A 144,179-nucleotide genomic window follows, 5' to 3' on the forward strand; every position below is an offset into this window, starting at 1 on the left:
CATTCTTTTTTTAATTTTATTTTATTATTATACTTTAGGTTTTAGGGTACATGTGCACCATGTGCAGGTTTGTTACATATGTATCCATGTGCCATGTTGGTTTGCTGCACCCATTAACTCGTCATTTAGCATTAGGTATATTTCCTAATGCTGTCCCTCCCCACTCCCCCAACCCACAACAGTCCCTGGAGTGTGATGTTCCCCTTCCTGTGTCCATGAGTTCTCATTGTTCACTTCCCACCTATGAGTGAGAACATGTGGTGTTTGGTTTTTTGTCCTTGAGATAGTTTACTGAGAATGATGGTTTCCAGTTTCATCCTCTTGTGTCAGTTGGAAGTCAACTGATGTAGCATTATAGCACCACTCAGCGGTGATCTTGAAGTCGGGGAAAGAAAACCTCTCAATGGGCAGAACTTGTCAATGTTGCTTGAACATAAAGATGTTCAGAGGTCCAGATCAACACAGATTCATTGGTAATGGCTAATGGGCACTGGATTAGCTGGTAATCAGAAATTTGGAAGGCAAAAGATTGGAATATTGGTGTCAAGAAAGAGTGCAGAAGTTGTATGTGACTAGAACTTACAGGATGGGCACAGAATATGAGGATATGCATGACCTATATATGTTTGTTCGCAATAACCATGTGTTGATGAGAAATTGCTGAAAAATAAATTGGACACATTGACCCGTTTTGTGAATGTCTGTAAGCCTCTTTCCCCAGTCTGGCAGGTTGTTTCCTCATGATTAGATTCAGGGGATACAATTTTGGCAGGAATACCACCCAACCAATATTGTGTTTTTCCCAATGGAAAACATCAGGATGCACATGATGCCAGTTTGTCTCATTGGACTGGAATTTGAGATTGCCATTGAATATTTTGGACAAATCGTGTTGATGAACCAACAGGCAAAAGAGGGGTCACTACTCTGTCAGCAGAGTGATTAATCCCAATTATCAAGGGGAAATAGGATTGCTGTTATATAACAGGACTAAGAAAGAGTATTTTTGGAACCCAAGGGATCTTGTGGGGCACCTCAAAGTAATGTCATGCCCACTGGTAAAACTTACCTTATATTAGTATTATATATTTAATTTACATATTTAATATTAACTTTTAATGGAAGACTACCGAAATCTAGTATAATCAGGATTACCAGGGACTCAGAGCCACTAGGAATCGAGATTTGGGTGACTCCACCAGATAAGTAGCCTGGCCCAGCTATGGGGCTGACTGAAGCAAAAGTAACTTATAATGGGTTGTGGAGGAAAAAAATTAAAAGTGCCAACTACAGCCTTGTGACAATAACTAGAACTATCATAAACATCAATATTTTCTTCCTTTCTCTGTTATATATTTTTAATATATTGACCATTTTCCTCTTCTCCTTTCCCTCATCCTCACAATTTTATAAATGGCCTACTGATGTTGGTTAACTTTATGAAGTAATTTATATCTTACAGAATATCATATAAATGGGATTTATGGTGGGGTTGTGACTGAGCTAGGGAAGAAATGAATATCACCCAAAGATAGATGCAGAGACTTAGAGGACTTTGGGTCTCTCCCTTTGAAGGGAAGTGAGTGCCTTTTTTTTTTTTTTTAGTACAAGGGACAGTTAGGAACTTTGAATACAGGCAGAAATAAGCATGTATGTTGAAAAGCCAGAGGAACAGTCTATGGAATTTATGGTGGATTGGTGCTCAATATCCACTCAAGCTTTCTTCTAGAGAATTTTCTTCAACTACAAAAGTTAGGAAGTAAAACAAATTATTTTTCCCAGACTCTCTTGCAGCTAAGGTTTTGAATGCCATTTAAGTTGAGCCAGTTAAACATATTTTTGCAAGATCTGGACAGCAGAAGTGAGGTGGAGGCTGTACTTTTGCTGCTCTGGCTTTTTTTTCTGGAAAGCACAGTCATGGAGGCATTTTTTTTTTTTCAGCATTAACATGGATACCAGTGTCTGATAACTGAGTTGATGAGCACTAAGAGGCTGGCCATGGGCATTCCTTCTGCTAGTGTGTGTCACGGCAGGCAGGTGTGACTTCCTGATATGGCAGCTTTTGCATTGTTGCAGCATCCCCATCTTAGTGGGGGTATACGATTCCAGAGCCAGCTGCTTCCTGATCACACCACACAAGAGGTAGAAGCTCCAAGGTAACCATTTGTACCTTGTGGTTTTTGTTCCTGAAAGCATGGCTTGGAGGCTATTTCTTTAACTCTCTCAATGATTCAGTAAGCCATCTAATATCCTATAATAAATATTTTTCCTGCTTAAACTAGCTACAGTGGATTCAGTTCTTTGCAAGTAAACTCTGATCAATGTAGAGCTTTAGGGACCCAATGTCCTGTGCCAACATTTTATGTGAGAAGCAAACAAGGTTCAAGTACGGCTTCTCCACTATCAGTCATGGTTATGCCCTCTTTATTATGGAGAGAAATCTGTCAACAATTATATGTCAGTTTATATCTTTTATTGTTCTTTCATCAGCCTTTGATAGGAAACAGTTATGGCCTGAAGAGCATGAGACTAAAAACTGTCGAGATACTGAGAAGTTAATGACAGTGCTCAAACTCACCTGCACGTTAGAATTGTCAGGGGAGCTTTTAAAATTCCTAATTTTGGGGCAGTCTCCAAAACAATTAAGCCAGACTTTCTGGGTCTGGGCCCCAGGATTCAGTGTTTTGAAAGATTCCCAAGGAATTCCAATGCGCAGCCAAGGTTGGAGAACCACTGCCATCTGGGAAGAGAGAGAAGTGAACTCTCCGGTTATGTAGGAGTTGCAGTTCGGGAGAAATAACATACTAGTAAGGTAGTAATTTACTATTTTACAGTGAGAAATTAGAAATTGGGCTAAAATCAGCACTGTGTTGGCAGAGTGGAGTTCCTTTCTGGAGACTCTACGGGAGAATCTGTTTTCTTGCCTTTTCTGATTTCTAGAGGCTCCCTGCCGTCGTCAAAGCCAGCAAAGGCTAGTTGAGTCTTTCTGGCAATGCCATCTCTCTGGTTCTGACTTTCCTGCCTCCATCTTCCACTTTTAAGGACCCTGTGATTACATTGGGCCCACTGGGAAAACCCCAGATAACGTCCCATTTCAAAATCAGTTGGTTAACAACTTAATTTCACTTTCACCTTGAATTCCCTCTGGCCATGTAACCTAACATATGCATAGGTTCCAGGGGTTAGGATGTGGATATGTTTGGGGGGCCATTATTCTACTTATCCTGAGATAATAAAGGACAAGGACACTGGGGAAGAGGTACCCTAGTGGATTCCTCCTGCACAGTTTTTTAATCAGAAGAGGCAATTGGAAGGTTCATAGCACTCAAAAATCATTATGCTATTAATTCAGATGTGATAGGAAGCCTGGTGCACAGTATATTCATACTTCCATAAGAAGCAGGGTTAGCCAAGCCAGAATCGATTTTTAAGAAATTGGATAAATTTGTGATTTGTGCCTTGCCACTGTCACCTATTTGCAAAGTCATATTTTAATGATTGGAAACTTCTTTGCAGTCACCCGGATGCCTGGTTACAGATGATGGGAGAATGCAAACATGCAAACCTTCCAGTTTGCTGATCTGTAGCCTCATAGTAGGGACCAGGAGGGGCCTACAGCACATAGGTGGTCCTGCTAGCTAATTGTTTTTTTTTTTTTAAAGAGTGATTCAATATAACCATCCTAAATTGAAAATTATTCTTTTGGCAGATGTCCTCCAAAATGGATTGCCTCATATCTAGTACCCACCTGCTGCAGGCTTCTTCATTTAGTTCCTCTGGGGGCACATTGTGCAGCTAATTCATCCAGCCAGATTCACTGGGGAGCTGTTGCTCATGAGGGTATTTCTGAGACATTCTTTTGTGACCTTGCTGAATGACTGGTAAGACCCGATTTAAGTATTTTCCATGCCAAGAACATCAGAGCCATGACCCCTGGTATAGAATGCTGCAAGCTTAGCCTTCATTTGTTGCCATGCTAGAGCAGACTCTGTTTCTCCAGGAAATTCCTGGTTTTGCTCATGGGAGACCCTGCAGATGCTCACTTTGCCACTTGCTGATCTGATCTCAAGAGCATCTGAATCTGCCTTAACCAGCATCTCAGGCTCCCTACGCACTGAGTTCTTGACTGGAAACTAGTAATCTATATTACCCTGGGGCCACACTAAAGGGGGATGAGGGGCGGAGTTAAGTTGCAATAACAAGACCAAAGTTGGGTATCTCTGGCTTACTGGCTGTCTCTGTCTAGACTCTCAGGCTTTTCAACCTCCCCTCTGTGTGCTCTGCCCTGCAGTCCTCCTGATGATTCCAGAGGCTCCTGCTGTTTCCTTCTCTCCAATCCCCAGGTTGGCCTCCTGGGCCCTGGCTCCCAGGTTGCTGCTCAGGCTGCCTAGATACTTCTCTCTGCAGCTAAATTTCAGTCACAATGGGCTTTTCTCAGTCTCAACCTTCTATTTTTATTTATTTTGCCCCTGTTGCTGCTGATTCTTTATTCTAACTTACAATAGTATTGTATATGTTCTTGTTGAAAAGCTCTTCAAATTCTCCATAGACCAATACAGGACACAAATAAGCAAACAAGAATATTAATGTTGATGTCCCTCTCTCCAGCAAAAGATTGGTGATGAGCGTCATCAATTTATTTTAATCCAGCACATTGAAAGGGCAGGCGTGGTGGTGCAGATTTCACTTATTTCACTATGGCAATCAAGGGAGGTCTTGGTTGCCGACCAGGAAAGGAAAGCTTTACCCAATCAGGCACACTTTCCAGATATTCCAGATAGGTAAATGGTCCATGAAACCATAAAACCAGAAATGAATCTCAAGGATGAAGAGTGGAAAAAAATCATCACCTGGGTCTTTCATTTTTGTAAAGAAAAGAAAATAAATAGAGCTAACTGCATTTCCACAGTTGGAAAATGTTTTCTGACATAAATAAAAAGTATAACAATTTTAGCTCAATTGGAGGCGTTAACAATCAGATAAAATGGTCATTTTGGATTATGCATCCAGTGTAGAAGTGATCCTGCTGGAAACTTGTGACACTTGTCTGTCTGATTGTTGGTCTCTCTTTTTTTTCTTCTTCTTTTTCTCTCCCTCCTCACCTCTTACTGTGCATTCTTTCTCATATCTTTTCCTCCTTTTTCCTACTACTGGGTGGAGTTTCCATGTGGGCCCCACTGTTGTGCTAAGAATAGCACTAGCTGCTATTTATCAGGCCTTTACCACTTGCCAGGCACTGTGCAGAGCACCCTAGATACATTACCTCACTTATTCTGCCCAACAGCCCTCCAGGAGGATGGGCATATTTGTGTAATGAACCCGTTCTGACATGGTGTTTAATTGCTTTATTATGTTCTTTGTCAGCACTCCAAATAATAAAGTTTATTGGTATTCTCAACTTTTTCATGCTTGACTTAAAATATATTGTAAATATTATGTTGGCCACTTGAAATGGCAGGCAGATTATGGGGAAACGGAGTTATGCTTTATTATTATTATTATTATTATTATTTATCCTTTCCCTGAGCAGTAATTACTGGTGGTAATGAAATTTCTGGGAGCTGTTGTTTCATATTGAAATTTAACTGCTTCCTTCCCCAAAGTAAAATAGATACTGGTGAGATGGAGCCAGGATGAGTAAGGGCATAAGATGTAGGAAGGTGTTAAGTTTTGCACTCAACTTATCCTTATCGGCTCAATATTAAGCTTCATTTTCAATGCATAATTACATAAGAAAACGAAAGTGCCAAGTCTCTACACTGTACATTCCCCAGGCAAGAACTTCCAGATTGTCTCTGGAAGATTCAACCTTTTCAGTGGGAAATCAGGAGAGGAAGGTTGGTCAGTGGAGGCTGGGGTTTCTGTTTTGTTTTTTTCTTCCTCCTGGACTGTACATTACCTCCACTTTGCTCACCGTCCTAGTGAACTCACCTGTGTACAGAGTTCTCCAGGGTCCTTCTGCTTCCCAGGTAAAGCCCTGAAGATTGCTTTCAAAGTCAGAATCTTTGGGGCTCCTGGGACTGGCACATGGTCCACTGCCAGGCAGCCCAGTTTCCACATGGGGGCACGGAGCCAACTCGAGCGCACTGAGGGAGCACAGCCTTGCATCAGATGCTAATGATTTTTCATCACGTGCTCTGACAATGAGGCTAGAACAACCATAGTTGAAACTGATGCAACAGGATGGAAGGGGCTGGGAGCACTGGGAGTCAAGTTACCCTTGTGAAAGGGAAGACAGAAAGAAAGGTTAAAAACAATATCTTGAGGCACTGAATTTAAATTACCAGCTGCATATTTACCTGAGAACATCCCACTTTTTTCAGATGATCTTAAAGGGAGTATAATTAAGTAGAGGAAAGTGGTGAGGGATGTTAGAGATTCATCAGAATATTAACTTTTCCTAGTTGTAGTAACATGAACATGGTCTCGACAGCAGTTTTGTTATTATTATTGTCATTAATTTTTGAAGGAAGACTTCACTGTTTTTTCAAAACACAAAACAAATTACTGGAGTGGGCTGAATAATAGCCCCTGAAGATACCAGATTCAAATTTCTGGAACCTGTAAATGTTATGACATATTGAAAAAGTGTCTGTGCAGGTGTAATGAAGAATCTCCAGGTGGAGAAATGATCCTGAATTATTCAGTGGGCCCTACATGTCACCACAGTGCGATCCTTCTAAGTAGGAAGCAGATCTGACACACGCAGGAGAGGGGAAGGCAATGTGACCATGGAGGCAGAGAGGGGAGTGATGTGGCCACAAGCCAAGGATTGTCAGCAGCTGCCAGTGGCTGAAGGGGCAATGAACGGATTCTCCTTTGGAGCCTCTGGAGGGAGAATGGCCCTGCTAACACCTTGATTTTGCCCCAGTGATACTGATTTTGGATTTCTGGCCTCTAGAACTGTGAGGGAATATTTTTCTGTTGCTTTAAGCCATTGAATTTATGATGATTTGTTACAGCACCCACAGGAAACTAATGCATGGATCTAACTTGAACCTAGTGAGTTAGATTACTTCAGGGAAACACAGTAAATAGTTAACAGGGCTTGTCAGGGGGGTGGGAGTGAGATGAAAGTGTGAAGGCAACTTCTATGGTTTACTTTTATATTTCCCTATTTTTCAAATCTTTTGCAAGAAAATGAACTCATATACTGTTTTAAAAAACATATAAAATATGAGCAAAAACATTTATTGTATCTCTTTAAAATAATTTAGAACAAGAAACGGCTGCAGAACCTTAAAGGATTTTTCTAGCATGTTTCCAAGATACAGTCTTGATTATTTGAGACTGACATGAAGATGGCCCAGACTGTGCCACAACACAGCACTTGACACCAAATGTTAGACTGTAATGGACCGTGTGAGTCTTGCCCAGTATGGCCATTTTATTATCAAACATCTATTTATTTCAGATTTCAAACATGAATACAAGCTTCTCCTTCTTTCCTTCCTTTCTCTTTTTCTCCTTTCTACAGCAAGTTCGGGACTGTGCTAGGTATAACCTGGGATAGAAAGAGCATATCCTCAGCTTTTGCCTTCAAGAAAATTGGATATTGGCTTGGGAGATAAGATAAATGAAAAGGAAGCAGATGATCTGTTATAGAAGAGATAACACTGTAAGCCCAACATGTATGTGATTAAGTTCTAAAAGTGTAAACCAATAGGGAGCGCCGTGAGGTGTCACTACGGGTGCAGATTGCAGTAGATCTGACCATACAAGTGTAAATAAAACCCTGTTGAGTGCCCCCTCTCCCTCACCAATTGTTCTGAGTGGTTGCTTCAAGATTTCTTCCCATCATTCTCAAATTGTTACTGTGAGATTAACTGGCAAACATTTATCCTTAACATAAGAAGTGTGAATGGAATCCTACCAAGTGATTTTGCCAATAGTTCCTATTCCTGCTGCAAACAGTGGTGTGCTCAGGCTTAAGCTGTAACATGTCCACACTCACCTGTCACTTGGGAATGCCTCTGTTGGAATGCAACATGCCCACTTATCACACAGCAGGCAAGAGAGGCGGAGTGGAGTTTAACCAAGCAGTCTGCTCCCAAAGTCTGCAGATGTAGCCACTGCCTTCAGAAAAGGGAAGGGAAACTAACCCTGTTGAGTATCTACTATTTGCTAGGCGTTCTGTTAAGCACTTTTACACACATCATTTAATCCTCGTGACAGTATTTAGAAATAGCTATCATTTCCCAGTTCTGTAGATGAGGAAGAAAAGGTAGGCTCAGAGAGGGTAGGTAAGTTGTCTAAGGTCACATAGCTGGTACATAGTAGTAGAGCTAGGGTGCAAACCCAAGACTTTCTGAGTCCAAAGCACATGCCTATTCCATCATTTCGAGAATAAGAATAAATGTCTTTCAAATGTAGTGGTGAGAGATGAATAAAAAGCGGTCCTTGGTGATCCTGGGGTGTCTACACCCTCTGCCTGCCTGGCTCCACATCAAGCTTGTGTTTGCCAGCACCTACACCCCTGCATTTCCCTCCAATCCCTGTCATCTCCCTTGTGGAGTCCTCTCCTCCTCTCCTACCCCTTGGTCCCCTTTTTCGCCCATCCTTCAGCCATTTAATGATCTCATCTTTAATTCCTGTTTATAACTCCATGAGCTCCTCAATCACTCTCTCCTGAGATGTCCTTTTTTTCACTGGAACTTGTATTAAAGTGGTTTTGTAGTGGGTATTTCTGTTTCTTTTGTCCTACTCTGAATTTCCTGAGGGCAGGGACTACATCTCTTTTATTCTTCTATGTTTCCCTCAGGTTCTGTGGTTATGCGTTGGCAATTAGCAATTCTTTCTTTCTTTTTTTTTAGATGAGATCTAGCTATATTGCCCAGGTTGGTGTGCCTCGGCACGATCTTGGCTCACTGCAGCCTCCACCTCTTGGGTTCAATTGATCCTCCCCACTCAGTCTCTTGAGTAGCTTCTGGGACTACAGGCACGTGCTACCATGCCTGGCTAATTTTTTGTATTTTTTGGTAGAGACAGGGTTTCATCATGTTGGCCAAGCTATTCAAACTCCCGGGCTCCAGTGATCGGCCTGCCTCGGTTCCCGAAATGCTGGGATTACAGGCATGAACCACCATGCCTGGGCTAGCAATTATTTCTTGACTTGAATTTCTTTCTGGTTGCTCACAGAAGTCTGCTGCAACCTCTTCTCCCCAGCTTATTCCTTTTGTGCCACTTCACTCCCAATTCCCACCCTTCACTATCCATGACTGTGTCCTGAGCTCAGAGATAACTCAGTGAATAAAACCTTCCACCATCATGGCAATGTTCTGTATCCACGCTGTCCAACGTGGTAGCCACTAGCCACATGTAGATTCTGAGCCCTTGAAACATGGCTATTGTGACTGAAGAACTGACTTTTTAGTTGCATGTTAAATATAATCAACCAATTAATTTAAGTAATTTATTTAAATAACATAGTTAAATTAATTTACATTTTAATAGCTCCTGCCATATTGGATCGCATAGCTGTCCAAACATGGAAAAAACAAGCTCCTCCATCTGAAGCCCAAACTTGAGCATAGGCTTTTGCAAAATTCTGCAGAAGTATATTCTTAAGTTTACAGAAATGAAGTCTGATGGAAAGCTGTACAATTCATTTCCAAGCGGGTCGTGGCTCCCATTTGTTCTCAAGTTCTCTTGAGCAAGTCATCCTGCAGTCAGTCTGTGAACTCACATGTAGATACCACCTGTTGTCTATAGGGTGGCAGCTCCATTAAAATAACATTCACATCTATACGGGAACATGGGGGAGAGGCCTAAGTGGTCTGTTATGGAATTGCGCTAAAATCCCTCCAAAGACATTGAGATGCTAACTAGAAAAAATTCCTTCTTTTTTCCCCCTCTTCATTTCTGTCAAATTTAATTTTCTTATTTTCTTTTCCTGAAACTCTAGTAGCTGTCAAGAATGTATTGCTGGAAGCCAAATCTGTCATTTTGTCTTCGGCAGTTGAAGAACTTTCATTTTTCTTTCTAGGAGTAATGCATTTCTACTTAGAGGACAGCTAAGTGAAAATGTACTCCTGAAACAAGATTTGTTCCGCAGGCTTCCTTGAATTTGTCAAAAAGACAAAAATCTCACCAGCTTCACTTTGTAATAATGCCCCAAAATTACTTGGAATCATCTTCCACCTACTTTTCTTGTCTCTATGATTTAATATCTGTAGTAGGGAAGAAGAAAATGAACACATTTACAATTTAAGGCTCTGCTTATACATGTATTGTCAAACTAATTGTTTTAAACAAGGTGTTTTATCTTTGATTGAAGTGATCAGTGCCTATGAGTATAAAAGAAATGATGGTAGAGTTTCATGGTCTTTTTCATAACACAGTCCCATACTTAACACTTTGATGTGCTGACACTGATAATGAAGATACAAGGCCTGACTTAAGAAATAATTAGCCTTCAAAATAGAAAGGTGAATGGTACATTCATTTCTGAAATTCCTGAGGTTTCGCCTTGCTCTACTCAGTTAGAAAGAGAAGCATTAAAAAAAAAAATCCCCATTGCAGAGAAGGAAACTGAGACCACCAGTCAATCAGAGGAAGGATTTTTACTTTCCCAAAACAACTGGGTATCAGCAATGTCAAATATTCAACATAACTTGTAAGCCCTCCCAGCTCTACCTTCAAAGCACATAAGGCATCTCTTCAGGTCAGCCATTTGCTCCTGACACAGACCTGATGTCTACTGCTTCTGTAATTGATGTTAACAATAGATACTGAGAATTCCTCAAAAGAATTTTACTGTTTTCATTAAGTTGGTCAAGTAGAAAAGGTGAATACTATTGTCATCCCTGCCCTGATAATGTGATTAACATTTTTGTCTCTCTGGGTTCCTCTCCCCTCCTTACCTTTTATCCCTATCATGGGGAGACTCATATCATGATAGTGTCATTGCTACACAGCTCAAGTTCACTGTCACCCAAGAGGGTCTCCCAGAGCTTACACATGACAGGCAATGGCATTAGAGGTGAAATATACAGAAGCAATGGCATTAGAAATACACAGAATGTATAAATAAATATACAGAAGCAATGGCATTAGAAACATACAGAATGTATAAATAAATATACAGAAGCAATGGCATTAGAGATGAAATGTAAACTTTCCATAAACATTGTGAATGCCCGATTCAAGGAAAGTATGTTCCATCCGAATCGGAAACACCTTTTAGCTACAGTGGTTCTGAGGAAGGTACCTCTGCCAGGACGTTAAAAAATATGTAAAGGTGTATTTTTCGTTGTCACAGCAACAAGGATGAAAAGGTGGAAAATGAGAAAGGGTGATGGGGATGGTAGAGGGGTGGGGACCTACCAACATCTGGTGTCCAGGACTCAGGGATGTCAAATGCCTGCAATTCTCAGGGCAATCCCACCTTATGAATTGTCTCACCAAAAATGTCAGTAACACCTGTACTGGGAAAGAATGGAAGGGTAAGTGCGCAGCACTCAAATAGATGCTAACAATGGTCATTTGAAATTCACCATTTTACATACATATATATTTAAATTTATATATTATATATAAAAATTTATATATATAATTTTATTATATATTATATATATAAATTTTTATATATAATATATAATTTCATTATATATTATATATAATATATAATTTTATTATATATTATATATAATATATTTAATTTATATATATATTATATATATAGTTAAATTTATTTTTCTACTCTGTGCCAGGCACTGGGGTGCAATGGTTTTTTAAGAAACCCACTTTTTGCCCTAAAGAAGCATATAGTCGGTGGGAGACAGACCACATTCTGCCATGATATCAGTAACCCGGGAGGCCAAGGGGAACAAAGAGGGATCTGGAAAGGCTTCCTGAAGCACCTGCTGCCTCCACTGAAGTAGGAGTTGGAGTCAGCAAGGAGGTGGGCCGAGTGGTTTGGGGTGCGAGGGGACAGTTGGGGTAGGGAGATGACGTTTCCAGGTGAGGACCAGCATGTGTAACTAAGGCCTGGAGTTACGAGAGCACAGTGCCATGGGGGGCAAGTTCGTTCTGTGGCTATTTCCTTCCAACAGAGGCGAGGACTGCAATTGACGATGGAGAGGGAAGCAGGGGTTCAGTAATCAGAGACCCTGACACTCCATACAGGCATTTATACTTTATCCTGGAGCCATGAGAAGCCACTGCAGAGTTTAAATTAAGGGAATGACAAGAACCCATGTCAGGGATGGCACATTGAATTGAGAGCTCTCTTAGTGTCAGTATTATTGTACCTTGCCTTTAGACCCTGGACAGGAAATCCACTGAGAGTCACCTGAGAGTCATCGAGGCCTTTTCTATTGACCTCTCCTTGAAGCTGCACTACTGTGCAGCCACAAAGGTAGGACTGGCCTCACCAGCGTAGCCAGATCACTATCACTGTCATCAACCATCTGGCAAGGAAGTGCCTTCTACCAGCAGAGACTGCTCTGCCTTCGAGATCACAGGCTCATTGGGAGGCTGGAACTACATGACTCCAGCATCCCCTCCAGGAGAAGGATGGTTAAGGCCAAAGACTACAGAATCCAACAATCCAAGTTGGAATTCCAGTTTCACTATTTGTTGACTTCGTGACCTCAGGCGGATCATTTAACCTCAGTTTTTTTCATCTGTAGAATGAAGATAATGATAATAACTATCTCATAGGTTTTTGTAAAGATTAGATGAGATAATATATATAAGAACCCAGCACTTAATAATCACTCAATAAGCATTAGTTATTATTACAACAGAATGCAAAGAGTCAAATTCAGCTGAAAAGTTAAGAGTGTGCCTTCTGGAGCTACAGTGCTGGGTTTAAAAATTTAGTCCCAAGACTTGTGGCCTTGGGCAACCTGCTTAAACTCACGCCACCTCATTTTCTTCATCAATAAAACAGAGGGAAGATGACAGTCTTGACTTCAGAGGGCTGACATAGCCCGATTTTAACAGTGTACATCTCAGAACAACACGTGGCTCATAGTAAGCACTCCATAAATATTAGCTATTATTTCAATGGAGTAAGCCAGACAAAAAATGATAGAAAGGAAGTGGGACTCTAGACTTTGAAGGAATAGAGCGTGCCTTAACTAAAATGACAGAAGGAAGAAGGGAATCAACATTTGGATGCTTAATAGGTATCTGGAACTTAACATCAAAGAAGTTGTTTTGAGAGTTAAATAAGATACCCCAATGCCCAGTGTAGATTGTTTTCTTATCCCAATTTTGCAGCTGAGTCTTACAGAGTTTAGATAGTGTACCCAGGATCACGTGTTAGGCTGTGGACCCTGGCTGCATCCGACTCTAAATCCTTGCTCTTTCCCTCCACCTTGCTGAGTCCAGCTGCGTGGAGAAGGTAGGTGGTCCAGGAGAGGAGGGGGACGAGGAATCAATTCCGCTGGAATCGTCGGGGTTGGTGCCTGGTTCCCAGGTGCATACTTTTCTTTAAGTTCAAGATGCTGGGGTGCTGGCCTCTCAGTGACCACCAGATGTCAGTGCTAACAAGAGATTCCTCCACTTGGTTGTTTCTAGAGCTAGGTGCCAGGGCACGCTTATTCATTTGGCAAGCAGCACCAGCAGGTACTGTCTAAGAGAAACTTAACTTGGTCGTTGTGCCCATCTTCACGTTCATCAGTGTGGGGTGATTTTGGAAGGCTAGGTCAGAAGAACACATATTACAGAACCCAGAACTGAATTTGGAAATGTATGGTGGTAGAACACTTGGCTCTTTAAGATGAAAGTCCACAGCATCACTTCCTAAGAAACAATTTGTATTTGGAAGATAAAAGCTCCTGGAAGGTGATCAGTTCTGGAAACAGCAAGGTAATCAAACTCTTGAATTCAAGGGGTGGAAAAATTATTGATTGGTGATTGGTTATTGATCAGAAAAAGCTTGGAACTGTGGCTTTACACTTGTTAATCATGAAATGGAAGTTACTCAAGTTACAAGCCTATACGCTCATGTGCAAAATTATAATAAAAATTTCCTGAAACAATACTTTAATACATGTGATATTTTCTGTTCTATTCTGCTCTATTCCTTCACTAAAAAATGCTAATTAGGACCCTCTAAACTGACAACCTACAGTTTGAAAAACACTGGCCTAGGCCGGGTGCAGTGGCTTACGCCTGTAATCCCAGCACTTTGGGACGCCTGTAATCCCAGCACTTTGGGAGGCCGAGGCAGGTGGATCACGAGGTCAGGAGATCGAGACTATCCTGGCTAACACGGTGAAACCCCGTCTCTACTAAAAATACAAAAAAATTAGCTGGGCATGGTGGTGGGTGCCTGTAGTCCCAGCTACTCAGGAGGCTAAGGCAGGGGAATGGCATGAACCTGGGAGGCGGAGGTTGCAGTGAGCCAAGATAGTGCCACTGCACTCCAGCCTGGGTGACAGAGCGAGTCTCCATCTCAAAATAAAAAATAAAAAAAAAGAAAAAGAAAAACACTGGCCTAGGAGATATTACCACAGTATGTTTCAGATGAAGTTCTCGGTTTGCAGTGCTTGACCAGACATAATTTCCATGGTTAAAACAGTCTAAGGGGAAAAACACCTGCTTTGGATTTGGAGAGAGATGCAAATTGAGATTTTTACCTTGAGTAAGTTACTTATTTTCTGAACCTCAATATTTTCATATGTAAAATGAAGAGAATTATGTCTATTCACAGGATCGTTGTGAGGTACCTGCTACACAACAGCCTTCCTCCCTCCCTCCCTTCCTTTTTTCCTTCTTTCCTTCCTCTCTCTTGCTCTCTTTTTTAGAGACAAGGTCTCGCTTTGTGGCCCAGGTTGGAGTACAATGTCACGATCATAGCTCACTGTGGCTTCAAACTCCTTGGCTCAAGCAGTCCTCCTGTCTTGGCCTCCTGAGTTGCTGGGATTATAGGTGTGATCCACTATGCCCAGCCCAGGCTATATATGTCTTTCCCTTCTGTACTTGAAGATTTTTATATTATATGTGGTAAGAGAACTCTACAATTTCACTAAAGGAGGGCATTTCTAATGTGGAAGGGGGATTAAGTTCTAAAACCAGCAACTGGGAATCTTTAAGAATAGAGTAATCCTGCTTGTGTAGTTCAGCCACATACATAGATGCTCAAAAGCAGCCTGCTGGATGAACTGCCTGGCAGAGGTGTGGGGAGAGGAAGATACATCAGTGCACAGTGTTGCTTTCACTGGGATGCCTCTGTCTGACCCTCTGACCCTCTAAGCATGACTTATTTCTGGTAGGGCCCTCTTCCTGGCTTGCAGACAGCTGCCTTCTCACTGTGTCCTCACATGGCCTTTGCTTGGTGTGTGCTTCTGGAAAAAGATCGATCTCTCTCTCTCTCCTTGTACTTGGAAAGCCACCAATCCTATTGGATTTGGACCCCATCTTTGTGATCTCATTTAACCCTAATTACCTCTTATAAGCCCCATCTCCAAATATAGTTACATTGGGGGTTAGGGCTTTGACATACAAATGTTGGTGAAGGGTGGGAGGACACAATTCAGTCCATAGCAACCTATATTACACAGATAATAAAATGTACCTCCCTGGAGGGAGGGCTTTATCGACATTGCCCATTACAGTAGGCATCCCATAAATACCTGCTAAATAAATGAAAGGAGGAATTGTGTTTTCTCCATACATTCTAGTGTTAATGCGGGCACTTTTATGACCCCATTATAATAACACCTGAAGCAAGCACCTTTTATCAAGCACGTATATATGTCAGTGACTTCACCTTTCTTTCTGATCTAATCCTCAACAATCCTGGAAATTAGGAATGATTTTCATCATTATAGGAATCAGAGGAGGCAAGGAGAGGTTAAGAAACTTGCCCAAGGTCACACAGCTCATAGGCAAAGCCAAGATTAGTGTCCTGCTCTGTCAACTCTGACGTCCGTTTCTTTTTAGAGTCTAGACCAGTGGTTCTCAAACTTGGGTGTGCATCAGAATCCCCTGGTCGGCTTGTTAAGACAGATGGCTGGGCCGGGCAAGGTGGCATGCACCTGTAGTCCTAGCTACTTGGGAGGCTTTAGCAGGAGGATCACATGAGCCCCAGGACTTCCGGGCTGTAGTGCGCTATGATTGTGCCCGCGAATAACTAATGCACTTCAGCCAGGGCAGCACAGCAAGATCCATCTCTAAAAAACTCCCCCAAACCAAAAAACAGATTGCTGGGGTCTACCCTCTGAGTTTATGATTCAGTATGTCTAGGGTGATGTCTGAGAATTTGCATTTCTAAGTTCCCAGGGAATGCTGATACTGGTTGTGGGACCACACTTTGAGAATCAGTGCTGTGGCCACGGATCGTGAGTTTCTTTTTCCTTCAGACTTCGGAACTGTTTCGTGGCTCTCCAGCCTTCCTTGAGCCCCTCAGGGAGGAGTTTGCTGTAAGCGCTTCTGTTTGCATGTGGTCTGGTCTGGGCTGCTCTGGGCCATCCGGGCCTAGAGAAAGGTCTTGGCCGCAGGGTGGCAGCAGCGGCCCAGGCACAGAGAGTTTGTCCCCGCGCTCAGGACAGCTAATAAGCGCACCATCAGCTGGGTTCCCACCGGGCCAGGGCCGGCTGGCTCTCCGTCCCCGCTTGGCAGGGCAGGGAGGAGGCCAGTGGGAGGGGGCCTGGCAGAAAGGGAGGTCGCTGGCACACGAAGGGGCGGTTTTGTTCTCTGGTAGACTCTGGGAGAGGAAGCTGGGTGGTCTCCTCAGAACATCGGATTGTGCCCTTCACAAAACCGCCACGCAGCGCGGGGCCGCTGGGAGAGCCCGCGGGACAAAAGGCCTCTGCGGAGGCGAGCAGGGGTTGCCGGGCCGCCCCGGGCGCAGAGGCCCGGGCCCCTCCGTGAAGAGGCCTGGCAGTGTCTCATGATGCCTGTTTCCAGGGGTGACGACCTCCGCAAAGCGTCCCCCCCCGCCCTGGGCAATGTAGGTCTGTGGCCTCCTCGAGGAGTTCCTTCCAGCTCACAGCAGGCCCAGATGGCGCCGGGAGCCACTCTCTCTTCCTCCAGCGTCACCCCGTGCCTCTTCCTCCCTACTGAGCCAGGGTTGTTCTGAACATCTTAAGAATCTCCCTGAGTGCCAGGAACTGTGCTGAGAATTTTATATCTAGTTATTATCTATTTAATTCTCATTACACCATAATAAAGAAGGTATTATGATACCCATTTACGATGAGGAGGTTGAAGTTTAACCTATCATATGCCAAGGGCAGTTGACCATTTAAGCATTTTAACTCTAGCTAGCATCCCCTCCAATACACAGACACTTGATATGAAAGTTGGTTTGGAGACGGTAGGTTTCATGCAATCCCCACATCTACGGATGAGGATGCTGAGGTGCAGGGAATGGACCAGCCAGGGTCTCTGAACTGCTTAAGAGTTCAGGTGTAACAAGTGTGGATTCAACCCATCCCCGTGTAGAAGTTTGAGTTCAACCACCACTCTGAAGCAGAAGGCCTTTAAGTTTTAGGAAGCATAAAGCTATTTTTAGTCTAGCCATGTGAGTTTTCTAACATGCCTGCTGACTTTCTCATATTTGTTTTCCACTTCTTTAGCTAACAGCTCCTCATGGGCTTAAATGAAAGAACGCCTCACTGAGGCACTGGAGTGCCAAGGGCAGGGGAATTTGGTTATAGCATTCAGAGGTTTGTGTTGCCGACAAAAATCTTTGCGTGCTGAGTTCTCCCCAGGGCAGGCCAGTCATCAGTTCATTGTGCAGGGCTGAGCTGACTTCCAAATGGTCTTTATTTTCCCCTGTGACAGCTATGTCTGGAAGCTCCTGGCTGGCTGCTTCCAGGACTTATGATCCTCTGAAGCTAAAGAGTTGGAAAAGAATTTAAAAAGTTGTCATCTGACACCATCTTCTAGGACACTCACTACCATCTTTACATGATTTTGCATATGTCATTATTGGAAAGAGTTTATGATTTGATTTTGTTCCCCTTCTGCGGTGTCAGTTGGGTCCTGTTTTTTCATATCCTTCAGACTTGGCTTAAAAAGGGGGTTTTTGTGGGAATGATTCCCATTCATGGAGGCTGGAGTTCCCTGAAGAGACTGAAAAATGCCTCATTCTCAACTTTACAGAGACTGGAAAATAATCAACTTTGAACAGCACAATATGAAAAAATATGGGTGCTTTTCTAATAGGTGCCCCCCAAATGAAAAAAATGTGTCTGTCTTTGGAGAACAATATGTGAATGCCAAAATTTTCAGCCCTGTAATGGATTACAGAAAATATTTTATGTTGGGGCAGTGGGGAGGGTAGAAGTAAGGAGTGAGAGAAAGAAAGAAGAAAATAGGAGAGGGAAGAAAACAAAAGCAGATGTCAGTCTTAAATATCTCAACTATGGATAACTGAGGTATTGCTTAATTTATTCAAGACAGTTTTGTGAAATCCTAAAGGTGATTCATCAAGCTTTTTAACTATGGCCACAAGATTTACAAGCACATAATAAGTGATAATGTCATCAGAACAATTAATAGTAGGAAATGTTAGATCTAAATTGCTTTTTAAAGCATGTTTTTGCTTTCAGAGAGAAATTCAAAATGGGGGTGATTATTTTATAATGAAGATCCCCCCACTCCAAGCAACCTCTTTCACCTGTAATATCAGCTTCATTGAAGCAAATGTAAATTGTTCTGAGTTCCACATTTCATGTGTCTAGAGGGTTGCCAGATTAACACATAAAATTACAGGATGCCCCATGTAGTATTTTGCATACTTATACCACCACATTATTTGTTATTTAATACTCATACTAAAACATTGTTATTTACCTGAAATTCAAATTTAACTGGGTGTCTTGTATTTTATCTGACAACTCTACTTATATGTGGAATTCAGCATGCTGTGAATGTTTCAAAATTGAAGTTTGAGACAGCAGTTTTGTGGGCACGATGAGGCATGACCTGCATGAAAATGTTACCATGCCACCTTCTGAGTACCTGTCTGTAGCTGCAAACATGTAAGTGACAGAATGGGGAGATGAGAATCCGGAAGAAGAGATGGGAGAGAAGAGAGGTGAGGCACAAGGGAGACAAAACAGGAAACCCAGAAAGGAAGGGGGTCCTCTGGGGAGGCTATTGAAGAAGCAGGGTGAACAGAGGGAAAAATGACACGGGGGCACTGAGGAATTTTAAACCTGGCTTGATGGCTTTCACAGATTGCTCCCTCTCCGCACTGCAGACTTGGAATTCGATGTTACCCAAGTGAGATCTCTAAGAGGAAGTGCCCCAGCTCCCTTCAGGGCTCCCCGCGAAATCGGCCCGAGGTGAGCTCCGGACTCCCCCTGGTGGCCACTATGAGGCTCGCTCCCCGGACGCCGTCTCGCGGATCCCGTAGATTTCTCGTCTCCCGCTTTCCCTCTCAGACGCTGCCGATCACCTCCCTCGCTCTCCCTTCGTTCTTATTTTGTCAGCGTATTCATTCGGAGCCCGCCCTCGGCGTGACACGTCCCGACTGCTTTGGCCCCAGGACGCGGCCACACAGAGCCGGCCATTGTTGCCCCAGTTCTGGGACCACCCGGGTGGGAGAAGGGGAAGCGCGGCCGCCGCTTGACTGACGGCAGCCCGGGGTCGGGGCCCGCGGCCACCCGGAAAGAGGGCGTGCGCGGGGCCCTGCGCGGCCCGCAGGCAGCTACAGCCCCGCAGCCCCTGCGGCGGGGATCCAGCCTTCCCGCCACGCTTCCTCCAGGCCCGTTTAGCTAACAGAACACACACTTCTGTTTTCAACACGGTGTAGATGAGTCAAGGATTTTACTTTTTTTTTCTATGCCTTTACTTACAGGTATAGTAAGGTAAAGTGAGATTTTTTCTCTTGAAAAGGAGAATTTTGCTTGGGTGGGACAGTGGTGGTGCCAAGATGAATGTGGATACAGGAGGACATAGAACCCTAACTTCTGAGGGTAGGATTTAAACATTCTGATAAATGTAATTACTTATAAGAAACATTTTAAAAAATGTCAGCCTGAGGCTGGGTGCAGTGGCTCACTCCTGTAATCCCAGCACTTTGGGAAGCTGAAGCAGAAGGATCGCTTGAGGCCAGGAGTTTGAGACCAGCCTGAGCAACATAGCGAGATCCTGTCTCTACAAAAAATAAAAATAAAAATTAGCCTGGGCCTGGTGGTGTGAGCCTATGGTCCTAGATACTCGGGAGGCTGAGGGTCGCTTGAGCCCAGGAGTTCGAGGCTGCAGTGAACCATAATCACAGAGTGAGACCTTGTATCTTAAAAATAAAAAAAGATGTGAACTTGAATGTTTTTCATAGTTCCATTTGTGAGCACATCTGTGACTACCACATGCAGGGATCTAAGGCCCGCTTCTCCACCCTCTTTGTCATACTGTGGCTGAGAGGCACTTCCCATAATCATAAGGGCCTCTCCACAGACCTCCCACAGCCGGATGACCTGCTTCTTAGGTCTGCATTGTGGAGGTGGCCAAAACCCAGCGTGGGCTGCAGAAGGGAAGAAAATGGTCCCGGCAGAAGGGAGCACTTCATAGCAGTGGACTGATTTTATGTGGCACTTCCCAGAACATCTCACAGGGGGCAAAAATTGATCTGCTCAGGGTGGCCAGGCTTGGTTCTCTCAGTCTGTGAGCAGCCTTTCTTTTCCCAAACTGGTCGTGTAAATACCATATATGCCTTCACATAAGTTAGGATGTATGGTTCAAACATAGCGATTTGTAAATTTTTCTTTTTTTTTTTTATTCGTAAGATCTGTTAGAGAAACCGATGGAAATTAAGAATTTTACCCCCAGAAAAAGCCAAATGCACAAAACTTTCCCCACAACTTCAAGGGCGATGTACCTATTGAACTCTTCATGTGGATGACCTAGGGGTCCATGGATCCAATTTAAGAGCCTTTCCTCTAGGTGGCTGCCACCTGCAGGTAGAGAGGGTCAGATTATGGTCTCCAGACACTACTTCAATCTGGAGATTTCATGATATTGCCTGCCAATTCTTTACTAAAAAGCATGATGAAAAGTAGTCATCCGTAAGTTGTTCTTAATGAATAGAGCACTAGAACAATGGCTGTTTCTGGAAATCCCTTGAGATCTTAGTTAGCTCTTTTCACAAATGGTGGTAATAATCACAGAGATAAATCTACCTAATTTGGAGGTCAGACAGGAAGTTACTTTTTTGGAAGGGCCCATGGTGGCATCACACCTTTTTAATCCCAACATGGAAATGATTCAATTCATCTGAGAAATTTGAATCTGACATGGACAAGGAAGTACGGCCTGCTACAGCAAAGTGCTCTGCTCACCTCCTCCTGTTTCCAGCTCCAGTTCTTGGAGTTGAGCAGGAGAGCATGTCCTTACTTATTTTCTTGTGGCTGGCTCCCCCAACATTTTACCTTGCTTCACGGGATCTTTCCAGAGACTGCCCTGAGCTTATTGTAATATTTCCATGAATGGAAAATGTATTTTCATTTGAGGAGAAGAATAACAACAACATGCAAAAGATGTTAATGTAAAACTATCTTTTTTCTTTATTGAAAATACATCTACAAAGTAATGCTTCCCAGTCCACACTGAGTGCATGTGTATGCAGAGCCTGTGACGGCTTGGCGAGAGGATGGGCTCCCCACAGGACCTTTCCATAAGAAATGGTTAGTATATTAAAAAACACACATTGTGTAACAGAATTAAGTTGATATGATTAAGTCTTTGCTCTACTAGTGTCTTAAGATGACAGCCACGTACTTTAACGTTTGTAGTGTATTTCCCAAATAGAGCCACGACATTAAATGGTTACTCCACCACAGCCTAATGTTAACTTTTATACACAGAATGCTTGGGGTCTATACAAAAATATCTCTAATTGTATATCAGAGGATGTATGTCTAGATTTTCAGTCTGTTAGCGTAATTAAGTCCATTCTTCACCATTTTCAGCCAGAAACTCAAACACAGCTGCTACTGCCTGACAGCTCCCACTCAGCGTCTTTGACTGGATATTCCTTAGGGGGTAAAAATTAATCTCTACACCTGGGAGCTGCCTTGCCTGAAACTAATGCCCCTGCTGTTTTTTCTCATAACCTCATTGACAGTGTCTTCGTACTGATTCGTCTTCTACCATTTCTCTTATGGACACAAACAAAACAAAAGCAAACCCCACTCCAGCTGAAAGTTTTGAATGATTTGTTAAGTGGGATTCCAAAACAAATAAATATTTTGTTTCTCTCGTTCTAAGGACTTTTGATTAAAGAAAAACACTTTCAAATACGAAATACCCACTCAACTCATGGACTTCTATTAGAGAGCTCATTCATTTGACTTCTTTCAAATATATAAGTGGTCTTACGTTTTGGTAGGCAGACTTCATGGGGGAGTGATTTTGGACTCAAGAGAAAAAGTGTTTCAGGTGAAAAAAAAAGCCAGAAAAATGAATCTCTTCTTTTTTATTCTTCCTTAAAGAAGACCTGTACTCTTGGTGTTTTCAAATCCTTTGTTTATAATGTTGCCTGTGCTCAAGTCTTTCCTAGCTCTTTAGTGTTCCACAGTGTGACCACAAGCACCCTTGCTAGCTGCTAGTCTTCTCTTCTGTTTTCGAAGTCTATCATCAGTTGAGGAATGGCAGGAGACATTCTTCCCAGAGTAGGAAAGAAGGGAGTACTTCCCCCATTGGGATGAACTGGGCAAAGAGTTTTATGAATAATCCCACTCCTGGAATGGCCTCCTGCCTGGCGACTTGCATAACCTGCACTTTGCTCACAGGACCTGGTGACCACCACACACAGCCATCCTGTCCTTAGTTAGAAACGTTCACTCTCATTAAAGTGGCTTTTCTGAAGGCCTCGTGCTCCATGGATGGTACAGGGTGTTCTGAGGGGAAGTAGAGGGCAGGTGCTTTCATGACATCACAGGATGTCTGGGCTGGAAGAGACCATGAAGACATCTAGGGAAGTCCCTCATTTTATAGATGAGGACACTGAGGCCTAGAGGTGAGATGGGACTTACTCAAGGCCACATGGAAACTTTGCTTCTGTCTCTCCTCACAGCTGTGCTAGATGTATACGTGCACCTAGCTACTAATGAAATAGGTATACCGGTCAGAAGAGAAAGGGACAAAATCTTACTGTCCAACTGATAACCGGTTGTGATTCAAGTTGTTAACATTTTGAAACTAAAACTCAATTGTATTCTGAAAGATTTTTAAATTTCAAAAGTTGATTTTAAAATGTTTTTAGCCTACTATTTGTCTCTTTAACTTATATAAAAAATCACATTTATAGGATTGTGTGCCACATAAACTTGTAAGATCTGATCAACACTATTTTTGATCTTGGTACCTTAATAGGTAAGACTAACATGAAATGATTTAAAAATTTCAATTGTGGGATGAAAATTATATACTTTGGCCACCCAAAATCCTCCCTTGTTTTTTGGAGGACTACTTTCCAGTCTTACCAGAAGGGAGGAAAGGGAAGATAAGGGGCTTGCTGGAGAGAATGAGCTGTAACGAGATGGAAAGATTTTATAATGGTTTTTAACACCTGATGCTCAAGAAAGAATTTCTTTATGTTAGTCTACATCTTGGTTTCACTGTCGACGGGTTTCTCAGTTTCATTGTCCTGTGCAATCAGTTGATAAGGTTTCTTCATTTCATTCTCTTCAATCACTGAGTTACCCATTTCAACATCTCTGTTCTTCAGTTCATGTCGTGACAAGTGCTCCACAATCCCGGCTCCCAGGGAGTCTCCCAGGACGTTGGTGGTGGTCCGGAGGCGATCCCTGCAGGCAGGGTGGGGAGGAGGGAAAAATGAGGCTCCCGTGAGCATCACAAGATTTCAACTTACATTAGGAACTGGCCAGCGAAGCACCTCAACATTCAGTTCGCTGTATCTGCCAACTGCAAGATTACGTAATAGACACATAATGTTCATAATAGTAGCTATTAAAAGTTATAAGGCCATATAGATGATGAATGTTCAGTTATTAGTCTGACTGGAGTGAGAGTCCCAACAGTGGGGAATGAGCCTTCTCTTTAAGCCATTCTCATAATAATACTAAGATGTCATTTGCCCCTCTCAGTCTCATTTTCTAATGAATGTATAGTGGAGTTTTGCAAAGACTACATGATGTGTGATGTCACAATTCAATGAAGCAGTTGTGAAACTGCAGAAACAGGAAACTCCAACTGTCTTGTATTAAGCCAGACATTAAGGAAACTCGCAAAATATAAAATAGTACCATTCTTTTCACTAAATATTGGGGTCGAGGCCGGGCATGGTGGCTCACGCCTGTAATCTCAGCACTTTGGGAGGCCAAGGCAGGTGGATCACCTAAGGTCAGGAGTTCGAGACCAGCCTGGCCAACATGGTGAAACCCGTCTCTACTAAAAATACAAAAATTAGCCGGGCGTGGTGGCGGGTGCCTGTAATCCCAGCTACTTGGGAGGCTGAGGCAGGAGAATCACTGAAACCCAGGAGGAGGAGGTTGAAGTGAGCCAAGACTGTGCCATTGCACTCTAGCCTGGGCAACAAGAACGGAACTCCATCTCAAAACAAGTAAATAAATAAATAAAATAAATTTTGGGGTCGAAAATGGTTATTTTTTGCAAAAAAATGCTATTCATGTTAGCATATGTCACCTTTTTGTTTAAAGATGATGATAAATTCATTTTATTTATTTTATGAATTTATTATTGTCACCTTTAAATAAAACATGTAATAAATTAACAAATGGAAATTTATAAGTGTGTCTAATATGATAAATATGAATAGATACAACCCATATAGATAAAATGCTGTTTCAGTTCTCAATAATTTTGAAGTGTAAAGATCAAAGACTGTGGAGAACTGTAGCTTTATATGAGAGTGCTCATGTTAACTGATGCTGACTGTGGGCCAGACAGTAGTCTGCATACTTTCTAGGCATCGTTGCACTGAATCCTACAGTACCCCTAGGAGGTAGAGGACACGGGCACCCTCATTTTACAGAGGTAGAAACTAGGGTGGTTGGGTAATCTTCCCGGTCTCACACAAGGTCAGGACACAAACACAGGTCCAAGTAACTGGGGAGTGAATACTCTCGCCCAGTCTGGAGTTTCACACACACTGTCAAGCTCTTCTCATGTCGCAGTTCTAGTGAATATACGTTGTGTTAACTCCAGCACCTACCGTGTTCTAGGCTTTGCTTTGGGCATCCTGGGGAAAGATTTTCAAAAGTGGAAGGAAACTTTCAAGAGAAAAGGCACAGAGAATGCCAGCTGGAAGAGCGAGGGAAGGGGGCATAGGGATGGGCCTGTAGAGGTTAGAGTTGAGAGTGTGGAGGGCACATTTCTTGGAACTTTCCCCAGATCCAAAACTCAATTCCACTTAATGACACTAGCTCTCTTCCCAGTGTCGGCATGGCCCAGCCTCACCCTGTTGGGCTAGGATGGGAAAATCATTCCCACCAGAATGGGAAGCACACAGAGGCAGGGCCTGAGCTGGCATGTGGGGCCTGCAGCTTTGTTCCAGCTGCTGTGGCGTTGTGTTGTGCAACTCAGAAACAGCCTTGCTGATTTATGTTGCCTTTGCAGACAGCGGGTTTCCCAATTCCTGAATGGCTTTATGGAGTGAGATGTGTGGCAGCCAGATGTGCCCCTTAGGCTGATAGGGGAGTGAGTGCACATGGCGTCTGGGGCTCAGTCTCCAGATAAGGACCAGGGGTCAATGAGGACAATTTAACTATGGGCCGAGTGGCCCCTCTCCTCAGAGTTCTTTCTGTAGATGTGCCAGGCTGCCTGGTGCCCTAGAGTGACAGAGGGGGCCCCTGTGACAGTGAGCTGGAATGCAGGCCAAACATACTCACAGGAACCAGTCCACCGCGATGATGAGCGTGATGTCGTCAGTGGGCAGGCCGACAGATGTCAGCACAATGACCATAGTGACCAGGCCTGCCTGAGGAATTCCAGCTGCCCCAATACTGGCAGCCGTGGCTGTGATGCTGTTAACAGAAGTACCAGAACAGAAAACACTTTTACAAAGCTCCCCACGTAGAGCATATACGCTGCAAAATACGCACGGTGCCAATGCCTGACTTGCCATGTAACACAAGAGGACGCGCTTCAGAAAAAACATAAATGAGACTTTTTTTTTTTTGAAACAGAATCTCACTCTATTGCCCAGGCTGGAGTGCAGTGGTGCAAACTAGGCTCACTGAAACCTCTTCCTCTTGGGTTCAAGTGATTCTCATGCCTTAGCCTCCTGAGTAGCTGGGAATACAGGTGCATGCTCCCACACTGGACTAATTTTCGTGTTTTTAGTAGAGCAGGGTTTCACCATGTTAGCCAGGTTAGTCTCGAACTCTTGACCTCAAGTGATCCACCCACCTTGGCCTCCCAAACTGCTGGGATTACAGCATGAGCCATCATGCCCGGCCCTTAAATGAGATTAAAAAAATAAAAAACATTGAACTAATCATCATGCTAACTAATATTTATCATGTGCTTACTATGTGTCTTCTGATATACTAAGCATGGTTTATCTTATTTGGTCCTCGTACAATGACCCTTGTGAAATTGGACCTATTTTTCTAGTTGTTTTTAAATAAACTGGCAGCTATACACTTTTTAACATCCCTGAAAGTATTTTGTAAGGCAAAGTCTAAAATGCTTTAGAGTTACAATAATAATTTGTTTCTAATAATTCCCCTATCCAAGTGGAGGGTTGTAAAGTTACTCAACATTCATGATTAATGTTGTCAAAAGAGTCAAATTTGGCTCCTTAGTCTGGTTTGCTTAGTTAATTCAAAAGCAAAATGATTTATGAACAAAGTTTATAGTATTAGAAATACTTTTTATGAAGGCAGTGTAGACCTGGCTTGCAAAGCAAATGTTTTATAAATAGTAAAGTATTATCTGGTTATAAGTGGTATTAATAAAATATTAAGTCTGTCACAGCAAGTATTCATGGTCCCCATAGTGGTCCCCTTCTAAGATACTGGGACTTTTAGCTGGTATATGGCTCCCCAGAATGAAGACTACACTTCCCAACCTCCCTTGAAGCTTAGATTAAGTTCTGGCCTGTCAGACATGCATGGAGGTGACTGAGCAACTTGCAGGGTATACCATTTCCCCACTTCCCACTGGCTAAAATCTGGGGGTGGTGGGTCCTCCCGGACCACCTGGATAATGATAATACCCTAGAGACTTAGTCCCTTATACCACAGAACACCTATCAATCAGCCTTGAAGGCTTTGTGGAGCAGAGCTGTGCTGCATGAAAGAGAAATATATTTCTATCTTGTTTGTCACCGTTACTGTTATTTTTAACTCTGTCACCTTTTTTTTATAACGAAGAGCCTTTCAATCAATATGCCAAAGTATAGGTTACAGGTGAGCTGAGATAATGATCTCCTAAGTCCCATTGTAACTACTTTGAGCCTGAGGTTCCCAGAACCCCCGGTCCGTCATTGACCTCTGGCCCTGATCAGCCTTGTCCTTTTTTACTCCAATGCACCCTACTGCAACTATTATCATTTTCTACTAACACAAAACATACACACACAGTCTAACAACTTATTTCTAAATAAGCATAACAACAAATGTGTGGTGACTGATTAGATGAAAAGAAACCAAGACACCAAATATAGGCCATAAATGTGGATTTGAACTTGGTCTGGAAGTAAAAGCTGTAAAAGACATGTTTTGGGGGACAACTGTGGAAATTTGAATATAGATTGGATATTCTGGAAGTATTTTTAAGATTCTTACTATTGTGGTTATGTAGAAAAATATCCTTATTCTTAGGAGATGCATGCTGAATTACGTACAGGTGAAATGTCATAATGGCAGAGAAAGAGAAAGAAGAAGCAAAAATGGCAAAACGTTTGCAATTTTTCCATCTGGTAAAGGATGGTTGCTATAATATTGTTTCAACTTCCCTATACGTAGGGCATTTCACAACAAAATCTTGAGTGATAAAAATCCCCCCAAATCTGACTTATTTTGCTCTCCAAAATGTACTTTTAATAACAATTTATAAAAAAGCCCCACAACAATGAAGAGCAGAGGCGGATCTGGATAGTGAGGCTTAAAGTGTCCCGTTGCCATTAGACTCACGGGTCCCTTGTGTAAAATAACTTTTAATAAACAAAAAGGAGGGATTATATTTGCATATGCACATGGGTATGCCTGGCATATCTCTGGAAGGACGTAGAAGAAACTTGCAGGTAACACTGGTTGCCTCTGCAGAAGGAAACTAAGAGATGGGGGGAAGGTATGGAAAGGAAAATAACTTTTCACTGAACACCTCAAATATAATAGTTTAAAAAAATTCTCCGCAAAAATCAGATTCTTGAACTACTTGTCAGTGTGGTCTGTCATCTATCTTACACTGTCTAAAAATTCACCCAAGAGAAAAAGTTCATCTAACTTTTTATTTTCTAGTAGTATCTATACAAGCTAACATATTTTAATGCTTTTAAAAATTGAAGTATAATCTAACACATTTAAAAAGGAGAAATGTCCATACTACGTATTTTACAGACATTAAAAAGAATGATGAAGTAGACATATTTATTGGTCTATTAATAAGCAAACCAGTCAAAGGCAAACATATGTGTATAGTATAATTTCACTAACTACAAAAAAGAAGTGTGTGCATGTCTGTGCATAGGAAAAGTCTTTCCAAACCAAACATGAACAATGGTCACTTACAGAAGGATGTGGAGTGATGTGATGGCAGGCAAGTTTCTCTTTTTACTTTGTACATATCTATATTTTTTGAACCTTGTTATTAATGAGTGCATACATCTATAATCTAAAAAAAAAATTAAAATACCTAAATATAAAACGATTACCCCAAATCCCCACCTCTTGATTATGTGGGATCCCCTTCCCAACCCTGGTCATCCTCTTGTCTTTTAAAAGCATTCTTTTTTTTTTTTTTTTGAGATGGAGTCTTGCTGTGTCCCCCAGGCTGGAGTGCAGTGGCATGATCTCAGCTCCCTGCAATCTCTGCCTCCGGGTTCAAGCAATTCTCCTGCTTCAGCCTCCCAAGTAGCTGGGGCCACAGGCCCATGCCACCAAGCCTGGCTAATTTTTGTATTTTTAGTGGAGACAGGGTTTCACTATGTTGCCAGGCTAGTCTTGAACTCCTGGCCTCAGGAGATCCACCTGCCTTGGCCTCCCAAAGTGTTGGGATTACAGGCGTGAGACACCGCGCCCAGCCTTAAAGGCATTCTTAAGAAAGGGTGTATAGAACTCTTTCCTTGTACCTGATTGTAATAATCTGTCCGAAGTTCAGTTCAAAGTTGTTAACTTGAGCAATGAAAATGGCAGCCAAAGCCTCATAGAGGGCAGTCCCATCCATGTTAATGGTGGCTCCTACGGGGAGCACGAATCTGGTGACGCGCTTGTCCACGCCATTGTTCTCTTCCAGGCACTTGAAGGTGATGGGTAGGGTGGCAGAACTGAGAACAGTGAAACAGGGCACATCAGCTGAGTGTCCTGGTAGTTCTGACTGTCTGTGTGTTTGGTCTTTGGGACAGACAGTTCCTTCCTCTCCCATGTTCTAACTTAAAGGGAACTAAGTCAGCACTTGTATAAATAGGGGAGCGGGTTAAGAACAATGTGGTCCCCTCACGGGGTCATTTGGCAGCTCTCCTGCTTCTGGGTTCCTCTGTGAGGCATCACTTGTGATCATGCCCTCATCATGACAGCTTGTGCCAAGTCACTCTGCCTCTTCTCCCTCGGGCGAATGTCAACTAAAGAGAGATGAAATGGGTGGGAAAGGATTGTTGATTTCCAATTGGTCCCCACAAAAGATATGTAGCCAGGCATGCCCTGAATCCCAAACAGGTGTGATTGGCATCAGAAGTGAGAAAGCTGACTCATCATTCCTAGGAGTTTAAAACCCAGAATAAAATGGCTTCTCCTACACCCTACTTGAGGGGCCCTGGTTCAAGGTAACATTTCAGACTCATTTTCCACACATATATACATACCTTGAAGAGGTCCCCAGAGCAGTGATAAGTGCTTGCAGCAACCCTCCAATAAAAACCCAAGGGTTTTTCCGTGTTACCAAGAAGTAGAGGAGTGGCAGGACGATGGCTGCGTGAATGAGTAAGCCAACAATGACAGTCACGGTGTACATGGCAAGCTGCCCCCCAATCACGCCCATGTCTTCCATCTCCACAATCTTCCCAGCAATCAGGAAGAGAATACCCACGGGGGCATACCTGGGGAGAAGCAACACCAGCACGGTTGGAGTCTGGTTTCCACCAAGCTAGTCCACAGAAATTTCCAAGTGATAAGAAAAAGGGAAAAGAGAGTTGACTGCCAAACTTTCCTGCCCAGGATACCATTAGGACTTACAGAAACTGTGGGCTTCCTTTTTTTCTTTTGTAAATATAAATTTCCCCTGATTCTTGCAGAATCGGGCTTTCCCCTCACTCAGAATTGCTCTAGGACACAATGTTTTTCTCTTAAACCTGGGAAAAAAGGCAGATACAGAGCTTTTGATACCCATCTCTGTCTTCCTAGACAGCCCTCCTTTCACTACACTTTTCTGGTCCTCAGATGCCACTCACTCCCTCTGCCTCCTGCTCCCCTGCTAAGTGTCCTGAACAGCCGGAATCCACTGTACCAATATCCAGACTTTTGGAAGCATTTTCCACATCAGAGCCTAATTCCCAAGTTAAAGCAAGAGGCACACGATGCTAGGCCAGTGTCTCAGGTTTGCAGTCAGTTCTCTTATTCAAGGGCCACTTTTATTATTGCCTTTCCATATCTTCATACCGCTTACAAGATTACTTAGTATTATTCTTCAAATCACCCTTTTTACTTAAGTAAATTTACTTTAAGAGAAAATTCTATGTTATAGTACAAATGGAAATCCAGTACTGTTTGCCATAAATAGAAGATGTCCATAAAATAAATTCATTATTAAACTTAATAATGTGCATGTATGTACTACTGCAATCAGGTTATAGGTGTTCTAATGAAGTCATTATTCCCCACAGGCTGCTACTGCCATTTGTGAGCTTTCCTCCTGCAGACAATAAACTGAGACTCAAAATGATTTCTACATGTTGAAATAACACAGAGGTTGCTTAAAGGCCTCACTGTCTGGATTTCCCTTCTGTTTGTTTCGTGTGTGCAGCAAACTACAACCAAACTCACATTACCAAACACAGAGAAGCCGATCACACTTAAGAAGAAGGGTCTCCTGGGAACTATGGAGGACTTGTTTCAAATCGAAAAACACAATGCTTCTTTCAAAAGTCCTTTAAGAACCCAGGCCAGGAAATCATAGGAATACCTGTTTTCAGAAATATAATAACTCAGCGTTGAATGTGCAGGCAAATGTACAGCTAGACAAGCTGCATGTGAGGTTCATTCAGTGGCCTTGAATGGGCTTCTTTCATAAAAGAGGTGAAAGGTGGAGGCATTTAATAGTATGAAGATAAATGTCCACTTTCATTCCTGCCAGGATTTCAAAGGAGCCTTCCAAGTGGGGGCTCCTGTGGGAGACCACATTCTGATCTGTCTGTGCCCAAGTTCATATCCATCTTGTGCAAATTCCTGAAAAATGGATTTCTCTGGGCTTTGTTGGCATTAAAGACAAGGGCATTTTTAATCATGTTGGTGAGTGAGTGCTTTTCTTAGCAATGGATGCTTTCCTGCCTCAGGTGCCACGGAGGAGACTGGATTAAAAATAAAGAATGAAAGAGAGGCAACCTCCACACAAAGCCTAAGTCAATCAAAGCGTTCTCTCCCTGTTGGGTAAAGTTTACTTTCCAAGGTCAATGTTCCTCTTGGATTTATAGTCTCTTCCTTTGTCTCCTGCTGTCAACTTTATTAAAGCAAATTTTGTTATAAATTGTGGCTTGGCGTTTTATAATACTTCCTGTGAATCCTTTAGACATTGCAGCAGAACTGCCATTTACATTTATTTCTTAGGGCTGAAACAGATGAGGAGCCCTCAGTGTTCCTGGTGGCCTGGGAGGCCTCTCGGTTTGCTTTTCCCTTTACTGGAAACATCCTTCTTCTGGCACTTTGGTATGACTGCTTCCTCTGTTCATTCAGGTCTTAACAAAGTAGGTCACCTCCTCAGAGACCTTTCTGCACTATCCACGGCAAATTTTGTGCCTTCTCCTAGTTACCTGCAATTTTATTTTATTTTTCCACAGTACCTGTGACTAAAGTATATGGTTGATTGATTTGTTTGTTTGTTGTCTGTCTCCCTTAAAAGAGTGTAAGATCTGGAATATCCTTGTATGTTTTCTTTTTATTGCTATATCCACAGTGCCTGGCACTATACGCTTAGCATATAGTAGACACTCAATAATTATGTCTTGAATGAAAAACTAGTTAAAAAATGGAGAAATGAGGAATGAGATTCCATCAGCACTGGGGTAAAAGGAGGTGACAGCTTTTGAAAACAAGGAAGCAAACTTATTAGAAGAGGCTTGCAGATAGCTTCAAGGCCTCTAGAGGCCCAGAGATTCATTGATTTTCCTGGGCTTACCGGAGTGAGATCACTGCAGCTGGCCATCCTGCCTCATGGCACCTTCCTCAGTACAGAACACACGATGATGGCAATAACCATCTCGTATACAACATATACAGAAATTGGAAATACATACCACATTATTACTGCTACCAGTCTCATGATGGCTTCGTTAAGAGAATCAAAGAACTCTCTCAGGGCCTGCCCCTGTTCCTTCATGTTTCCAATCACAAAACCGAAGCACATGGAGAAGACAACTAGACCCAGGGCATTGACTCCATTCACAGATCCTGGAACTGGGACCAGCTCCTCTGTGATTCGGGTAAGAGTCTCCATGGCCTCAGACACGTTGTTTATCACAGCACCCACAAGCGTTTCGTTGGCCTGGATGGGCACTTTAAAGCTTCTCTTCTCATAGTTGGTTTTAAACTTAAAAATAAAAAGCACAATGAGGATTAAAGGTGATTTTTATTTTTTTCTTTGTATTTTGGATGTTGTCAAATTTTCTAAAATGATATCTATTACTTTGTATTCAGAGGCGAGTGTTATAGAAAGTCTCTCTCTCTCTTTAATCTGTGGCAAACCCCTACTAGTTTCTCAACAGAGACAGACAGAAACACATACTAAAATACATACAAATCAAGACACACACACACATACACACACACACACACTCAAATACATAACAAATGATAACAGGAAAGAGATATCCAGCTAAAGATGCTGGACTAAACACATGCATGTGCTTTTGCTTTCTTCTGAAACCCTAATAAAATGACTATAATGGGATTTTTTTAAAACCATAAACCCAAATATTCACAATAGTCCTTTTCCTTTCTGTGGGGATCACGCTATGGTATAATAGATAAATCACCTGGTATCCTTTCTCTCATATTCTACAGCTGTGAAACAAGAACAACTGTGCTGGTTCTACCTCACAGTGTTGTTGTGATAATCAAATTAAATGGAATATATGAGAACATCTTGCAGATTTTAAAGTATTGTACTAATTTCTGCTGATGGTGCTCAATGACAAAGCCCTTCAGGGATTAGACCTGTTTAGAGATTTCAGTGGGTATTACAAATTAAAAGTCCCTAAACAAGCTGTCTCCAAGTCATTCTTGATGTTATCAATTCTTAAGAACAGGTGCCTGATTAGTAGTTGGTGATGACAACTCATCTTCTCCAAGTCTATAGTGAGGTTTCTCTTCTAACTCAAGAGATGGTCTTTTTCCCATCATCTATTCAGTTTCTGCATAGATGCCCCAGTCAGGAGATGCTGGCCACATGAAACAAGTAAGCTCATCCCTCTATGATTTTAATGAGAATAGAATTTCTGATCTTGATGGCGATTGTAGGGAAGGCACCAGTGAGAGTAATAATGTATGGATGGTGAGTGAATCTAGAGTCTAGGGGAAGAAAGTGCTGCTGTATATGAAGTGCTTGGTCATTTCTTTACCAAGGGTTAATGGAAAACTTTCTTATCCACTGGGAAACAACTATTCCCAAACAAAGCCATGGCCAGCTGTCAATACTATGGACACATTCATGAACAGTTAGTAGCACTGGTAATTTCAAGCAACAAAAAAATTGGCCCCATTCATCTATTCCAACCAACTCTCAAATTTCTTTATTCCATTGGGTCCTTATGCATTTTATGGATTGTCCGGGGTAGATTTTCAATCCTGATCAGCCTTTCTTATGCCTCTAACTCATTCCACTTAGACTCTGTTTGCAGCATGCACAGAAACTGCAACCTTGTTTGCATCCTGGTCTAAGCAAACTATATGGGGGAGAAACATTTTCTTTCCCTTCAAAATCCTGTAAATGCAAATCCAAATCAAACACAATCAATCTGTACAAGTCAGCACTTTTTTCCATCTGAAGGATCTGGAAATCAGCATTTTTGATATCAGCCAGGGCCAGCTGACTTACTGGAATCGTCAGCTCCATGGTGCTAGAGTTGGCTGGTTGGATTGAAAGGCGCTTATTATTTATAGTTATAGTTGTTTTTGAACAAAGAAAGTTAGATTTTGGCCTCAGGCTTATTTTTTTTTAAAAGAAAGAATTTGGTTTGAATGTTTCAATGTGTGCATGCATTACATATTAAAAATAGTCTTAAAAATTATTACAAGGGGAAAAAAAACAAAGGGAGTCTTATATGTGTAAAATCCAGTCTTCTACTAGGTTGGGGTTTTGTTTGGTTTGTTTTACAGATCCTAAGCAGAAGCGTTAGGGAATTACAACAGGAGTGAATTGACACCATCTGGAGAAATGTTTGGGAAATATTATTTAACCCAGAGTGTCTGTTTCCCTTTTAATATTTTAGGCAACAAGGCTCTTATATTCAAGTGAGGAAGCGAGCTTTATTGATTTTATCTTCTAATGGTAAAAGGTATTTGCATCCGCAACACAGAGCCAAGAGTTGCTTGTATATGAGCTAAAAGGAGCTGGACCTCACTATAGCCTCCAGGTCGGTGTCTCATCACCCTGAATATTCCTTTCTTGGAAGCAGAATGGAGTAGCAGAAAGCAGATAGAATTTGGAGTCAACACAATGAATTTGAATTCTGAGTCTTCCACTTACTGCTTGTGAGAATTTGTGCGTGATACATAATTGCTGAGTATTATAGATGAGCTGCCCCATCAGTGAAATGAAGACAATGATATTTATAGTATTTATGTGAGGACTAAAAATAAAGTTAGTGCTTGGCATATAGCAGGATTTCCATGAATGATGATGCCATTCCTTTCTGCTTTGGCTCTCCTTTAGAGTCCATTAGGTACTTGGTAGACTTGAAAAAAAACCAGTCCATTGATATTTAAATCAAACCCAGAAATCTAAATAATCTCTCTAATCTTCTTTAAGGTAAGTTATAAATATATTTTATATTGGTGTTTGCTTGGTTGGTGGGCTTTTGCCAGTGGGGAGTTGGGGGATAGGAAGGGGGGGGTCTTGTGATTAGCCTTCTTAACAATAGCAGACTCCATGAGATATTTGTATGCAGGGCACACTGTGTCTGACAACTACTAAGCCTTCAATAAAAGGTAAGAACCATCCCTTCCCCCAAAAATTCCTAGAAAACGTTAGCGTTTTTAATCTGGTTGACAAGAGAAGTGTTTCTTATAGTAGAGAAATGAGGGGGGAAAAGGAGGGTCCCACTTGGTTTGGTAGAGAAAAGAGGAATTTCAAAGGCGAGTTAGTGTCTGTGGAGTGTTTACCTGTTTAAAGCAAGCTTCTACCAGATTTGGAGGGAACATGTTCCTGCAAAGGAAATAATAGTCACATATAAAATTTTCCAAGTAATAAGTTTGCCCCTTAAATTCTGTTTCATTGTGTGTAAGGTAAAGATTGCATTGAACCAAGCAACAAATGGAAAAAGAAAAATGTTAGTGGATTTTATAGCTTGGAAAGGAATATATGGTCCCCCCTAAGTGTGGCCCATGTAGTTCGTATTTTCAGGGGAGTCCAAACTCGACTCATTTATCCTCTTGTCAGCCAGTGGGGTTCTTCATTCAGCCATTATATTATTAAAAACCCTGCTACTAGAAAAAATCAAAGTAAGACTGGAAATGACTTTAATCGTTAGCCTTCAGCTAACTAAGGTATTGTTTAGCAGTGGTCATTTTGGTTATTGTGCCATGTGTCTAAGAACCAAATATTCTGAATCAGAAGCCATGGTCAGCCTATGGAATTTTGTTCTCCAGAAAAGCCTCCCAAAGGCATTCTGGGGAATGGGGTTTTGGCACTGAATTGCTAAAGCTTCTGCAGCTCTTTGGTAGCCAATGGAGAGATGACCTGCAAAATTTGAACTTGAAGCCCATGTGGCAGGATTTGTTACTTCTTCAGAGACTGTGTCAAAGCACTGTTTGTGTTTGTAGGGGGTAGAGTGAGGGACAACACTCTGGCTGGGAAGTCTGTCATCAGCTGTGTGACACTGGCCAAGTCATGGCACCCATTTATGTCTCAGTTGACTCATCTCTTAAAGAGGAGATTGGATTAAACTATCATTAGGGCTCCAAGATGAAAGACTATGGGAGAAGGAGAAATGATCCAGCAGTTATCACAGGCTCAAGATTCCAGCAGTTGCATGTTATCAAAGTTATAATTTAATATTATAAATGCTTGTCCCTTTCTTCCTACTAGACCATCCTATTTTCTTTTCCTTCCTATCTACGCTCTATGGGGGTTGTTGCTATCAACCTTGATAGAAATATGCATTCAGGAGATTCCAGGATAAATGTTCAAACCAAGTGATTGGTTGTGGGCAGGATACATTTGTCACTGGAGCAAGGCAGGGCAGAAACACAGTCTTCTGATGGATCAACCAGACTGGGGATGACAAGATTCCAACTCTTCAAACAAGGAATAAAAATTACAGGGAAAGAAAATGTAATATAATAAAATACTTCTAATTTAAATTATCTGAGGGTAAAGTTCATGAAGAAATGGTGAAAAGCCTTAATTAATTGTATGAACTAAATAAAAACATAGCTATTGAATGTCAGCTTGGTATGAAATAATGTTATAGGGTGGCTTGATACATGCAGATCATTGTGATTAACTCCCTGAAAAAGGACTTTGAAGAAGAGGCCCCTTGGGTTAGTGTTTACATACACAGAGATGGTGCAAAGTCACCCATGGTGGGAATTGAGAGGTGCTGCTGAAGATACCCTCTGCTCCCCAAATCTCTCTTGACTTTACCTGCCACAGCCCCATTCCTTGAGATGGCATGGAGGAATTTCCTTCAGATGATCAATGGGGAATGGGCCCTTTAGATAGGTATCTAGAATTGGCAACCCCAGTCACTCTGCAGGTAAGTTAACTGAAAAGCTGGGAGGAAAGAGCTAGTCTTTGGGGAGACAGGCTGGGAGGGACTAAACAGTGGGGGAATGCTGAGCAGATGGGGGATCTAGAGCCTATGCTGAGATATCTTTCTTTTGTCATTCTAGATTCACTCTCCATTCTATCTGTGCCCTGGGAGCCTGGCCTCTATGGCCCATAACACATGGGTTCTCTTGCCCTCTGGCTTCGTACTCCTGTTAGGTTTGTCTAGTGACATGCACTGACAGATCACAGGGCAGAGGGAGTCTATATTCTCCCAGAGCTCTCTTTGACAGATTTTGTGGCAGCTCCCTTCCTCCATTTAGGGCTTCTGAGGCCCTTCCCTCCCGAGGCTATAGATCTTTCTGGGTTCCAGTAACACCTCCTTTCCTTTGCTCCTTCATAGCTAAGGGTGTTAACAAAATAGTTTCTTACTGTTAGTGCTTTGGGGCCTCACCATCTTTTGTAGGTTCTTTTAAGGCTGCCTGCACCTTGGAAAACCTTCTTCAAGGTTCCTTTAGAGTATGTGGTATGCTTCCTGCCAGGACCTGACTGATCAAGGGCAGGTGTGTAGGGGAGAGGAAGCAGGAAGGTGCTAGGATCGAATTTTGGCTTACTGCACCGTTCTACATAAGGCTGACTCTATTACCAAGTCTGCTTCAAGTAGTAGATAAAACTCATTTGTAATCAGTGTATGGTTTGTACGTAAAACAATGCTAAAGAAGCCATCCTTTATTCTTTTATTACAGACCTGCCAAATTCTTTCTCCATAAATATTATGAAAGGAAAACCTTGGGACAGGTTTGACAAGATGATCTCTAAAGTCCCTCTGGAACCAAACTGTGTATAATGCGTTGTGCATAGTGGGCAATGATACTGACCACAAGTTCAAAATCAGAAGGGTCCAAAGAATAGGGCATACTTGAATAAAAATTAGCCTTAAAGAACAGCACTCAAGAAAAATAGGTTAAGAATTATTAAAATTCCAAGGTGAGCTGCATAGTTGAGAGAGGTCAGTGACCATATTCTGAATCCTAGAAGCAAGGCTCTCAAAATCCATATCCTCTCCTTGCTCTTTTCGCCTCTCTCATACAAGATCAGAAAATGGATCCTTTCTTCAATTTCTATAAGGAAGAAGTAAAGATATATAACCTTCATTTCAAGCCTGGCAAGGCTGGTTCAGTCACACACCCCTTCCAGGGTTTGATTAGCTTCCCAGTAAGAGGGTCTGGATGGTGAAAATACACCCCAAAGGATGGGCTTGCAAGGACATACCTGATCAAGTCCAGGAAGGCATCTGCAGCTGTCACTCGTACAACTTTGCCTTCTCTGTGCATGTTTTCCTTTGTGCCCTTCCCAGGATGGATGATGATGACAATGATTATGCCAATCACCACAGCAATGATGGTGGTAGTCATATAATAGACTACAGCTCGCATTCCCATCTTCCCTGATGCCTTACTATCTAGCGCCGCCATTCCTGGTGGAGGCAAACAGAAGATTTTGAGGAAGTCAGTCCAGGGAATTCTCTAGTGGAAGACAATGGGAACAGCATTTCCTTTATACTCCCCTACCCTCATCCCACCCAGCAGTGGGATTTCGTACATGTTGTGAGAACCTGGCCCCAAATTTTACAAGGTAAAGGGAAAAGGCCAAGGCTAGAATGGTGAGGCATCAGCGGTGTCAGTGAACATGGAGTCACTCATTTTCTGCCCCAAGAGTTGATTTCACGTGGCCAAATCAATACTGTTCTCTAATGGTCCAAAAGTGCAATCAGATTGTTTCCTAGGTTACTACTAGTTGGGGAAGCTATGAGTGTGAGGAGTGTGTGTGTGAGTGTGCCTGTGTGCATGTGTGTGTAAAGAAACACTTAAAACGTTTTTCTGGCAGGATAATCTAAGTTTACCTCAAGTTCAAGCACTGTGGTGATTCATACACAGATTAACTGCCATTAAATTCTTTAAAAAGAATTATTTTATATATGTATTTGGGAGTCTTTTTTAATGCTTTAATGTACAATTTAAGCTATTATTCTGATCACCCGCTGATCTATCTTCAATTTGCATTTAAAGTAGACATTGGCTTATAAGGTTCTCAAATAGTTTCTCTGCTATTATTTCATCTCATCCAATAAAAAAAATTTTTTTAAATTATCATGGCACAGTTCTCATTCTTGTACCCTGCCTTCCTCTTTGTCCCACAGGTCTAAGATGCCTCATCTCATGCTAAATATCCCTCTTTCCCTCATTTTCAGAACATCTTCAAAGTCTGCCTGAGGAGAGGTGTCATGCTAGAGAAAAAAGGAGGCATGACTTTTAAGGATTTCCTAAAGGCTGTAGCTAATGGAACACAGTTTGATGCTTTTTGGGCTGAAAAACTATTGGAAAAGACACAAAACTCTCAAAAGATTAAATTATCTATGTTAATATGAGCTCTTCTGTTTTATTAGCTGTATCTTCACTTTTCTTCATTCTTTATCCTCCCCAGTCCCACTAAAATCCAATTATAGTGTAATCCAATTATAGTTAATTGAGTTTTTTTTTTTTACAATTTAAAATGGTGTTTCCACAAATGTATTAAAAGGTTATACTGTATTTCAATAATGTGTATCAGATTCTAATGGTGGTTTAATATTTAGGTAGTGGCCCTGTTCACACAAACATATTTAGAGTTTGTGTGAACTCTAAATATTTGCATATTTAGAAGGTAAAGTACTGATTAAAATGGTGTCTAGGATTGCCAGATAACAGGCTGGGTTTGCTCAAAAATCTTAATACAAAGGTAATTAGCTTAAGTGGAAATTGAAGCCATGACCTTCAATTTATAATTTCATTTGTATTTGAATCGTATCACTTATAATTTTCATTGTAAGCCCTTAGTATTTCATATGTTCTTATTTTTAACAACCTATAATGCAGATTAAAAGCAATTAAGTAACAGTCTAAAGGATTTAACACCAAGTGGAATGGAGCGGGAACTTGAACTCGGGTCTTATGTAACTAGGTTCAGTGCACTTTCTGCCTCTGAAAAAACCAACTGCAGCTCCCACATATTAGGAGGCCAGCTTCGGCTTTGATGCTATGCACTTAGCCTCTTTTATCCTTGGCCACTTTCTCGAAACCCGGGGCTAACTATTCATTTGTTAGGATGGCACCACTTCAACAGTTCAACTATGTTAAAAATGGGCTAATCTGTTCCTAACCGAAGTATCCCATCCCCCCGCAGTTTCATTCTCAGGTCTGAATCACATCTCAAAATATCTTGGCTTGGCTGTGCTCAAAATGATTTCTCTCAGAAGGGGCCCACTCTCTTTCCCACGAGTGCCTGAACTTGTCACCACCAAAGCCTGCAATTCTTCCGGCTCTCTCCCTGTGGAACCGGCGAGTAGTGTAAGCACAATACGCCGGATATCTCTGGGTACCAGGGAGTACCAGGCGGCAGTATTTTCTTCCTCCGAGATGCTTTTTTCCCTCTCGCCTTCTATTTTGTGGTGCTGTTCCGTTCTCACGCCAACTCTTCTCTGATGCTCCTGCCCACTATTCTCGACCTACAGCTATTCGGAGAGAGTGCTAAGTGGTCAAGGCAGAGCACTGGAAACCAAAGTGGCAAACAAAGGATGAGGTTTAATGTCCCTTCTCACACCATAGGGAGAGGGATAGGGAAAGTTATTCCAATACCCACAGCTACAGGGCTCTCAACTCTAGAAAATAAAGTTCATAGGTTTTTAAAAACTGTTTAAAGTAAAAACCAGTATGAAAACATTTTCTTCATACTTTCTAATTCTAAATAGCTGAAGACAACCATCAAGGCATTTTTTCCCAAAAAGCACAGAAGGAGATTCAATCATCAAATGAGAGGCCTCACTCACCTCTGCATATTGGCCCTTATCCTTTGAAAGAGAATAAAGTAACAGCTGCTGTTGTTTCAGCCAAGAAAGTTAAGAGAGGTATATTCATTAATCACATCTCCATGTAGGTCCTTCCCTTAAAGGAGGATCGAAGTCCCACACAGAGTTACTTGACCACCTCTGTTCCAGGTACCCTGGCTTGTAAAACAAATGAAACCACCAGGAACAAGGCGGTAGGTACACTGCCATCAGGGCAACAGCAGGACAGATGTGTACAATCTGTTCACACACAATGGCCTTAATACTGGTGGCATCAGGAAAATGCAAGAAGAACTCTGGAAGACAAAACCCCAAATGAGCAGGGCATCGCTTTCCCCACCCTCACCTAAACTCTGTGACCATTTCCTTTCCCCAACCTCAAGAAATATGAGAGACGAACCTTTACACCAGAGACTAAACAGGGATGTCAGAGTGTCTGGAGCAAGGTTAAAGTACTAAATCACTTTGTAGAATGGGGCACTTTGGCAGGAACTGCTCTAAATGTTTGGGAAGGAGGAAGTTTACATTGAGCCTTATCACTTTAAAATATATGGGAGAAAAGGGCACTGGGGTGATGGGGAGACAGAAAGTTACTTTGGTATGTAAGTAATCGTGGGAGTGTGTTACAACAGCCCTGCATGCATCTAAATACATATTTGAGAAACGCATTCCAGAGCAAGTGGTAAAGATAATGATCTTGACTATTCTCTTTTTCTTCATTTGATCTGGGCTTAGCTAAACTAGCCCAATTCAAGACATCATGACATCTTTATTACGAAAACAGCCTGCCTTCAGAATCAAGACCCCCCTGAAATCCAAAGAAATACTGTATTGTACTATTGTTACAAGTACCATGATGGCTCTTTCACTTACAATGACACATTTGTGTGTGTGTTTTGAACATTTTGAGTTAACTTTTATCTGGTCCAAAGACTCACTAAGTCCTATCTTTGATTGATGGTAATAGTCATTTAATTCATGACAATTGTATAATGCAGATATTGTTGATACTATATTATAGGTGAAGGAACAAGAGACCAGAGAAGTTAAATAACTTGCCCCGCATTGCACAGCTAATAAATGGCAGTGGCAGGATTTGAACCCACATTTCCAAGAGAGTATTCTTACTGCTATACCTCTCTTTTTATGGACGAGCCAGGAGTCACCCATGTTTCATTTGCTTGTTATCCATGCTGACTTTCTCTAACTTTCTTGCATTTGAGTTAATTGCTAAGATGAGCCACTTGACTTGAAGATAATTCTATGGAGGAATATAATTGTGAAAAATCTCTGTCCAATTACTCAGTATTCCCTAAACCTACTTTAAGATCAAGCTGATTAACACTGGTCACCAGAAGGACTAGCTAGAGAGCTGATAATATCAGTGCAAATTCTTCGCCATTCCTAGAAAAACAGCCCAGAGCATGGTTAATGGAGGGTGGAGAGCTGTGGATATTTGCTGGCTGCTGTGAGCACTTGAGTCTTATTTTCTTTTCTACAAATCTACCCATAAATAACCACTTATCAAGCAAGCAATCATTTCTCCAAACCTATTTCTGTTCAACAATGAGTTAAGCATCAGAAGGAGACTGAATAAGATGCTTTCTAGAACAGTAAAAGATTAAAACTTTGCTTCAAACACCTGAGTATTTTAGGCAGTAGTCACATGGAAGAGAGAGGAAAGGAAGAGAGTTTCTTGAGCAAATAGGTAATTATAAAGATAGTCTTTTGGCAATAGATTTGTCACAACAAATATGCACCAAATTCATGGGATTTTAGGGGGCAGAGAGGGAATGTTTTGTAAATGTGTATGTGGTACTCTGTAAGTCTATATGGTAAATTAGATCTCTTCTGGTATAATAATTAATATGACTTCTTGGATAAATAAAATATACATTCAGTCAAGTATTAAAGGACAACATAAAATGTGCCAAGTTCCCAAGTTTCCATCATTGGCATGGATTTTATTCTCCCGTCTGCTGAAAATCTATGACTTGGACATTAACATGTATCAGTGTACTCCCCTTAACAATTCCCATCTCCGGTTTTGAAACACAAAATCTAGAGAAGTAGTCTTCTGTTTTGAATTGTCTTCCCACTTATCCCCATGATGTTTCATTGTTCTTCCAGGGCCACTGGAACAGGTCCAGAAGGAAAGAAAAGAGTGATAGCAACTGCTGATTCAAGAAGATTGTTCTGTTTCAGTTTTCATTTTATTTTAGATGTACTGCTTCTCCACAATGAGTTTCTCAAACACGCATCTAATGAAAGCCGCCTGTTCTCAACCCTCCTAGAATTTCAAGATGGGCAAACTTACAAGGAAAGCAAGGATGAGCGCTAATATGTACCGTCTTCATGTGAATACGAGATTTTTTTCAATAAGAAAATCAAACTCTAAAAATATAATATACTTCATAATTACAGATTGAAAAATGCACCCCTGTGTCCTAGGCAGCTGCCCACTGCTGAGTCCAGGCACTGCCATCCTAGGAAGAGAGTGAGGAGGAGGGTGAAAAAACTCACCCAGGAAAGGCAGTGAGGGGCGAGGAGGGAGCAAAAAGAAAGTCACTTCAAATCTCCCTCTAGAACTATATTGTTTTTCTGTGCAAAAATATTTTCTTCTGGCCCCTTTATAGACCAGCTTGTAAAAACACTGCAAAGTGCTACGATTCTAAGGGTTCTGGAACTGAAGACAAATCTTTAAAAGTTAGATTCCAAATTGTTGGTAAAGAATGATTATGTCATAATTTTGCATCACAGTTGGTAAGCCAGTGACAACCTCGGAGTGTAATCTAAAAGACACAGTGGCACAGTGGTTCAGAGTTCAGACTCTGACATTAGAATACCTGGATTCTACTTTTGGCTCTAGTACCATGTGGCTTCTCCAAGCCTCAGTTTCCTCCTCTGTAGAATGTGAAAAATAGAAGCTCCCTCACAGGGTTTTCACTGGCATTAAAGTGGCTTCCATATAGAAAGCACTTAAAGTAGTGTTCAGCACATGGTAAGCATTCAACAAATGTTAGGTGTTATTATTACTTACTAAACAGGTACATAATAAACAAGCTGCTCACAAAGCATTACTTCACCTCTAAGTCTTATTTCTGATGTAGAAAATAAACTAACAACACCACATTGCAAGATTAGAGAAAACGTATTTGCAGGATACAAAGTAGGTCCTTGATAAAGGACAGTTTTGTTCATTCTATGTCTCCTGCTACCAGAATTTTAGTGCCAAGAGAGCAGGACCATCTGTTTTATTCATTGCAGTGGCCTCAGTGCCTAGCATAGTGTCTGCACATAGAGGGGCTCAATAATCATTTTTTTGAATAACCAGCCATTCTTATTAGTGTTTTTGTTGCTATGCTGGATAGAGGCCACATGCTTTTTTTTTTTTTTTCCTAACACTTAGATTGGGTTACTATGCATTACAAATTCTAAAGTTGCTTTTGTTTAAAACACTCTTTAATTCTGACTCACTAATTTTGGTTGATCTTCCCCCAATTAATCCAAAATAATGAGGTTCATTCTGTCTGGAACAATAAGAGACAAACCTTGTGGGGAAAGAGTGTCAATGCAAACCCAGCGGCACCCGGAGTTTCATTTCCAGAGCTGGGAATGAGTTCCCGGCAAGGTGGCCCTAAGCTGCTCAGGAAGGCCAGGAGGCTGGACAACTTCCACTTATTACTCACCACCATGGAATGGGCACCCTATTGCTTTCCCTTCCTTTGCCTTCTCTCTGGCACTACTATATTATTTTCCTTGTTTTGCTGACATATTTCCCTCTTGGAGATGAGCCTATAGAAGTAACTGCTATAGCTCTATCTGTCCATACGTTGACAGGTAAATGAGAGTAAATGAAAATAGAAATGCAGAGAAGGGAATGAAAGAGAGGCCTGTGGTCTAAATGTGTGCCTTCATGAAGTCAATTTAGTAGGTCATAACTAGTATTTTCATCAATTAATCAAAGCGAATAGAAAATATCACAGTGTGTCACATGTGGTAAAGGTAAGTATTGTTTTGTGAAAAGCTTTTTCAGCTCTCTGTGTGTATGTGTGTGAGTGCCAGGTTGCAATACAAAATATATTTATTATTGTAGTTTCTGGTTAAAAAAAAAAGTTTGCAAACACTGGCATAAACCCCCATTTGGTTAATAGTAGAGGCTTTAAAAAGGAACCATGGGCCGGGCATGGTGGCTCACACCTGTAATTCCAGCACTTTGGGAGGCCAAGGAGGGTGGATCACTGGAGGTCAGGAGTTCGAGACCAGCCTGGCCAACATAGTGAAACGCTGTCTCTACTAAAAATATAAAATTAGCCAGGTGTGGTGGTACACGCCTGTAATCCCAGCTAGTCGGGAGGCTGAGGCAGGAGAATTCCTTGAACCTGGGAGGCAGAGGTTGCAGTGAGCTGAGATCATGCCATTGCACTCCAGCCTGGGCAAAAAAGAGCCAAACTCTGTCTAAAAACAACAACAACAACAACAACAACAACAAAAAGGAACCATGAACTATGTATTGTCTTCCTTTCCTACCATCTTTGTTTCCTATGATCTTGGGCTGTCCACCATGCCCAAGAACTTGCTTCATCTCACTAGTGGAGACCACAGAATGAGGATACCGACCTCTGGTATTAGGTCATTTCACTTGAACAGAAATTTTATGGGCATCTTAACAAGGGAATACATTTTAGAAAGGTTCACTTCATGGAATTTGGAGCAAAGAAGGCAATTTACTTTTATCAGTGATTCTTGCTGAAGAGAATGAAACCATCTCCATGAAGAGCGGAGAACGATTTTGCAGAATTCACAGTCACAAGCATTTTCACATGGGTTTTCACCCTGGTCAAAGGTTCCTTCTCATTATGGCTGTTTATAATATCACAAATGACATTTTATTAGCCTATAACACAGCTTGGCCTTATAAGGTTACATTGCATGAAAACACCAAGTGTTTCTCACAGATTTGCCAAGTGTGATGGCACATAATTTATCAGGTAAACTGATTTTAAATTTGACCCTTAAAACTTGTCAACACGTCTTTTTCTTCGAGCTTTAGTGTTCCATAAGAAAATGAAGTGCAGGGCCGGGCACGGTGGCTCACGCCTATCTCAGCACTTTGGGAGGCTGAGGCAGGCGGATCATCTGAGGTCAGGAGTTCGGGACCAGCCTGGCCAGCATGGGGAAACCTGTTTCTACTAAAAAAAAAAAAAAAAAAAAAAAAGCCGGGCGTGGTGGAGCATGCCTGTAATCTCAGCTACCCGAGAGGCTGAGGCAGGAGAATTGCTTGAACCTGGGAAGCAGAGATTGCAGGGAGCAGAGATCTCACTACTGCACTCCTGCCTGGGGGACAGAGCAAGACTCCGTCTCAAAAACAAACAAAAAAAGAAAACGGAGTGTAGAAAAGCAAAAGAGAAACATTCTCTTTTGAAAGATTGTTAAGCAGAAAAAAATCAGTGGGAAGACAATATTATTAGTGGCAGAAAAAGTCAAATAAATCACTGTATCCTCGGTCTGATAGGACTAAGCAGACAATCCCTTTTCTCTGGCTACAGTCGTCCTTTGAGGATGAACTTTAATTCGGAAGCAATGAGAGGAAACTGAGGCACAACTTCCTCCACTGCTACTTCTAACATCAAAGAACTTCTAGCGCCCTTTGGCTTAACCTTTGGGGTAAGCAGCCCGTGGCGGCCTCTGAGTGGTCAAGCTTTCTTTCTCTCTACGCTGGTCTTGACCATTCAATTGACTCTCACGACAGCTTAACACAGCCCTGCGATCTTTCCAGTAATGTGGTTTGCCAGAGAGCCCACCGCAGGGACTTCCTCTGATTCTCAGCAAGGTTGCCGGAAACTCGCAGAACGGGCAGCTCTGAAATTCACTTCTCAGAGGCCCACAGCTGCCGGCGCGAGCCCCGCTGCGAGGTGATTTGGATACCCATTTACCCTTCACATGAGCCCATCCTTCGCTCACTGTATTGGAATGTGCCGCACAATATGCTTTTTTGAAGAGGAACCAGAGAGTAATTCATCTTCTTTATGTGTGCTAAGCAGAGCAAGAGGGAGAGGCGAGCGGGACCCACCATGGGCCGGGGAGTCGTGATTAGTAACAGCTGACAGCCTCAGACCAAGACCCTTTCTTTGGCTACCTCATTGTTACAGCCGAGCACAAAGGAATGACTGTCCTCTTGCCAAGATTTAGAAACCCAGGACCACAGAAAATAGCAGGAAAAAGCAAAGTGTGTGTTGGGCAGTGGGGGCAACAGGCTGACGAAAGCCACCCTTGGATCTACCTGTAAAGCCTGGGTTTGGAAAGAAACCTCTATCGCGTGGAAAGCCCTGTCTCCCCGTGATGCCCATTCACCAGCAGCACCAGGAGCACTGATGGTGGCGGGAAAAGCAGGTGAATTTACGCACAGAAAGAGCCTGGGGAGAGCAGCAAATTGCTTTGGTTTAATGAGAGGAAGTTCTTTGAGGGCCAGAGCCCCAGCCTGTCTCCCTTTCTTTCCAAAAGAATCATGATTTACAACTGACCACTGGATGAGTAGTTTGCAATTTCCACAAAAGCTGTCTTTACTTTGGATTGTGTTTCTTGTTAGGGAAAAGACCTTCCCGCATGACTGTCTTGGGAAGATGATCGAGATAGCACGTTTCCTAGCTGGCAGAATGCTAAATGGGACCGGATTACACAACCAGGCTTGACTTGTCCAAAATTAACCAAAAGGCTTCTCAAGTTGACTGCAGAACATGTCAGACTCAAGGGGTGACCTTTCTTCCCAAGGAAGGCCTGTCCCTCACAGAAGAAAAGGAATTGAAATGAAGGCCTCATAGAAGTTGAAAGCAGTATATAAACGTTAAAGACCAATTCAATCTGGTCCTGCTTTGCCAAAGAGCAGCCGAAGCAGGAGTGTGACTCCAGGCCCAGCCATGAGGCTGGGAAGCAGCAGATTCTTGTGGCCAAAGGAGCCACACGCACCTGTGCCTACCCACACTCTGCAAAGATTCTGGAACCAGATTCCAACGTTAGCACTCTGAAATGGACTGAGGTTAAGTTTGTTGCTTGAAACTGAAATTAAGATTTTTCAAACAGATGTATTTCTTTAAAGAAAAAAAGCAACTAGTGAATAAAACATGTTTACCTTGTCTATTTTCTTTTCTTTTTCTTTGAGATGGAGTCTCGCTCTGTTGCCCAGGCTGGAGTGCAATGGCATGATCTCAGCTCACTGCAACCTCTGCCTCCCAGATTCAAGTGATTCTCCTGCCTCAGCCTCCCAAGTAGCTGGGATTACAGGTGCCCACCACCATGCTTGGCTAATTTTTGTATTTTTAGTAAAGACGGGGTTTCGCCACGTTAGCCTGTCTGGTCTTGCACTCCTGACCTCAGGTGATCCGCCCGCGTGGACCTCCCAAAGTGCTGAGATTACAGGCGTGAGCCACCACTTTGTCTATTTTTTAAATTAAATCCAGCGATGTGAATTTTATCTACTATATAAAAAAATACATTTAAAAAATTCAGGTCCACACTTTGGCCAGTAAAAAAGAGTGTGCAAAATGAAATCTTTGGTGATAGAGCTGGGGCTGAGGAGAGGAGAAAGGGAAGATTGTGGAGATAGAGTTGAGAGAATGACAAGAGGAGAAAGAGAAAAGAGAAAACGTAGAGAAAGGAAGGGAGATGAGAAATCAAATGAAGATGGGATGGAGAAAAGTTCAGAAGGGGCTTTTATCTTAGTCAGCATATTTCTTGGGCTGTGGCCAGTGGCACCCGCTTTCAGTTCTGATTAGTTTTCTCAGCATTTAAAAGCTCATCGGTTGTTTTATCTAAAAGAATAGTTCCTATAAAAGAATAGTCTCACCTAGGGAGTGGGAGATTGTTCTCTCAGCTACCAGAGCCAAACAATAAATCAGTGTTACTGCATAGAGTGAAAACACTGTTGGAGTAAACTCTAGAATCGGTCGGCTTCCCCGTTTCTGGTTACCACTGTAAGAGAACATTCTTCCCTTGGAACAGGAAAATCTACATTTTTGCCCCCAGGCCCAAGGGCAGCAATGGAATTGAATAATTGCTGATACAGTCCACAAGTAGTGGCACAACACTTTCATAGCTTTCTTCCCTCTCTAGGAGGGAGTTGTTTCTGCACATTCTACTTTAGTTTTGTAATACCTATGTGCATAGTTTCTTCTCAGCTTTATATTCCAATGTTTTTTTTCAAGGGGTATTTAGGAATCCCAAAAATTATACAAGAAAATTGTGGACAGTCCCTTATAGCAAAATTCACTTATCCTGAATAGATTTCAGGGGTCTAGGAAGGTGTATAGAGAAAGGATGTGGAAGTAACATTTGGTTGACCTGAGTTGCATGAGACGGGTTGGTAACATAATTCTTTAATCTGGAATTTAGGAATAGAGTGAGTGATGAAGATACAGTCACCAGGGTTTGGAATAAACACAATTGGTAGATGGATACATCTGAGTAAAATATAGTCACACTAAATGATTTAAAAAGACAGTGAGTGATAGAACTGGGGACATTGTTGTTAAAGAGAAGTATGGAATAGAAGAACTACACATAAGGTAAAGAGAAGCCAGGTACAAAACAATGATTTTTAAATGAAGGATTCAAAGGACTATGGCTCATCACAGATAATGGAATGAATTGGTAAGGTAGTGAAGTTCATTCAGGGTAACATGCTTCTTCTAAAAGTGACTATGAATTACTCCTACAATTAAAACTTTTTCACTTATTCGTGCACTCTTTCAACATTTATTAAGGACCTTCTTGATACTCTGGCAAAGGACATAAACATTAAGCCTTTGATGTATTTATTACAGTCAACAGGACTTAAAAAAATATCGTGAAACTGGCCTAAACAAATAAAACACATCAAATTATCTAGCGGAGTGATTTGGAATGGAATTTGAGGAAGACGGAAATGTGTTGGTAGGAACTGGAAGGAAATGGTTGTCATCAACGTGAATTCCAGGGCTGCTTGGCTTGAATCCTGACTCCCCCACTTATTAGCTTGTGACTGGTCAAGGTATGTAACCCCTCACTCTCTTGGCAAATGGATGTTTTTGAGAATTCAATCAATTAACGTACGTGATGCCTTAATAATATGTGGCATGAGATGACAGTGATGTTTTTATTTTTGTTTTTAGAAAAGTATTTTTTAGCTCTGAAAGGCTCCTTGGAACACCACTGTAAACCATAAGAACTCAGTCAAATTAGAGTCTACTGCCAGGCACTGTGCTGAGTGCTTCACCTCCTTTATCCTCCTAACAACCCTTCAAGGTGGAGGCTAACAATGGTCACTCTGCATTTATGGATTAGGAAACAGGGAGGTTAAGTCCCTCACTCAGGATCACACAGCTAATAAGTGGCATTGCTGGCATCTGAAGTCTCTCCAACTCCAGAGCCCACTGTTTGATCACTATGCCTACTGTCTTGGAGATTTTCTGTAAAATAAATTCTTCTTCACACTAGACTGGTATCAATCATTGATGTGCATTTGATCTACCCAATGTGGAATTGTGACAGTAATCTGCTTAAAGTCATGTTTGAAAGGAAGCCATATACCACAGTAAAAAAAAAAAAAAAAAAGGGTAAGTTGTAAAGTGCCACAGTCATGGTGAGTGGCTACTGTCACAGCCTTGGGACCTGCACTGGAGTTAGTTTAACATCTGTCATTGAACTGCAGAGTCATAACATAGTGGCTTTATTCAGAAAATGACATACTAATGGATGTCTTAAGTCAAAGAAGAAAGAAAAAAACCTCAACCATGGATAATTACACATTGCAAAGGCCATGGGTAATCCCTAGAATGCCCAGGCCACTTGGTGAAGCTGCAGCATTTCTCCCCCAACTCTGTTTAGAGTGTCAGTTACCAAATTTTCTCTGAGTCCCACTACAATGGTGCTCACAATCTTCTAGGGTAAGTCTTCACCATTGGGCAGCTTTGATTAAACAAACAAACAAACAAACAAACAAAACTGCTTAGAAATCTAAAATCTCATTCCTTTTAACCCTTTCCCTTTGAGATAAATTTTTGCTTCTGGAGGAACCCAAAGCAAGTCTGATATACGTTTACCAGGGGACCTTGTTCTTCTTTTCTATAAACTCAATATGCATCATTTCTCCAACTGATCCTCATGTATCATTATTTCCAGGTGCTCACCAACCTGTAATGCCTTCCACTGCCTACCAGTCAATGTCCTCACGCTCTGGCCCAAACCTTCTTTTGTCAGCTTCATTTCCTACGCAGGCCTACCCTATTCTGCCAGGCAACTCAGACTTCTCAGTATTCCCTAGACATGCCTTGGGTTTTCCTGTCTCTGTCTCTTTGCTCTTAAGGCTTCCTCTGCTCTCGTCCTCATTTCCTGTGGAAATCTGACCACTAGCCCCGCCCCTGAATTCCCACAACATTTTCTTTGTGCTTCTTGGTTTCGTGGGGCACTTTGTTTTACAGTTATGTGTGTACCTGTCTGGCTGTCTATTTAAATTTTCAACTCCTTGAGCCTAGAGACTGGCAATGTCTCTTTGTATTTTTATTGCCTGCCCTGGTTAGCACATTGCCTGCCCAAAACAGGAGTCTAATAAATGTATCTTGGATTGGATTCAACACCCTCTTAGTAGCTACTCTGCTTTGTCAAAGCCTCCCCTGAATGTGCTCAGAACCAAACAAATTATTCCCGATGCAGTGCGGTCAGTGCAGAGTACAGTGACTATTAATATTTCTACTGAGGAAGCACACGGCTATATTCATTCTTTTTTAGACACCACTTCCTACTGTTGGTTCACATTAAGCCTTTAGTCACATGAACTGCTGCCAAGCTCAGTTGCTCCCCATCCTGTAATTGCGCAATTGTCTTTTGAATCTAAAAGCAGACATGACACTTATTCCTTTCTCAACTTCATCTTGTTGGTGTCCATCCAGCATTGCAGCCTATTGAAATCATTATGAATCATGATCACAGGCATATGTAGTGGAAGCCATCCTTTTTGGGCTTATGTCATATGAAAACACCATGTAGATGACTTCTATGTTGTTGAGTCGTTGATTAAAGTATGGAACAGGGCAGGGTTTTTTTGAAAAGTACACAAGGGTGCATCACCAGGTGTCTTTGCAAGTTGACATGGAGCCTTAAACACTCATTAAGTCTAGATATTCAGCCAGATTGAAAGACACTTCATGATTTTTATCAGGTCCTATTTTATTACTAAAGGTATTAGGGAAGATTCAGAATTTTTCAGAATAACCAAAACAAATTGTTTCAGGAATTCCACAACCAAAAAGTGATTATAGAAAGGGAGCACTTTTTAAACAGAAAAGATTCCCTATAGCACATGAAGCTATTACAAGATGTTTTGTGGGAATACTGTTAGCCTGACTTTGTAAATTCAGGAATTACTCTTTTCCTAAAAGAATCAGTAGCATCAATCTAGAGAAGAATAAGCTAATAAATATCCTTCCCCACTACATAGGAATGTCATATCATTTGGGCAGAGATGTAAATGCATCAAGGATCAATACAAACAGAAGTTATTCATATGCAAAAGAAATAACAGCATAATTATTGTAGGCTTCAGAAAAGTTAATTGGATAATTCATTAGCAAAAATTTCTGGTTGTGCTACAACGATTATTAAAAAGTCCATTCTTTTAAAGTATACGCCTTAAGTTCATCTTCACTTTTATTCCTTCTGGAATAACATATCAGTGATTTTGCAGGTCATAGTCCTTCAAGTATAGTAATACACGATGGTTTACATTGATTACTATATGCCCAGTGACTAACACTGCAGGAACTCAGTATAGCTTTGTTGAATGAATGATGAATGACAAATTCTGCAAATTCAGCAGGTGAGAATAATTAAGCAACTATACTCAACCTACAAACCAATGACATATTTTTGTAATGTACTATAGCAAGAGTTCATCACTGCAACTAGGGCTGCAATGCAAATGTACAAATAGTAGCTCCTCTTCTCAAGGAGTTCTTCTGTTGTGTAGACAAGTCAGATTCTCACTGAACAATTAGACAGTCATAGTCTCACCAAATAACGGAATGTTCAACCACACATGATGTAAAGGGCTAAGTACACGAGTACAGAAAAATTATGAAAAATATTTAGCTCATGTGGAGAAAAGACTTAAGGCAACAAATGCACTTTAACATTATAAACTGATCCAGTACTAATCTAGAGGCCACATACCACATCAGGGGTTACATGGCTCTAGAGAGAGGGGGCTTTAGTGACACTTAGATTTGAGTTTGAATTCAAGCTCAGCCACTTGCTAGCAGGGAGACCCTGAGACATTATGCAACCTCTCTGAGACCTAGTTTCTTGATCTATAAAATGGGAATAATAACAACGACCTTTCAGAAGGAATAACAAGTACATATGTTCAATAACTAGCATATTTTTTATACCCAGTAGTTGCTAGCAATTATTATGGCAGGTAAAATTAAAAAGTCACTGACCAATTATAGAATTAACCTGTAATCAAGTTTAGGATTTTAGTACTTTAAGGTAGAGTAAGTATAATCTTTACTGCAACACCAATGTTCTCAGTCATTTACAGCTTCTGATGTAAATCACATCTTATTTAGCTAACTACTGAGGAGCAACCATGCGTCCAGCTCTGTTCCAGGCTAAGTAAACCCTGTGATGTGTTTCCTCTAACTTGCACTCATCTTAATGCAATGGAAACTTGATTGTAGTGAACATAATCCCACAGGGAATCTCAAACACCCTTGGAAACCATTCTGTTATCAAAAAGTCAAAATTAAATGCCTAAAACTGGCTGGGGCCCTCCAGGTCTGGTGAGTGAGGTCAAGAAACCCAAAAGGCTTGATGATGCACAAAATGACAACGCTAGTTAGTGGTGAGGATAGGACAGAGTGAAAGTTTCATGGCCTTTTGATAGGGCAAAGTGGCTTAAAGCTTTGTTTTAGTGCATGAGTTGGAAACTGGTTAGGTTTATGACAAGTGGAGTTTTCCCAATCTTTACAAGGTCACAAGCTTTCTTGGCAAGGTAGATTTTTTAATTCTAACATAGAAAATACAGTGACTTTTAATTGTTTCCTCAGGGTCACCCATAAGCAGTTTTCAGAAACATATATGAACTGCAGTAAGCAGACTCAGGAGGCAGCCAGTCAGCCGAAAGGGGGTGAAGTAACATGCAACACCATCTCTGAAACTGCCTAACAATTAGTGACAAAGCCAGGGTACAGCCAGTGAGAATGCCATCATTTGACCCAAGCTGAGGCTGAGGAGATGATCCTCTCTGGGCAGATCCTAGATGCAAGTGCAAAGACAGACCTTACACCTGATACTCTCCAGCAAAGAAGCCAAAAGGGCTTTTGAAGTTGATGTTTATAATATTAAAGCAGAATCTCAGAGTGTAGTAGTCACTGACATTAGCCAATGCCTATAGATTCACATAGACCACACTCACAGCCATGATTCCCCATGAGCTCACCTCGAGGTCCTCCAGAAGGCACATACAACAAATATTTTTATTACTGTCGCTACTATTATTTCCACTCCATAAACAAGCCCTGAGTGCCAAAATGACTTCTCCCACAGCTAGTCAATGCTGCAACTGGTAGCTCCAGAAGTCTGTGTTCTTAAGAACCAAACAGGAATTACTACAAATAAATGCAGCCAGAGTGAATGTCCCCTGCACCACTCAGCTGGCCCCTGTTCACCTTTTCAGATGCACACATCTCCTCACTCTGCAGAGGAAGGAGATGTAGGACCTGGAGTCTATGGTTAACAGTGCTGTGACTTCCTTCTTAGGCACCTAGCACAGCTAACTGGAGGGCCTCAATACTGAATGAATTAACAACCTCAGCTAGACAATAGCAGCCCTGCATGACGCAGAGCACGCATGCAATGAGGACAAGGAAGGGAATGTAGCATGAAGACATATGGCAGATGCTTGGTCAAGACTGTTTCCCGTGTATCCAGTGAGGGGACAGAGCTATACAAGTCTTGCTAGGGGAAAGAAAGGAAATGGTGCCTCTTGAGAAGTGTATCGGCATTCACAGTCTTAGGGAGTCTGTGCCTCTTTAGAAGTGTATCAGCATCCAGTCTTAGGGAGGCTGCAGCATTTGTAAAATGCTTCATGTGTGTGTGTGGAATAACTTTCAAATGGGGGGAAAGGTAAAACATTTCAAGTAGGGAGATAAACTGTGTTAAGAAGTCAAGTGAATGGGATATTGATGAGCAGGGACTCAGTCATTAAGATACACAAACCACCCTTCATCTACCGCTGAGTGTTTTGCAGCCCGAGGACACTTCCATTGGCTCATTCCACTCACAGAGCATTTTCTGTACACCCAAACCATTTTTACTGGGTTTCCTAACAGTCCCTGGAGGGGCATAAGAACCCCTCAGATGTGGATTTCAAGTCTTCTGACATTAAAGCTGATTAAGAAGAAAACATTAGGCTGGGCGCGGTGGCTCACACCTGTAATCCCAGTACTTTTGGAGGCTGAGGAGGGTGGATCACGAGGTCAGGAGTTCGAGACCAGCCTGACCAACATGGCAAAACCGCGTCTCTACTAAAAATACAAAAATTAGCTGGATGTGGTGGCACATGCCTGTAATCCCAGCTACTCAGGAGGCTGAGGCAGGAGAATCACTTGAACTTGGGAGGCGAAAGTTGCAGTGAGCCAAGATTGCACCACTGCACTCCAGTCTGGGCAACAGAGCGAGGCACTCTCAAAAAAAAAAAAAAAAAAAAGAAAAGAAAACATCAATATTTTCCTTATTTTTAGCTAATTATCCTCAGCTCATATGGGATGCATTTATTGAGCACTTATTTTATGCCACTCTCAGGAGCTCTAGACAGACCTAGTGTTTGCTCTCAAAGCTCACAAGTCCAGTGCAGCACAGCATTCCACGAGACAGAACAGTGCATCAGGTTGAGAAAGAAGAGATCTGTGTGTGTCAGAAGCGAGGGGCCCGGGAGAGAGGCACTTGGGAAGCTCTACTAACCTATACATTGGAGTTCTGGCAATACTTGACTACTGTCAGGAACAACTGTAAAACCTCATCTAGAAAGAAGGAGCAATTTTAGTGCCAAGTCAGATCTGCCCATGCGTGTTTACCAGATTCGACTTTGAGAGCCAAGAATTTAGTAGTGGTGTTGTCAGAACCAATAAATAGGTTAAGGGAACCTGGGAGGGGTAAATGTGGAGTCAGAGGTTAAGTATTTATGTGAACACTGCCACACATTAAAGCCCTAAAAGCTGTTGAAATTGTAATTATCTGACATGAAAGAACCTAAATTTTGAAAACCAGTGTCGCTCACAATGCTGCCAAACACCTAGCATCTGTTCAATTCCATTATGAACCATTTCCTTGGGGAGGGAATGTGAAAGAATTGTAAGCAGCTGCTGAGAAGTGTGCTGGCAGGGGATGCAGCTTCCACATTGCAAATTTACGTGCTAACTTATTCATTAAGCAATATCATTAATGATCACAGATGTGCGGCAAGATGGGCAAAGCATTCAACCACAAGGCAAATATGAGGTCAGTACTTTTAAGAGGTCATAAAACAAGAAGAAACATCTTAGAAAATGCATAAAAAGCAAACTAGCAAATCAATCTGACTTCTCACATTGGGTTTGCGAAGCTAGACCTGCATTCTCCAGTGCAAGCATTTGAATGTTCAGTATCGTACCCTCACCCAAAGCATTTCCAAGCTTGCTATTTACAGCAGTCACGCCAATTTCTGTAGTTCAATTTTTAGAGGTATTAACTTTATTTTGTTTTGGGGAAAGTGTGGGTGTGTAATGTCGCTAAGAATTGTTCTTGGGGCCGGGCGCGGTGGCTCACGCTTGTAATCCCAGCACTTTGGGAGGCCGAGGCGGGCGGATCACGAGGTCAGGAGATCGACACCACGGTGAAAACCCCGTCTCTACTAAAAATACAAAAAAATTAGCCGGGCGTAGTGGCGGGGGCCTGTAGTCCCAGCTACTCGGAGAGGCTGAGGCAGGAGAATGGCGTGAACCCGGGAGGCGGAGCTTGCAGCGAGCCGAGATTGCGCCACTGCACTCCAGCCAGGGCGACAGAGCGAGACTCCATCTCAAAAAAAAAAAAAAAAAAAGAATTGTTCTTGGTAAAATTTTCTTCCACTGTGCATTTACATCTGAGGATCACTATGGGAGGAGAAGAATAAAGCCATGTGAGACAGCAGTGTTAGTAATACATAGCTATATTGGGTTACTTTCTTTTTACTAAACATTTTAGGCCCAGTTCTTGCTCCGTGGGTAACTCTGGGAATTCTCTGGAGGCCTGAGAAGACATGAATCTAGCTCTTTGTGTCTGTAACTGTACACCTGCTATTGATGCAGAGGATGAAAAGAACACACCAAACACACATTGTTCTATTTTTAAGCTGTTGTACTCAGCTGCAGGGGAAGGAGAGATGCCCTTTCTCCCCTTGAAAGTTACCAAGAGCCAGCTATTCTACTGTAGCGTAAACTCAATTTACCAACTTTGAAGGCAGAGGATGATGATCCTAAGCACTGAAGGAGAGTGAATGTTGTGTGTGTGGTGTGTGTGTGTGTGTGTGCTCACGCCACTTGGAGCTGGGAGTGCCAAAATCTTTCCTCACATTTGGGAATGCCTGTCAGGGAAGCAAACTAGCTGGCAATCAGAAAACTCTCATGTAACGCTCACTGCTTTCAACAGCAGGCACGCACGACTTCATGTCCTACGGCAGAATTGCATGCCATGGCTTTAGTAGGCATTCCACCAAATATTAGCTGAAGGATTGAATCAGTGAATCTTTCCAGGAAAAGCATGGCAAAGCTCTCTTTGCCTGTTTAAAAAGACAAAAAAGCCAACCACATAAATTGGCAGTAGGGTGAAATATTTCCGTAAGTCAAGAGTCCGGTGTTGGTTTTTCTGGTCTGACACTGCTCAGGGAAGCAGTGTAATACTTTCAGGACCTTGGAAATTTGACCCTCGGCCCTCCCATAATAACCCTTTCTGAAAAATTTTATGCAGTGTATAGTATTTTTTAACATGAAAGTGGAGACTTTTACAACGCTTTATAAAATAACTTAAGACTCTCTGGAATCTCAAAAAATGATTGCTATCTGTCCCCAGGGATGGAGAGCTGAACAAAATGGTCCCTGTTTTCATGACACAGTTGGCTGGAGGAGGTGGAGACTGGCGATGGGGCTGCCTAACTGCACTGTGTGTGTAGGAGATGTTTCCTGGAGAAAGTGACATGCAAGGTAAGACCTGAGAGTAAGGAGGGGTTTCAGGTGAAGAGGCTGGGGAAAAGAGAGTCCAGGCAGATACCAGGGTGGGAGTGGGGTGGGACTGGGGGTGGGAGGGTGCGGAGGAGGAGTGAGAAATAAGACAGAAAGGCACAAGCTGGAGCCATGTCAGAAATTTGATCTTTATTCCAAAAGCAATGTGGAGAATGAGCCCAAAGTTGAGTTTTAGGAAGAACATGCTACCTTTGTGCAAAAAAAGTAGGTAAGAAAAGAGCAAGACCCTGGAGCGTGGGGTAGGGGGACAGCAGGGAGACTAGAAAGGAAGTTATTGTAGATTAGGGTCAATATGGTGTTGCCCAGACTGGGGTGCAGATGGTGGCCATAGTAGAGGTCAATGGAGTTAGGGAGGTAGAATCAACAAGCCTGGTGTGGGGAAGGAACCCAAGGAGGGGCCAAGTTTCTAGTTTAGCCCCTAGTTTCTATATTTCCTTTGTTTTTTTTTTTAAGAAACTTAAATAGTTTCCCTACTTTTATATATCACATCTAAAATAGCTGCATTCCCCATCATGTTAACGTTCTTTTACCAGGAATACATTTGTTCTGCTTGCACTCACCATCTTCATAATAATGAAGTAACTCTGCAAATCTTGATAACTTGAAAGGGAGCCTGGGAGACAGGCTTAGAATCATGAGGCCTTTACCATGTGTATAAGCTTATTTTGCAGACAATTCTAGTTATGCTTATGCCTTCTGATTTATCTTGTAGCTTTTTCCCATTTTCAAAGAAAACAAATAATTTTTGTGGGTCCGAGGAAGCAGCAATTGCATTGCCAAAGGCTGGCCCTGCCTAACTCAATATCCTTTGGCCAATCGACTTGTACCAGCTTTTAAAAGCTGTCGGTTACTGAGGATCTTCAAGGCCATTTCAGCTATAGAGTTTTAATGCTTATATCTATCTCTCATGACTGAAAAACAATGGTTTGGGGGAAAGAGAAAGATGTTAAACAATACCATGCTGATATAATCATCAAAATCCAGATTGTGGAAGACCAATTTTACCTGACAACCTGATCTCTTTAACAAACAAATTACAAATAAAAAGGGTGGGAAAGGAAGACAGAGATAAAGCTGGAGATAGAGAATGTGAGAGCTAGCCTGCACACTTAACAGATTCAGAGACTCTGTCAAACAAATTCCATGTATGAATATGGCTTGATTCAAACAAACTGTGAAAAGAGAAAGAAAAGAAATGGGGATTTTTGAAAACTGACTGGATGGCATTATTAAAGGATTATTATTTATGTTTTAACAAGTGATAATGGGTATTATGGTTATATTTAAGGGGAGAAAAATCCTCTTTTACAGATGGATAAATGACCCAGTAGAAGGCAGCCTTTCCCTCAGACTATAGAAAATCCCTATCCTGTATTCAGGAGAGACGACGTCCACCCTCACCTGAGAGTTAGAGGTCAAGGTAGAAACGGTAGACAAGTTCACCCAACATTTAATCTAGTTTCCCCACCTGCCTCTACACTAAGATTTGGATGTCCCCAAAACAGTAAGGTAGACTGATATTCCCATAGGAAAATTTCACATCTGCCCACAAACATATTTCTGAAAGTAAAATCAATGCTTGTAAAATTTTGAGTCAAATTTTAAGTGCACTAAAGTAATCCATGATGGAACACATAATAATTAATTGTTTTTGGAAAACTCACACAGTGACTCTCAATGGGGAAGGCCCATCTCACTCAAGGGTTGAGGACTGGGGGAAATGAATATTGGGATATCAGAATAATCTTTAGTTTTTAAAAGCCATACAATTAACATAGCTCCTTTTGCTCTCTCTACACCAACAATAAACACAAAAGCAAAGGGTTATATTAACTACTCTTAATTACTGAGAAGAATGACTTTTTATCCCGTAAGTATACTGAGACTGGAAAAATTTTGAGAATCATTGATCAGGACTTTTCTTTAGGATATTTTCTCGAAGTGAACTATACCTCATTATTTCAACACAGTCAGGAATTGTTTTAGAATAAATGTGTTGGAGTGAAGTTCCTAAAAGAAATACAAATATCTTCCTTTTTAGGAGACAAAAATAAACTATAGAAAGGCTGCAGCCCTACTCTTTATGTCACTTTTCAATCTTAGTCTTGTCAACCAACAGAATATAGGATTGTGTTTTTCTTTGGGAAGCCTAAAAATAGGAATTTATGCCAATTGTCCCTTTTTGTGTGTGTGGATAGAGATACGGAATAGAGATAGAGGATCTTTTTTTTTTTTGAGATGGAGTTTTGCTTTTGTTGCCCAGGCTGGAGTGCAATGGCACAATCTTAGTTCACTGCAACCTCCACCTCCCAGGTTCAAGTGATTCTCCTGCCTCAGCCTCTGGAGTAGCGGGGATTACAAGCATGGGCCACCAAACCTGGCTAATTTTGTATTTTTTTTTTAATAGAGATGGGGTTTCTCCATGTTGGTCCAGCGGGTCTTGAACTCCCAATCTCAGGTGATCCACCCACCTTGGCCTCCCAAAGTACTGGGATTACAGGCGTGAGCCGCCAGGCCTGGCCAAGATAAATAATCTTTTACCAATGAGTCATTCATTGGTATTGCAATCTTAGTAACCCTTGAACCACAGGCCATTAAAGCAGTTAGGATCATGAGAGATCAAAATCTTACACCTTCCCCCATTAAGTCTTCACAATATATGTAGTTGAAGGGAAAAATGGTGAGATGTGCTATCTTTAATGACCTGTTGATGCCTAAAAAAGCCTTTTCAAGTCTGTCTTGATGACGCTGCACTTTTTGAATGTGGATTTGGATTATCTGTACACGTGAGAAGTTGTTATCAGTAGCTCAGTGTCACAAGAAGGCCAGGGGGGTTATCCTACAAGAACACAGTGATTATGAACAAAGCCCATCCAAGCCATAAATACCTTCCAAGGGCAACCAAAGGTTGTAACAGCTGAACTCCCAGACTATTCTGAGGAAGGGACAGCATGAGACGTGGGACAGAATGCATTTCTAAGTTGTACATGGTCTGACTTATTATGGCGGCAAAAATGGTAGATTTTGCAGGTTCACATTAACTTAAGAACCGTATTCCAAATTACATTAATCATTAATAAAAAGGTTTCTTGACACAAATCTCAAATTTCGTTGAAAGGTTCCTAAGTTAAATTTCTGAAACTTAAGTTTGTTGCTCAGGGTGGTACAGTCTTGCCTATAGGTAAAAAAATTGAAATGCAAATCTTTAAAAATTTTTCTTTCAACATTTAGACAGTATAATCATAAAAAACTCTTAATAATGCCAAGGTATTTAGAATAATAAAACACTATTCCTCGCACATCTGTATGCTTGGTCCTCAAAAAAAGAGATAAGCAGACACCAAATAGTAAGCTTCATGCTAATTAATGCCTTAATTAAATAAAAGTCTAAGTGATGAAAGAAATGCAGAATGGCTTACACATTAACCCTAACTGCAAAATGTTCACCATGTACTTACAGCTGATTTTAGTCTCCTCCAAATAAATATTGGAATAAATTAAAAACAATAAACAAACAAACAAAAAGCCACGAAGTTAGTTCGGCAAATTGTGATAAAAGAAACTGCTCTCTTTTAAAGCCTAATAATTTTGACTTTTGTCTTTTCTCAAAAACTGATTTCAGTAGCAAAAATAAAACAAAATGGATCCCTGGAGTCTGGATGTTTGCTAAGGAAATGGCCCTTCAGTCAAAATTTGACCTAAATCTCCCTTTTTCCAATGCTGACAAAAAGCCCCTTCCATGAAAGATTAAAATTCTATCTTAATGTTTGCAAGTGCTCTTCGGTGTGAGAAGACTGATAGGTAGAATGGCAAAACAAAATGTGCCAAAGTAAAATTGGTTAAATGTGCTTTAATACATGTGGTCTCTCTCCCCACTTCTCTCTTCCAAGCAATGTTTGGGATCATCTTGAATGCCAAAGGAAATATTCTTCTTAACAAAAAATACAGTTGAATTTGAGTGTTTCTTGATCGAACGTCAAAAATGAAAACATTTATTTGGATGGACTGAGGATGCTTTACTCCAGAGAAATTCATGGCAGATAATTTTGCCTCTTGTACATTGAAAATAATTACATTATTTCATTCAAATCCTCTAAGTAGGTTTCATTATGAACAGTATGTGGCTGGAAATAGAAATTGGTCAACAGTGAGTGTTTGTTGAGTACTTACAGGACTTGAAGAGTATTTTAAGAGGAAAATGACCAAATTAGACTCTTAACTGAAACTACAAAAGAACCACACATTTCCAATAGACTAGATAAAGAAAAACAAATGAAAATGTGTATTTTGTAATGTGGTGTCATATGAGACCTACATTTTATTAGAATAGATACATCTTGGCTAGTGACACCAGGACTTTGGAATAGAGGTAGTTTCAATGAGAAACATCCCACAGGACCAGTTCTATCCCTGACCTTTATACCCCAGAAGCACAGTTAACGTGGGACAAATATAGTTTACTTTTAAAATTCCTGCCAGCAACTCTGCTTCCCTCACGTCACTCTTTGTACTTCACTGAGGCAGGAATGACTTACACCTGCAAAAATGTGGAGGAATCCTTTCCTCAAAAATAGCTCTTTGAACATTATTTGTGGGTACTATTGCAAAAGAGAATTTTCCAAGGCTTAGGAACCACTTATGGAATTGTCTTCCGAGAGAGACCACAAATATGACACCGCAAACTATTTTCCTTGAGAAAATCCTGTCTTTCCACTAGGGAGGTCAATTATTGTTATAGACATGAACATAGCCTTGCAGAGCTCTATGCCTCTCTAACACACACTGAGGAGCTTGACTGCAAAGCTTCATCAAAATGGAGACGCGCTGTCTGCCTTCATGGAGCTTGCCCTTGGAGAGGTGACCCTGAGCCACCAAAAGCAAATCACAGGGCTGAGGGACAAAGCTGACACATAGACCTGAATGTGGTTTTGTCCAACTACAGTGGGCAGACATTACCGAATAATACTTAACATTTAAATTTCCAAGAAGTTTGGATATTGTGTTTATATTTTTTGAGGGTTATTTTATGTCCCTTGTGTGGATTTCAACACAGAAAAGATAAATCTGAAAAAAAAAAAAACCACACAGAGGAAACCAAGTGTTAGTGAAAAATACCAGCCCTTGTTATCTAAACTTGTCCATGCAATATTCTGTCAGCGTTCTTTACAATTCCACATTGTCCTTGGTCAGACCAATAAACTGTCCTGTCTCTGGCAGTTGCACCAACCAAGCAATGCTGCCCTCCTTGATGTCAACTTCAAAAAACTTACGTATCTTTAGCTTTCCCTTAATGACATAGGTTTGCTTCTTTAAAGAGTATTCAGTGGCTTACACATAGCTTATTCCAAAGAGTCTCCTGGGGGTTTTCTTTAATGAACAAAAGGAATGTCTTGTAATCACTACATACATTACTTACATATGTGAAAGAGGACATCAATATCAAGGCAAGAAGTTGCTTGGCCTGTAGCTCTATTCAAGAATAAAAATGAGCAATAATCTGCACCATGATAAACTGGTGTATGAAGTAGAAGTCAATTTTGTGTAGCCTCTGCTGGGAATTCAAGACATGAGATAGAAGAAAACATTAACCTGAACTCTCCAATTACGTAGGAAATAATGGATAATTCAAATAACAGGACTCCAAAATGCTCACTACAAATGTGCAACTGATTTTAGCCTCCTCCAAATAAAGACGAATGAAACAACCCCCAAATTACTGAGAATGATTGGCTTAGAAAGCCTTTCCAGCAAGCTTCACTTTGGCCCTTTTTGTTGATGGTCAAAAGGCAATGGAGGGCCGAGCACGGTGGCTCACGTCTGTAATCCCAGCACTTTGAGAGGCCGAGAGGGGTAGATCACAAGGTCAGGAGTTCAAGACCAGCCTGGCCATGATGGTGAAAACCGTCTATACTAAAAATATAAAAATTGGCTGGGCGTGGTGGTGGGCACCTGTAATTCCAGCTACTTGGGCGGCTAGGGGAGAGAATTGCTTGAACCTGGGAGGTGGAGGTTACAGTGAACCGAGACCATTCCACTGCACTCCCGCCTGGGTGATAGAGTGAGACTCTGTCAAAAAAAAAAAAAAAAAAAAAAGGTAGTGGAAGTCAGTCCTCAAAGATAAAATCTGGCTTTGAGGTCCGATTAGTGCTTTCAAAAGGGGAGGATCCCCAAAAACAGAACTTGAGGGGCTCTCCTTGCAGATACTCAAGTGCAGATACCTCCAGAAAGCAAGTATTCATTCTTTCTGAATTAAAAATAACCAACCTGGAATTAGAACTCATAATAAAAAGCATTATAATGGATGTAAAATTCAATACAATTGTAAAAGACCTACACAGAACTTTCAGCAATGAGGCCACCCCATAAATTGAGATGTAGCCTGAGACCGAAGCAGCTTGTAAAATCTACTTCATACCAGTGAGATTTGTTATCAGCACTTCACTTTTAGCATCCACATTCCTGAGAGGAAACTTGGATATGTAATCCAGAGGTCCTCCTGTTGAGGCCATCTCGCCCCAGGCCCACCCTCGCCCCTAACCACCTCACAGGACAACCACAGGGGTGGCTGAGGAATGTCTTGACTTGGAGATACCTGATCACTGATCCACGGACTAACATCCTGGTTAACTTGAGTATCTGTATTACTCATCTCAGAAGGTAAAATTTAGGACAGGGAGCAGCCATCTAACTCAAAGCAGTGTAAAAGTGATTAACTGTGCTTAAGTTAGACTGATAAGCAAATAATCATTTAGAATATTCCACTCAAAAGAATTGACATTAAAATATTTATATCTGCCTTATTTTTAAAAATTTTAATTATGGTATAAAACACATAATAAAATGTGCCATCTTAACTATTTTTAGAGGTACAATTCAATAGTGTTAAGCATATTCAAATAGTTGTGTTACCTGCTTTATTTTTGTAATTAACCTTATTTTTATTCACAACTAAAGAAATAAACTCATATTATATTTTAATGCAACAAAAAGTTATAACTGATGAGTTTACCATCTACATTTTAAGGGATTTCAACAATTATTTTAGTGTAGCCAAAGACTTAACATTTGAATTTTACAATTTTTGAAATGTGAAATGCACAATTATAATACCTAGACTACATATCTTATGACTTCAAAGCTTTAGCTAAAACATGTATCACGCAGAGAAGAGCAAGAGTCCTCTCACACCTAAGACAAACAAAAGGTATTACTGATGACGTCCCACTGTATTTCCTTTTTGGTTTTGGCTATTATATCTCCTTGCTGTGGGGGGGTGAGGGGAGATGTTTTACTTCAAAAGTACGTAATAATATAAAACTACTTATTTTCACTGATGTTTTATTATTCACATTGCACTTTGTCTATTTATTTATTTTTTGAGACGGAGTCTTGCCCTGTTGCCCAGGCTGTAGTGCAATGGCCTAATGGAGTGCAATGGCCCAATCTTGGCTCACTGCAACCTCCACCTCCTGGGTTCAAGCAATTCTCCTGCCTCAGCCTCTTGAGTAGCTGGGATTACAGGTGCACACCACCACACCCGGCTATTTTTTGGTATCTTTAGTAGAGACTGGGTTTCACCATGTTGGCCAGGCTGGTCTCGAACTCTTGACCTCATGATCCACCCGCCTCGGCCTCCCAAAGTGGTGGGATTACAGGCGTGAGCCACCGTGCCCGGCCCACATTACACTTTGTAACAAGCACTTAAGAGTGCTTATTTAGAGCAGGTGTTAACTACAGTAAGGAATTCTTCTCAAGGAGGACCATAGCTATGATTTACGACAAGTGGTACAGTAATCTCTGGGTAGTCTAGTGACCAGCATTTTTACAAAGTGTAAGTTTAATATATAAAGAACGACTACAATTCAATAATAAAAAGCCATCCCAATTAAAAGATGGGCAAAGGATCTGAATAGACATTTCTCTAAAGAAGATGTATGAATGACTAATAGGCACATAAAAATATACTTGACATTATTAGCCATCAGAGAAGTGCAAATCAAACCACAGTGAGACAGCATTTAATACCCACACTGATAAAAAGATGAACAATAACAAAAAGACAGATAATAAGAAGTGTTGGTAAGAAAGTGGAGAAATTAGAACCCTCATACACTGCTACTGGGGATGTAAAATAGTGCAGCCACTTTGGAAAATGGCATGGTAATTCTTCAAAAGGCAAAGAAGAGTTATCATACCACCCAGCAATTCTATTCCTAAGTATATACACAAGAGAAATGAAAACGTATGTCCATGAATGTTCAAAGCAGCCTTATTTATAATAGCAAAAACCAAACCAAACCAAAAAATAGGAACAACCCAAATATCTAACTAATGAATGGATAATATTCCATTATATGGACATGTCATATATGGAATACAGACATGTGATATGTTCATTATATGAATGGGTAATATTCCATCATATGGGCATATCACATGTCCATGTATATGCAATATGCATATATCATATTATTATTCAGCCATAAAAAGGAATGAAGTACTGATATATACAACGCCATGGATGAATCTTGAAAACATTGTGCTGAGTGAAAAAAGCCAGTCACAAAGGACCATATATTGAATGATATCACTTACATGACATGTTCATAATAGGTAGATCTATAGAGAAAGAAAGTAGACTAGAGTTTGCCTGGGGCTGAGGGCTTGGGGGAATTGGGGGATGATGGCCAATGAATGCAGGCTTTATTTCTGGGGTGATAAAAATGTCCTAAAATTGATTGTGATGATGGATGCATAACTCTGTAAATATACTGGAAGCCATTAAACTGTACACTTTAAATGGGTAAATTGCATGTATGTGAGTTATATCTCAATAAACCTCTTAAAAAATAAGGCAAACTTGAAATAAGATAAACCTAAGTCTATCAATACCAAGAAATAATTTTAGGGACATCATACAAGTAAAATAATCTCTTTTTCTATTGTAAAATAAGTTTCTACCTTCTAAAGATCAAATGGAGGTTAGTGGTGGGTGGCAAAGTTTGGCAGCAAGTATGTTTTGAGTACTTGAAAGTCTGATACACATTGCTAGAAAGGCATCCTTCACATAAGGAAAACGTGCTTATGTGGTGTACATAGCACTTTCAGACACTTGACCTCACTTGGTAGCTGTCAAGTTATAGTTCAGATGTTTATTTAGCGGGAAGTTATATGGTGACTTCAAGTCACGTTCCCACAGGACATCTGCCTTCCGTAAGCTAAATCCAAATGTTTGCTGCTAAAATCAAATAATGATGCCAATGTACCCAATTCAGAGAAAAAAGATGTATAGATTAAAGTTAATAGATTGAATTCTCTCAATTTTAAGATTTTTTCACTATAAATTTTTCTTCATCCTTTCTTGTCCTCTACTTTTCTGAATGCTAGCAGAAAAAGGGCTTGAAAGCTTTGAAGTATTATGCCTAAATGATATTGGAACATTTGAAATCGTCAATCATGCTTAGACTCAGTAGCTTTTACTGTTTATGGAAATATGCTTATAATTTTACTTTTATATTGCATAGGAGCTATATTTCTCATAGTAAGTGTGCTCCTACTTTATATTATAGAATTCAATATGTAAACATTTTTTATTATACCCATAATAATGTTATAAATTTTCAGTATGTTGAGAACTACTACATTGATGTCTGGCTCTAAAGCTATCTTCCAGATCCATGCCAAAAGAATGCTTTCAGATATGTCATGAAGCATAGGGTCCCAAGATAAGACAACCAAATTCTATTTTAAATTGAAAAAGAAATGGCAAGATTCCAGTATAAAAGCTACTAATGTTTCCACTTTTTTTTTCTTAAATATTTAGTGTGTAGTTTAGGTATGCTGAAAATAGGGATTTTTTTTTGTATGAATCACTATATTACAATTGTAGAACATTTGTAATATACTTTCAGGGAGGTAGCTTTAAAATAATGAAACTTCATCACTTAGCACACTCTGGAGAACTATAGATTGAAATTACAGCTCAACTAGAAATAATCTAGTTAAGAAACCTTAAAGTGCAGAAACAAACTCTGGAAAAGTTATAAACTTAAAAAGAATTACCAATATTAGAGGCACTGTCAGACTACAATACATTTTAGAATTGGAAGGACTTCTGAAAAAAGAATAAACATACAAAGCTATGTGTGCCCATACATGCACATTATGTCATGATGAAAAATTTTGTCCCCAAACTTCATAGCATAAACATTTTATTGCATCATCCTGTACTAAAAATTTATCATGCTCTGGCTGCAGGAAGGTTTTGATAATTAATATAAAGCACTGGTACAGAAGCTTATACCAGAAATGGGAAGCAAGTCAATTGGTTAACAATTTGTTCAAGTGATCAGCTCTTGGTGTGAGTGTGTGTGTATGTGTGTGTGTGTGTGTGTGTGTGTGTGTATGTGTGTGTGTGTTGGGGCATTAAAGAAACATGAAATATGTTAATATAATCTTAAAATAGTACACCTGTCTTATGTTTCCTTTGCTTTCAAAAATGTAATAAAATATCTGCTATAAAATGATCAAGTGGTGGGTGTAGGTGGGGGTGGCGGTGTAGATGAAGGAGGGGGACCAGGGGTATTATAGATGAAACAAGATTGTGTTTTTGTATATAGGGGTTCCCCTCTTTTTTCCCTTAACAGTACTGACAAGTCTTGGTAATATGGATGTCATTTTAACAGCCTGGATCTAGGAAGCTTACAATCATCTTACTCTTCTTTTAGAATCCTTCTAAAGGATTAGCCAACAGCTCTTTTTGACTTATTACTTATCCTCAGAATCACAAAGCTCAGCTACTGGCCACTCTTAATCCAATGCCTTGTGAGAGGAAACCAGCTTGGTAATTTAGGGGAAATTTCTTCCCTTTGAAGAAAACCTGGATGGAAACTCAAACAATTGTTTCAAAAAATAAACACAAAGATGGCAAGCCTATATCCCCATATGAGGCAGTCCAGTTGAGAAAAGTGTTACACTGGTAGTATAGAAGTTGATGGGTTACGGGAGGCGGAGATTGCAGTGAGCCGAGATCGCGCCATCGCACTCCAGCCTGGGTGACAGAGCGAGACTCCGTCTCAAAAAAAAAAAAAAAAAAAAAAAAAAAGAAGTTGATGGGTTAGTGAAAGAAGTACATCATGGGGTAATGCACCAGCTTCCAGCCTGAGGATCTGAGATTATTGCCAGGATCTTCACCATGAAGAAGCAAAAAGAAGTCTATCTTGCCTGGTAAAATGAATTTGGAGACACTTAAGACTTAGGACCCTAGATTCTGCCTAGACTCAAAATTGGAAGATCATTCAGGTAAATCAGTCCTTCAGCAGAGAATAGCACTATCCCAAAGTTTTATTTCTGCTTATCATGAAATGACCACCGAATACCAAACAGAGGGAAAAAACAGAACTGTCCTCTGGAGGCATACAATTCACGACATGGCCACAGAAATCCTTGTCTGGTTATAGACCCTTGCCCCCGCCGCCTCCACCTCTTCCTCTCTCTCTGTCTATATAAGATGCTAGCAGAAACTCCAGCATCTTTTTACTAGGCTTTATGGTACACAGAGTCTTTTTATAATGGAATGCGGGTTCCCAGTCATTTCCAGGGTGATCAGTTTAGAAGTCCATTCAAATTGGAGTCAATAGAGTGGGGGTCTTTGTGTTTGTGAGTGTGTGTGTGTGCATGCGTGTGCAGTGTACTTTCATGTCTTCCTTTATACATAGCATTTTCTATTTTACTTACACAAATAGTAAGCATTCATGCACCACCTGAGTAATAAAAATGACTTTAAATAAAACTGTATGGAATTTGTAGTGGAGAATGTCTTCTGAAGGAGTAGGAGAAAACAGCATCCTTTTGGGAGAATAATTTTGGGAGGTAATTTAGCAACATCTCTCTGGATTTTACATGCACATGCTTGGTGCTCTAACAGCTCTGCTTTTAGTTATCAATCATTCAGAAATAGACTACAAGGATACATACATGCTGAAGTTTACTGCAGAATTATTTGAAAGAGCAGAATATTAGAGATACCCTAATCATTCAGTGATAAGGCATATCTGCATAGGAGAATGTTACCCAAATAAAGCATATTATAGAACAATACATATGATTCCGTTTTCATAAAAACAATGGTATATTTCTGTGTAAGCTTTTAACAAAGAGTGTGAAAGATTAATAGTGCCAATGTTTTGGCAGCGATTGTGTGTAAGGCAGTATGGTTAATGTGTATTAACTTGCATATTCACAACAATCCAATGAGGTAGATACTACTATTATCCCCATTGTGTAGATAAAGAAACTGAGGCTGAGAGAGATAAAGTAGCCCATCAAAGGTCACTGAGCTGGGAAGTGGCCATGCTGGGCTTCCAACTCAGTTCTTCTAGCCTGAACACTTATTCCCTACCACACACTGCTTCTCCAGCAACAGGTCTAGCACTGTTAACGGTTGTTACCTTTACAGAGTAGCATTTCACTTTTTACTTTATGCTCATCAATATCTGTATGTGTCATTTCTAATAGAGAATGCATTGCTTTTGTGATTAAAAATAACCAGCTGGGCGCGGTGGCTCATGCCTATAATCCCAGCACTTTGGGAGGCCGAGGTGGGTGGATCACAAAGTCAGGAGTTCGAGACCAGCCTGGCCAATATGGTGAAACCTTGTCTCTACTAAAAATACAAAATTAGCTGGGCGTGGAGGCGGGCACCTGTAGTCCCAGGTACTCAGGAGGCTGAGACAGGAGAATCCCTTGAACACGGGAGGCAGAGGTTGCAGTGAGCTAAGATTGCGTCACTGCACTCCAGCCTGGGCGACAGAGCGAGACTCCATCTCAAAAACAAACAAACAAGCAAAAAACCATTAAAAATGGTACACTTCTCAGGCAGGATGAACTTTGCTCCAGATGCCACAAAAATACATAAAACATGGTCCTAGTGGAACCCTCAGTTTAGTTTGGAGCATGACAGCATGTTCTGGTAATGTATGAGTGACAGTGACAGGTACTCCAGGGAGGAATCAACAGGGCTAACTTTAAGGAAAGATTGAAAGCTAAGCTTTCAATTTACTTTGAAGTAGGTAAAGAATTCTGATGGAGTAGGGAAGAGGGAAACATACTAAGGATGAAGTGTTGAGGGCATTAGGACATTGAGAGAGGGACAGGGTTTCCGCCAGGGAAGCAGCAGGCAATAAAGCTGGTAGAGGGGCTTGCGAAGGCTGCTAAGGCTCTTATTTGTCGTGGCAAGAATGCAGACTCTGTCCTCTAGGCAATGCAAAGAATGTGCCAGATAAAGACACAGTACCTTCAAGAAGTCTTTATGAGAAAGATAGACATGTTAACAGCACATTCCATTGTGATGCAGTAACTGTGATAAGGTGGAAACGTACCTACACCTCTGTGAGCCTGTATTAGCAGGGGAAAGCCAGGGAAGGCTTCCTAGAAGAGGGGGTATCTGAACTAATAAAGGTATCAACTAAAGTAGTAACAATGAGGGCCTGTGGCACCAGAAAACAACAATTCTAAAAAACTGTAAAGTGGTAGTTTTCAACCGTGGGTGCACAATAGAATCATCTAGAGAACTACAAACAAACGTCAATTCCCAAGCTCCGTTTCAGATCAATTAATTAAAGAACTCTGGGGTGGGGGGCAGGGATTGGAGGCTGGGCACTACCTCTATGTAGTGCAATTAATCTGATGGGACAGTGCATCCTCTCAGAATCTGAACTGTAGAAATTAGAAGAGCCTAAGATGGTGTCTCACTTCGGAAGCATTCCCCGCCTCCAACCCCAGCCTGCCACCTACAATCCTTAGGCACAAACCTCCAAGTCAGAATTAATCAGGTAACTCACTCTCTTGGAAACTATGGTATCAGCAGAAGAAACTTGCAGTTCCACAGCATTCTGAAGGAGATTTATTAAGCTGATAATTTAAGGGTAGAAAATCTTATTTTTCCTAGAGATAAAGGAAGCTTTAAATTTTCCTCTCTTATTTATATTTTCTTTAAATTTTTCAAAAATTTCTTCCAAACCAGAACTGATGAAAATCACTGGCTCACTTGAAGCTGCTGAAATTAGCAAATAAGAATTTCTAACTCGCACAGGCTCAAGCCTTCTGGAAAGCAGCATCTCACAACAAAGCCATGTGCCTGTTATTACTGATCTTTTAATTAAAGAACGATTCCATTTTTGCCACAAAAGTCCTTCCACACTCAGTTCTGCAGGATTTAGTTTACCACAGGCTTAACTCCTCTAAGCCAGTGGTTTGTCGTGGCTGGTGAAGCAGCGGACCCAACCTTGGCCTGCATTAATAGAGGACTGGATCTAGACCACTGTCCCTTCCCAGTCACATGACATCTGGAGCACCAGGATCAGCTCTGGGAGCACAGTGGATGGTGGAGAGGCAATCAGGATGGTGGAAGGCCTGGAGAACAGGCACAGAAGAAGCACTGGGACACTTCGCTTATGCTTAGGTGCCCAACAGACTGTGAGGTGCTCCCCTGAGACCATCTGAAAGACTGCCATCCTAATTGTGCCAAATAACACAATTAGGACCAGTAGGTGGACCTCACAGAAGACAGACTTCATAGTTGAGACCACCTAAGAATGGACCATTTTGGGGAGCTCCATGGCCACTTTCCAGGGGCTGGAGTGGGGATTCCTGCTCTGGGAGCAGGGTTGCATGAGCCCAGAGATCCTCAGGTCTCCGGGCTCCCTTCCTGCAAGTTCCCTCTGAAAGGGAAGTTTTCTGTCGTTGAAAGCCTGTCAAGCACCTTTTCTCCTTTACTTCGCATTTGTGAGGCCATGTTCCTCAGGTTGACTTTTGTTGGGAATTTCACAGGGCCACACCTCTGGTTCTTTCTGCATTTAATGGTGAAAGACTCAGGTGAGAGGAAAACAATTCAGGGCCAAAAAAAAAAAAAGAAGAAGAAGAAAAGGAAGAAAAAGAAAGGAAGGAAGGAGAGAAAGAAAGGAAGGAGAGAAAGAAAGGAAAGAGAGAAAGAAAGGAAAGAGAAAAGAAAGAAAGAAAGAAAGAAAGAAAGAAAGAAAGAAAGAAAGAAAGAAGAAAGAAAGAAGAAAGAAAGAAAGAAGAAAGAAAGAAAGAAAGAAAAAAGAAAAGAGCCCCTTCTTCTCTGCTAATAGAGTTATTTCCCAGCGAGGAAGCCCGAATACTGGAGAGGAAGGGCAAGAGACGGGTGCATCGTTCCTTCCCTAAGTTGTTCCTTCATTGAGATGATACTATCCGTGTCACTGATACCATGAATACTGCAATCATGAGTCCATCTCCCAACCAGACGTTGAATGCCTTGAGGGCAGAAATCTTGTCTTCTCCATTTTGGTATCCTCAGCTCCTAGAGAAGCACCTGGCACATACAAATCCTCAACAAATGCTTACTGAATGAATCATCTGTAATGGAAAGGTAAATTCTTTTTGGTATAGCTAGACTTAAATGACTTTATACCTCACCAAAACCTAAATACACACACACACACACACACACACACACGCACACACATTTAGTTACCCAGATTTGCTTTCTACATGATGCAAAAAGTTTACCCCACACAGAGGTTCTTCCCACTACATTATACAACCTCCCTTTCTAGACAGGCATTCCTTAGCTTCCCTTCCCACATGTTTGTGATTAGCCCCTTGAGAGACAATGAAGCAGGCCCAATACGTTGGTTTCAGATGAACTGGGCTGAAGCTTCGTAATGACTGCCTTGATTCCAGGCCGCCATGAAGTGTGTTTGAGTGTTAAGACGGAGACTCAGTTTGCCTCAAGTTTTGGTCAGCCTGAAAATCTCCGCTCACAACATGGGTGCAGTGTGTGGAATTTACTGCCCTGTGGAGTCCAGGGTGCTACACACTGGGGCTGAGTTTCTCAGAAAAGACAGAGCAGTTGTATAACCAATGAAAATATTTAGAATTATGCAGCTGTGATAAGGTAATCGAATTCCATGCCGCAGGGCAGAAACCTATCCCTTCCAGTCATGAGGTAGGAATTCTCGCTGGCTCCCATGTTGTTACTGGATTAATTTTATGGTTTCTTCAGTTTACCTTAATAGGAAAGTTGTTGCTTCAGGGATCACAGACAAATGAGACTTGTGGAATCTGGAGCCTCAGTTCTGTGCCCCTGACTTGAAGCTCTGTCTTCTTGCTCTAGAATTTTCATTTATACAATGGGAACCGCCAGAGGACAGCTCTTGCTGCTACTCTTACTGCCAACAGCTACCACTAACTGAATACATACTATGTGCCAGGCATAAATCCTCACAACAACCTTGTGACACAGGTATCTTATCACTTACATTTTACAGAGAATGAAAGGGAAGGCTAAAGAAACTCCTCCCTGCCTGAGATATTGTTTTTTTTTTTTTTCAATACAATGTATGGGTAGGTGTTGAGGGGGGCAGGTGGTGAAATCTACAGCTCCTTTTCTTGTCCATAAATGCTCAGAGTATTCAAACAGGCCTCAGATATACACCAGAGCCATGGCAATGCATAGTTTAAGATATTAAATTTCTCTTAAGTGATTTTGACTCATTTTGCAAGCCCTTGACAAATCCTTCAGATGCTCAAGATTTAAGAATTGTCTAGCCCTTTTGTGTTACATGAAATGACAAAACTTTAGTTCACTCTTACTGTAACTGATTTCTCTGAAGCCAAAGGACCATACTTTGAGGTACGACATTTATTATTTTTAATTAAGAAAGCCCTTTGCTGGTGATTCTAGCTTGTTGCCTTCAACAGTCGTTGAGTCCCACATTCGACTGAAGTTGTTGGTCTATAGATTTGAAAAGAAGCTGCCCAAATAATATGTGACACATCATAGAGCTTGTCACATGGAGAGGAGAGGACCAGAGAGGCAGGTGTTGTGTTTTGTTTTTCTGGTTTTCAAATTTATTTGTTTTATTTTGGATTTAAAAAAAAGTATTGCTAGAGTATTCTAAGGACAAATGGGTTCCAAAGATCTCTTGTCCTTGGAAATGTTCAGGAAGAAGCTGGACAGTCATTTAGAAGGGACACTGCAGGAATGGCTGGACCAGATCAGTGCTTCCCAAAGCGGGATAGGTGTTTTTGTGGCATGGAAACCAATCACAGTGAGAAAGTCATTCTTTTCAATTTTCTTTTGATTCTTTGGATTACAGGAAAGGCAAAGTCTTATTTTGGTGATAATGTGTATTTAACACCTTGTTAACATTTGCTAATCCCCTCTCTTTATTTATTTCTTTATGTATGTATTTATTTATTTATATTTCTTTTTTTGAGATGGAGTCTCACTCTGTTACCCAGGCTGGAGTACAGTGGCGCGATCTTGGCTCACTGCAACCTCAGCCTCCTGGGTTCAAGTGATTCTCCTGCCTCAGGCTCCCGAGTAGCTGGGATTACAGGCACACGCCACCACTCCCGGCTAATTTTTGTATTTTTAGTAGACATGGGGTTTCACCATGTTGGCCAGGCTGGTCTCGAACGCGTGACCTCAAGTGATCTGCCAGCCTTAGTCTCCCAAAGTGCTGGGATTACAGGCATGAGCCACAGCGCCTGGCCATTTAAAAATACAAGAGTGGGGGAGTCGGGTCTGAGGCTCCCAGACCTTTGTTAGGCAATTGTATCAATTTACAATTTCATAACATTGTTACTTATCTCCACATGACAAGTAATAGGAGGTTTCCATTTTGGGTAATGATTGTAGGCTGTGGAAGAAGAGTATGTTGGTTTAAAGAAAATATTAAGTAAATGAGACTGAGGTGGTACCTATGATGGAAAATTCTGGACTTTAGGATGGAGATGCTGTGACATGAAAATCAGATTTGAAACCATGTTCTTAAAAATCAACTTGTCTCTTTCTTGTTGGGAGTACAGAGAACGAGTCTTATCTCCTTCTAGTTGGAACTGGAATATTATGGGAATTAAGGGATGCAGGGAAGCTCTCTCCTCAGCACCCAACATACATCTTCTTGGGGACTGTATCTTTGTGTTCACGTATCCCCAGTGTCTGACATAGTAGGAGCGTAATAAACAGCTGTTAAAGAATGAATGAATGTTAAATGAGAAATTTCATCTATTTGATAATCCTGCCTCCAGGGTGCCCTACCATACGTCCCAGACACTGTTGCTTTTTTACTCTTGTGTTGACACTCCTCTCTCACCTCTTTTACTTACATCATGCCCAACTCCACAGAGATTGCTTGTCAAAAGTTGTGCTCCCCACTTCCAGAAAACTGGGGTGACACCAAAGATTTCTTCTGAGGTAAGTGATTGAGGGAGAATGCACACTTAGAATGAGAAAAGAAGAAAGCACTAGTTTCTGAAAAGATTCAGAAGTGAGGAGGTAATAGTTATGTCTATGCTGCACAACCAGATGTGACATTTAATTATTATCCAGTGAATAATCAGGCTAAGTCAGCCAAACCAACCCATATTTCTGGCATGAAATTTCTAGTTTGGCTGCCTATCCTGACGAAATCAATAGAAACTGGCACCAAACCCCTATTTTGTTTTGTGGTGTGTTGGCATAGACATAGTCTTCTTGTCCAAAAAATAGGTACTTGAGTACAAATCTAGCCATTAGGCTTCCTCCCAGCTTCTTTCTGGCAGCCTCTGGAATGCTAATACACACCAGGGATGTTTGAAAAGATTGGAGTTTCAAATTTAGGGAAAGGGGAACATGACTTACAAGGGCTATAGAGCCACAACTCATAAACACGGATGTTTCAAGTAAAAAATACAACTTAGATGTCTCAGAATTTAAATGTGGCTTTAGTGCAATTAAACTTACAACATGTTTTCTAGAATCTTCCACAATAGAAAGCTTAGTCCAAGAAACACAGTAATAATTTTATGCATTTCAGTTTCTGTCTACAGACCCTGGGACAACTGAACTTAGGAGCAACAAGTCTATGAAGTATTTTCCCACTGGGAAATATTTCCTAGGGGAGCGTGACCTGAGTTCTTACTCTAGTGTTCCTTCTGGTGCAGAAAAGACCAGAATGGCTACTCCACAATGCAGTTATACCCAAAAGATGGGGAGAAGAGGCTTTCCAATAGCAATTTGTTTAGTCAGCAGTAAACATTATGTTCAGTAGCGAGTTCCACATTATCAGTTAAGCTTTGGCACAGGACCGCCGATGATTGGATAAGGCAACATATGAAACCCTGTGATAGCTTCATGGGCACAAGTTTAGGAGTACATTTCTCATAATGAACAGCACTGACATTCAAACCTGAGTTCCAATATTGGTAGTCTGAGGGTTGGAATGGGCCTGCAGATGTACTGTGTTTGCTTTGCGCTGTTTTGTTTCGTGAATTGTTTCAAAAAATCTGCAGGATCTTAAAAAATTTGAGATTTCTGGATACTCTTGAAAAACAGGAAGATCTGGCCCTTGTCTCAATAGTCTCTTTGCCTTCCTTTCGCCATATTATTCTGTAGTTGGGTCCCTCTCCATTTATCATCATACTTGTCCCTCTTACTTCTCTTGTTGAAGAGAAATATTTCTCTGTATCCATGACTCTATCAAAATAGGAAAACAAAAAGTAGACTGAAAGGGCAGCTTCATGTACATACATCACCCACGTGGCCACTGGAGGCATTTGAGGTTGCCTTTCCACTCTAAAGCAATGGAGCCTGCCTTTGTTTCTTCCCTAGGCAACACATTCTCCAGTAACATTTCCCAACATACACAGGGATCTTCCAAGGGTCTGGGTAATTTGTAGAAGTTCCTCCCTTCCCATTACAACTGGGTCATACCCTCATTTGGGTTAGAATTATTGTATTCAAAACCATAAAGGACATTCTTATTCAATCAATCATTCATTCCATTTGATCATAAATATCTAAATTACTGTGTAGTTTGGAAATTACTCACTTCAGACTAACACCTTAAAAAGATCTTTGGCGAACTAAATTCTGCCTCTCAGGCTCCTTGCCTTAGCACAGTCCTGGACAAGAGCTAAAACTCTCTTAATGGTCCAGTTTGGCAACACTCCCAACTTGCAATTAGGTTGCAGTTTTAAAAGTTCATTTTATATTAGTTGTTTGCAGCTTATAATTCTTTTCTCTTTAACAATATTATAAATGTTAACGATTTTTCCAAGTTTTGACCAAAAATTTCTCTCTAGTCATGCAAAGGGATTGCATCATAGTATTTTTTTTTTCTGAAAAATTACACAACCAAAGTTCTTATTTCTTCAATAAAGTTGTTTGTTATTAGGTATTAAGAAAAATCAGGAAATTCCACTTCAAGGTGGTGATCAACTGGGACTGCTACTAAGGGGAAGTAACACTTCTCTAATTGTATCATATAAGGGCTTTTCTCTTTTAAAGAGTAACACATTGGATTTTCAGCAGAGTTAAGAGAAAGCAGAAACCTCTAAACATTGGTTCTACCCTTGAAAAGAAAGTATAAAAGATCCAGAACCCCTCAGTTTGTGTACAGGAAAACTGCGGGCACCCAATCCAGATGCCCTGCCAGCAGGGATGGTGAGGAGAGACTCTGCTCTGCCACAGAAAATGTCAGATGTGGGTTCTGCCTTACAAGTGCTTTCTGTGAATAATTTGTTTCCCAGAAAAATATCAGCATATGGATAATAAAATAATCATGTGCCCTCATGTCAGCATGAATATAGCTTTGGTGGTAAGAATTGTAGCTGCTGTGATTACTCGTGGTCAGCAATGGACCATCCCAGCTTCACAAACAAGTACATCAAATCAACTCCAGGACTGTTTTATGGGCAATTCATTCTCCAGTGAAAGCACATGTACATGCAATCACTTGTTTAAGGCCCTGGACAAGTGGAAACCAGCAGAGATCTTCAAGGCATTGAGGGAAAATCTGACATAGTTCCTGTCTAAGTAATAGCCAGCCCTCCAAGGCATGTAATAGAATGTTCCTCCATGACTTTTGAGTTGTACGATGAAGTTCTCATTACACAGAGATCTTGAAAAGAGAATATAAATATCCTTGAGAACTCCCTGGGATGGGAAGGATTCTCAGTGCCAGCTCACATAGAGGCAGAGTGGTATATGCCCAACAGGGGAACAGTGAGCCGAGGGTGGAAAAGAGAATAGGGTCAGTAATACCTGAGTTCTGAGCTTTACCTACAAACCCAGAAATCATCCCGCTCGGGCAGTGTCTATGGAAATTCCTTCTCCAAGTCAGAGATGTGCTGTGGGGAAAGAGAAGAGTGGGCAGGAAGGAATGTACAGTAACATTTTTCTGCAACTTCTTGGCTCCATCTGATTCACCAATCACATAGACAAATGACTCTTTCACCTTTTCCCATGCAGGAATAAATGGTTATCTCATTGTCATAGAAAATAGAATCCTATCCTGCAAAGCTTCCACTTGTTAAAAATCCACGTGTCCACTGATAAAATATTCAGATGGGGAAATCTCCCACCCCCTCCCCCTTCTCCCACCAGCATAAAAGGTAACGGGGGTGGGAGGCAACTGGAGAAGGAAAAGAAATCATGCGGGTACACCAGGAAAAGATAAGTGTTGGTGGCAGCAGAGTTGGTGAGTGTTGTGGGCATTACCTCTTGATGAGGCTTCCAAGAAGGCTCCCGCTCAAGTCCTGGTGGTTCTGAGAACAAGCATTCTTGCATCAATAGCTAATAGGCTGTCCAACCAGATGTTATCTGGGTGGGATAAGAGGGTGAGAAAACAGACCTGTTGTACGCTGTTGTCAACTACATCACTGTGGTCAGAGAAGGCTGATGGTGTGGTGTTTAGCAGGGCACCTCGTTCACGGTGAGGCGAACCAGATTACGTGGCTGTTTAAATTCATTTCCTCTTGTGATTGGTAAATATGAGAGTTATAATCATTCATGCATTACTAAAGCCTCCTTTCCATCATTTTGAAGGGACTTTTTTTTTTCTAGAACAGAGCATGCATCCAGCAGAAACCCAAAGCACTGGCTTTTCTAAGCAATCTTTTGCAATAAACACACTTAAAAAAAAAACCAAACAAACCAACAACTGCTTATGATACCTGTGACAAGACTGGAGATGATAAGGGGTAAGACCAGCATCTGTAACATCCTCATCAGAAGTTCCCCAGGAAAGGAGAAGTACTTGACTTCCCGGTAGCTCATTCTGTATGGTCGGAGGGTAAATCCAAGGATTGTACCTGAAGAAAAAAAAAAAGAAAAATTGAGTCTTTTTTGAAACAGAAGGAACAGCCCTAGCAAAATGAGTAAGTATTTGGCTGGTGGTTGTATTTATTTAAGCAGCAAATATCTATGCTGCTTTGGGAGCAAGAGATGTATCTATCTTTGCAGTCATTATCTGTGAGGGTCTGGCTGAATCCATGGTTCAATAGAACTTATAGAAAAAAACTCTTTCTAGTTTCAACAAGTAAAAAAATCCCTTTGTCTGACTTGAATGCAGTGGAGCTCATTCTGACCTGGCTCAATACAGAGTTACAAAGATTGGGGCATAATTAGGAAACAAATAAGCATTCATGAACAGGTGATATAGAAAAAAAGGCTTTATTTTAATTAAGTTCCTTTATAACAATAGATGTTAGAATTGGTAACATAACCACTTTTAAAGGATAGTGTGATTTAATTTTTTTTTCCAGTTAGAAAAACCCCTCATGTTCACATCGTTAATCCATTTTCATCATCTCCCTGTCTTCACACCACATTTTCTCCCTCTGTCCACATGGTCTTGACATTGCCTTGGTAACTGTATTGTACAGACTTGTTAGTTGCTGGCAAGAGAAGACTCCAAAATGAGCAGAGATTTTCTCCCCAAAATTTTCCCTGAAAACGTGGGAGAATATAGGGGAAAGAGAAAGCAATTTTCCCCTTAATTTTTCCTCTACAACTGAAACTTTAAAATCTTTTTAGAATGAGAAATTTATATTTAAATCAAATTATGCATGATAACTACTGAAATGTTCAGAAATTAATAAAGGTATTGGTGTCAATAAAAGTGTAAATTTACTCCCTCTTCCCTTTCCCTAATTTACTTTCCTTGCCAAAGAAAATTTACTTATGCCAGTGTTGTAAATGTTTTTAAAGTTTTTGCCTTGCTATTATTATTGAAACATGTGATCCCATTTTTTTAAAAAGTCCATGTAAGTTATAGAGAAAGCAGCATGCCCAGCACTGAGTTAACTAGGAGCTAAAGGCTGGGGGTAGTGGGGTGGTGGGAGGAAGCGGGAATAATACTGGGTTGGCACAAGCTTTTCCAGAGGAGGCAAGCAGTCTTTTACGGAAACTGAACTGTCTTAACTTCTTATGAAATGGGACACAAAGTTCATTTGAATTGTCACTGCAACTCCAGTTTCAATTCTCGGGTCTCAGCAACCATAAAGTATCCATTCTTTGTCTCTAAACTGTGATATTCTAATAAGAATCTTAATCTATGTGCTAAAAAAAATCCAGCTGACCCAGCTCTCAGGGCCTTCAGGTAAATATTTATTGCATTTTTCCAGTGTAACAATAATATGGTCAAGAGAGAAAAGTTGAATTGGAAAACTCAGAAAGGTGGGGCAAAAGCCTGCCCATATTTGTTGTATCACTGAAATAAATAGCAAATAACTAATGCTTACTGAGCTCTTGCTATATGCTGGGTGTTACCTAGGTTAGCAGCAAATTTAATCCTTGCAACAACCCCAGGAGGAGGGTACTATTTTACCACTAACTCACTGAGGGTGAAACCTAATCACCATGAACTTAAAACTTGCTCAAAGTGAAATATACTAAGTGGCAGGGCTAGGATTTAAAAACAGACAATTTGGACTCAGATACCAGGTTCTTAACCCTTTTATGTGTTTCCTCTTCTCCTGCAGAGCAAAGGCAACCACTTTGTGTGTCTCTTTGCAAAATGTTCCAATACATAGTTAAACACATGAAAATCATACAGAATATACTTTTCCATATACGGTCACCATAAACATCATTTTTAGGTATCCTGATAGCAGATTCGTTCACTGTATCAGGCTTTACTTAGTCCTCACTCTAGTGCTGAACATTTAGGTTGTTTGGCATTTTTCACTTTTATGAAGAATATCATGATGAATATATGAAGACTATTTTACATCTGGGATTTTTTTTTTAGTGTAGTTTTAGAGAAAGGGAACTGCTACCTCAGAGGAAACGACTACCTGAATCCATGTTACGAAATTGCTTTCTGTGTGGGTTGGCTGGGTAGCTTTAATGCTCCATTAGTGAATGAGGCTTTATTTCCGCTACCCCCAGGAGCAGAGTATTATCATAAAAAGATTGTTAAACAAGCAAAATTTGCTAATGTGATGAGTAAATAGTATACATTTTGTTTTATTTTGTATTTACTTAACATCTAATGATGTTGATTATTTTTCCTAATTGTATTTTCCCTAAGCATCTATTCAATCCTAATCGTTTTAAGAGTCTAGGTACATATGTGTGTGTGTGTACATGTTGGGTAGAGTATTTTTATATAATAAAGATAATTACCCTTTGCCAATGTATAAAATACTTGCTATAACTGTTTTTCTGGTTTGTTTGCCTTACATTATTACATTAAACATGTACAGGTATTTTGCATTTTTATAACAATGTCTGCACACCTTTTTTATTAGGTGATTTCATGAGTTTATACATTTTAATTTCCCTCCCCCCTCACAAGTTTGTTAGATCTTAAATTCGTTTTTCTTTCTTTCTTTGCTTGTTTTGTTTTAAAATACTTAACTTTCAATCTTCCTGGAACCCATACTGGTGTAAGGCATTTAATTCTGATTTACAATGCGGATTATTTAACAGAGCGGCATCCATAACTTATAGGAATTAATAAAAGACTTTGGTTATACCTGTCTTTTTCCTGCTTGCTCACATAAAAGCCAAATCACACAAAGATAAGTGCTTTATCACATATAAATAAATAAACAAACATTTTGCTTTACTTCCAATCAAATTAATTTTACTGGAATTGATTATGTGTTTTCTGATCTTCATTTAAATGGATTTAAACACTTGACATTCAATTATAACAGAACATGTGCATGGTAAACACAAGGGGCTCATTTTGGTCATCTGGAATTTGAATGTATCAAGCTGTTAGGAGTTTTAGATATTCTGCAAACAACAGTTGAAGACCAGGCTTGGTTTTACAAATTCATATCGAAGTTGGCTGTTTGTTAATAGAAATACACTTACTTACATACAGTCATATTTCCAAGGGTAGGCAGGATCCTATCTAGCCCATAAAATTTATCTTATTTATAAGTAATTGATAGAATAGCTGTTCTGCTAATGATATAGGTTCTAGGAGCAAAAGTCAAACAAGTGCTGATGAAGGAAGCGATTATTCTAAATACTAGGTGCACTTGATCTCATCTCCCAGAGTCTTATCTGAGCCTACGCTAACTCTACTCCCATTGATACAACAACATTGGTTGTGTATACAGCCTCTTCCTCTCCTTAGGTGTTCTACTACATTCTCTCCTCTTCCCAACTCAAGCCCTGCACTTACTCAGTGCAACCAATTTTTATTTAGGTGTTAGGAGGGAAAGTAAGCCAGCTCCATGAATGAATTCTGGGTAATGCGTGAATGACAAAGTCTCTTACCTACCAAACAGATATCTAATAGAACAATGCAAGACAGTAAGGGAAGCAAAGTCTCAAGAGGTGATTATATTTTTTGTGTGTCTCTCCTTACAGTCAACAAGCTAGTCTTGCTGGGAAGTGCAGCCCTACTCTAGGATGTGTCTCTATTTCTTTACATTCCTCAAGACAACACCTACATTGTCTAAAAGCTCTTCTCTATAGTAGGAGGACATCATTCTCTAAAGTAGGACATCTTTTCTCTATAGAGAGGAGACATCATTTATTTATAAGGGATAGTTTTAGGTCAAAAGTTTTGAAGAGAAGTGTTGTTTAGAGTGATAGTAGATTCAGACACATTTCGAATCATTTTTATCCCTGACTATGCTTTGGTTGGTTTACTATTTCTGGGTTTACCAGGCGAGCTATTTCTACTCTTGAAAAAGATGAGATTACACTGGGAAAGGGGAATATTTATGGAGTCCTTACTATGTGTTAATGGTGGTGTTTAACACTCATCACAACTTTATGAGGTAGATATTATTGTATCTATTTTATTTTCTTTTAATTTTTTTGAGATGGAATCTTGCTCTGTCATCCAAGCTGGAGTGCAGTGGCACAATCTCGGCTCACTGCAACCTCCGCCTCCTGGTTCAAGCAATTCTCATGCCTCAGCCTCCTGAGTAGCTGTGATTACAGGCATGAGCCAACAGGCCCAGCTAATTTTTGTATTTTTAGTAGAGATGGGGTTCTGCCATATTGGCCAGGCTGGTCTCAAACTCCTGACCTCACATGATCCGCCCACCTCGGCTTCCCGAAGTGCTGGGATTACAGGTGTGAGCCACTATATCAGGCCTTGTGTCTATTTTAAAGATTAATAAACTGATGCTCAGAAGTCAGTTAACTTGCTCAAGCTTATAGATCTCATAAGTGGTTGAGTGGAGGGATTCTACACAAAGCCCAGTGCTCTTTCCATTACTCTTTCAATGTCTCTCAAACACAAACATGTTCTTGTAGCCTAGGCCTGAGTATACGTCTCAAGAGAGCCTGGTTCCTGGGTCTTTAGCATCTTGAACTCCTACATGGTGAATGCCCTGGAGGAATAACCTTGGATCTCCTAGACATGTCCTGTAAGCACCAGCACATCTTGGAACCCTTTACAGGTCTTCTTACTTGTTGAAGATCTCAAAGGTGGTAAAGCCACTTTCAACAATGGCTATACCAAATCCTTTTTCATGATTTAATAAAACTCATATAAAGCTTAGTAATTAAAATAGTCTGCCTTTCCCTGCACTGCACACATTTTCAGTCACTAGAAACCATCGGTAATAACGTGAAAAGGACATTTAATTAAGAATTTAATGAAGACGTGTGCCAACGTTTGCGTCCTTAACAGTAACAGCCCCTAGTCATTGACCACGTGGCAGATACCAAGTCCTCACAAGCACGTTGCCTCACACATTGTATCGAGGCCAGGACTATTATTGTTATCCACACCTCACAGATAAGGAATCAGAGTCATTGAGAGGGCAGGTAAATTGCCAAAACCACACAGCTGGCAGGCTGGTGCCACAGTAGGCTTAAAGAGGGGTTACATGCTCACCCAAGTCCATGGAGTGGATGAGGTGGACCTGATACCCACACTGTCCGGCTCCAGGGTCCAGACTCACCCACTCTACTGTCCTCACAGCCTCTCAACAACCACGGTACTGACCGAAGGAGGCTAAATGGGAACACAATATTTTGCCTACTTTTTCATCTATTTTGAATGACATTAACTAAATCTAGAGCTTAAGCTGAGGAAAAGTTTTGTTGATTTTACTTAACGAAGTCAACAGCTAGCTTTTCTCAACTCATTGCTGAATGAATCAACAAAAGTCCTTTTTCATCAGCTTTCTGCTCCTACAAGCCACGTTACAGCTGAAGCCAGAGGTAGGGTCGGCCAGCTATTAGCATCAAATCAAGAGGAAATGCGGTGAATATGAAGGCTGCTTATCTTGGTAGGCAGTTCTAGTTTCCGATTACATTCTAGCCCAGCAATGAAAAAAGCCTTCTTGGAAACACAGCCTGATACACAGACTTCTCAGAGCCCTCTTTGCTCTGTCTTTCCAACCAAGGAGACGTAGCATGACCAATCTTTCTTTTTTCTTTTCTTTTTTTTTTTTTTTGAGATGGTGTCTTGTCCTGTCGCCCAGGCTGGAGTGCAGTGGTGCAATCTCAGCTCACTGCAACCTCCGCCTCTGGGTTCAAGCGATTCTCCTGCCTCAGCCTCCCAAGTAGCTGGATTACAGGCACACACAACCATGCCTGGCTAATTTTTTTTTTTTTTTTTTTTTTGTATTTTTAGTAAAGACAGGGTTTCACAGTGTTGGTCATGGTAGTCTCAATCTTCTGACCTTGTGATCCACCCACCTCAGCCTCCCAAAGTGCTGGGATTACAGGCGTGAACCACCTCGCCCAGCCACAATCAGTCTTTCTCTGTGGTCAAGCAGCTCACCCTTTGCAAAACTGAGCTCCATTAGTGGTCACTTATTTGAAACACATTGATTGATAGTCCTAAAGCTGACAAAAAGCTTTATGGCCACCAGACCCTCAGTGCAAAAGAACAAATCCTTTATTATAGATTATTCTGCAAAAATAGCAATGAAAATCAGAATAACTTCCTAGCAGAATTTGTTAGAGCTGAAACAAATTTTGCAAAGTTTGCATCTAGGTGATGTTATACAATATATGGATGTCATGAGCAATATTCAGATCATGCACCCTTGGTTATCAATATTAATTAAGATTTCTGTTTTACTCCAGTGTTAGTATTTTAACAAGATTTCTAGAATCTAGAAAATATATTGACTAGAATGTTTAAAGTGATCAAAATAACTGTGCTGGATGAATGCTATAAACAAAGTTGCATTTTTGCTTAAATAGTTTCTCTTTGCTAATGTAGAAAGTTCAAAAAAGGAGTCCTTCAGGGGTTCCTTGTTTTCCTAACAACAAATACTTCTTTTTTTTTTTTTTTTTTTTGAGACGGAGTCTGCCTCTGTAGCCCAGGCTGCAGTGCAATGGTGCGATCTTGGCTCACTGCAAGCTCCGCCTCCCAGGTTCACGGCATTCTCCTGCCTCAGCCTCCTGAGTAGCTGGGACTACACGCGCCTGCCACCACACCTGACTAATTTTTTGTATTTCTTTTTAGTAGAGACGGGGTTTCACCGTGTTAGACAAGACGATCTCGATCTCCTGACCTCGTGATCTGCCTGCCTTGGCCTCCCAAAGTGTTGGGATTACAGGCGTGAGCCACCGCGCCCGGCCAACAAAAAATCCTTCTTTGGAAAATTAAATATCATCTCATTTTCTAAACTAAGACACAGTGTGCAGACTGGAGCCTCAGAAAGAAGATATCATAGGTTTACTCTTTAAGGCCAAATACACACAATAAGTTAAAAGCTAAAGACCAACTTTAAGAATTTGGTCCACATTTAATCTGATAAAACTACTGAAAATATTAAGATGCCAGAAAATATTTAAGAGTAAAAGAATGAGGCATAATTTGAAGTAAAATTTAGACCAAATCATACTACTTAACTTTTGGTAAATGTTAGAGTTTGAAATAGTAAAATTTTACTAAAGCACCTCCTCTATCTGCAAACTTCGTCATGAACAATTTGGCAGACCAAAGTCTTCTAAGAGTTATTACTATGCCAAATCTTCCAGAAAACGAGGTGGTGCCCCAAAGGAGCTCAAATGTCAAAAGGAAATCCCAAAGCAATAGAGGCAATGATCTTGACAGAAAGACCTTGCATTCTGAGGCCAACCACGAGAAAACTAAGTGCCTGACCAAGATGAGCCAGCCAGCTGTTTGAGCATTAGTGCTACAGGAATGCCAGGAGGCATTCATACCTATTGCCCAGAAAAACCTCAGCCTGCATATCTAGCCAGAAAGGGGACCACGATGTCCACTTTCATGGCTCAAGGAAAATCATAGTGTTGATAGCACACCACTCACTGGTTTTACATGACACAAATGCTGCCATTTCACAGTTAGGTTCTTTCCATTTAGGTAGCAAAACCAAAACCAAACTAGCACTAATTTGTCTCAAGGTTACAAGAATTTGCCGTATAATTGTAATATAATCACAGGAGTGTCATCCCATCACCTCTGCCATATTCTGATGGTTAGAAGTCACAAGTCCCACCCACACTTGACAAGTGAGCTATACGTGGCAGTTAGAGGTCAATCTAACATGCTAAGTTCTCTGGGCCTCCTTACCAGGCTGCTTCTATCTTCATAGAGAAGATGCTCTGCAAATGTTTAAGGAATGAATGATGTCGAGAGTCTAATCCTAGCCCTTAACTCCCCGTGTGATCCTGGATAACTCTATTGCCTTCTATGCTTCAAATTCTTTTTCTAACTTGTAAATGAAGAAGGCTCCAAGATTAAAAAGTCACCCCCCTTATTGGCTGGACTACTGCAGTAGTCTTCTAACTGGTTTCTCTGCCCTCTACTTCACCTCTCTCCAGTCTGTTCCCAAAGGAACACTGAGACCTACATCAGGATCTCTCTCCCCTACTCCGTCCACTGACTCCTCCTCTCATGTAGTCAAAGCCCAAGACCATGCAATCAATGGCTGCTCCTGGCAAGCCCCCCTAGATCCACCTTGCCTCAGAACCCATCTCCTACTCTGCTCCCTCTCACCTGTTTCCACACTTGCCTCCTTGTCATTTCTCCGTCATCTTAGACATGAGCCCCCTTTATGGTCCTTGCACTGGCTGTTCCTTCTGCCTAAAACGTCATTCCCACATATCCACAACATTTACCTCCTTTAAGATTTAATTCGGCCAGGCGCAGTGGCTCATGCCTGTAACTCCAGCACTTTGGGAGGCCAAGGCGGGTGGATCACCTGAGGTCAGGAGTTGGAGACCTGCCAGGCAAGATGGTGAAACCCCCTCTCTACTAAAAATACAAAAATTAGCCAGGTGTGGTGGTGCACGCCTGTTGTCCCAGCTACTCAGGAAGCTGAGGCAGGAGAATCGCTTGAACCTGGTAGGCAGAGGTTGCAGTGAGCTGAGATTGCACCACTGCACTCCAGCCTAGGTGACAGAGAGAGACCCTGACCAAAAAAAAAAAAAAAAAAATAGACCTAGCTCCAATGTCACTTTCTGAATGAGGTCTACTTTGAACTTTCTTATCCCTTAGCTGGCTTTATTTGCTTTAATAGTTCCTATCACCTTCCAAAATACAATATAATTTTCTATTTATTATGCTTGTTGTTTATTATTTTCTCTGCCTGCTAAATGTAAGCTCCACAAGGTTAGAATTTTTTTTGTTTTTTTTTGGACAGTTTTGTTCACTGACCTATATCAAGCCCCTCAAACAGTTCCTGGCACACAGTAGGTGCTTAATATATTGTTGAACGAATGAACAAACATGACTTATTTTCTTTCAGATGAGCAGGATCCAACAGTGCCTGGGCCCCAGCTGGTGCCGAGCACATTTTCTGAATGCAGGAATCTCTCTGTTCTGTGCTCTCCAGTAAATCTGATTGCCTACTGCACTCCCTGAACATAGTAGCCTACCCTAAGGAATGTCCCCTCTGTACAAAACCATGTGATTTTGCTCTCATGGTCTGTGGGACTGGATCTTGACTGAATTATGATTGCTCATAGGCTTAGCTTTCTAAATTCACAAATGAGGAGTGATAGCTATGGATCCCGAATTTGCTCCTAAGGTAGGTTTTTTTGAGTAGAAAGGAGAGCAAGTGTGATGCTGTAGAAAGACAATTCTGGGCCTTATGCTGTCAGTAACTTAGGGTAGGAGATGCTTTATCTAAATGATTTAATCTTCACATCAGACCTGTAGCGTTTAATATCAGTATCTCATTAGTGAAAAGATTGAGGCCTAGAAAGAATAAGCCACTTGCCCAAGGCACATTGCAGTAAGTGATATGAGAGGATGGGATTGCAAACTTAGGTCTGCCTGTTTCCATATCTTCAAATCACACGATTTCTTCAGGCCTCTTTTTTCTTTTTTAAAAAAATCTGCAAAATGAGAGAGATCAATTGGAATGGGTGGTGTCTAAGATCCTCCTGAACTTTAAGTTCTGAGTTGAAAAGAACCATGTTCATCAAAAGCGTTATAAATCTTAGCTGCTTTATACTAATTTATCTTGTTTCTGTTAATGAATTCTAAACTCCTTGATAATGCATATGACAGCATTTAATGAGTCAAAAAATGTTTTAGCAATTTAGCCATTACAATTATTATGGCAGGCATGCAATAATTATTTGAGAAATCAAATAAAAATTTCTATTTCAGGAATTGGCCCAATTTAGAGAAATCATAAGCCTGTCTCACGCTTACGATTTTTATGTTTGCTTACAAACTACAGTTTGTTGAAGCTGTTGGACACAAATTTCCACTCGCTTATTTTCATTATTTTTAGAGCTAGGGTCTTACTCTGTTGCCCAGGCTGGTCTCAAACTCCTGGCCTCAAGTGATCCTCCCGCCTCAGCCTTCTGAGTAGCAAGGACTACAGGTGTGCACCACAACACCTGGCTAATTTTAGAAATTTTTTAGAGACAGGGTCTCACTATGTTGCCCAGGCTGGTCTCAAACTCCTGGTCTCAGGGGATCCTCCTGCCTTAATCCCCTGACTTGCTGGTATTACAGGAGTGAGCCACTGTGCTAGGCTGTATTAGCTTATTTTTACAAAGAAGGCAAAGCCATAATGGTGAATCTACCTGGGTAAGAGTTCTGCTGGTCCCTGGTCTTTTGTTTCTGTCAAACTTTCAGGCGTTTCCTGGTGAGAAGCTACTCAGTGTTGGAGGCAACCTCTCAACCCTCCCCCACTCCTCTGTTTCCACATCCTTGGGAGATTTGGGCCTTGGCCTGGCTCATTCTTTTGTCCTTTGGTATTTCCTGTTGCTGAAGGTGGGAAATACCTGCCCCAGCCTTGTTCCACCAGGGGTGCCCAGATGAGTAAGCCCTGGGTGACTGATGACCAAGTAGAGTGGAGACAAGGACTTATGTGCACATGGTGTGTGACTCTTGGAGACAACTGCATAAGAAGAACCTTGGAGTTTTAAGAAAGGCCTGGTGCTTTCTTCCAAAAACTGCACCGAAAAAGGCTATGTGAAGTGGTAATTTAATTTGCAGATAATCCTACAGATATTCTAAATGTCCAATCCATTGTTATTTAAAAAAAAAAAATCTTCTATTCCAGAAATAGCAATTAAAAGCAGGACTTGTTGCCTTCCTTTATGGAAAAAAAAATTATTATGAGTGAGTAGAAACTGGGAAGAAACTGGGAATGAAATATGTTTAAAATTTCCCAAGTTCCCCTGGTGCCTTTTCTGTTATATGCTGGTGCACAGCAAGGGTGTTCCCATTTCCATCTATTCCCTCTTCTGTTCTTTCAGAGCCTCTTTTCTACTGATATGTCTGTGTGCAGTATGAAGAGTGAAGTTTGCTCCCGTTTCCTGATTTTATATTCTGCTCTAGAGCCCAGCTGAGACCCATTTGTGTTCAGACTGTTGGCACCAGTATTCTGGGAAATTATTTATGGACAGGTTGCATCCCCTCAGACTGTACCTAAAACAGCCAGGGCTGGCCTGGGAGCGGGGTGATCCTAGCTTCTATAGTCTTATTTCTGGCAGTCTCTTATTTCTAAGTGCCCTCGACATATCGCTCAATGTTTCACTTTCTAAACTTCTGTTAAATTGGTGGTAGGCGGCGAGGGCTTAGAGGGAGGGATAAAAACTGAAACCCTGGTCCATCTCTTTTACAGTTTATCGTGAAGATGATAGATGATAAGAGATGTGAAAGGGCTTCAAAAGTTGAATGTAACATACAAATTAAAGCTTTGGGTGTTGTATCTGGATTAAATTTGGGCTTTAGAAGCAGGGAGATACCTGCATCTACCTGATTCTATCCTGAAATTGCAGTTTTCCAATGCACTGATTTCCTTAGTTTCCTCAGTCTGTCTGCAGAACCCACACAAACTGCAAAGTCCACTCATGCTTACCTTTGGCAGAGGCAGTACAGTACCGAGGCTAACTCTTCTAAATCCCACAATTTGGGAGAGCAAATGACTACAGATTCTATGGGATACAAATTAGCAATACTTATCAACATTAGAAATGAGTATACCTTTAGACCCAGCAATTTCACTTCTAGGTATATCCAGATACATGGGTGAAAGATCATTCATTACACCGTTTTTAAATAAAAATGTCTAAAGACTGGAAACAACCGAAGTGTCCATCAATTGGTAATTGCTTAAATAAGTTACAGTATACCCATACAATGTAGCCCTAGGAATGAGGGGCCTTTCTATGTGCTAAGGAATAATATCCAAGGTATACTGTAAAGTGAAAAAAGCAAGGTGAAAAGTGGGCTATGTATACTATGCTATTATTTGTATACAAAGAGTCAAAAAAGGAATAAATACATATTTATTTTTATAGTCATAACATTTCTCCATAGGCATATGAGAAATGAATAACAAGATAAACGGGAACCATGGGGGACAGGGGTCAATGAGATACTTTCTTTTTATAAGCTTTTCTATTTTTTTTTATTTTGGACTATGTAAATTTATTTACTACATAAGTAAAATAAAATAAGCCAAAAAAAAGCCCACAACCTTTTCTCCCTCTTTCTTTTTTGATCTTACTGGATTCTTTTCTGCTGTATTTCTGCTGGATGCCTGCAACTTTCTAAAATGTCGCTTTGAGTCTGGGTTGATTTCTCCTCAATCCTGCTTTAATTTGCTTTAACGAGGAGTTTGCTTAGTTTAGGCCATGGAAAGGAAAGTCACTAATTGTGTTCAGATTTATAGTGAGTAGATCACTTTCTGACCAAACCGCTTTCTTTTTTTTTTTGGAGACAAGGAAGCGAATCTGAAAAAACTTTGAACTCAATCATTATAGGCTCATGCGCTACTTCAACCAATTAGCCCTTGGAGTTACAAGTATGAGAAAACTGAAACCGCTCTGCAAAGATGACAAGCTCCTCGTCACCCATCGTCTCGTGGAAAGCATTGCAATGTCAGAACTTACAAGGTCCTGAAAAGTTTGTTGAATCTCAGGTTTGCTTACAAACTACTTCATTTGCCCTAAAAGAGCAAATCTAAGAAAACAAAAATAAGTAAATAACTAAATAAAAGCATGACTACTTTTTTCACAGGGAGTTTCTTCATAGACTCATAATTTCCCTCTTGATGTTTCTCTTTACATTCATCAAGTAGTTGAAGACATCAGCAAGCTTCTAGACAAGCACAAGAAACCCGGGCTTTTGTTTTATTTGCTTGAAAGACGAAATTTCAGGTAATGCAATGTGTATAAAAGAAGGGACCACCTTTGCAGGGTATATTTTTCTCCCTACTCTCATTAGGGATAAACGAGCCTCATCGTACAAGGTTCTGAATAAGAAGTCTCTCACTAACAGCCCACTGTCTTGTCTGTGTGAAGCAGCAGCAGTTTGTAGCCTGGAAACATTGTTGGAGAACTGGAGAAGTCTGAGGACAAGAAGAATGGAGTTGCCCTCTCTGGAGACAGAAACCCCGTCTGGAAATTCAAAACTTGGTTGTGCCTTTCAATTTGCTTCTCCTAAATTTACCCTCCAATCTTTGATAAGTTATACAAAGGGAAAAAGGGAGCACTCTCCCTTAACTTTTCCAGGGTATATCTTCCTTTATCTAAACCTTTTTGGGCCTTTTATCTTTCTCTTTTTGGTTTCAAACTGTCTCCACATCTCTTGATATGGCATAGTGATGTGAATATTCTTGGCCTAGGGAATAAGCTCTAGGCAATCTTGATAGCACTGAAGCTTGACATAAAACTCATCTTTTTTTTTTTTTTTTTAGATGGAGTCTTGATCTGTCGCCTAGACAGGAATGCAGTGGCGCGATCTCAGTTCACTGCAACCTCCGCCTTCCGGGTTCAAGCAATTCTCTGCCTCAGCCTCCTGAGTAGCTGGGATTACAGGCAGCCGCCACCACGCCCGGCTAATTTTTGTATTTTTAGTAGAGACCAGGTTACACCATCTTGGCCGGGCTGGTCTTGAACTCCTGACCTAGTGATCCACCCGCCTCGGCCTCCCAAAGTGCTGGGATTACAGGCATGAGCCACTGCATGCAGACAAAATTCATCGTTTTTATACTCAGTGAGTATAGTCGCTAAACTTTGTGCACTGAAGCGCTCTGTATCTTTTCTCAGCTCCCAGCAATGATGCAGCTCACCTAGCTGCCAGCAAATACTTGATGAATGATAGTATCCTAGTGTTCCATAAATATCAAGTACCTGGAATGTACAGCTTGGAAAAGACAGTGCTCAAACTCTGGTTGCCTCCTCTAAACAGGTTAGGCTCTTCACAATCTTATTTATTCCATAGCAAAAACAAAAGCCTATGGTTTTCTTCCCCTAATTTATGAGAGATGGGCAGAGACTGAAGGGCAGAAGGTGCTCCTGCAAAGTGTGCCCTCACTGTGTTCTCAAACACTGGCTAGGAAACACTGATTATCAGACCCAGAGCCAGGGGCCCTCAAGAGGTCAAAGGGAGAGAAGGGGGCTATTTGTTAGACTGGAGAGACCAGCCAGAATGGGTTATCTAGGAAAATGATTCTAGCAATGGTACAGTGTCATGCCCTGGAAACAAAACAAAGCAAAACAAAATAAAGCAAAACACCTCTGTTTATTATTCCATATATTCAGATATTTTAGAGGAAGATAAACTAGACTTAAAATGATAGAATTTTGGAGTTGGAAGCAGACATTAGTCCAAACTTACTTTGCTGATGAGAAAATGAGACCCAGAGACTTGTCTTACATCATAAATCGAGTTAGTTGATGGTAGAGCCGGGCCTGTACCCAGGATCTTTAGACTCTCAGTGCTTCCTTAGCTGCGTCCCAGACATTTGCAGATACAAATCAGAAGGAAGGTGGCCTGGTCATAGCTTACTGCTACAGAGAGTGCAACAGAAAGTACTTTGTAAACTGTAACACCACAAAAATGAAAGGTATTATTACTGCAGGTTAATTGTTCTGAACACACTTGCTTATTTGATTACCTACTTGAAAGAGAAATTTGAAATTGCCTGCTCTGTTTCCTCAATATCTGAATTGACAAGAAGAAAAAGAGCAAAATAGAATCCAGAGATACACTTAGAACAACATCAAGACTTCTACCCACCGCTTCAAAACAACCTTTCCCAACTCTCTTGGAAACCAGCCACATTTCTCTCAGGGTTCCAGCCAGCCCCCACTCTGACCAGAGTGGCAGTTCATGGGCAGTAGACACCAAAGGGCTGGAGGAAAGAAGAAACCAGGGAGGTGGTGAACACTCAGATTGGCCCCGAGAGGTATGAACAAAAAATTCACTATTGAGTGTATTACAACACTTGCTAAAACATTTCTTAGCACCTCTCTGTTTTCCTGAGAGGCGTCTACTCTCAGGCGCCCCCTCCACTAAGTAGTCTACTGTGATAATGGCTGCCTGGGGATTACTTTCTGGTTCTGCTCAGGAGGCCAGATAGGTAAGGGACAGATAATGATGGTATCACTTACTCTGAGGCTTTCATTTCTGCATCTAAAAGCCCATTACAACTATTAAGGCTCTTCCTACAACTCTCTTGGCTCTCTTCTCTAGCTAAGGAAATAGAAGCCACTTCTAAACCAAAACCAGGTGAGTATCTTCTCCCATCTCTGCCCCCCAGCCTCCCCAAATGCCAGGGTCTTATAGCTCTCTGGAAGATCAGCATCATCAAATCAGTGCATATGACAGCTTGAAGCCATATCAGAGATGTAAATAAAAGATGTGGGGTTTACAATGTCTATGGACACTTTACCTGGCAAGCACTTAGGGAAATCATCTAAGGTGATATGGCTTGTACATAGCAGAACTGGGATATAAATCTTGGCAGACAGTTTTTATAATTATTCTATTTTATACATGAAGAAACAGAGGCTGAGTTCCAGAACTGGACATAAACCTAGGCTGTCTGACTCCAGAGCACATAGCTCTGATCTCCATTATACCTTACTGCGCTACACCATCACAGTAGGAGGCAGCTCCTGGAGTGCTTTTGGAGAAGGTGGGAGAGGGCTGGGATGCATGTGTGCTGTGGGTACATGTGTTATCACTAGCCCTGACAATTTTTCTGTATTTTTTTTCCCCAGGGGAGAAGATAAAGCACAGGGAAATCAGACCCTAGTTCTTATAACCTAACCCAGTGTGGCTTCTCCAGAGAAAAACTGCAAATCCACAGCTTCCTCCTCCGCCTCTCCCAGCCTCTGCTGAGTGAAAGCACAGCTGAGCTCTGGTAACACCAGGGGACTCAGGAATCCCCTACCCCTAGCTTCTTGAAGCTCCTCTCTCCCTGCTCATTTCCAAGAAGAGTTGAAGAAACCGTAAGTCTGAACCCAGATGTCTGTCCATCGTTGTTTGGATTGCTGTTGTTCGATCAGTGTGAAAATGCCCTGCTATCAGGGGTTCAGGAAGTTGAGAGGTGTGGGTGCCTGACTGTGCCTGCTCCATGAACTCAAGCAGTTGGCTAGTGTGGTCCCACTACCAGGTCAGTTCAGTCCAGCAGCTGATAGCAAACCACATTGATTAACCTGCTTGGCTGACCTAACTGGCTTGGCCAGTTACGTCCAGGCACAGAACACCACTATAGCAGTTCTGAAAGATTAGTGCTTTTAAGCATGAAGGAGAGGGCCCTAGAGTTATGGAAATTGTTCTGAGAATAGACTCACAGAGTAGACTCATTTATGCAGTAGGATAGCCCGATTCACTGATCCTTATTCACTTGAAATCCAAAGAGGGAACTGTCTTCGTTCAGTTTGGAGGTTGTAGGAATATCTTCTAAATCTTGATTTGCAGCAAGCTTCTTCCATTGTATATCCACCTCGGTGGCATCCCGCCCCACAAACTCAACAGGTCCAAACTGAACTTATCCTCGTGCACTCCCAAGGCCCCAGTCTTTCTCCTGTATCCTACCTTCAAATGTGGCATCATCAGCCACTCTGCCACCTAAGCCAGAAACCGGGCCATCAGTCTGTAGTCCACCTTCTCTCATTGAATCAATTGCCAAGTCTCACCAGTGGTCTTTCAATTCGACCTCTCTTTTCCATCTCTTCCATTGCTACCTCAGGCAGACCCTCAGCAAATTGCTGGAGTAAAGCCAGAATGGGTGTTCTAGCACCCAGAACAGTGTGGTGAATGAGCACCTGGAGCCGGAATGGTGGATTTGAATCTCACTCAGTATTCATCAGCTGTGTGGTAAGGATTTGGGCTTCAGTTTTTTCATCTGTACAATGAGAGTAATAAAATTACCTCCCTCTCTGGGTTGTTGTGAGAATTAAATAAAGTTAATATACTTAAACACAACAGTGTTTTCCATACATTGTGAGTGTTAGCTATTACCATTATTATTATTATTATTATTTTCTTTTTTGGAGACAGGGTCTCGCTCTGTCATCCAGGCTGGAGTGCAATGGCATGAACATGGCTCACTGCAGCCTCAACCTCCTGGGCTTAAGTGATCCTCCTCCCACTTCAGCCCCCCAAGTAGCTGGGACTACAGACATGTACCACTACACCCAGATACTTTTTGAAAAAATGTTTTTAGAGAGATGAGATCTTACTATGTTACCCAGATTGATCTTGAACTCCTGGCTCAAGTGATCCTCCCTCCTTGGCCTACCAAAGTGATGGGATTGTAGGTGTGAGCCACCTTGCCCAGCCCAAAATAGTGAACATCAACAAAACTATTTCTTTTTTTTTTTTTTTTTTAAGATAGGGTCTCCCTATGTTGCCCAAGCTGGTCTCAAACTACTGGGCTCAAGAGATCCTCCCACCTTGGCCTCCCAAAGTATCCAGATTACAGGTGTGAGCCACTGCACCCAGCCTTTATTATTGTTAGCAATATATATTACTACTATAGCAAATATATATTATAGCTACAGGAAACTGATGCTCAGAGATGCCTCCTTTTGGATCACACAGCTATTAAATAATACAGCTGGCACATGGATCCAGGTCTACCTTCATCAAAAGCCACACTCTTTTTTTCTTTTTTCAGATGGCACATCTAGGGCTCCTAATGTGGCTATTAAAAAGAAATGGAACCTCTAAAGTCTCAACACAGAAAAATGCCATATTATGTAGAACAGTGTGCATAAAATGATCTCATTAAAATTTTTTTTACAGCTATTAGAAACTTCTCTATTACCACCTCTGATCCTTATATATTCCTTTCTCATCTTATTTTTCATCCATGTCTCCTACGAAATTACCTGAGAACAGGGGATCCCCATTGCATAGCACAGGGCAAGATACATAACATCCCATATTTGTTAAATTGAATAGCATTGAAATTTTTTAAATAAATAATTTAACTTATTTACTTTGTAGATAATAGCTATCAGTAGATAATATAAAAATAAGGGGAAAAAAATCAAATGATACAAAAACTTACTCAAAGGAAAGTAGTATTCCTTCCACCCCATTCCCTAGACACCTAGCTCCTATCCCAACAGGCAGCCATGCTGACCAGTTTCTTGTATATCCATCTAGAGATATTACAGAATTGCACTGAATTTTAGTGTAATTTAAATTCATTGCCAGAGTATTAGAGAAAAGAGGGAAATGCTTTATAAAAATTTAGCCAGGATGATTTCTTTCCTGAGAAGCCACCAATTTCTTTAAAATCCATATAAAGGAGAACTCAAATGTAAACTCTGTGAGAGTGTGTGTGTGTGTGTGTGTGTGTGTGTGAGTGTGTGTGTGTGTGTGTGAAGATCAATAACAGAGAAAGGAGAACTCAAATGTAAACTATGCAAGAAGAACTGTGCAAGGAGAACATCAGAGAAAGAACTCAAATGTAAACTCTGTGTGTGTGTGTGGGGGGGGGGGGTGTGTGTGTGTGTGTGCCAAGACCAACATCAGAGAAAGCTGCTAGTTTACTGTGTTTGTGAATGCCTTCAGGTAAAACCACCACTCAATTCTATGCATTCCTATTCATAAATATCCCCCCACCTTGCAGCTGATCTTATGACCCATTTCTTTATATTGTTTGGCCTGAGATTTCATTTTCATTGTGCAATTCATTCCCTAGCCATGGAAAGAGTCAGTGTTCTGTGACTTGAACATGACAAAGGACTTTTCCTTTCTTTCAGCTAGATGTCTGAGGTCACTCTAACACAACTTACCACAGTCTGAAGGGAGAAATTTCTTTCTGGAGGAAGAAAGACAATAACCACTCTTCCCAGTGTGGTTTTTGTCAGACGGATGTCCACAACAGCCCTGGCAGACAATTATCTAATGCTTTCATGATGGGCCCTCTAAGGCATGTGGAGCTTGGCACTGTGTTCTCTCAGATTGCTAACCGCTCTTGTTACATGAGCTTTTGTCATGGCATGGCATGGCACATTCAGACTTTGACATTACTTAGAAATGACAGTAGAAATGACATAAAATTGTACAAATGGTTCTATGCTTATGCTTGTAGATGAATTGATATCAAAATATTTATAATTTTCTGCTTTAGTTTGAATATATGGATTCACATGTCTTTATCATAATATTTTTCTAGTTTCCACTTCTACACATTAAATCATATACATTTTATTTGAAAAAGGCAAAACAAAACAGTCTAAACAAAAGATTCAACCCAGTACATAGGTTTTCCCAGTGATTTTTTTTTTTAACTAAAAGCAATAAAAACCTAGGAATTTGAAAACTAGGTAATAACTACAGCTCTTCTCATCTCTCATCTTGGGGGAAAATAATTATCTCCTTCTTCCTTGCTAGCATCTTTCTTGTTTTTTCTTATGCTACAGCAAATAAATTAAGAGTTGGTGTGCAGACCCATTCTTTTCCTATCTCTTAGGACTGGTTGACATGGAACCCAGTGACAAGCTAAATAGAGCCTTTATATCCACTGGGTTCTCGATGGAAGACACACTAACAGATAACTAAAGGGTTCTTCCTTCTCTCCTAAATCTGTTTGCTCCTAAGTTGTCTATTTGCTATTCCAAGTCTTTGATGTAGACTCAGTGGTCTCTTTGACTGTCAATGAGCTCTTTTTATGTGTTTCTTTGTTAGTGCCTTCTTCTTGCTGCTTCTGCCTCCTCAGTTTCCATTAGTAAAGCCAACCATGAGGGCACCCGGCCAACTTATCTACCCTAGCTCAGCCAACTCGTATTGCAATTCTCACAAATCTTAGGAAAGCCCTCATTGGGTGAGGACTGATCCCAGAACTCCTAGAGAAAAACAGACTAGGGATGATCCCAGAACTCCTAGAGAAAAACAGACTTTTAAATCCTGGCACTATCTTCCTTTTATTAGAGATGTTATTGCTTCGTACTAATGACTTAGGAACTTCCTTCTCCATCGATCTGTCTTCCATGTTCAAGTTTTATGACTTTCCATTCCTCTATTCTCGAATGGAAACATTTCTGTCTCAGAAATTCAACTCTTCTGATGTTTACAGCACCATTTTGAATGCTGTTTCTCCATCTTTTTCAAATATACTCCAGTATTACTGAGCTCTATTTATTATACATATAGGATCATGAATTATAAATGAGTATTTGTTAAATGAATGAGAAGGAAGTGGCTTAATGGTCTACAGGAGAACTGTAAGTTTTCTGTTAACTGGGTAAAGCATACAGTTAAATGACAATGCTATGTGAATGCATCTAGCACTGATCGCTAACTGGCCTTCATCAACTCATGAGGGTATTTCTCTTCCTGACATCTCTTAGAAGATGTCAACTAGCAACAGAGCAGAGGAAGAATAGAGTGGTTAAGAGAATGGCCTCCGGTGCTAGACTGAATTTGACTTCCAGCTCTAGAGTTTACTAGTGTTGTCACTTTGGGCAAATTGCTTGATCTCTCCACAGTCAGTTTCCTCTACAAAATGAGGAAGATCATAGTAATTACACCTTCCCACTCTCTTCATAGGCTTGTTTGAGGATTAAGTGAGCTAATATAAACAAAATTCCTACAGAGTAGCTGGAATAGTACTATATAAATGTTTGCAATTATTATTATGCAGCTATTGCTTGGCTTGGCAATGACTTAGATTCAGAGTGAAAAATGAGGCAAGCAGACTGTATTTTGCACTGACTTCCAGGACAATGATGTGGGACTGAAATACTTCATCCAGGAATATATTCAAGCCTGGAAACCTACTGTGGAAAGCCATTACTTCTCTGGGTCAGTTAGGACATGTTCTCTTTGAATATCTCTAAATTAATTGAACCATCATTAATCACCAGTGATTACTAATGGAAGACAATGATGTTAAAATCAGATGTATCTAAAGTCTTGTGACAAACTCTCCTGCTATATTTCATTTGTCTACAATTTAAGAATTCAATTTTCTTGAAAAAAGTTACATTTACACACTACAGAATTTTCTTAATCTTTATTAAATCATTACCTCTTTAAAGTTGATGGAAATCTTGGCAAACTCCAAAGTAGAGATTAAAAGTGTACTGAATGCCTCTTTTTTGGTGGCAAATTGGTAGGTTAAGTTAGAGCATTTTTACAACCTGGCATTGGCTTATATGTTTGTCAGCCTAAGAATTTCTGTATTGGTTTGGTAAAAAATTCCAAATAGTAGGTTTTTTCAGCTATATTTTAAAGTAGGATCAATGCCACCCATAAGTAATAAACTATAACTTTTAAGATCAATAAACAAAACAAAACAATAATATTTTATTAGTACAGATTGCTGTCAACCCTGCTAAATTAGTAAGAGATGGAAATGATTCAAAAACAGGTATAGCTGGTTATGGCAGGCTCTGCAAAGCAATGAATGAAAGAGATCTGTGTTAACATTTTCCCCAATCTACCTTTCCCAGTTGCTGGGTGAGACAGTGCAAACACATAAAAGATTCGGGCTCTGTGTCTAAGCATTGATACTCAGCTTCAAGTCAGCACCAGTTAGAATATAATTACTATTCAGAACCAACATCTCGTTTTAGGTGTACTAATTGTATAAATTTGTTTTAAGTGCAACTGACATTGTATATAATTACATTTTGGCCATGCCTAATGATTAAATGATCACTTCCTTATCCTTACATGAAATGGGAAAATTTTTATTTATTTTTCTTCCTCACACAATTGATTTGCATAATGCCTAATGATGCCTAATGATGTGTTTACTATATATTGCTCCAAACATGCCAAAACAGTCATTTTATGGAGAAAAATCATCAAGTTCAGAGGAAAGCCTAGGCTATCATTTTGATACCTACAACTAGTTCATCTGATAATATTCCCTGGGCAGCCAGACGCCCCAGAGAAACAAGATACAGGTTTTTTTGTTTGTAATCAAATGACTCACCCACAATGACAGCGGTGACAGTGAGCAGCACAAAAGCATTCCGAAACAGGTAACTTTTAACATCCTCCTTTGTAATGTTCTGCACTTTCTTCTTGGCCAAAAGTGTGCGTTTACGGACTCCCTGCTGGAATCTCTCCATCCTGCCCCCCATCTTGGGCTCTTCTCCATTGCTTTTAGTCATATTTTACTTTTCTAGGAGGGTCTCTTCTTTGCACTTCAGTGTCTGGGAATCACCCACAGAAAGCCAAACCTCCTCTTTGGTGTTAGAAACCACAACTAGAATGGGAGAAAAAGAGACATGAGTTATAGCCCCCAGGGCTGAGAAATCAGTGCTGCTCCACACCAAGCAAGCTCTTGGCAAATTGCATAATCTCAGCAGGAATCAAGGACTGGAGAGCCACAATACCAGACTTCAAGGTTGCAGTGTGCACATTTTAGTGGACCACGTGTGAGAAATGTGCATAAATTCGGAATATATATGCAGAACTTTTGTTCTATTTTCTTTTTAAAAATCCGTCCTTCCCCTTCTGATGAGGCTATAAGAGGGTTCTTCAGAGCTAGATCTGACTGAGAACCCCTATTCCCACCCTCCCCCGCAGAACCCAGCTGATGCCTTGCACAACGTACACACTCAGTAAATGTCCAGTTGAACTGAATGCACAGAAAGTACTCAATCGTTACTTGACAAATTATGCTGTATACATGGTTGAAAGCATAACCAGGTCAATAAAAATAATTAAGATATTGATAGGTGGGAGTTGTCTCTGTTATATGTAGTAAAGTAACCAGCTATTTTCTTCATTAAGAAAAAAACAATAATATCTACTAGTAAATATGGTCATAAAAAGAACACAAGTGCCCACAGTACATGGGAAATACATGTGACTATTTTACAGGGTAATTTTTTCATTTTTTCCCCATGAAATAAGCAAAGTGCTCTCTGGGCACATCTATAAATCATCTGAAATTACAATTCAGCTTCGTTTTTTATCACAAGTAGAAGTATGAAGTAGCGTTTTTCTTTGTGACACACATGCTGGAGTCTTCCGAGGAAACTATCGCTGACTTTTTAGCATTTTAAAATTTAGGATTTCTAGAACAGATGAGGAGATGAAACCAATTTTCATTCCAAACATTACAGCTTGTGGTTTCTGGTTTCTTTAAAGTACTCACACTATTTAACTACATTTCAGTAAATCTCTTTCCTGGTGGAAATCAGCTGTTCTGAAAAATCCAGGGATTCCTCCTGGCGCTTTACAGGAGTTCTAATCCATAGCCCTTCCCATAATCAATCCGAGTGAAAACCAGCCGCACCATGGATGTGTGTCGCTGCCAACGCAAGCAGCCAGCGTGTGTGCCTGTGGGGGAGGTAACTGGAAACCAAAGGACTCCTCGCAGATGACTTCTTGCAATCCCAGTGCAGGAAAAAAAAAGACTTAACAGTTTGCCTTTTAAATAAAATTGCAAGTAGGGGTCAGTGATACTAAGACTTCTAATTTGTTTAAGACTTCACACTGGATTAAATGCTTAGGGAGAAGTGAAGACAGGGAAATAGGAGAGACCAGATTTTTTTTTTTTAAACTAATAGCTCTGATTCCTCTTACCAGTCACTTTAAAGCAGATCCGCTCAACCTCGATCCTTTTCTAGATCTCGCGCCACAATCTGCCCCCAATCCACCCCGAATGACTCAACTCCAAATTAACAGAGGACCCGGCATAAACAGACACCACTCTCTCACGACGTGAGATGACTAACACGGACTTTATCTACCAAAATGGCTAGCCTTGATTCAGGCTACTCCTCTGCTTGGAAGGCAAAATACATCGGCAGAGAAGTGAAAGGAGAAATTAAACCCAGCAGGAACACAGAATGTGACACTTACCTTTTCTGATTTTGTAAGGGGTGGTAGATATCAAGCAGTAACGAGGTGAATTCCCCAGCAGGTACAAGGGAGCAACAATCCGCAGCGCGCGTAAGCAGGCAGGCTAGCCCTGACAGTGTGCATGTGCTCTGAAAATGCAAGTTACTATCAGGGCAACTTAAGAAAAGGGGAGGAGTCTGTGCCCGGGAAAGGAGGAGTGGGGAATGGAAACCGCACAGGGGAGGAGGGGGAAACCCCGAGGTTTCTGGAATATTGATTAATCTTGGCACACCAGAAGCAGGCTTGCTGGCTTTGTTTTGCTCCTTAGACCACTTTCACGCTTTGTCAGTTCACTGTCATTAGAAATGCAAAACTGGGACTAGGAAGAATTGAAAAATAAAGCGCACACAATCGGAAAGCTGAAAGTCTTGATTAGAACGTTTCAAAGACTTTTCTAAGGCTAAATTTAATTACCTCACATTATTGCAGGTTTCCTCCCCTTCAGGGAAGGCGAGGGTGTGCTCTTTAGCCTGGTTGTACAACTGTTACGAAAAAGTTCCTTTTTCGAATAGGGGAATTAACTGACATTTCTTGGGAAGACCCTGAATGCAGACAAGTATGTAGAAAAAAAAAATGCTTACTACGATTCTCTAAACTTGTCTAAAGTTAGGGACATGCCTCTATTTTAGCAGTTTAAACTTCAAAACTTCGTTATAACAAACCTAATTTAGCTCACACTGCCTGTGTTGCAAAGACGGAAAAGGTAGCAAATGTAAAGAGACTGGAATTTTTGCCAAACTAGAAAATGAAAAGCGTTTTAAGGCCAAGAGTGCAAAGCACACTTGAGATTTGGTGATTCAAAAGATAAGCTGCTGTTCAGATGTCTCCATTTTAAAGGATGCTAAATGTTCTCCCTGCCACACACCCCATTTTTAAAGCTAAAAAATTGTCATTGCCATGAGAAGGTAACTTGCACTTCTAGTCCACTTTTCTTAAAAGAAAAATAAATTGTGAAAATAGATGTTAGAAAATTAAAAAAAACTTTTTGAGCTGACTTATTCCCAAAACTTAAAGCTTCTTTAGCAGGAAGAAAATGGTTCACTAGAAACAAAAATTTATACCAAAATCACAGCCTGAGGTTTGAATTCTTGTTCACTGAATTTAATATTCCCCATGCAAAATATGCCCAATTCTTGGTCTATTATTCAACATGAAAGTATGTCTTTTTTTCCCCTCAGTACAAATCTCTGGAGATCATAAAGAAATATCTCTTTTCACCCTCAACTGTATGTCCTTTTGAACAGCTACTGGTTGGAAAGCAATGGTGAATCATGTCAATGCTTTAAAATTACAAATTAGCAGCAGTTATAACAGCTTTCTAACATGCTATCATTTTAAGAACTTATTGAAAGTACATGCTTTTGACATTCCCAGCCCTCAGTGACCTTTCCCTTCCTCTGATCTCCTAGGTCACTGAGCATCTATACTGCATTGTTTAACACTTAATTATACCATGTTTTGTACTGCATCCTTCTTTTAAAGCTCATCTTAAGTTTTGGTTTCTCAACTAAATTATAAGTTCTTTGAGGGCAAGAACTTGTCTTATGCCTAATATAGAGTCAATATTAAGTAACTCTTTTTAAGTGGGTAGAATAATATTATGATGTGAAACGAAACGCTTTTCAATCTTCTGTGTTAAAACACAATTACTAGTTTTTACATTGGTGCCTCTGGCTTAGGTGCATGGAGCCATTTCTCAACGCCGTGACTACTTTTAAAAGCATTTATTTACTATACCAGGTCCTATCTGAGCCATGGGTTTAGGATTAATTTGCACACACCCCCCCCCCCTTTTTTTTGGTGGAAATGACTTTGACTTGTATTGCAAGGGAACTTGAAAGAGAAATCTGATTTTAAATGGGGTTTCAAGCCCAGTGGCATTTCCATTTTTTGTTTTTATTTTTTTTTAATAGGCAAGAAAAAGTGCTGGAAAACCACACTTTGGTTAGCATAGAGATGGGAAGACCCTGGCGCCCTTTCTTTTTTACTTTTTTTTTCCTCTCTAATCCCTAAAGCTTGGTTAAAAACCATTTCATTATTTCAGTTTGTGTAGACATTATGGGAGTCTGGTATTCTGTTGAGAAGGGAAGTAATTCACCACTGAAAGTTTTGTTGGCTGTAATAAAACCTAATGAGAAAATGAGATGCAAAGAGTCTCAGTTCAGAGTTCATCCAATTTTAGTCTGGAGGGAAACACTGGGAATTACTTCTTTTAGCACCACTTTCTCTTTCTGGAAAGCTATAGCAAAAATAATGCCTGAGGGCCCCCTGGGTTTCCTCAGCGCGTATTTCTACCTTTTCCCCTCTACTTTATAGTTAAGCCCCTTGAGCTTTAAAACATCTTTTTTTTTTCCTTCTAGAAACACTAAATAAATGAAAGATCCATAAATTATGTACAAGTCTCTGTATGCTGTATTTCATTTAAAGCTACTCAGGATGGGAGACACAGAAGCTGGGGGATCATATTAATGTTAGTATTACCAAATGAAAAAAACACAAACACCAGCAGCAAATGCTGTTCCTGCTGAAAAAATCTGCCAAGATCTTTCTGTGAACATTGTGTGATTAAGTAGGTTGTCGGTAAATTCTTTATTTTGGGGAAAAAAAGTCAGTATAACAAGAAATAACCAAATCCAACCTGTCCTTAAAGGGAGCATTTATTGGTTTGAAGAACAAGAGATTATGGGAATAAGCACGTGCTGATCTTAGCATGGTACAGGCCAGTCAAACTTCACCATTCAAAATTAGGAAATTTTGGTTAATTGGATTTTTTTTTGAGCAACAAAATGGATTAGAAAACCTTTTAATCTTTTTTCAATATTTTCCAAGTTGATTTTTAACTTAATGATGGTTTTAAAATCATTCCTTGTTTAAATAGCTTGCATTTTAGGAACATCATGAATGTCAATTCTCCTTCTAGAATTTGGAGATTGTAGAATGCTAGACAATGAACAGGACCTGACTTAACCCCAGAGCGTAACAGTGGATGTGTTAGAGGCAGTAGGTGTAGAAGAACTTGTGGTAGTTGGTCTTCCATTTTCTCTTGATTTTTTTTTCTTCTTAAATATGAATGCAAAAAGCAGAACAACAAAAAAACCTGTGGTGAAGTCTGGTTGGTTGAATTTTTAAATTAACTGGGTTTTATTTTAAAGTTATAGTCATATGAAGCCTAAAAACATCCAACTACAGAGAGGTGAACTAAAATTAACTTTATCACATTCATTCATTCGTTCAACAAACATTGAGCAACCACTGTGTTCCAAATACCAGTTTCTTTCCTCAAGGAGTCCATAAATGCATTGTAATTATTAAGCAGTGGGCCAGGACAGGGCCCAACAGAAAGTTGTGAGATTGCTGTATACTAAGGCCTATTTACCAGTCAGTCTGTCAAAAAGACTGGTAGCAACTTAAGGGAAGGGGCCGTGCCTGGATCCACATTGTGTACACTGTTTCTAGCAGGTGCCTGCCCATAGCAGCCATAGTGTGGCATGCCGGGGAGCCAGTAGCGGTTCCTGCTGGAGAACAGGCCAGTAGGGGCCAAATTTACAACTTGAACTCCACTCCTAGTCAACGGGGAGCCAGCCACAGGATTTAAGCAGGGGAGTAATTTTCGTTTTAGGTAAAATGCAAAGCCTTGAAGTGACGAAGACTTGGGTTAGGAAGTCAATGGGGCAGGAGGAGCATTTACAGACTGAGTGAGTTCACATTCACACTGAAAAATACTGACCATTTGAGAATATTGAAGCCCTTGAAGGGGTCGGCTGACACTGAGCCAAGGCTGCCTCCTGTAGGTGGAGTGTGCACTCTCCAGCCCACTTGTCCTGCCCACTTCACTCAAGTTAGTTATCAGCATGTGGCTCTAGCAAGTTCTTCTGTTTTGACCTCTGATGGGGTTTCAGAAGAGGACTGAGCAAGGGAAGAAGCCTAGGCAACACCAATACAAAGGTGAAGACCAGCAAGAGGAACCCCCCCACATAGATTCCCACATGGGAAGAAGTTACACCAACTGTTATTTTTATCACAAGTGAGCCAACAGGTGGACATAATGGTGCCTTAAAAACAACATGTTTTCTCCCTTCTAAAGCCAAAGAGGGTCTGCTATTTAACGAAGCCTTCACACACGTTATTGTTATCAATTATTATTTATATTGAAAAGTGACATTTTCCCCAGTTGCTCAACGTGAGTCAAGCCTTTGTAGAACCAAGAATATCAGTTTAGCTGGGAAAGATTATGTAGGTTGATTGGAATTGAAGCCTTCAGCAGACATTTTTACAGGGCTTTATAGTTTTTTAAGTACTGCTACACACATTATCTAATTGAATCTTCGTGATAGTACTTTGAGGTCTATTCTACTCTATTATAACTGGTCCTGTAGACCCAGATATTGGAGATCAGTAGGGATTGAGTAATATGCTGGGGATTATAGTCAGCGCTAAGACAAGAGTTCTTCATGTTGATTTCTCATCTTTTCCCAAAAGAAGCCCCCAGGAGTTTTTTAAAGACAGATAGAAAAGAAAGGAAAGAACATTAAAAGGAAGGCCTACAATCTGTTATTTCTCCTGGGGAGTCAACTCTAATCTCCTCCCACTCCCCAAATCCAACAGGCTTGGTTGCCTTTCCTATGTGCTCCCAAGGCCCCCTGGGTTTAAATTTCCAGAGTCATTACCACTTTGTGCTGCAATTCTCCCTGTCTAGACTGCGGGGTCTTTGAGGGCAGGGCCTGTATGGATAACTACTGCATACTCAGGAACCAGAACGGAAGGTGCTCAGAAAAGAGTTGCTGCACCAATAAACAGATGCAACACAGTCACAAACATAAGAGGGTTCATCAGTCCATTTCCAATTCTAAGACTTGGAGAAAGGAAGTCAGTAAACATCAAACTTAAAAGGAAAAAAAAAAAAGCCAATGAGTTCCTTCTTCAATCATTACAATGTAAAATAGATCCAAGTGTGGCTGCTCTAATTGAATGGGGGGTGGGTGGGAGTCAGAGCCTACCTCAGTGTCCCCTTTCTTGCCCCCAGGTAGCTCCCTGGGTGAGGTACCTCCTTAATGTGTGGATTCTACACATCACAGTTGGGAAGCGAGGATGAATGAGGAAGTCAAGTCAGTTTGTGTCATAATTCCTTAGTGCCAAGTTCAGGTTTCAAACCTGGATCTCTGGGCTCCTGGTCCCATTTCGTGTGCAGTCACTAAGCCACATGCTCTCCGTTCCCAATCCTGAATGTCATCCACAAAACTAGGTTAGACAAGATTGTTTTTCTCAAGTCGCTTTCCTGATTCTAAATCATGTCATGCCAATAACGGGCTTGCCATATCCACTTTGGTCTGTTTAGTTAAGGACACAAATTTTTATATACACTCAGTGATTAATGGCTTCTCATTAGGATTTCCCTGCCACAAATTAAACACAAACATAATACAGTCACCAAAGGAAGCTTATTGAAGGGCATGGGTTTTATGAAGCACAGTGATGACATGAATCTTTTATAACTGTTTGCTGGTATAGAATCATAATTACAGCAATCAAGACAGATACACATCTTTTGTAAGGAAAAAAGTAATTATAATTTAAAAGCACACAGCTCAAAGTTGCCATCACAGAAACGACTATTATAGCAACTATTTCGCATTTGGACATTTTTTTGGCAGGAGGTCTGGGTATTGTTTATTGTAAGTCAGAAACAGGCACTGAGAAAATATGCAAATTTTTAAAGCAACAGAAAATGCAGTTTTGGGTTGAGAAAACAGGGTGAACGGTGGAAACTGGGCCTTGAGCACAAATCAACCTTAGTGGCTGAAATAACTTTTGGACATTGGATGCAATCATAGTAATCTGGGGGTAAGGTTAGAATAAAGTTAGTTTATGCATTAAAACATACATTCAAGATTTGGGCTGTGCTCCTGAGTCAAATTCTATCTTCTGTGAATGTCATGCCTATGGATTGATTCTAAGCTGAAAGACCAGGGATTTCGAAAGCCTTCAGAATGCTTAACAATCCCCTTCTCCTTGGCCAGGCAGGGAATTCCCATTGCCTTATGAGGCAGTTCATTTTTGAGTCATAGAAGAAGCAAATGCAAGCCTCCTTCCTCATCCCACTGCCTCCCCAGGAAGGATGGATCACACTTGCTTGAAATAGAATTAACGCAGGATGACTAGTTTACTCCTACCCCAGGCCTCCGTTGTTTGCCGAAGTCCAGTAGATTCTTCAAAATCACTTAATAATCAACAGGTGAAATCAGGATAGGTCATGTGACATTACAGAAAAATGCATGGAGACTGGGGGTCAGGAGACCTGAGAGGTGCAAGGTTGGGCAAATACAGTATTGTAGGAGGTCCTCACCTCCAAACTGAAGAGTGAGGTGAGGTCTGGGTTTCAATTTTTTTTTAACCCTTTGTTCCAATCAAATCTCATGATGAAACAAGCAACATGACACATCAGTTATCAACCTGAAGAGTCGGGAGGCAGAGCCACTGATTCACCCTTCCTCTAGCTTCCCCTCCTCCTCTCTCTTCCCTAACCCCAACCACCAGCATCTGGACCCTGAGTGTGTTCCAAGTTGTTGGGGCAAGATTTGGAAATGACTGGATCGGGTAACTCAAAGTACTCAAATTCTAAGAATGAAATTCCCATAAACTGGAATAACCTCTGGGGGAAAAACGAAAAGCATGAGTTAAACTCCAAGAACTCCACAGTATTCATGATACCTCAATTAATAAATAGTGGTGCATGCCTGTAATCCTAGCTACTCGGGAGGCTGAGGCAGGAGAATTGCTTCAACCCGGGAGGCAGAGGTTGCGGTGAGCCTAGATCACGCCACTGCACTCCATCCAGCCTGGGTGACAAGAGCGAAACTCCGTCTCAAAAAAAAAAATAAATAAATCTTCTTCAAAACATGGGCTTGTTTTAAAAGTTCAACCACAGCAGCACTTTGAGAGGTCTAGGTGGGTGGATCGCGAGGTCAGGAGTAGGAGACCAGCCTGACCAACATGGGGAAACCTCATCTCTACTAAAAATACAAAAATTAGCAGGCGTGGTGGCGCACACCTGTAGTCCCAGCTACTCAGGAGGCTGAGGCAGGAGAATCGCTTGAACCCGGGAGGCGGAGCTTGCAGTGAGCAGAGATAGCGCCATTGCACTCCAGCCTGGGTGACAGAGCGAGACTCCGTCTCAAAAAAAAAAAAAAAAGTTCAACCGTAGCTAGGATGTGTAGGGGTTTCTGTCTCAGGTCTTAGGCCTATTCCTAGCGACGGCAGGTGGCAATGAGACAGACTGAGTTGAAGAGGGCGGTCCTGTTTTTTGTGCCTCGTGACCTAGCTAAGCCCCAGGACAAATGCAGGAAATAAAACTGCCAAATTTAGTGGTTTACCCAAAGTTATCCAAGTAAATGGCAGAGTCCAGACCAGAGTCTAGAGGTGGCACTCCCAGTCCTAACCACTTTCAGAGAAACACATTGTCTTGTAGTACCAACTACATTCTGTGAAAGCCTGGAATGATAGGATTCATTTATGAGGGAGAGGTTTTCAAATTCTATGTTATAAATCTGTGCTGCCCAATATGGTAACCACTAGCCACATGTAACCATTGAGCACTTGAATAGAGTTAGTAGGATTTGAGATGCGCTGTTTTATGTGTTATGTATACATTAAATTTTGAAAACTTAGTACCCCCAAAACGTAAAATATCTCATTAATACTTATATTGACTTCATGTTGTAATGGTAATATTTTGGGTATATTGAGTTAAATAATATATATTGAAATTAATTTTGATTGGGCACCATGGCTCACCCTTGTAATCCCAGCACTTTGGAAGGCCAAGGTTGGCGGATTGCTTGAGTGCAGGAGTTTGAGATCAGCCAGGGCAACAAGGCAAAACCCAGTCCCAGTCTCTACAAAAAATACAAAAATTAGCTGGGCATGATGGCGGACACATATAGTCCCAGCTACTTGGGAGCCTGAGATGGGAGGATCACTTGAGCCCGGGAGGTCAAGGCTGCAGTGAGCTGTGTTCGTGCCACTGCACTCCAGCCAGGGCGACAAAGAAAAATATTAATTTCACTTGCTTCTTTTTGCTTATTTTAATGTAACTAGTAGAAAATTCTAAATTATGTATATAACTCACATTATATTTCTATTGGTCAGCACTGTTAGAAAGTGATTGCTCTTTATAGAAGAGTCTTTGGAAAAAGATAGAGTTGGTAGGGCTCATGAATTCCTCTCTCCAGAGCAATCACTCTTAATTTATTTGAATAGATTAACATGTGGTAAGAATATTTTGGTCTCTGCACAGAAGTTTATGGCTAATGGTAATAGTAATAATAATAAAAGAGCTACCACTTATTAAGTCTTTTTGAAAAGACTTATGTGTCAGGCACCATGCCAAGTGTTTTATATTTGCCTCATTTACTTGTCACAACAATCCTCTTGTTACTAAGTTTTATTATTCCCACTTTCCCAATGAAGGAATTGAGATTCTCAGAGAATTAGCAACCGCCAAGGTCACGAGCTGGTTAAGTGGTTGGACAAAGATTCTACCCTAGTCCTCTTGCATTTAAAGCCTGGGAACTTAAGTGCTACACAATTCTGCTTTGCTGGGACTAACAGTCCTGATGAAAATACCACCCTCAGAATTCTACAGATTCCCACTATGTTTGAAGGCACTGGGGGGAAGGTGGGATACACAAAGTGGGGCAAAATCGTGGCAGTCCTCAAGGATCTTACATTATGGTAGGGAAAACATGTGCAATGAAATACGTGACAGAGGACCTCATGAGAGAGATGAAAACATAAAATCCCTCAGCGGACAGGACAGACATGAATTCATTCCAGTTGGGGGGAAAGGGAGGGTCTCATGGAAGAGGCAGCATTTCAGAAAGAACTCTAAAGATGAGGAAGGTTTTTCTGCAGTTAGGTGTAGCTAGGGAGAGGCATGCCAGGTGGAAGAAATGGCAGGAACAAGACAAGTCCTGTGAGGGGACCAGCAAGGGGGCCCAGATAGCTGTTTACCCAGGGCAAGAGGTCAGAGAAAAGACTGAGGAGAGAGTTCCAAGTCTGGACAAGTTGAGGAGTGGGAACAAAACTGAAGCAAGTTGTATACCTTGCTTTCTTGACAAGGCAGTCACAGCATTTCTTGGGTTGAAAAGAAGTTTTTGGGCCGGGCGCGGTGGCTCACGCCTGTAATCCCAGCACTTTGGGAGGCCGAGGTGGGTGGATCACGAGGTCAGGAGATTGAGACCGTCCTGGCTAACATGGTGAAACCCCGTCTCTACTAGAAATACAAAAATTAGCCGGGTTTGGCGGCGTGCGCCTGTAATCCCAGCTGCTGGGGAGGCTGAGGCAGGAGAATGGCGTGAACCCGGGAGGCGGAGCTTGCAGTGAGCCGAGATGGCACCACTGCACCCTAGCCTGGGCGACAGAGCAAGACTCCGACTCAAAAAAAAAGAAGAAGAAGAAGAAGAAGAAGAAGTTTTCGGTATGACTTTCAAAATCAAAAATAGGTTTGTATTAATGCACTTCGGAGAATGCTAAAGTCTTTTTTCTAGTACCTGGAAGAACGAGCAGTAACACCAACCACAATAAAATCAGCCTCAAGACCTTCCAAGAATTACCCAATCTCCATGAGCCAAAAACAAAACAAAACAACCAACCAAACAAACCAAAAAACCCAAACATCCAAATGTGACACAGATACCACGGGAGCAACCCCCAGGCGGCCAACATTCTTCCGTATTCCAAGATATCTATCAGCAGAAACAGGCCCCCATCCGTGCTCTGATTAAAACCTTGGTTTTTCTCTTCTCTTCCATTAGAGGAAGATCTGTCTTAGAGGGCAATAGATTCACCAAATCGTCACAATTGCTAACATTCACAAGGCAGAGAGACAAGACTAGAAGAAGCACCTTTCACCAGATGTAGAAGAGAGTGAATAATTTTATTAGGGAACCTCTTTTTAGATGTTCGCTATGTTTTTCAAATGTAATATTTAAGATGGAACTCACCCCTCAAGCCCTGCACAGGGTAGCTGGAGTCTCCGCTTTCTAGAGAGCTACTTGGACTTGCACCTTTCCTCCATTAAATCCCAAAGGATTCAGAGATTTTTTTCCCCCTAGTTCTGCTTTCAAAATCTTCCAGGAAGTTAGGACCATCACGTGAGGCCTATTGTTATGAAGAAGTTTAGTGATTAAAATGTGGTCCCTGTCTAATCCCAACCTGGGGGTTTGCCTTTTGATTAAAATATGTGGGGGCGGAGTTAAGGAAAGGAGACCTGCTGAGGGGTAAATTTACTTCAGGTTAACCCTGCTTTGCATCAGTCATTTCCTGCAAACTCATTACCATAGCCAGGCACTAGCAAATCCTACCTTTCCAAAACTGGCCCTTTTCAAGAGGCACTTACTGGTAATCCTGGAGCTTTCTCTCTGGCGTTTCCTTTACCCACCAGGAATGTCTGGTCTTCCCAATTCGTCATCACAGACAGAAAAAAATCATCACAAATCCATGAGTCCTCAAAGTCTGGAGCTTCTAGCTAGGCAGAATTCATTGGTTGCTGGTTGTCCATTTTGAAGTATTCTCTTGGGTCTTTTTGATGAGATTGCAATCTTTATTTGGAGATGTTGAGGCTTTATGGAAGAAAACCCTTCCTTCAGGTGTATCTTAACTCAAAAGGAGCTGCCTGGACATTTTAAAATGCCCATTGGCTGTATGAGTTGAAATCGATGTTGTGAGGGTGAGAAAATGGAAAAGAACAAATAGGAGTTGGCAAGGGCACAGATGTTCTTCAGGGATACAGTGTCTGGCCAAAGCTGGGATTTGAATCTCATTACAAAGTCAATACAAACTAGAGCATGGCTTCTATCTGTTCTTCCTCTTATTTTTTAATTTTTTATTTGTTTGTTTTTGTAGAGATGGGGGTCTTGCTTGTTGCCCAGGCTGGTCTCGAACTCCCGGACTCAAGTGATTCTCCCACCTTGGCCTCCCAAAGTGCTGAGCTTACAGGCAAGAGCCACCACACCGAGCCCTGGTCTTCCTCTTTTCTTTTGAGACCGAGTTTCGCTCTTGTTGCCCAGGCTGGAGTGCAATGGCATGATCTCGGCTCACGGCAACCTCTGTCTTCCGGGTTCAAGCGATTCTCCTGCCTCAGTCTCCCAAGTAGCTGGGATTACAGGCACACACCACCACACCTGACTAATTTTGTATTTTTAGTAGAGAAGGGTTTCACCATGTTGGTCAGGCTGGTCTTCAAACACCCACCCGACCTCCGGCGATCTGCCCGCCTCGGCCTCCCAAAGTGCTGGGATTACAGGTGTGGGCCACCGCGCCCGGCCTCTTCCTCTTAAAGTTGATTTAACATTTCCAGATTCCTCAGCTCTACTCACATTGGACCCACAGATTTTGCTATCTTATTCTATTGCCCTTTCAGTCATTATATAGAGCTTGGACTTGTTAACAAGTTTAAATAAATTTTCTTTTCCTTTTAGATTTTTGAAGACTGAAGTCTTCAAAACATCTCTTTGCAAAAGTGTACAAAATATAGACTAAAATGTTAGTGTTGCCCTCCTTCCTCCACTGCTTTATACTCCCAGCCTGCACTCCACATTCAGCAGTTTATTCTCTTTTTGGGCTACAAGTATTTCTTGAGCCCCACTCTGCCTGGCACTGTTTAAGGTGCTGTGGTTAAAGTGGTGAACAAAGGAGAAGATGTCTTGACCCTCAGGGAACTTACATTCTAGTGGGGGGAGACAGACCCCAAATAAATAAATGCATACTGCTTTAGGAAACGACTTTGGATCTCACTCCGAGTGAAATAGGAAGCCACTGTAGGACATCATGAAGAAGCATGAAATGACTTTTTTTTTTTTTAAAGCTAACTGGCTGCTTTGTAGAAAATGGTTAGCAGGGTGAGAGACTACCTGGGAGGCCACTGGAAAAGGCCCAGTGAGAGTTGTTGGTGGCTTGGATTAAGGTGACTAACCATGGATTAAGTCACCTTGGATTAAGGTGACTAACCATAAATGTGGGGAGAAGTGCTACAACTTAGGGATATGGTTTGGAAGAAGAATTGTCAGGATTTGATGAAAAATTGGACAAAATAAGAAAAGAGAGCTGTGAAAGATAAAGCTGAAGTTTTAGGTTTGAGCAACGAGGTAAATAGACTAAAATGAGGTGGAGGACTGAAGTTTCAAGTTAGGTACAGGGGAATGAAGAGCTCTGAATGCTCATAGATCTCCAGTGGAAATCTCTAGGCGGCAACAGCATTCTCGAGAGAGGTGAAGCTGGAGCGCTATATTTGGGACCTGTGACACACACAGAATTCAAAACTCTGTGTAATCATGCCAAGGGAATGTGACAATGAATGAAGATGGAGGAGAAGATCCAAAACCAAAATGGGGTGGAAAAACTAAAAATTAAATCGTCAAAGTTGTTTTACTTAACATTATACATGCTAGTACAACAAATACGATTACAAAAGCTGGTATTATGCCCAATCCAATTTCTATTCTATTATTCTGCCTCATTTTGTTAGCCAAATTTTTATATAAGTTTTAATGACTCTAAAACCAAGGTTTTTGGCCTGAGTAACTGTAGGAATGTAGTTGTAATTACTGATTTGGGGAAGTCTGAGAACAGACTTGTGGGATGTGGTCAGGGCAGGAAGTCAAAATTTGAGACAATTGAGGGGAGATGTTGAATAGACCGTTAGATATGAGAGAATGAATTCATGGGAGAGGTCTGGTTTGAGACTAGATTTGGTTTTATCCGCTATAGATAGTGTTCCTATGGGGCATGAGTGAGTGTAGCTAGAGAACAGATAAAGGCCCTGGGCTTTCCAATGTCTAGAGGTGGAGAAGATATCAAGGAATTGGAAGGAAGATAATGAGGTAAGGGAGGAAAAAGCAGAAGTCCTATCTAACATGCCGAATTATCTTAAAATTACAAGAACTGAAAACATCAAATAGTCTCAGAGTCTCCCCTAATTTGGCATAAGCAAAGAATACTATGTCTTCTATTTATTTCACCTCTGCATTTAGTTCTAAATCTCCCCAGAATTATAGATACAGACCTGCTAAGAAAATAATTATGTCATCCAAACAATTTTCAGATGCTTTCCTAGGGGAATTTTTTGGAATTCTGTTTTCAGCTAGTCGTGTTGCCCATTGCCTAGAGATTTTGGCTGGGTGTGACATATGGAGCTGGGCACACACGGCACTGCTTCTCACCTCCACGCTGCCATATGAAGGAAGGTGTTCTTTTCTTTCTCTCTGTTATGAATTTGAAGACTTGAGGGCACCTAATTTAAGCAACCCCAGGGGGGTTATACCACTTGATTGGGCTTTCACATTTTACCCTTTGCATTTCTTTGTCTTTTGAGGTTATGCCAAGATCTTTCCCTGGAACACTGCCAGTGGGGTTGGAGACACCCTACAAAGGTTCTGTGGATAGGCTCCAGGGGTGTGTGAACTTGAATGGGAGAAATAGTACATCTTTATTTTCATTAACCTTTAGTTGAAATTCAGCAATTCCTTCAACTGATGGATGTAGGCAGAAAATTACATGAGTTTTAGCAGTACTCGGACTTTGTCACCCATAGAAATCACAGATATTTTCATATCACCTTACAATTGTTTCAGATATCTCCAGATGTCATCTGAGAAGGCGCTTCAGTAGACTGTGATAGGGGCCTGTGGTGCAGAATAGTGGAGGACCCTGCTATCTCTAAAGATATATTCTACTGGATATATATTCTACTGGAGATATGTATATATATACACATATATATATTTTTTTTTTTGAGACAGGGTTTCACCACGTTGCCCAGGCTGGTCTTGAACTCCTGGTCTCAAGCAATCTACCCACCTCAGCCTCCCGAAGTGCTGGGATTACAGGCACCAGCCACTGCGCCTGGCCTCTACTGGATATCTTGATGCCTTGTTCAATGACGTGAACTTCATTCATGGTGTCTTTCTTGTCAGAGGCTTTACATTTTGGGTGGTGAAGTCTGCTATTATTACTTTTTCTCCATGGCTTCTAGGCTTTGTGTATTTCTTGGAAAGGCCTTCCCCACTCAAAAGTAATAAACGTACGTTGTAACTCTCCAATATTTTCTTTCAAAATTTTTATAGGGCTTTTGCTTTGTTTTGTTTTCCTTTTTATTTTATTTGTTTATTTTGTTTAGAAAAGGGGTCTTGCTCTTTTGTTCAGACTGGCCTGGAACTCCTGGGCTCAAATGATTCTCCCATCTCAGCCTCCTGAATAGCTGAGACTACAGGTGCCTGCCACTGTGCCCAGCTTGTTTTGTTTTTCATGTAGCACTTGAATCCAATTGGCATATGTTTTTATGTCTGCTGTAATGTAAGCGTCTAACTTTTCTATTTCACTTTCTAAAATGGCAGCCAAATATCCCAGTAGTATTTATTGGATAGTGAATAAATTTGTCATTTATCATATTTTTAGTAGCTTTACTGTGATATAATATTATACATATTTAAAGTGTACAATTTGATAAGTTTTGACATAGCTGTATACCTGCGAAACCATTACCACCATCAAGAGAATGAATAATTTATATTTTTAATTAATTTCCATTTTATTTATCTTTTGAATAGTTAATATATTCGCATCGTTCAAAATTCAAAAATTTTGCAGACTCTGCACTTGATGGATCAGCTGGCACCACCCAGATCGATAAACTGGCTCATCTCATCTAGTGGCCTCCACCCAGGAGCTGACCAGCTTCGACTCCCTATGATTTCATCCCTGACCAATCAGCACTCCTGGCTAACTGGCTTTCCCCCACCCACCAAGTTATCCTTAAAAACTCTGATCCTCGAATGCTCAGGGAGACTGATTTGAGTAATAATACAACTCCAGTCTCCTGTACAGCCGGCTCTGTGTGAATTACTCTTTCTCTTGCAATGCCCCTGTCTGGATGAATCGGCTCTGTCTAGGCAGCGGGCAAGGTGAAACCCTTGGGCGGTTACACTTGATGGCATCCATGGGATTGCTGCCGCGAACCGTGATTCTGATTTGCTGAATTGAAACTAGAATTAGCCAGGGCTGATCACCCACTCTCCTCCCATTCTGCCCCTGTTCCATGAGATTTGGCCTCATTAAAACCGACCAGCAGTGGGTCAAGCAAGTCTCTTTGATGTTTGTCTAGCTCCTCCTAATCTAAATGTCCTCTAGGTGGTAGGATCATCTTAGCCCTCCTACCCATGTAACTTCTTCCTGGGACACATGGCTTCATGAAATTCTAGGGTATGGGCATTCTTACCAAACATATGTTCTAACATGAAATAATGTTTAGTTTTAAATTGATATATTAACATCAGTATGGTAGGTACACATAGGAGGAAGAATCATCTTAAATGTATATCTGTATTGGAAGTGAAAGAGAAGAATGAATTTATTTTGAATGTACTGATGAAAAAGAATTCAGCTTTTACTGCATAACCTCCCATAGAGTTAGTGCAAGCCATGATTATAATAAGCTTGTATGGTCTCTCTCACTCTCTGTGTGTCTGTTTTGTTTTTGTTTTAAATTTTTAGTTTCAAAAATCATTCTCTAAGTGTCACTGAGTTCAAGCGCACTTCACTGAAGAGCGTGTTAGTGTTTGTCACAGCATCTGTGTTGTATTTTGGGAGGTCCATGAGACTTAATTGGAAAGAAAATTGGCTGTGATTTCTTCTTTTTGTCCCCTTAATTGAAAAAAACAAAGTCTGGCTGTTACTGTTTGAAGACCCTCTTTAAAAATCATTCTTTAGCTTCCCCTTGATTTGTGTTTCTTGCTAAAAGTTTTCCCAGAGGAGGGTTGAAGACAACCCTAGAACAGTTCAGACGTTCTGTTCCATTCCCTTTCTGTCGAAGTGCTCCAGATAAGAGCCCTGAAGGAGGGAACACATTCAGCCCTCACAGTAGGATGCCGGTACTTTATAATAACCTCTCCCACAGCCCAAGCTCTCAGCACTATTCACTTTCTACCAGGACCCTTAACATAGCACAAAGAAAGACTTTGAAAGTCCCTGGACCCCACATCCCTGCTGAGAGCCCAGGATGCAGGATACCACACAGCAGTCTTCAAAAAGCCCCTAATTTTATTTCCGTCTCTGATTTCTGAACCACAGTCTTCTGCTTGAACAAGGGGAAGAACAGCTGTGTAAATAAATATAGATGACTGAAACAGGCTAAACGCTTTTTCCCAATAATTCACATAGACTCTCTGTTGATTGTAAGATGAATAATGCTATGGACAAAAAGTGCTCCAATACATGGTATTCTCTGGGAAGAGATTTGTTGGTATTAAGCACCCAGAATAGTGGTCTCTATAAAATAGGGATGCGGGCTGCTGCTCACCGGAAACAGTTAACTGTATCACATTATTATTATTATTATTATTATTAATTTGAGATGGAGTTTCACTCTTGTTGCCCAGGTTGGAGTACAATGACATGATCTCGGCTCACTGCAACCTCTGCCTCCAGGGTTCAAGCGATTCTCCTGCCTCAGCCTCCTGAGTAGCTGGGATTACAGGCATGTGCCACCACGCCTGGCTAATGTTTTGCATTTTTAGTAGAGATGGGGTTTCTCCATGCTGGTCAGGCTGGTCTTGAACTCCAGACCTCAGGTGATCCACCCGCCTCGGCCTCCCAAAGTGCTGGGATTACAAGCGTGAGCCACCATGCCCAGCCGTGTATCACATTATTTTAGTTAGAAACTTTCACAAAGTTTTCCTAAGATCAATCATTCATTCAACAAACATTTATTGAGCATCTACTATATACAAGAATTTTTTCCTAAGTGCTTTTGGAGACACTTGGCAAGCCTGAATGAAATCTATCTATGCCTTTAAGGCTGTGGAACAGAGCAAAGGGATAAATAGTTATTAAGGGTATAGTTTCTAAAATCATCTGGCCTAGGTTTGAGTTCTAACTTGATTACCTGCTAGCTGTGTGACCTTGGGCAAGTTGCAAAGCTTTCCTGAGCTTCAATTTCTTCATCTTCAATATTATCTTCTTCACAATGACATTTATGAAAATTAAATAACGTGATGAAGAGTATCTGCCACATAATAAAAATGTCAATATAACGATTAACTATTATATTAGTTGGGGTATGGACTAAGCTACTATAGCAAAAACACTCCAAATTGCAGTAGCAGAGCATAATAGAGGTTTATTCTTCTCTCTGTTCAGAGGTAGGAAGTCTGCGGCTATAAGGGGGCCTCCACATTTTCAACATGTAGCTTCCAGCTCTAAGACCAAGATGGTTGCTCTGGCCCTTACCACATCCCAGCAAGCAAGAAAGGTAAAAGGCCAGGTGAAGACATGCTTCATCTTTTTAAGGACATCACCCAGAAGTGGCTCATTTCATTTCTGGTTACATTCCATGTTCCAGAACTTAGTCACCTGATTGTGCCAAGTTGCATTAGAAGGGTGGGAACTGTAGTCTCTAGCTGACCACATGCTCAGTTAAAACTCCTAACTTCCATTGTGCAAGATGTTGGGTCATAAGCCATCTCAGTCACAGCTATCATTATTAGCTGGCCTTAAGACTGATGACAATCACTGCTATAAGAGCCTTGAAAGTCATAGGAGGTAGACTCCTGGACACATGGGGAAGGAAGAAAACATCCAGATGGAGGGATAGAGAGCTCAGAGGCATCAAGGAGAAGAGGCGTTCAGAGTGTATGGCAAAGTCCAGATTATCGGAGTGTAGCAGGCAGTAGCAGAACTGTGTGGAAAATAAAGCCAGATCAGAGGTGAACAGCAGACCAGGAAGGGTCTAAGGCATTTGGCCTGCATTTGTTAGGCCATGAAGAGAGAGTACAGTTTTTTTTTTTTTTTAAACAGAAGGTCTCACATATTTATTACTCAACTCAATCAACCAGTGGGTTCATAACAGATTTAGAGAGGAAAAATATCTTCCCAATAAAATATGTCCAGCTCTCCAGATAGTGGTGACATTTTCAGCTTGACACGGTAACATGATTGTGACCTTCAGACAGCATAAATATGTGTGCCATCTCATGTGCAATTCCCTATAGACCCAACTTCGTTCTTCTCCAATGTCTCCTTTTGGAGTTGTACCTGATTTTATTACCAATTTTCACCTGAATCCACTGGGGAATAGGACGATTTTGCTTTTGTTTCTTGGCCAGGAATCACTTAATCCCGAAAGTCTTGTGAGAAGCTAAGTCAAGCACACACCATTATGGTAGAGAAAGGAAGACGGGGCGGGGGGCGGGGAGTGAGAAGAGATAGTAAAGTTTTGTGAGCAAGGGAGGGAAAAATTGGGAATGACTTGGTATAGGAACATGTGTCTGAAAGCAGAGAATAGAATGGATTGACAAGGAAGAGAATGGAGGCTGTGAGACTGACTGGAGAGGGCATTCCAATAAGCCAGGGATGAGATTCTCAGGGCCCAATATGGTCCCAGGTGGTGGTAGGATTGGAAAGAAAGAGCCAGATGGGAGGTACCTCTAGAAGTAGAATCAACAGGATATGATAACCAATTAAGTATGGGTCTGAAAAAAATAGTGCAGAATGACACAAATTCTGCAGTTTTAGTTTTTCTCAGGACAGAGATGCCATTAACAAGGAGAGAGAAGCTGGGAGGGCATAGAGAAGAACTGGTTTGTGAGCCAGGAAAGGGAAGAGTCTCACGGTACTCTTACAATGTAATTTCTTTCTCTGGATAATTATTTAATGTCTGCTTTCCCCTGCTACACCGTAAACTCATCTATTGACGCCTAAAAAAAGTCTCAAACTTTGTGGCGTAAAACAAACAAAACATTATTTATTATTATTACCTCTTACAGTTTGAAAGATTGCCTTTGCTCAGGTTGGCAGCTTTCACTCAGGGTCTCTCATTTACTTGCCAGATGAGGGCTGGAGTTGGAATCAGCTCAAAAACTTCTTCATTCACATGTCTGATAGTTGATAGTGGCCGTCAACTGAGCCCTCAGTCGAGACCCTCAGCCAGAACTCTTATATGAGGCTTCCCCCTATGGCCTGGGTTTCTTTGCAGCATAGTGGCTGGGTTCCAAGAGCACTCCAGAAAAAGCTATGGAGGAGCTTCATTGCTGTTTACTACCAAGTGACATGGTGTCACTTCTGCTGCATTTTATTAATGAGTAACAAGTCACCAAGGCCAGGCCATATTCCAGGGCTTCAGGGGAGGAATGCTAGAGAGTTTATAGATGCATTCTGTGAGGACAGGGGGCTGGTCTGTATTTTTTTTAACCTCTGTATTGTCAATGCTTGGGAAAAAGTCATATACTGTGTGGCCAATGAAAGTTTGTTGAACGAATGAATGAAGACAAACATAAGCAGGTTCCAGTGCCACAGAGAGATTGTTCAGTGTGAAGACTGGGGAATGTTGGCTCTCACTAACTGTTCATTACTAGTATGGCCATCATTTCTATGTGGGGGACCCAATTTTCAGCAACTTTCACTAACTTGAAATTTGGGAAATGTTCAAGTGGGAGAAAAAAGACATCGTGATTCCTTTATATTGGGTCATTGGCTCTTGAGTTTGGCACAAGTGGATCTGAGAGGCAAAATCTGAACCATATACCTATATCTCACTGATGGTTGGTACTGCAAGACAAGCAGCTCCTGTCTTGCTACTCTGGGTCCTCAGTTGGGAATGTTCTTACTGGTGAAGGGGACGAGGCTTGGAGGAGGTGGGAGTAGGGTGCCAGCAGCCAGATGGCTCAACTTCTCTCATTTTCCTATGGACTTTTTCTAAGGTATCCCCTCTTTTCCTCTTTTTCAAATTCTGATGATGTAGCTGCCATTTCCCGAGGAGAATACTTTTTTAAAAAGCTTTCGCTGTGTCTTTAAATAAACAAAACAAATAAATAAGATAAATATTTATTCATTATAGAATATTTGAAAAAATTGCACATTATAGAAGACAAAAGCTGTACGTATTTCTACTAGCCAGGAACAACTACATTGGTAATATTTTCTTTGAATAAAATAACTAGATAGTTGGAATGATATAATACAGAAAGTTGTACATCTGATTTTTAAAACCTAACTTGATAATAAAAGACATTTTTCTAAAGTTTCTAACTCTGTCCTTACTTGTTGTTTTAGCTTGGGCAAATTCCTTAACCTCTCTAAACCTCAGTATCCTCTTCTATAAAATGAAGGTAATAATAGTACCTTCTTCACAAGCTTGCTGTCAGGACTAAATAAGATGACACGTAAAATTCTTAGCTTGCACCTGTCATATGGTAAACATTAATTGTTAGCTAATATTAATATTGTTATGTCATGCATGAATTCATTGTATTATCAAAATATGATTTTTCAATTCATGCATAATAGTCATTGTATAGCTGTACCATGATTTATTTAACTGTTTTCCTGTTTTTGGACACTTATATTGTGCAAAATGCTTACTATTGTAAATAACTTTGTGATAAAAGTCCTTCAATATAAAACTTTGTCCACCTTACAGATGAAGGTAAATTCTTGGAAGTGAAAGCAATTTTCGAGGGAAGGGGAGAGAACATCAGTGGAGTTGTGGCTTTCCTTATCCACACCAGCTCAAATTCTTCATGATCTCCCACAGCTGCTTTGGATATAAGGCCCCTAAAAAGGGATAACAGTTTTGGGCTGGCTTCTAAAGGAACTTGGGTTAAAGGAGAAACGGGGACACTTTGGGAGATTTCTAAGTCTTCCCTCCTCTTTGTTACAAATTCTCAAAAGGACAGGAGTCACTAAACTGGGAACCGGAAGACCTGAGGTCTAGTTCCAGCTCAGTGGCTAATTGTGTAACTTTGGGCAAGTTGCTAAACTTCTTTGGGCTTGCCCCTTGGTAAGATGAAGGAATTTGGCTTCACTTCTAAAGTGCCTTTGAACGCTAGCATTCAATAGATCAAAGAGTCTGACAACTTCATAGACAATATCAACCTTCCCCACCTCCTATTTCAAGCAGAGAATCTGGTTCATTTAATCTTCATTCATTCATTCAAAAAGCATTTACCTACCACCTACTATTCATCTATCACAGAAATGAATTACAGAGTGTCTTATCCTTGATAAACTCCCAGCCTGGTAGAGAGATAGGACGAGAAAGAAGTTATATTGACATACCATAATAAGTGCTATAAAGGTTATTACTAACTCCCATGGATAGACAGAAGAAGGAAATGTATGTTGTGTTTTTAATGGCGCTGGGTGGGAGGGTCAGATTAGAAGCAGATTCACCTAGGAAAAAATGTCAGTGTCTCCAATCACCTTTGTGTATGAGCTTGATCCTAAGTATTAATAAAAGCTTTCCCTCTATGAGACCTTTGTCTGTCTTAAAATATCTGCATAAAGCATATATTGTTGAGCGTCTCCAGTGTGGGAGACAGAGAGTTGATGTCAAGATGAACAAAATGGCAGCCTTACCCTCCAGGATGGTAAAGGTAGCTATGAAGGTAATGAGGCTGTGGGAGGAGGTGGGAGCCTTCGTGAGGGAGCCATTTTATTCCTGAGATATCTGGGGAAAAGTGTTCTTTCTCAATTTCTAGAAAGAACGCTGGGTTTGGAGTTGGAGGAGTTAGGCTGAGCTCCAGTGTCGGGTGAGTTGACTAATGACTGTGAGCATGAGTAACCAGCCCCAGGAACATTTACCTGGAGGTGGTGTGTGTAAAGCTGGAGTCTGATATACACTGAAGAAATGGTCTTGTCTCCTTCCTTCCAGTTACTAATCTTTCAGAGTCTCGGTTTACACACCCTGAAAGCGTGAATAGTGTCTCTCCCTGTGTGTAGAAGTAACATGTAACAGGGGCATCTGGCGAGGCCAGAGCATTGTTGTGGTTCTGGAGGAGGGAGATTAAGAGCTGAGATCTTAAAGAACTGGCTTCTCCATTAGGCTTTTTAAGGAAGATTCTGGCATTCACCAGGGAGTTGTTGCTCTTTAGCAGAAGGGCACTGGCCAGCAGCAGTGGCTGAACCAGGGCCTGATGGTGGCGAAAGCGCTCAGAGGAAAGGGAAATGGAGCAAAGTGGAAGGTGGACAGGGCCAGCGGACCGCCTTGCAGTCAGACCTAGCCCCAATGCCAGCAGGAAAGGGGCACTCCAGCAGGGTGGAGTCTGGGGATGGGGTGGCTGCCCAGGCAGTGCAGGCCACCTAGTAACGTGGAGAATGTGACAAGGAGCGACCATCACTCCTTCACCTCTGTCCCTTCTTGTTATGTTCCAGAGGGAAAAGCTGTGATGAAAGGGCTTTTAAAAAAGTAGGACAAGGGAAAGATCAACCGTGCCGGGTTGCCAGGACAATAGTGAATGGAACAGCTGGGTTGGGTGCCTTGGCTGTGCAGTGGGGAGAAATGCCCTGAGAAGCTCTGTGCTTTGCTGAACATTCAAAGATTATGTACAAGATCCAGTGTAACCCTCCCCACCACCCCTCTTTCTTGACACTCCCAAAGTCCAAGGGAGAAAAGGAGGGAGTGAGAGAGAGAGAAAATTCATTTTGGTGTAGGAGGGGAGATAGTGGACTGAGAGAGAGAGAATGTAGGATATCCTAGGGGAAGTTCACGTGAGCACCAGGAGAGAAGAGGGAATCCATAGAGCAGTGCTGGGAATGCTATCTCCACGTGTACAGAGTGCGTGCTCTGTGTGTGGCTCTGAAATAGGTGACTTTTTTCTTCGGATGGAATAGGATTTGTGCAGCCCTTGGGATGAGCTGCCTTGCAATGTGTTTTGTATGCATGCTCTCCCAGGCGGCAGACTTCTGTCCCAGTGTGCTCCCTCTGGGTAGTGTAGATGTCTGGTTAAGTCTGTTCAGGAACTTACTTTCTGAGGTGGATACACTGACATGGATATAGTCAAAGAGCTGAAGAATAAAATATGAATAAGGCACAAAACATATGCGAAAAAAGAAAGATCTGAGTGTAAGAAGCCAATCAAAATTTATGTTGACAATCTTAGTACAGTAATATCATTCTTGCTGCTAAAGTTTTAAAATTGATAGATGGATTTGTAGCTATTAAAATTGTCATATGCCTACTAGAAGGAAGCCTCTATTACAGTATCGTTTTTTAAAATTATTTTTATTATTATCATCCTGGTGATTATTTTTATCCTGGTGAATAATTTTTCATAACAATATTTTATTAATATCATATAAATAGTAATATTTGACATGTTGCATTTAAAATCTAATATTATGTTATATATAATAAATATCATTTATAAAATATGTTATTCATATGCTATATTGAGAGGTATCAACTATTATACTATTTAATCACCCCAAGAATCCTGTGATGTGAAATATTTATTATTATTGTCATTTGACAGATGAGAAAATGGATTGAAATTGCCCAATTCTATAGAATTAATGAAGAGTGGAGCTGGTATTGAGGCCTAGAATTATTTGAATCCAACCCAACCCTATGTTCTTTTTTTTTGAGACGGAGTCTTTCTCTGTCGCCCAGGCTGGAGTGCAGTGGTGTGATCCCGGCTCACTGCAAGCTCCGCCTCCCGAGTTCACGCCATTCTGCTGCCTCAGCCTCCCGAGTAGCTGGGACTACAGGCGCCCGCCACCACGCCTGGCTAATTTTTTGCATTTTTAGTAGAGATGGGGTTTCACCGTGTTAGCCAGCCTCGGCCTCCCAAAGTGCTGGGATTACAGGCGTGAGCCACCTTATCTGGCCCAAACCTATGCTCTTAATGACAAAAAATCCAAAGCTAATAATTTGGATGATCAAAAAGATTTCATAAGAAATAGAGCTATGAATGGAAACTAACAAGATTACATAAAAAGGGGTGGATGGAAAATTCTAAGTGTACTTTCATAAAACCAGCTATTTGAGTTTGAAGTGGGAAACTATGGCTTAGTAATGGTTTAGACGAAATATACTTGGGTGTACATTTTTTAAAAAAAACTCTTAAGTTTAATATAAGCCAACAAATATGTAATATGATTGCCCATAAAAGCTAATTGCTGAGGTTGTAGCAGTAGAATTATTATTTACAGAAATACAACTATAAAGGGGCAGGAATTGGCAAATGGAACACGAAGAGAGCATTCATGACAGTGAAGAGTCTGGAAAACATCTTGGTTTCTAACAATTTCAACGATGAGGAATTGTTGAAAGTATTATAGTATTTGTTTTTTTCTAGAAAGCAGTAATAATTATTATAATAATACCTAATTCTTATGTATTTCCTTAACCCAATCATATTTGTATTGTTACAAAAACCCCATAAGTAGACCCATTGCTATGCCCATTTTATAGATGAGGGAAATTTGTTATGTAGCACAGAAAATGGATACAGTAGCCCTCTATCTTGTACTTTTGGTTCTGCCATGGTCACATGTAAGATGCATGTGCAGTAAACAGAGTTTTTACTCAAATGTGGTTAAATTGGAAAGAGGACCAATGATGACTCATATTCTTTTCTCCACCTCTTTTCAGATGCAATGAAATTAACCTCTCTTTCCAAGAACAGCATGCAGGCAGCTAGCTGGAAAGACTCACACTTGAGTGAATAGCGACAGCTCACCCCTTCTGCTCTTTGACGCTGCTGTCTCTACTGGCCACTTGGTCTACTAGTCAGTTGTGCCCTGTATGTACCCAGCCATGGCTGGGAAGATTCACAACCACAAGATTGTCTATCAGTAGGAAATACAGGAAAGTACAGGATGGTATATGAGACATATGTGCAGGATATAAAGCTCAATAGTAGCGACACAAGTGTCATATTCAGAAAATAATATAAACTTTCTCGCTATAATGGTTTGGTCATTACTATTTTGTAACTCTATTTAAAAATTTTGTAAAAAGTACTTTCAGCAGCAATGAGCTAAAAAGCAAAAGGAAAATCAACAACAATGATGACAAACACAAAACAAAACCAAAAACCTGAAAGAGCATATTTAATGAAAAATTGGGTCTTAAATGTTCATTTTCCAAGATAGCTGATGATGAATATAGAACTTGCACAAAAATGTTGACATTTATCATCCATCAAAGGGTTTTAGTGATATCACTAAACATATAAAAAGCAGATAACACACATCTGCCGAAAAAGCAACAGCACCTACTTCAAAGTTGGAAGTTATCTTAAGAGGATTGTGGTCAGAGAAAACAATTTAATATGTGCAGCTGTGGAAAGGTTTATTTATACATCATTCTTTGAAGTGGCTTTTCATTTAGATTAAATGTCTGTTCTTCTAAATTAATTTCAATCATTTTCAGTACCAACATTTCTTGTGCATATGCAAAGCCATGCTGAAGGGTTGGCTCCATTAACAACAGGAGAACTTTGCAAATAGTTAAATAATTCCAATTGTATATCAAAGTCATCAGATGTTTCAAATAGAAAATTGATCAAGTTCATTCCAGTTAATGACTTAACTTTTTTTTCACCTGACCATTCATGAAATCAAGTTATGCTTTTGGAAGTTTATTTGTTGAAGGCAAAACATGTGACACCATTATGCATACTGCGATAAATTCAAGGAAAAGTTCAATATTGAAAATGAAATTATTTGTGTCTGTGGTGACATGAATATAAATTTTGGCAGAGCATAGCACCACTGTAAAAACTATGTTCTAATCATGATATCTTTAAAACAGAAGTGTATTTGGATTGACTGTGGTGCACACACAGTTCCTAATTGCCTCCAAACATATTTCAGTGTTTTACCAATTTAAATAGGAATTGCTAGTGGTTAAATTTTACACATATTTTTATGTGTATGTAGAGTAACTGATTTTTTTTATGATAAAGCTGATGTTAAAAAACAAACAAAAAACTTCAGATGGCAATATACAATTTCTCTTTGCCATGCATCATCAATCAGACCTTAAAAATGTTTGAGCTTTTTTCAACATCACTGATCACTAGAGAAATGCAAATCAAAACCACAATGAGATACCACCTCACATCAGTCAGAATGGCAATTATTAAAAAGTCAAGAAACAACAGATGCTGGCAAGGGTGTGGAGAAATAGGAATGCTTTTGCATTGTTGGTGGGAGTGTAAATTAGTTCAACCATTGTGGAAAATAGTGTGGCGATTCCTCAAGGATCTGGAACTAGAATATCATTTGACCCAGCAATCCCATTACTGGGTATATACCTAAAGGAATATAAATTATTCTATTATAAAGATACATGCACACATATGTTTACTGCAGCACTATTCACAATAGCAAAGACTTGGAACCAACACGAATGCCCATCAATTATAGACTGGAAAAAGAAAAAGTGGTACATATACAACTTGGAATACTATGCAGCCATAAAAAGGAAGGAGATCATGTCCTTTGCAGGGACGTGGATGAAGCTGGAAGCCATCATCCTCAGCGAACTAACACAGGAACAGGAAACCAAACACTACATCTTCTCATTCATAAGTGGGAGTTGAATAATGAGAGCACATGGACACAGGAAGGGGAACAACACACACTGAGGCCTGTGGGGTGGGGGAAGGGGGTGAGGGGAGAGAGAACATCAGGACAAATAGCCAATGCATGTGGGGCTTAAAACCAGGGTGACAGGTTGGTAGGTGTAGCAAACTACCATGGCACATGTATATCTGTGTAACAAACCAGCATGTTCTGCACATATATCCTGGAACTTAAAAAAAAAAAAAAGAAAAAAGTTTGAGCTCTTTGAAGAATTACTTGGCAAATCAACCTAAATGTCAACCATAATGATGAAGAAAGTTCTCTTCATTTTGGTTGCATCTTGTTCAACATCAGTTGAAAATATTTAATGAAATTATTCAGTGACAGAAACAACTAAAAACTTTTATTTTTAAGTGTATAGCAAATTGTAATTATTAAAAACAAAGCTTTCAAATACATAGACGCAAGGGAAGAAGCAAAAAAAAAAATAATCGACGAGAGCTTAAGTGGTGAAATAGGTTAACATGTGGGCAAAATCTTTTGACGAAGATTTTAGTTTTAATTTTGTAAGTTTATATTACATTCTAGAATGGATGGAAATTGAGAAAACCTATTATTTTGCAGAATCTAAATTTGATTACATATTTAGAAGAATCATAAAAAGGGACTCTTTAAAATAAATTTCATCTTGTAAAAATATTTGTTGCAAAAAGTAGTCTAAAGGAAAAAAATAATACCTGTAAAAATATTTAGGCTAAAATATTTAAGATCTCAATTTAAAAAGTCAAGATTTGGCTGGGCGCAGTGGCTCACACCTGTAATCCCAGCACTTTGGGAGGCTGAGGCGGGTGGATCACGTGAGGTCAGGAGTTCAAGACCAGCCTGACCAACATGGAGAAACCTCATCTCTACTAAAAATACAAAATTAGCTGGTCGTGGTGGCACATGCCTTTAATCCTAGCTACTCAGGAGGCTGAGGCAGGAGAATCGCTTGAACCTGGGAGGCGGAGGTTTCGATGAGCCGAGACAGTGCCATTGCATTCCAGCCTGGGCAACAAGAACAAAACTCCGTCTCAAAAAAAAAAAAGTCAAAATTTGAGAATAGCCTCTATTTAGTAGACTTTGACTAGAGCTGTCTGTGCAGTGGCCAACATCTGTGAAGACAAGTAGTTTTTCACATAAAAATATTATGGTCAAAAGAGAAGAGTCAATTGAAGCTGCCAGGAATTTCAAATTTATTAATAAAATATTCACCTATAAAGAATACTGCAGGCTATTTTATGAGAAAATTAAAAATAATAATTTCATATTAAAAATTATGTTGAAAATATTTAATGAAATTATTCAGTGACAGAAACAACCAAAAACTTTTATTTTTAATTGTATAGCAAATTGTAATTATTAAAAACAAAGCTTTCAAATACATAGAAGCAAGGGAAGAACACCAGTGACATAGTATTATAGACAGAATTACAAAACTGATTAAGTACATGAATATATACCAAGAACAATTATTTCACTTTTATTCTTTTTAATGTTCAGCTATTAATATATTTTTTAAAATATGCTAATGAACTCAGATGCATTATTTTAACTTTTAAAGAAAATTTCAGTTTAAAAAATTATTTTTAATAAGAATAATTCACAAATTCTCCAAGAAAATAATGCCGATTTGTTGATCACTGAATGAATATTTTTATAAATACTATATAATTTTAATTATGTGTTTTAAGTTTTTATTTTGATGCAATTTCAAATTCATAAAAAATTTGCAAGAAACCGAGTGCAGTGGCTCATGCCTGTAATCCCAGCACTTTGGGAAGCCAAGGTGGGTGGATCATGAGGTCAGGAGTTCGAGACCAGCCTGACCAACATGGTGAAACCTCGTCTCTACTAGAAATACAAAAATTAGCCGGGCGTGGTGGCGGGCACCTGTAATCCCAGCTACTCAGGAGGCTGAGGCAAGAGAATCGCTTGAACCCAGGAGGCGGAGGTTGCAGTGAGTCGGGATCACGCCACTGCACTCCAGCCTGGGCGACAGTGAGACTCTGTCTCAAAAGAAAAAAAAAGGAGAAGAAAAGTTGCAAGAGTTTTACAAGGAGCTCCAGTATGCCCTTACCAGCTCCCATTTTGCTTCCATATGCTTTAATATTCTCCTCTCTGTCTCTGTCTCCACTCATCCCCGCTTCCCTGTCTCTGCCTCTGTCTCTTCCTGTCTCATATCCATGTGTGTATTTATTTAAAATATTATTTTTCTGAACCATCTGAATGTAGGTTCAGATGGTTCAGATTCCCCCTTTCTACTAAATCATTTGGTGTGGATTTTCCGAAAATAAGGATATTAAATTCAGTATACTTAACATTGTTAAGTTCCTATAACACTGTTATCTAATCCATAGTCCCTATGTAAATTTCATTTCTTGTCCTAATAATGTCCCTTATAGCTATTTTTTTTTTCTCGTTCATGATCCAATCCAGTATCACATGTAGCAATAGTTGTCAGGTCTCTTGGGCTTCCTTTAATCTGAAACAGTTCTTTAACTTTTCCTTGTCTTATTTAACCTTGACATTTTTTTTTAAGAGAACAAGACTGTTTGTTTTGTAGAATGTCCCTCAATTTGGGTATGATTAGTTTTGGGCCATGCATTTTTGGCAGGAACAAAGTGATATATCCTTCTCAGTATCTCATATCTGGAGGCGTACCATGTTGATTTGTCTCAATATTAGTGATATTGACTTAGATCATATGGATAAGATGGTGTCCACCAGAACTCTCCCTTATAAGGTGGAGATATTTTAGTGAAAATTACTCAAAGATCATGTGAATCAAATTTTTACCCGCTATAGTTAACATCAGTTGATTTTATCAGTTGTCCTAGATTTGGCCAGAAGGAGCTCTTTCAAGTTGCCTTTTTGTCCTTTTGATATGCTTTCTTATTCTTTAAGCACTTCCTTACTTTTCAGCATGAGATACCACAGGATCCTCTTGTATTCCTTCTCTCCATGGAGGCCTGGCTTTTGGCAAACAATGGTGTTTATAAACCACAATCGGATATTAGATATGCTTATTGTTACATGTGTGTCATTGCTTAAGGCTTTCTCAGTGCTATGTGTGTTTGGACATGTATGGATGTCTCTAAAAAAAATTAAAAAATAATCAGCTGAGCATGGTGGTGTGTGCCTGTAGCCCCAGGTGCTCAAGAGGTTGAGACAGAAGGATCGCCTGACCCCAGGAGTTCAAGGCTGCAGTGAGCTATGCATTCACTCCTTGACACTGTCTTACAGGTTCCCAAAGTTTTGTCCATCTTCTTTCAATGTTTTCCTCTTTCTTTTTATATTGGATAATTTCAATAGGTCCATTACTAAATTTATTGACATTTTCTTCAAATTCCATATCTGATTCCTCAAACTGGCACTTTCTGCTTGAGTTTTAGTTATCTTAGACCTGTATCAACTGGGGCAAACCCTCAGAGAAAAAGCTATATAAACACGATTCTTTTTTTGAGACAGAATCTTGTTATATTTCCCAGGCTGGAGTGCAATGGTATGATCTCAGCTTGCTGCAACCTCTGCCTCCCAGGTTCAAGCAATTCTCCTGCCTCAGCCTCCCGAGTAGCTGAGATTACAGGCATGCGCCACCATATCTGGCTAATTTTTGTATTTTTAGGAGAGACAGGGTTTTGCCGTGTTGGCCAGGCTGGTCTCGAACTCCTGACCTCATGATCCACCCACCTCAGCCTCCCAAAGTGCTGGGATTACAGGTGTAAGCCATCGTGCCCGACCTACAGATTTTATCCAGTGCAGTTCCCTGATTTGAAACACTGACTCTCCTCCCGTTTCTGCTTCTTGTATTGCTCTCCAGAACCTTTAGATGATGATTTAAAAAAAAATTATTTTCAGCACGATCTACGGAAAGGTTAGGCAATACAAGCTACTTTGCCAATACCAGACATGGAAATGTTAATACAAATATTAGTCCTTAATTTTTCTAATAAGGAAAAATGTGTAATTTATATCTAAATAAAAATAGGCTTGGTTAATAACTGAAGTGATAGAATAGTAAGTCTTAAAAATAAATAAATTCTCACAATTTAAAAGATTTTTATAAATATTTGAGTTATAGTTGACAAACTTGCCTTAAAATATCTCATGTGTTATCATGAGCCTATTTGTACACCACTAGAATATAGCTCATGCCATGAACAATTTTCCTCATGGAAACAATAGCTCCTGAACAGTTCTACTTCCTGTTTAATGAAACAATCACATACTTGAATGCTGACTGTGTTAAGCTGCTATTAAGATTTCTAAATGTGCATTCCATATTTCTGTATTTAGCTCATGGCAATTCAGCCGCAAATACCTCACAGACTGGCACCAGTTTGTGAAACGCACTGTGAATAGTGTTAATATATGGGGCATTTCCCCTCTGGCTTTCTATGCTGTCTCACCCCTCCCCATCCAGTTGTATTCTTCATTTTTTTCTATGCTGCTCTGTACTCAAGACGCTGACATGCACAGACTGTGATCCCCTGCCTTCTGGCATCCTGTTGCATTTGGCCAACAGAAATAATCAGCAGGAGATAGAAAGGCAGAAGAGTGAGGTTGGAGTGTTTATTCCTACAGCTTTTCTTAACAGGTCATGGAGGGTGAGTTGTGTCCCTGCTCCTCCACTGTAAGTCACAGCTCCCGTCAGGTAGCCCTCTCCTTATGCCTACCTTCTTCAGGTACTGATCTACTTTGTCCCCTTGCCCTTCAGTCCTATAGAGGGTGATGTCCCTCCTTTGTTACTAGTATGGTATTGCATTTCCCTCCCCACCCCCTGCCACATCTTTAAATTGTGCTTTTATTAACTATCTTCAGTATATACATGTGCCATCTCTTTACTGTCAGGACTCTGACTGAGACATTCTCCTTGGCTAGGATTTGGGTCTGGGTTGTAAGAGTGAACAATTTGCCCACGGTGAAACCCCGTCTCTACTAAAAATACAAAAAATTAGCCAGGCGTGGTGGCGGGCGCCTGTAGTCCCAGCTACTCGGAGAGGCTGAGGCAGGAGAATGGCGTGACCCCGGGAGGCAGAGCTTGCAGTGAGCCGAGATTGCGCCACTGCACTCCAGCCTGGGTGACAGAGCGAGACTCCGTCTCAAAAAAAAAAAAAAAAGAGTGAACAATTTGCACAAAACCAAAGAGCTTTCTAGAAGAAATAGAATGGAGACTCCAATACCCTCTGTTTTGCAGATTAACAAGAAGAGATTATCTCTGATGAATTGAGGTGGCTCAGATTGAGGGTCAACTGGTAGATGTGTACGTTCACTGTGAGAGAAAGGAACCAAGGCCAGATCATCAAGGAAAGAGCTGGCTGGGAGCTCAGGACGTGGCCAAGGCTGTAAGGTTCCTCCTGATGGACCCTTCCTGGCACTGTGGGCATACATCTGGAAAACATCTGTGTGTGATTATTCAGAATGAGCCAGGTAACTAGAAAATGTGCCTTTGTTGTGTAGTGACTGTTGCTGACTTTTACATGTCTTATTTTTTTTTTTAATTCACCTTGAGAAACTCCTGCCAGACAAGTATCTTTGATGTGAATTGGTGCCCAGGTCCCTTTCTTTACTGATGGGTGGCCAGCACAAGTATGATAAATCACCACTGTTCTTGCAGCAGTGACCAGAGATTGAATCTCACTATCAAACTACCTGCTTTCCACAAGCACTTTACCAGCAGCAACTGCACTAGAGCCTGGCATTCTTCAGTGAATGAATTCCTCATAAATTATCCAGTTTTCTTCCATCATGAGGATAATAACCGGGACTGATGCCTTCAACAAAGCAAGCCTCTTTGCATTCTTTCTTTTAGTATGGGAGGTGAGATACCCCAAAGAGGGAGGCAATACATTTTCACAATAGAAGAGTAGAGCTCAGAGTTATTTAATGTAAATATTTAAAAAAGACTCAGCATTATTTTATACCCCATGTTGGCAAATCACAAAAACAGCTATAAGGTATATCTAAAGTGGTAGGTAACTGAGTCAATGATAACACTAGAATTATAGTCTATATTGTGCTCTCTATAGATATTGGTGCTTTTAGGGCAGAAAGTTTGGTTGAGAAAAGTACATTTACTAAGTAGATAAAATTCCTACCTCATGCGTATAAGACTGATTCCTAAGAAGATGGAATTTTAGAATATCCTATCTCTTACTATATAAACTTGGGCTTGGTTAGATGTTAAGACCAATAGTAGCATGTTTGTGTGGAGAGAGGTCAACAAAGAACTAAATCTAACTGGTTAAATTTACCAAGAGTTACTGTTTTTGTGATCTCTTTTTACTATGTTTGGGCCAGTGTGTGTGTGTGTGTGTGTGTGTGTGTGTGTTTTCTTCAGCATGTTGTTTTTGAAATGTGTATCTGCCCTTAGAGAGTTCTGTGATGAGAATATTTGAAAACCTCTTTAAAAATCTCTGAAGTCCTTTAAGTGCAGTCACCTGTTGATATGTGGTCAAAACATAATTCACAACGAAACATTCGTTCTTTGGGATTAGTCCACATCCATCAGGCAAAAGCTTGTCTAGTCAGGTGCCTTTTTCAGAGGCCATGGTGGGCAGTCTTGCTGTCTGTATTGTTTTAAGATGACTCATATCAAGGGTTAAATTCCTTGATTTTTGCTGGTGTCACGTGGCCAAACATTTGCTGGGTACGGAGTTTTTCTTTCTTCATCCACCAACAAAAGCCTCAAGATCTATTCTTTTCTTCCTCCCACGTTGGGACTCACCTCTTCTTTACTCCTCCATTCCCATCATTGTTCTCTTCCACTTCCTCTCACTTCACTCACATGCTGCCTGCCTTGAAGAGGAGGCAATGGAAGAATTTCAGTTGATATCTTCCTGTAAAAATCTTAGTTGAATAAGCAAAAAGTGTACAGTCTGGTGGAGAAGATACCTAATTAGAGATGACAATGTTTGAGACATATGCTCTAATTAAGGTGAGCCCACAATGATATAGGATGCATGGGAGAAAGCTCACCTTGGGAAGGTCCAAGAAGGTTTTCTATGTTAGAAGATACTTTTCTAAATTAGAAGATACTTTTAGAAGATACTTTTCTATATTAGAAAATATTCTTAAAAGTATAACTTGAAAGGTAAGCAGAGGCGAAATCATGAAAGAATTTGAATGACATGCTAAGGAATTTTGGGGAGTCCTAGAATACTTTAAAGTGGCCTGTTAAGCTTCGTATCTTTGGAAGCTCTCTCTAGTGGCATTTTGGAGGACTGTAGACAGAAGATCTAATTGGACACAAATGAATCAGAGCAGGTGAGAAATTGTGAGCACCTAAAAGTGGCACAATGAGTTGTATAAGAGGAGAGAGAATCAAGAGGCATTTTAGCATTTAGACTCCATGGTATTTGGTGACCAATTGGATGGGCAAGTTGAATAGGGATGGTGAGGAGTCACGGGTAGGTCCTCCAGGTTTGAGGGACTGATGGATAGTAGAGGCACTGGCCAAAAGAAGGAATGTAGGCATAGAAGCAAGTGTGTTTGGAGGGGTGAGTGGATAAGAGATAATGAGTTTATTTTTGAACATATTGGATTTGAGGTGTCTATGGAGAGATAATAGTCAGATGTCTTAAGGACGTAAAAAAAAGGTTTTCATTTCTCATTCTTAAAACTGGTAATATTCAGTAACTTTCAAGCTAATATTCAGTAACTTTTTATATTTTTTCAAACGTACTAACATTGTTATAATTTTTTTTTCTTAATCTATTCGGCCACACATAAACATAGTCCCAACTCCTTTGCATGCCAAGTTTGTGAGTGGTTTTTGCATCATCACTATTATTGGATTAGAAATTTATTTTACCTTAAAATATAAACTTGTTTGTTTGCATTATTGTTTGATATTTCAGAACAAAACACTTTTTATATACATATCTCATTTTTCTCTATACAACAATGCCAACAGTAGGTTTTATCAGATGAGGAAACTGAGGCTCAAGTATAATAGGCAAGTACTTAGGCTTGTGCAGAGAGGGATCAAAAGACTAACATTTGAGAAGCTGGCCTGCAATGGGTCTGCAGAATAAGCAGAACCAGAATTGGGTGTCAGAGCTGGGATAAGAAGGAAGAAACTGTGTGTTGACATGGGAGCGTCAATAGGGCCTCCAGCAAGCAGCAGAAGCAGCAGAATGTTGCCCGAGGCTGGGCCTCTTCTACCTGTGTGGAACAGAGTGACACCTGGCCCATTTCAAGAACCTCTGGGCACTTCACATTCAATTCCATACATTAAGAACATCTACTATGTGCTTGGCACAAGGCCAGGAACTGGGGTATAAAGGATAAGTTAGTTCTTCCTCTCCAGGGGCTGGGAATGGCAGATATATAAACAATTGATTCTACACAATTGATGAGTTCTAAAACAGAGTAAAGAATAAGATACCTTGGAGATAGGGAAGAGGGAGTAGTTAATATTATGTAAGAGTAAAGTAAAGAGAAGATGAAGAAAGAAGTTACATTTGAGCTGAACCTTAGAAAGACTGGTGAGACATTTCCCAGGAGGAGAGGAGGACAAAGACGTTCCAAGTACAGTAAAAAACAGGGCAAAATCTTGGAAGTATACAAGCTTCTGGAGTGGATATAAGTTGATGTAAAACATACTGCAAAGGATAGAATAGCTCATGGAAGAAGACCCAGATAGAAAGGTGGACATTTTACTGCCAACTCAAGGCAAACTATTCAAAAGCAAGTCAGGGAGGACGGGAGAGGGAAGGAAACCCACAGACCACCTCTCTCTATGGTATAATCAGCTTGATTGCTGACACTTGTACGGCCCTAGAGACTTTAATAATCTTTATGTCCCAAAGATTCTAGGAGGGTCAGGAGGTTGGACATGCATGGAAAAGTTTGGTTGTGAATACCCTGTCTTTCTCATGCTGGAGTCTGGACAAGGTTTTGGGCAACTAGTTTTCTGCACATGTTTACTTTAAGTCACAGACACGATCTTGGGGTTACGTGGATCTCAGAGGCTCCTCGCTCCCTGATGTGAAGATACCTATGAAAAATTGGGTAGAAATCAAGTGTTTGTCAATGATGGGAGAAAGGGTTGCACGAAAAAGTCAGGACTTATGTTCCCTTTGAGGCCTAAATGGAGATGAGCAGGTGCACCTAGCAGAGAAGGGTAGTCTGTGCTCAGGCACAGGTATGGACGTCAACAAGATACATGGGAGAATGTGGAAACCTTCCTCAAATGAACAGAGTGCTTGTGTCCCCAGGAGCAAGCTTACGTCAGCAAGGCTGTTTATAAAGCATTTATATCGGACTTGGGAGGACCGTGCAGGCTTCTGAGCAATAGGTAGTGAAAGGGACTTTTTAGGAAGATTATTCTGGATGAGTGGAGAGCCTGGAGTCCCTGATTAAATTTGCATTTTTAATTCCTGGGTTCTTATGAAGTAGAAGGGAGCTTTCATGTAATTTTCATGATAAGCAGATTGAATGGACAGCCATCAGCCTCTTACTCTTCACAACTGAGAGTTCTGGAGTTTAGGGTAAACATAGGACTGAGTTAAGGAAAAGTGGCCTGAAGCCTGCATTGAGTAGCTGAAATCAGCAGGCGTTTTATCACCCTGTGCCATGCCAGTGGCTTTTCCCGAGTGTTTTTTATCTGTGTTTGCTTCAACCTCAGGGGACAATCTGTTCAGTTACCATAAGGGATACCTTCAAAGAGTTTTCTTGGACAAGGTCCACTCATGTGGTCAGCCGTGACCTCATCTCCCTGCTCCGGGGGCCCTGTTTTGGGGCTTGATATCTTGAGTTTCTGCTTGAATAGGAAGCAGAAAGGCCCTTCTTCTGAATGCCTCTCATTTTGGAACACAACAAAAACCACCAGTTAGCTTGTTAAATGTTCTTCCAGATTTTTTCTTATTTTTAAATAATTTAGCCCATTGCCCTGCTTACTGTCAAGAGTCACTAGGAAAGCCCACTGCTTATCATCTTTTCACAAACATACACCAAGTGGGAGGTTTGGGGAGATGCACGGGAGAGTAAGGCTTTTCAATTTCTGGCACAAAATTTAGAATTGTAAGGAAAGAATAGAAATACTGGTTCAGATTTTCCTAAACTAAATTGTGAACTTGATGCTTCTACCAGCGACCAAAATACTCATCTCATGGAAATTTTCACACTTCTCTTTCGTAGCTGTCTCTTCAAATTTGAAACTGTCCAGAGAGGAGTCTATATTCCTCCATTTTATTTATTCTTGAAAGTGAGGGGCCGGGCGCGGTGGCTTACGCTTGTAATCCCAGCACTTTGGGAGGCCGAGGCGGGCGGATCACGAGGTCAGGAGATCGAGACCACGGTGAAACCCCGTCTCTACTTAAAAAAAAAAAAAAAAAAAATTAGCCGGGCGTGGTGGCGGGCACCTGTAGTCCCAGCTACTCTTGAGAGGCTGAGGCAGGAGAATGGCGTGAATCTGGGAGGCGGAGCTTGCAGTGAGCCGAGATCGCGCCACTGCACTCCAGCCTGGGTGACAAAGCGAGACTCCGTCTCAAAAAAAAAAAAAAAAAAAGTGAGGACCCCTTGGCTGACTCCTGCAACCCTTTGGAGAAGCCACGTATCATGGTACCTTTCTCCTGCCTGGCTCAACCAGCTATGGGTACAAATTCAAGTCCCCCAATGACTATATTTATATCCTCCAGTAGCAAAGGGGCTTGTGCAGATTCAGCTTGAAGAGAAGCTGCAGGGGTGGGTGGGTGTGTGTGAGAGGACCGGTCTCTTGCTGCAGCCCTGGAGCGTGAAGCTGTGCACGGGACTGGACCTGCTTCCAGAACAAGCCTCCTCTGCCAGAAACAACTCACTCCCTGAAGAGCCTCTGACTCATGCCTCTAATAGGACTATCATGGTTTCCTGGCAGCAAATTTGTCCTTTTGAAATGTAGGACTTTTTTTTTCTTTTTGTAATTTGAATTATCAGTTGACCTATGTAGACGAGTTATCCTGTTCCATGCTTTCATGGTACTCTTTGAAGCTCAATTCACAATATCCATTTGTAGGACTAGATTTAAAATTTCTTGCATGCAAAGACTAGTTGTCTGTCCTAGTTACTAGTGTATGTCCAGTATCTGGCATAGTGAATGGATTTTTCATTGAATGAACAAATGAATGAATGAATGAATGGTGTGCTATTCCTATACGGTCCTACCAAGGAAGAAAGATTTTAGGAGACATTAGACCTCCCAAAGCCGTAGCAGGGGACAGCTAAGGAACATGTCCCAAAATTTTCTTAGGTTTTCATTGGGACACAATTCAGCAATTGTGTTCATCTGGTTTCTAGGCCACGATAGAGTAGAAGTAAATTAAGGAGGTGGGATGCTGATAGAAAGAGACGACTCTGATAGGAAAAAAAGGGAACAACCTAGAGTCTGGCAAAAGGCAGGCCTAATTTTAATAAAGTGTAGGGGTGTGAGGCTATTGAATGCAGGGGCACATGACCCTAAACTTTACAAGCAGTGAGATCATCACTATACTATACCGAAATACAATAGTTGGACTGGCAGTGAGAATCTTCAGCTATCTGGAAAGTTTGCTTACATGAACTAGTTTATGTTCAAATGATGCCAGGCCAGTGAGATATTCTATTAGCACTCTTTGACATATCAATTTTATCTCTTCTGAGCACTTTAGAAAATCCACCACTCTCTTTGACACATGTAATAATAATTGTATCCCATTCTGCTTCTATTTCACCTAACGTAGGATGAGATGTTCCTCAATGGCAATAGCTTGGCAGTCTTTTTGATAAGGAAGAGAATCCTCTCCTAATTCTGCTTGGAACACAGAGATCTTTACGTACATCTGTATTGGAAATTGCTTTCAACAAAAAAAGGGAAGATTGAGAGAAGAAAGCAATGACACGAAGTAATCCTGAGGGTGACAGGGATGCTAAGACATGGAGTTCAACTAATAAAGAAATAAGAGATTTCTTAAAATGTCACGGGAGAGACAAATAGAGAGACGCAGCCTGAAAGAGGATGGGGAAGTTTTATTCAGGCCATGGAGTGGCAGGTGTTTGCCAACAGGAGCTGTCATTCTTCCAAAACCTTTTAATGTTCATGGCACACAGAACAATATTTGTTTCAAATTTCTAAGCAAGGAGAAAAACACTGCATGACTTAAGCCAAAAAGAAGTCTGTATTCCAGAATTTAATATTTGAGGGCGTACATGGGTTTCTCTTTTTTCATCTCTTATTTTAAGCAGGCACCAGGTTGTCTAGCTTGGGAAATGCCACTCAATTAACACCTGAAAGCACTAGGTACATAATGTGAAATACAAGAAACTGTTACATTCAAAAGGATGCTGGGGAAAAATGAACTCTTCAATATCCAGTTTATATTAATTGTGAAAACAAGATTATAAAGAAAACCAATTTAAATAGCAAATATCTTTCAGTATTACGTTGAATAGGAGTGGTGAGAGAGGGCATCCTTGTCTTATTCCAGTTCTCAAGGGGAATGCTCCCAGCTTTTGACCATTCAGTATGATGTTGGCTGTGTGTTTGTCAGAGATGGCTCTTATTATTTTGAGGTATGTTCCTCCAGTGCCTAGTTTGTTGAGAATTTTTAACATAAAGGAATGTTGAATTTTATCAAAAGCATTTTCTGCAGCTATTGAGATGGTTATGTGGTTTTGTTTTTAGTTCTGTTTATGCGGTGAATCATATTTATTGATTTGTTTATGTTGAACTAAATTTGCATCCCAGGGATGAGGCTTGCGTTCCGGGGATGAGGCCTACTTGATGATGGCGGATTAGCTTTTTGATGTGCTGCTGGATTTGACTTGCTAAAGCCCAGAAATAAAGCTGCACACCTTCAATTACCTGATCTTTAACAATGCTGACAAAAACAAGCATTGAGGAAAGGACTCCCTATTCCATAAATGGTGGTAGCCATATGCATAAGATTGAAGCTTGGACTTCTTATACCATATGCAAAAATAAACTCAAAATGGAGTAAAGACTTAAATGTAAAATGTAAAACTATAAAAACCTTGGAAGATAACCTAGGATATACCATTCTGGACATAGGCCCTGGCAAAGATTTCATGATGAAGATGCCAAAAGCAATTGAAACAAAAATAAAAATTGACGAATGGGACCTAATTAAACTAAAGAGCTTCTGCATGGCAAAAGAAACTATCATCAGCGTAAACAGACAACAGAATGGGAGCAAATATTTGCAAACTATGCATCCAACAAAGGTCTAATATCCGGAATATATAAGAAACTTAAATTAAGAAGCAAAAACCAAACAACTCCACTAAAAAGTGGGCAAAGAACATGAATAGACACTTCACAAAAAAAGACACACAGGCAGCCAACAAGCATATGAAAAAATGCTCAACATTCACTATTCATTAGAGAAATGGAAATCAAAACCAAAATGAGATACCACCTCACACTAGTTAGAATGCCTATTATTAAAAAGTCAAAAAAAAAACAGAAGCTGGCAAAACTGTGGAGAAAAAGGGAACACTTATACATACGCTCATGGGAATGTAAATTAGTTCAGCCACTGTGGAAAGCAGTTTGGCAATTTCTCAAAGAACTTAGAAAAAAAC

General features: G+C 40.8%; 1 protein-coding gene and 1 long non-coding RNA gene across 6 annotated transcripts; both read right to left on the reverse strand.

Moving 5' to 3' along the window:
* Nucleotides 1–21,446: 21,446 nt before the first annotated feature.
* On the reverse strand, nt 21,447–104,319 carry SLC1A3 (solute carrier family 1 member 3). 5 transcript variants are annotated; one of them, XM_055245581.2, is made up of 10 exons: nt 104,178–104,317; nt 102,295–102,570; nt 80,401–80,538; nt 38,521–38,725; nt 35,643–35,685; nt 32,558–32,850; nt 29,915–30,148; nt 29,186–29,380; nt 25,779–25,913; nt 21,447–23,714 (listed from the first exon to the last, which is right to left on the reverse strand). In XM_055245581.2, the coding sequence occupies exons 2-10, from the start codon at nt 102,473–102,475 to the stop codon at nt 23,510–23,512; spliced, it is 1,629 nt and encodes a 542-aa protein (XP_055101556.1). In that variant the 5' UTR covers nt 102,476–102,570; nt 104,178–104,317; the 3' UTR covers nt 21,447–23,509. The 5 variants fall into 5 exon arrangements, with proteins under 5 accessions (XP_055101556.1, XP_055101557.1, XP_055101559.1 ...); XM_055245582.2 differs by lacking the exon at nt 104,178–104,317 and adding an exon at nt 103,468–103,561; XM_055245584.1 differs by lacking the exon at nt 25,779–25,913 and having other exon boundaries at nt 104,178–104,319.
* On the reverse strand, nt 58,852–80,394 carry LOC134732754 (uncharacterized). The gene is made up of 2 exons (XR_010116238.1): nt 79,946–80,394; nt 58,852–79,575 (listed from the first exon to the last, which is right to left on the reverse strand). It is a non-coding gene; the product is annotated as an uncharacterized lncRNA (long non-coding RNA).
* Nucleotides 104,320–144,179: the final 39,860 nt, after the last annotated feature.

Source organism: Symphalangus syndactylus, chromosome 16, assembly GCF_028878055.3.
Source record: "Symphalangus syndactylus isolate Jambi chromosome 16, NHGRI_mSymSyn1-v2.1_pri, whole genome shotgun sequence".
Lineage (NCBI taxonomy): Eukaryota > Metazoa > Chordata > Mammalia > Primates > Hylobatidae > Symphalangus > Symphalangus syndactylus.

What these genes read in the sequence shown, in the direction of transcription:
- SLC1A3 (XM_055245581.2), bottom strand. Translation starts at nt 102,475, where the DNA reads ATGACTAAAAGCAATGGAGAAGAGCCCAAGATGGGGGGCAGGATGGAG. An exon ending in CATCTCCAGTCTTGTCACAG is followed by an intron (nt 38,726 to 80,400) that starts GTATCATAAGCA and finishes TGCCTCCACCAG; the next exon opens with GAATGGCGGCGCTAGATAGT. An exon ending in CTGGTAGCAGTAATAATGTG is followed by an intron (nt 30,149 to 32,557) that starts GTATGTATTTCC and finishes GCTTCTCCCCAG; the next exon opens with GTATGCCCCCGTGGGTATTC.